A 144,179-nucleotide genomic window follows, 5' to 3' on the forward strand; every position below is an offset into this window, starting at 1 on the left:
ATGCATACATATACACATACACACATATCTATGTATTATAAATGCATAAACATTTATATTTAATGCACATGCACACATAAAAGAAAATGTAACACAAACACTGATGTTTCTTAACATACTCTAGTAGCAGAGTTTCCTCCATGGATTTATTGTGTTTGTGAAAAGCGGTGTCTTAAACATTTACATATAGAGTAACAACCACAGATTCTGATATACAATTAGACACCGAAATGTTTGCACTGAAACATCAAATTTAAGAGAAAAAGCATGTCTGCATGTCATCTCCCTTGCTCATGCCTGGTCCCAGCATGTGTTTTCTTCCTAGAGTTTCCATGAACCAGCACACACAGAGGAGACAGCACTGAGGTTTCCTGGGCCGTCTGTAGCAGAAGGTGAAGCAGAAAGCAGGGATGATGACTGCATCAATTTAACTCTCAATTATGAGCTCCCAAGCCTCCTGAGCAGACCCAAGGGAGGGGAGAATTAGAGCCTTAGGCTGTGGGACTGGGAAGATTACGGAGCCTCACACACACACACACCTTCTCCAGGTCTGGAGACAGACATCCGTTTGTATATGACTGGCAGAGGCTCAAACTTTCAGCAGAGACACTTGATGCATAGAAGACTTGGCACTGTGGCCACATGGAGACCCATCTGTCACAGTGGCATCCTGCCGATTTCAAAGTTGCTTGAATCTTTTCAGCAAATTCTAGGTACCAGGTGGGAGTGGATCATCCCAGGGAGTCAGTGTGGAATCCCAAGTGTCATCCTTTTCATGGGAAGCTCCACTCTCCTGCCACCCAACCCTGCCCAGTGTCTTAAATGAAGCACACCTGTAGCCACTTGTGTACAGAGTGAGCTCCATTTGCCCTGGAAAGGCAAAGCCAGATCTTCAAAAGATATCCGGATGCCAAAAAGCCAGGTGGTGTTCAGCAGGCATCTGATGAAGTCAGGAAGATAACTCAGGGCATAAAAATGTTTTCATAAAAGAAAGTAGAGTACTCTCCACAGGAACACTTTGAGGGCATTCTGTCTGTGGCCACAATTATGGAGCTAAATCGAATGTTAGCACATTTGGGTTGCAAGAACATGGGCTAATTCTGAATTAAGGACTTGTTCTCAGCATCAGCAGATATTGTTGGCAGTGCTCAGGAGTGACTTAAAAATAAGACACAATCTTTTGTAAAGCATGTCCTGGTGACAGGACTGCATGCACTGGAATGCTGAATGCAGTGTCCAGTCTTCAAGTCAACTGTGTGCTCATGAAGATGGTTTTGTTCATTCACAGAGTGCATATTCTTCTTGCTTTTGCACTGAAATCTGAAGACTGAAGGCAGTTGTCTAGGAATAGAAAATGCACATGTGCCCTTCAAATTTCATAATTTTGTTTTCCGTAACAGCTGACTTAAATTCCATTGTGTACATAGGCCACATTTCCTTTAATCGTTCTTCTGTTGGCAGACATCTAGACCAGTAGCATCTCCCTGTTATTATGATCAACTTACCCATGAACAATGATGGTGAGTGTCTCTCTGTGGAGGGGCACAGAAAAGAGAAGCATTCCCAGAAGGACACAGTCACACATTTTCTCTCATCTTTGGATCCTAAACTTTAACATTTGTATATGTTTTAAGAAGGGTTGTAGAGGTGGTTACTATCAAATCACAGAGGAGACCACAAAAGGAGCGAAAGGCATGGTGGGAAGGAGGGTAAATGACAAAAAAGAAATTTTGTTTTCAAAAATGCCATAATGAAACCTAATTCCTTGTAAGGTAATTTTTTTTCTTAATGGATGTGGTGATCAACACTTACCTTCAGAGTGGAGCGATGCAGGAACTGGAAAAGTTTAACTAACAGAGTCTCCTGCTTTGAAACTCTTCAGTTATGACCCCCCACTGCAAATATGTTGCAAAAGAAAAGTCTGAGAATTGTCTTTAAGGGTGATAGTATTTAATCAAGTCTTCTATGTTACTATGGCTGTGGGGACATTATGTGAAAGGTAAGGCTATTCTGAAACTGGGGTAGAAACTAAGCTCTATGGCTTAGTTCTCAACCTCCCTAATGCTGAGACCCTTTAATACAGTTCTTCATGTTGTGGTGACCCCGGCCCAACCATAAAATTATTTCAATGCTACTTCTTAACTGCAATTTTGCTACTGTAACGAATTGTAATGTAAATACCTGATATGCAGGATATCTGATATATGACCACTGTGAAAGAGTCCTTAGACTACCCCAAGGGGGTCACAAGACACAGAGGTTGAGAACCACTGCCCTAGACTAGTATTGAAAGTGAACCACATACTCTCCAGAACCCTGAGGACATTTTACTCCTAAAGAAGATGTTCCTCTACCACCATCTACCTCACATCTCTTGACTACACAGTGTCTCATTCTCTCTAGTGCTGATATTACAGTTGCATGCCAACATTCTTGAACTTTTCTATGGTGCTGTGGATCCAGGCTTAGGTCCTCATGCTTGTACAGCAAGAACTTTTAACAGCTGAACCATCTTCTCAGCCCCCTACTGCATCTTATCAATAATGAAAGCAGTATTTGAAACTAAAGGAAATAATCAATCAGAACCTATAGAACTCAATGAAGACCACTCATGAGGCAGGTGTCACACAAACCTGCAGTATTTGTAAGATAGGATGGGGTATTTCCTGACAAGTTTGTGCCCATGAAGCACAATCTTTTAAACTGCTCAAAGTAGTTATCTCTTTTTTATAATAAGTCTATTGTAAATAACTTTTCTCATGGTAGTTTCAAACAACTTCCCTAAGTGATAGATTTTGTAATCTATCTTGCAATCTCTACAGAGCAAAATTGACATATTAATTATTAAATCTTAAAGAAGACATGAAATGCACACTGGAAAGGTTAGCCTACACATCTAGAACACATACTTGAGTCTTAAAATCAAGTCAGATAATTATTATTCCATAGAGAAGTGCCACTCTCCCATTAGATCATTTGACTTGATAGTCATGGATGGAATTACTTAACAACTATCTCTTAGACACTGTATTTGTGGCTAAGGCTCAGAACCTTCCAGCTCCCAAAGAACCTATACTATTCCATGTCATGTGTATACAGAGGTTTCTGGGACTGGCCAAAAGCATTATGCTGTCAGTTCTCACCAATTAGAAGTATGGAACACAGTGGTCTATTATGTAGAAATACTGGGAAAAACTAAATTACACCCTAAAATCTATTTCAGTCTTCCAAAACTACCAAAAAATAATGATTATTTTGCATGAAATGTGTTGTAGAATGTGATTTTATAGGATTTTCATCTTCTTTAAGCTCATTCTAAAAAAACACAGGCATCTCCCTATATTGTCCCCTAAATATGTAGTGTTTACAGGGAGTGACCTCTTTGCCCACACTTTGCCAAGTACAGGGAACATTGTCTCAGCAAGACCTACAAACCCTTGAATGACAGGCATGTATAGCATGAGAACCTAGACTTTTTCTAGGCTTTCTAGAAGGCTGCCAAGCATCACCAAGGATTCTGCAGGAAGAGTTTCTCATCAATACAGTAGCAACTTGAGCTGTTAGTTGATTGTGTCTTCCTTGCAGCTAGTGTCCCTCTCTTTGATTCTCCTCTTTTTCCAAACACTCATATACATGGAAGCAAACACTTTCTGTAACCAAAATATAGTCACATCCATAACTCTCCCCACCTTTGCCCAAAAGTTACATGGAGAGCTTCTGTGGAGGCAGAATTGTAAGAGGTTTGGAATTTGGGAGAATATCATAAATGGAATTGAGTAAGAGTATCAGCTGTGCTGGCATGGAGTTGGGATTCAGGGTTGCAAAATACCTTGCTTGAGTTTTAACTGTGGATAGAAACTCTTCACATTTTGTTTCCTCCTCCTCCTCCTCCTCCTCCTCCTCCTCCTCCTCCTCCTCCTCCTCCTCCTCCTTCTCCTCCTCCTCCTCCTCCTCCTCCTCCGCATCATCATCATCCTCTTCCCCCATACTCATCCTTATCTTCTTCTTCCTCCTCTTTTTCTCTTTCTCTTCTTCTTCCTCTTTTTCTCTTCATCCTACTCTTTTTTTTCACTACCATTCCCTCCTCCTCCTGTTTAGCAATAATCTATTTTAATTGATGGCTAGCATTGCATATTTTCACTTGCAGTACACAACCTTGTGATTTAAAAGCGTATGCACATTGCAGAATGATCAAGTGTATCCAATTCCATATGAACTGCCTTATGTAATTAGTACAAAAAGGCTTGATAGTTAGAATGAAGCCTCTTTTAATGTAGTTGTGGACAGGATCAGGCTGTGGACTGTGGGCTTTCATCCTGTAAGGCTCACTTTAAGCACAACTATCAAGGAAAAGCTCCCACAAGAACACCAATGATGAGGGTTCAGACCATCACAGGAGCTCAGGTGGCTGTCCCAGGGGAGAAGCCATTCTGCAGCCCTAAGGCTTAATGCTCTGAAACTGTAAGGAAGATGAAAGTTAACTAGAACAGGGAACTTTTTGCAACTCAGTTGGATGGGGAAAATTCTGCCTGGCATGAACCCTGTCACATCTACACTATTACCTTGCATGGGTACCTCAGGTTTGCAACTCTAGAAGCTAGCAAGCCACACTGAAATTTGAAAATAATAGTAATTTCAGAGAAGTTTAGAATATACTTTTTTTCTCCTTCTGCATCACAGTTCACTTGAAATGGACATCATTATCAGAGAAGGGGTGTGGTACTGACAGGGGCCACTTTTATCCTGGATCTTCTTAGCTGAGCTAGTAGCCAGTCTCATACAGAAAATGTGTTTGGCAGTTTCTACGTTGAGCAAGGATTTGACATGCTCTGTTAATGCAAATATGGGGTACAATTTCTTTTAAGATTTACAGGTTTTATTTATCTTTATATGACTAAGATAATTGCAAACACTTCATAAGGTAATTTAGTCAACATATCTCATCTCATATAAAAATTTAACTATCTTATGCGAACAGAGCTTTCCTATTAAAATTTTGAAAAGTTTCCATACCATTTTTTTTGTTTTGCTAGAGATCAATCTATATGGAGTTTTGAATAAAAGATTTCTCACCCAATATGTTAAACAGGAAATCCACATAGAACATGTATAGATGGGAGGCTATCTGAGAATCACTATTTTTAGGATTTGTATCTATGTGTTGCACATGTGTTTATGTGTTCATATGTGTGATCACATGAGTACATGTGGAATTCCAAGGTCAACATCATAAAGTGTCTGCCTCTACTAGTCTTCACCTGATTTGTGGTGATTCTCACTGAGCCTAGGGCTCAGCTATGCAGGTAAGAAGCTGTTCAGTGAGCTCCTAGTATCCACTTATCTCAGTCTCCTGGGTGCTGGAATCACAGGTGCAGGTCTCCATACTTGGCTTTTCAGGTGGGTGTTGGAAATGTGATCTCAAGTTCTCAAACATGTGTGGCCAGCACTTTAACAACTGAACAATCTTAACAACATCAGATTTTTCAAAGATGAGGAAGGAACATAATTCTCCCATGTTTTCACACATAGCAACAGACAGTAGAGAAATGAACCCAGATCTTCTCTAAAAATCTCACCCACTCTGCATCATGGGATTCAATGATCTTTACACTCACCATACTGTGAATGTTGCGCAAATCATTTAAACATGTTTCTGTAATGAATGATATAAGTGAACTATATACAAAAGGTGCATTGATTGATTTTCAAATGTTTTGGAATACCTCTTGTTTTTAAACCAAAATCCTGAGTTTGGATCTGAGGATGCTAGCTTGTGTTTTGAAGATTTTAATCTCTGAACTCTGAACCATGAAGAAAAGCTCCTAGATTCCTTTATCAGAGATTAACACACATGATCACTGACAGTTTGAGATGTGTGACTCATTGTGATTTGATTTGTACTTGTGCAAATGGCTCACATAAAGACCGTAATTTCCAGATGCTAGCATATTGTGCATAACTTGGTCAGATGTGTTCATAGTTATAAGACTCCTGTTTAGAGAATATTACATTTGTAACTGAATTAAAACTTAGCCTGAGTAGTAAACATCTAAAATACATTGTTCTGGGCTGCAGATACATCTCAGTTGGGAAAGTACTTGCCTAAGGTGCAGGAAGCCTCAGGCTTGATACCCAGCACCACATAAAGGAGGCATGGTGGTGTGTGACTGTCAACCTGGCACTTGGAAGTTAAAAGCAGGAAGACCAAGAACTTGGATTTATGTTCATATACGTACACAGATACACACAGATGCACACACATACATACACACACATGCACACATACATGATACATGATTGATGATAGAAAGATAGATAGATGATAAATAGAATGATAGATAGAATGATAGTTATAGAAAGAATAGAGAGATAGAGATAGATATACATAAACATACGTACATATCTTATGGAAATTAATTTCAATAACTTAAAAATCAACAATGTCATTGTAATCAGTTACTTCTAGTCTTGTGCTCTTTCTAATATTCTCTACATGGGGAAGTAAGTCCTGTTACATCCAATATATAAAATACTTAGACACTTCATTTCTCTGAATTTACTCACTGACAGCCAAAAGTTCATATTTGTGTTCGAGTACATTTTCAGCTGTTTATTCTCTTCAGATGAGACCTTGAAAGCACAAAAGGAAGAGCTCGTAGACACAGCTAAATGACCAAACAAACAAACACCTCTTTTGGGAAGAACTTCTGCTTATGAGTTTCCCTTAAATGATGCTTTATGACATTAATGCTGATATTCATGAGACCATCACAGAAAAGACGGCCCAGCACATCAACACTGAAATATTTAAATTGCAGGGTAAGAAAACAAATTGCTATCATGTCTACTTTTTTCTTGTGGAAAAAAATGAATAAATGGATGTATCAGATGTAAACATGAATGTTTTATGGTCTTGAGTACAGGGGTAATAAAACACTCATCATTCCCTATAATATTCTTCCCTCTGAGTCTGTCATAAGCTCTTTATCTCTACTATATTTTCTCTATTTGAAAAAAATCTGCACATTTAACAAGGCAATTCTCTCACCTTAATGTCACAGCCACATCTCCTGGAAACTTGGGAATCTCAACACTGCATATAATATTCAGTGCATCAACTCTAGTCATCTTCATTTTTTTGTTAAATGTTTTACTTTGGTAAAGAAGTGATAGTAGGGCTATAGAGATGACTCAGTGGTTAAGAATGCTTGCTGCTCTTGCAGAAGACGTTCAGTTCCCAGCACCCTAGTTGGGACAATCACAACCACCTCTAAATCCAGATGCAGGGCATGGGGACCACACACCTCTCTTTTGGCCTCTCTGAGCACTGTACACAAACATGTACATGTTCACACACATACAAATACAAACATACACACACATATACAATAAAAATAAAACAAAATATATTAAGAAGTGGTAGGGATGCTAGAGGACAACATCAAAATGTAAAATTAAAGGAATGTGGATGTCCCAAAATTTGTAAATCCCTGTGAAGTCATGTATATGACAGGCATTCTGCTTTCTCTTTCCTTAGCTAGCACCAACAACCAATGGAGATTTTGTAGCCTACACTGAGCCTTGTTTTATCCCCAATGTATTTATCCCTCTATCTGTGTTGTCTGCTTCCTACTGGCCTACGTTGTTGCCTAGTGTTTCTCTCCAGAAAGGTCTACAAATCTGTTTAAATAATTTACTATCAGTAGATTTTTAGGATTTTTGTTTTTGATTTAGTAAGCAAATATTCCTTTAAGTTGACTTATAAGCCATTTACTTAGACCCCAACAAAGGCTTGAAAACAAAGGAACTAGTCAGTCACAGGACATGCTATTTTCTTCCTACAGGACCAGGAACTACACATCCTACCCCTAATTATGCCTTTTGGTGAAGCCCCAAATGGAACTGTATCATTTGCTTTAAATGCAGTACTTAGTCCTAACATGAGCACAGAGAGCTGCCAGCAGCCTGTAGTATAGGATGATTATGTGGGCCTCAATACTGGGGTTCCCGGGATCAAGTCTACTCAGATGCCCATCCGTCTGTGATGACAGTCCTTTGTCCAAATATCAACTTAACCATTGAGGACAGTGGGTGCTCTATAGAGCAACGCTTTAGAAAATGGCCCTGAATCGGCATTAGGTCCTGGGTTGGGAGAGGCTGCATAAGGCCCCTCCTGGTTAAGCTGGGTAAAGAGCAGTAAGGATGAGGGCCAAGGGCATGAAATGGAAAGAGCGGTAAGCGCCATGTGAGACATGTGGCAGACAGCTAGCAGCCATGTGTCCCCTTGAATACCATAAACACCATGAATTTCTACTTGATTCCTGCTTTCATCATGTTAACCAGCAAATCCCGTGACCTCTAACATCAGGATATTCCTAGAATCGGGCTGAGATTTCCCAGAAGTCTCAGCATATTTCAGTGTACCACATTCGTGCTAGAATGAAAATTCTTCTGGACATTATCTGGCTAACATCTAGAGTGATTCCTTCAAAAACAACTATACTAGAAAATCCTTAGCCAGTCACCAAGTCTCTAGAAGAAAAAGAAAAAGTAGAATTCCTTCAACTGTACAAATATTCAACTTGGCTCGGCTCCCCCCACCCCCATATGGCTTGTCTCAAATATGTCCCAGAAGTCTTAAGTTGAAGGATTAGTCATCAGCCTGTTGTACAATCAAGTAATAGAACTTTCAGTAGTGAAGACAATAGTAGTTAAGACATTAAGGGTGCAGCACTGAAGGGAATCCTCAGACTATGAATTTTGCTTCTCTCTTGTCCTTTCTCTCTCCTCCTGGCCACCATGACGTAAGCATCTCTGCTGTCACATGATCCCTTCTATAATGTTCTGCTTCCACATAGGCCTGAAATAACCAGGGACTGACATACATGACCCTGTGAACCAAAATAATTCTTTCTCATTTGCCACAGGCATGGGCAGCTGACTACCACGTTCTCTGAACTCCATCCTGGCAATCTTCTCCTCAGCTCTCAGCTGTGCCTCCTTAGCTGTAGTACAGCCCCAGACCTGCCGAGTACATCTCACAGCTTCTGCCATCTGTAAAAACTACATGTCTTCCTCCAGCAGACTACAAGACCCCTCACTTCAGGGCTCCCAGGGTCTCAAGTCAAAAAAATCCCTTTGCACAGGAAATTTTTATCTGTCCACCCATATGTACACTTAGTACCATCTACATAGACTTCCATGATCATTAAGTCCAGTGGTTCTCAACCTTCCTAATGCTGAGACCTTTTAATACAGCCCCTCATGTTGTGGTGACCCCAAACCATAAAATTATTTCATAACCAACATAATATAGTTAATTAATTCATAACTTTAATTTTTCTACTGTTATGAGTTGTAATGTAAATATCTGGCATGTGACCCTGTGGGTTTGCAACCCCCAAGTTGAGAACCACTGATTTAGTCACTAAGCATTCTATCCAAAGAGAAAGGAGTCTATTTCTGTCATGCATGCATCTCTGATTACTGGAATTGGCACACCTCAGGGCCACAGAAATGTTTGTTCAATAAACGTGTGAACTTGAACAAACTCTATAAGACACAAACACTAGCATGGAGGAAAGGGCCAATGAAGTGAACCTTGACCTTCTTCTAATCTTTGAGTCTGCTCTGCACAGCTGTGTAGAAACCTGGAGACAATGCCCTGGAGTGTGCTGCTGAGTGTACCAACACCTCACACCAGCACATGCTCTAGCTAGTTTAATATCCCCCACTATGACTGGTGAGGAAGGGAACATATTACATTTGTCACCTGTCTTCCCAAGAACTAGTTCCTGCCAAATCCCAAATACTAATATTCCCTACCTCGGGTATCACTTTTGAGGTCACTTATGTCGTAGATGTTAGCAGCTAATTTTTTAATCCTAAATGAAAAAAAGTTTAGTAGGCTGTGATAGACTGTGTAAATATAAATGTAGATAATGGAAATTTCAGCAGCGAATTTCCTATTTGCCTTGTTACCGTAGAATACAGCTGGGCTAGATTTACTGCCTTTACATTTGTCTTTTCTGCCACTGATACAGTGTACAGCATTACCCTGAACTTCAATCTTACAGCTGCTAATGGGATTTGAGCTGAAATTAAAAAAAAATAACAGTAAGTATATATCTTTGCTTTTCATGGGTGGCCATACAGAGATGAATTTACAGCTAAGCAAGCCTGGCATAAGTGGGCCATTCAAGATGGGTTTGACCTCAGTACTTACACAAGTACAAAGATTTCCTTTTGGAGTGGTATGATTGATTGTAATGGGTTAACATTCACTTTTATGTTAGATGTAGTCAAGTCATTTAGGGTAGAAACAGAAGACTGACATATAACTCACCTCCTTTCTTGAAATAGTACATTTGCTTTCAATTTTAAACATGTTTGTGGTAGAAATACATTTGATATGGCATTCAGCTCTTCTAGCTCTTGATGGGCTGAGTAAACCTGTCATTCCTTTGGTAGTCTTAGACCAACATCACATCACAAAACCTGGCAATATTATTGCTCATTGGTACACTTATTTGCCAATGTCAAGTTCACAGCCTGATTCTCCATCCAGCCCTGGTGGGGAGACACTCTTCTAAATGGCATGCAATGCAGATTCAACCAATGGGGAGCAGTGGCCAAAGAGAAATGCTTGGCCTGCTGCTGATTTTACTAGAAAAACAGACGATCATTTAGTGGCTTCACTCTAAGCTAGATTTATCATGCAGGATGAAAAGAGCATTTCCCCAAATCTTGTCTCTCTTTGAGAAAAGAATTCAATGCATGTTTCTGTCTGTAAGACCGTGTAAAGTAAAACTAGATGGTGTACGGTATTGAGCTCTTTCCAGCATGCTCCAATAATACAAGTGATGGATAGAGTGTGGCCATCCTATGAGGTAAGGTGAAGCTCAGAAACCCATTCACAGCTTTCACCTTGCTAAATGGTTTATGATGTGGTGTCATTTTTAGTTGTTTTCCAGCCCTGGTTTTATTGGTTGCCATACAGGCAGATATGCTTTATATATGTCCTTTGGACACAAGAATTCTTATGGAACAAATATTTATAAACCATGTGTCTGTAGTACAAATCCAAGGTAAAAATGAAGAACTATAGGGCTGGAGAGCTGTCTTGGTGGTTAAAAGTGCTTGCTGCTCTTGCAGAAGACTGCAGTTTAGTTCCTAGCACATATATTGGCAGCCCACAACTTCCTGTAACTTAAGTTTCAGGGGATGTGGTGTCTCCCCACCTTCCAGGCTTTGTGGACGCCTACACTACCATGGCATATACTAACACACACAAACACACAAAATAGAGATAAATCTTAAAAATGTTAAAGGCTACAACTATTTTGAGAAAACAATATCAGTATTAATGGATAAAATGCAAGTTGCTCAGCTCTACACATTGTATACCAAATAATGGCAGGGCTGCAATCATTAGACTCACTTTCACATGGGATGGTTCACTCTTCAAGCTCAGCACTGCTGCTCCCACACAGATGCTTTAGCCAATAGTGAGATCTCTGCTAAGTTTAAAACTGTAAACTGAAATTTTCCCCCTTCTTTTCAGAGGCTTCTTAAATATAACTTGTCTCTTGTTAAAAGACTAGCTTTTATATAAAATTGTTTTTAAAAAGTAACATTTGGTATCAAGTAACTACCCACTTGACATATAAAAAGAAACACTTCAGAAACTCTGATTTCAGAGCAGAGAATATCCACGTGCTTGGTTTGTTCCTTCTGGGGACTCAGGACACAGGCTTCCAAAATCTCTTTGGCAGTTTGTCTTTAAAAATACTATCTCATTAGGGCTTTGTTCAATTAAAATAATCTAAATGAAAGGATTTAGTTGGATTCTAATTGAAAATAAAGCTCTCAGTTTACCATGTACCTATACCCTTGCTTGGAAATCTGGTATTTCCACATTTTGGCAAAGAAAAGCATCAGTTGTGAGGGTTAGCATGTTTTTATGAGCTTTCTGGAGGAGCCTGATCCCATTGATACCAGTGAGGGCTTTTTGGGCATAAACAGTTTTACATAAACAGTCATGATTAAAACAACACACCTTTGAAGTAATCTCAACCTCAAGTTGTAAATATTTATCAGAGGCATTCATCCTGTTCTCTACCACTTCAGATCCTTGCCGTCATGTCTTCTTGTCTCTAAGATGACAATACCAGTTTCAGCAGGTCACTGCCGAAGAGTCACATCCTTGACATGACACTAGCAAAATGCAGGAACCGAAGATGGAGTTTACAAACCAAAGAAAAATCCCCTTGTGCGCTGATGAAGACAAGCCTTTTCTTTTCTTTTCTCTCATACCCAAGGGCAACAGCTACCTAACAGAGTTAACTGAGATCTCCAGCAGCTTAAACCTTGTCTGGGCAGCATGGAAGCCTGTGTGGCTTTCCCTCTTTCCCTTCCTTCTTCCATTTCAAATTCTTTCAGTCTCTCTCCCCTCTTTCCCCTTCTCCATCACCCACTCACTCCTTCCCTCCTGGCTTACTCCCTCCCCTTCCCTATTTCCTCCCTCCCCTTCCCTCCTTGCTTCCCCCACTTCCTCCCTACTTCCTCTCCCCTCTCTTCCTTCTTCCCCCTCACCCTGTCCTACTCCCCCTTTCTCTCCTTCCCTTCCCTCTCTCCTTCCTTGCCTGCATACTCTGGGCTATATTTTCTCACTTTGCATTCTTGACAGCACTAGTAAGTTTGAGGAGAGCTGCAGCCTTCACTGGGAGGAACACAGTCTGCCCAGCTGTATCATGGTGTATTAATATGCTGTTTAAATATAGTATCCCCCCTTTTGGTAAATTGTAAGTGCCTCTGCCTCCTCACCGCCTGTTCCTGTGGGAACAAAAAAAAAAGTCATATTTTGGGTCTTTGTGTCAAGATAACGAAAATTAATTTCAAAACCAACAAAGAGAGGACTGTTAGCCCAGAAGGTGAGTAAATGCCAGCCCTCACTCTCAGCTTTAAGACAGGAAGGGAAATTCTTTTGGGAAGATGCCGCCCAGGTGCATGTATGCAGGTAAGCCCTGAATGCTAAGGTGTTGGATGAGCCCCTGTGAAAGAAAGGCAAGCACCCTGGGACACAGGTACTGAGGGTAAGCCCCAGCCTTTCCCTTGCCTATTTCCTCTGGGGACACCTAGGGAGGACAGGCCCAACATTTACATAGCACAAACTCTGCAGTTAGCATTCACATGGCAGATTAGGGCAGAGAAAAGACCATCTCAAATAGGGTTTTCCTAGATCAGTATTGTAAGTCATCTAATGGCCAGAGTCCTGGTGCCTTCATTTTGCCCAAATGGCCATGCCACCATCACAGATGCTTTTGTTCTTTGTTCTAGGACTCTGGGCTGTAAGTCTTGGTTCACTTTGCTGGCCTGAATGACTGTGAATTACTAGACATAAAACTCTATGACAATTAAATCCGAATCCAATAAATTAAACAGCAAAACAATATCTGTTTTATATTAGGTATCTGAATATGTATTGAATAAATGAATGCTTATAACTCTACATGATAAAAAGTTGTACTTTATTTCAATATTTGAAGCAATAAAGCTATAAACCTCTTCTCATTGGCTTTGACATTCAAATATGTAAAGTCAATATTTCCACATGGTATCTTCAATAAAATCAAAGAAGGTAGTCTCACAGACTTTCATGTCTTGGTTAAATAAGATTGAAAATGGACTGTAGGTAATTTAGGAGAAGAAAATAAAAGTTGAGCTCTGTGACCAGGCAGAAAGAGGCACAGAAGAGGACACCAAGAGTGACTTGCTCAGTGCTCAGCATTGACCAACAACATGACCACAGGTGGGAAGAGGCACCAGACTGAGGTGTCCTTGCCCTGCTCCCAGAAGGGAGCCTTGGATGTCAAATGGCTCCTGCAGGGGGCACTTAAGCTGCCTTTGCACAAACTCCAGGGATGAATCTGCAAAACTGTGAGAAATAATGGGAGCACAAAGCACAATGCATTAGGGAGTGGAGGCTTAATCAAAGGAACAGTGGAGGGAAATTGAAATAATCATGAGCAGGCAGGAGAGGTAATTACAGTTATAAAGATGGTTCCTAGTCTGTTGTACAAAATCTTCCTGGTTGTGTCCTGACCCCCAAAGAGCTCGGCAGTCAGAGATGGAGATCCATTAGGACTCCATGTGGGAGAGATCAGCTACAATGTACTCATTGATTTTACATCATCAGATAGCAGATTTTATATTGCATTTTTAATTCTTAAATCAAATACATAGGAATGCAAATAAATGAATATGGACAGAAAAAAAACTGAAGTAATGGATTAGCCTTCTCCAGGCTCATGAAACAGGCAACAAAAATGATGTTTAAGAGCTGAAGACATGCTCAAATTAATAGGAAGAAAAAATTCAAGTTAAAAAAAAGTAAATGAAAAAATTAGATTTTTTTCTATAATCCTTGACCCCTATGTCTTAACTTGTTTTCACCATCCTTAAGTACCAAATATTTGTCATAATTATGCTTTCCCACATCCATGTTTGAAGATAGGAGTTTTAAATATTTTAAGCAGAATATCTGTATTAACCGTTTATGTTACCTTTGATTCGGTAGATGAACTTTAGTCCTAGTTGTTTATTGAAATGATTAACCTTAAGCTCTGGCTGCTGAAAAATTTTACTTGGTTAAAAAAAAAAAAAAAAACAGACAAATTCACATGAAGATGCAACATGAATTTTATTGCATGTTTTGCTCAAAGTGCTCTTTTTAAGGCTTTATTAATGAAAGATGTGTTTTAAATGCAAAAGGAAAACTATGATGATACTTGTAGCAGGAATCTTAAAAGGTCTTATTATTAAAATCAAACCTGAGCCAGGTATTGGGGTGAATGCTGGAAGATCAGAGAAGCAGAACAAGCCACAGCTTCCTCACCTCGACAGTTCCTCAGCTGATTCTGTTTCCTCAGACTGGATGCCTCTCAGCTGAACTGCTGCTCGAAAGCCTAAAAGCTTAACCAGCCAAATGCTGCTAGTTTCTGGTCTTCACGCCTTATATATCTTTCTGCTTTTGCCATCACTCCCTGGGATTAAAGGCTCACTTCTTGGGATTAAAGGCATGTGTCACCATGCCTGGCTGTTTCCAATGTGGCCTTGAACTCACAGAGATCCAGACGGATTTCTGCCTCTGGAATGCTAGGATTAAAGGCACGTGCTACCACCGCCTAACCTCTATGTTTAATATTGTGGCTGTTCTGTCTCTGACCCTAGATAAGTTTATTAGGGTGCACAATATTTGGGGGAACACAATACCACCACAGATACTAGCCTATGTTTTTTACTCATGTTCACAGAATCTTGGAGTTTTCCTTTTAGTGTTACTTTTAGCAGTTAATACAATGTCTGTTTAGTTCTGATACAGGGACTTTTTGAAAGAAACTTGTAGAGTTTGCAGCACTAATATGAAAGATTTTATTTTTCTGTGATGAGTAATAGTGGGGACAGAGGGGTTCTGGTGAACTGGATAAAGAAGATTTAAGTGACACAAAAGATTGACAGATATGATGGTTAGTCCCCAACTGCACCAAATTCTTCCATGTGTCAGCATGATCAAGAATGAGAGGAGAAGCCATCCTCTCTGTGTCTAGACAATGGCAATGTCTATGAAGGAAAAAGGAAATAAATAAAACACAGATATTTACTCTGTACTCAAACACAATACTAGCTCTTGGAAATGAGGCAAGTATGATATTCTCCAGAGGAAGATGCTTGTTCTGTACACACACACACACACACACACACACACACACACACACACACACGACTAACTAACTAACTGACTAACTAACTAATTAACTATAAAGACCCAGAATGTAAATCAAGGGAAATACAGCCATGGCAAAAAGGCAGTATTAGTACTCGGCTACTCTATGCTAGCTTTTCTTCCCTTTCAAAGGCTAGCCATCTCCTCTTCAAAATTTTTGGTTTTATTTATCTCACCACATTCTTTTAAGTAGCTCTCCTGGCATCTGTGATTCATTCTACCCAGAGCTGTTTTTTTTTATATAATAAAAATACTCAAAATATTATTTGAGCAAAAAAGTATAAATTTTCAAATAATTAAACTTTCATGGCTGTTAGTAGCAACAGATAATTTAGGATAATAATAGAAAAATAACAGCCAAAGCATAGCAACAAGAATGTCAGAGAAATGTAAAACTAAGAATTATTATTATTATTATAATTTTGGACTACTAATGGATTTCTACAAATATTGGACTATAAAAGAGCTTTTGGTGGCTTTCAAGACCATTTTTGCTGGTATTTAAGGGTTGAGAGATTTGGGAGGGAAGAAAAGAATAATATTCTCATGAATTATATATGTTAGTAACTCCACAATGTTTCCTTGTACAATTATCCGAGGATCATAAAAAAATTCCATGAAACACTATTTCCCAGGAGCAAGTGATACACGCAAAATGATTTTGCTTTCTGGTAAAACATATGAATCTGAAAATGCCCAGAAAAAATAGTTTATTATGAAGATGCTTGGTGATTTCCTATGTTTAATAAGATGGACATTCCTGACACTCACAGGCAGTATTCCTCTGTGTGTGTGTGTGTGTGTGTGTGTGTGTGTGTGTGTGTGTGTGTGTGTGTGTAAGCTAGAGGTCAACACTGGATGCTTTCCTCAGTCTCTTCACTTTACTTTGTTTAGACAGGGTCTCTCACTGAACAAGGAGCTTGACAATTCCTCTAGGATGGAATTGGCCAGTAAGCTCCAGGGATCTGCCTGTCTCTGCCTCCTCCCAAAAAGATTAGAAATCCATAAACCACACTCATCTCTTACACAGGTGTTCAGGATCCCAACTTGGGTTCTCATGCTTGTGCACAAGGACTTTAGTGGCTGTTACGTCTCCAGTCTCCATAACACATACTCCAAAGGTATGAAACACTATCTCACTGCTTGTTTTGTTTGTTTGTTTGTTTCTTTGTGTTTTTCAAGACAAGGTTTCTCTGTGTAGTTTTGGTGCCTGTCCTGGCTCTTGCTCTGTAGACCAGGCTGGCCTCGAACTCACAGAGATCCTCCTGGCTCTACTAGCAAGTGCTGGGATTGAAGGTGTGTGCCACCACCGCCTACTCACTGTGGTTTTTGATTGGTGGGTTAGAATAGCATCTCACACACACATTGGGCCACTCATACAACTCCTTTGGATCAACACATATGAGTTTGTCCATTTTAATTAGATTCTAGTTTCTTGATACTTCACTGTTATGTTCCTTACACACTTCAGCTATGAATATCTTATAGCATAATTTGTAAATACTTCTTCCCCGAGGGCTGCCTCTAGGCCCTGTGACTGGTTTCTTGACCACATAGAAGTTTCTTCATTTGATTCAGCACTAGTTTCAACCTCTGCTTTATTGGGCAAAGGGGGCCATTACGCACCGTTGGTGGGAAGCTTACCTTGGAAGAGCCATTATCAAGTCAGAATGGCAATTCCCCAAGAAATTAAAAATAGAACCATCACATTATCCTGGCACTTCACTGCTGTGTAACACAGCCACATGCAATGAAGCCCCTGACATTCACTGCAGCTCATCTTTCGTGGTGCAGCAGGTGTGGAATCAAGCTAGGAATCCATCCGTGGGTGGGTTGATTAAAAATGCCACAAATTTATATAATGGAATACTAGTCAGTATTTAAAAAGAAAGAAAGTCTGCAGTTTGTGCTAAAGTAGATTAACATGAAGGAAATTAGATGAAATGAAATAAGCCAGGCATGGAAGGCAAATATTATGTCATCAGTAGGTGGATGAAACAGCTGAACTCATAGAAGTGAGAAGAGAGGTGATGGAGGGGCTCAGCTGGAAGGGAGTGTCAAGGCTTGGTCCAAAGACACAAAGTTACAGTTACCCCAGAAGAGCAAGTTGCAGTGTCTATTGTGTGGTGTGGTGATTGTATGGGTAGGCACAGAAAATATTCAGATTTTAAGTGTTCTCCAAAGTGTTTAGAACCTATGGAAATTCCCCCATTGGTTGTCAATGAAAAAAATGATTAATTTATGAAGACTGGAGCATCTCAAAAGTTTTCAGAGGAGGTGTGGCAGAGAGTTTGGGAAGCTAAACCCCGTGGGTGCGTTCCAAGTCAGAGGAGTTGGAGGTTGGAAGAAAGGAAGCAAGGAGAAGGGAGGCTCAAGGAGGGGTTTCTCATTACAGAAACTCTTGGGACCACGGTAGAGGGCAAGGCTCAATCATGACAGCAAACACCACTCAGTGGGTGTCTGAAGCCTGGGCTTGGAGGAGACACTTCCACACTAAGATTATCTTGGCCAACATATTGAGAGGATATTTGAAGAAGAATAAGTAAAGACAGTGAACACCTTCGAGTGGAAACTCTAAGGGTCTCAGGGTTGACTTTTAATCAGCTTATGTTCAATTACACTTTAAAACATGTGAAGTAAGTGGGAAACAGCAGCTGTGTCGCACAGACTAAGTTGTTCCAATTATGTGAGAAGTGGGTATTTCTGTTGCAGCGAACTCAAGAGCATCCTGTCAGCCACAGCCAGGAGGAGGCAGTGCACCCTGCTGCCAGGCCCCTCCTCCCACTCTTAGTGCATCAGCCTTGGAGTAGATCTAGGGAATCAGTTGACTCCTGAATGTTAGAACTGTCTATTGGTGTTTCCATCCCAGGCCTTCGGAGACAGACTCTTACTTAGATTCCAAAGGTGTTCATGTTTTCCCATGGTCTAGACAGCAAACACACTACAAGGTCAATCAATCAGGCAAATTTACATAAGTCCTGCTCAGAAAATGTTCAGTGTAGCAATACCAGGTAACAGCAGGACAATGCCATCAGGTCAGGAGACAGCACAATTATACAGCATAATCCTTCCTTTTGTGTCACAGGTCCCTTACCAGGAAATGACCAGGGATTCACAGCCTCAAAGATGTTTCCTTTAGATGTTATTGCTGCTATTACATTAGTCTACAAATTGAGATGCAGTTTGACAATACTGACACAGCATCTCCCTTTTTTAAAGTTTTAGTTTAACTTTTTAATACATTTATAGACTGAATTTTAGGCATTTCACCCCCGTTTGCCCAGGTCATCACACCCCTCCCACTGAAAGACTTCTACCTCTCAAATTTCACCATCCTACATTTTAGTCTTGTTTTTATGTGTGACCCACCAAGTTTAATTAGTTTCTTGCTGGAATGTGAGTGTGAGGTTACTTATGATAGCAAAGGCAATTTATCAATGGTCCACCATTGAAGAAAATGACTCTTTATCCCCTAAATCTCTTTATAAGCCAGGTTTGAGAAATGTGTTTCTCTCTTTTTAAGCAGTTTCATAAAGCATTATCAATCTTGAGAAAGAAAACAATATTTTAATTTGAGTGACTAAGATTCTATTTTCATTTTTAACTGTGTGTATGTGGTGGTGGGAAGGATATGTGCACTTGAGTGCAGGTGCCTACTGAGGCTAGACAATTGGATTTCTAGAGTTACTCTTTTTTTTTTTCATTTTTCTTTATTAAGAAATTTTCTACTCACTCCACATACTATTCATAAACCCCCCTCCCTCCTCCCACCCTCCTGCCCTCTCTCCCAAGCCACACCCGCAACCCCTCATCCCCCAAATTGAGGTCTTCCATGGGAAGTCAGCAGAGCCCAGCACACTGAGCCTAGGCAGGTCCAAGCCCCTCTGGAGTTACTCTTAATAGTGGTGGTGAGCTACCATGTGAGTACTGAGAAATCAACCCAGGTCCTCTCCAAGAAGAGTATGTGCTCTTTGCTGTTAAGCCATCTTGCCACCCCTTGATTTTGTTTGTTTTTATTTTTTGTTTTTTGTTTTTTTTTTGGGGGGGGTTTTCGAGACAGGGTTTCTCTGTGTAGCTTTGCGCCTTTCCTGGGACTCACTTGGTAGCCCAGGCTGGCCTCGAACTCACAGAGATCCGCCTGGCTCTGCCTCCCGAGTGCTGGGATTAAAGGCGTGCGCCACCACCGCCCGGCTTGTTTGTTTTTATAATCTAACAGAAAACCACTTCAGCTATTATCATGTTGAAATCCAGAGTTTATCTTTGTGCTGTGTTTATGATTAGCTACTTTTAAAAATCAACTCAACCATTTCACCAAAATCAAATCAAAATATTTATTAGGAAGCCTGGTTATATTCTTTTGCTGGTTCCATTCGTTTTATGCAAACAGTTTTGCCTTTTGAAAATACAGACTTTGAAATAAATGCTTTTGGACTCCAAACTGTATATTCAAGATAACAACCATTTTTTGTGCTAGGAAAAGATGGTTGTGACACTCACTTTATTCCAAAGGTACCCTGTTTGAAGCCACATTGTCCAATTATTTTCCATAATTCAAAGAAAAGATTTGACTTCCAAAAATCAGTTGTCTGTATATTTGGGGCTTTTCTGCAGTCTTTGTGATATTTTTCCTTTTCTCCACTGTGAATGTAAACCACCAGAAAGTTTGAGAAATCTAAATTTTACAGTTATATAAACATGATTATTTGAGTGGCTTGCATATATTAATGGTTTTAAATGCTAAATAGAACAGAATTCAAAATACTGTACATTTGAAATTTATCAAAGTAAATAGTGTAATTTAAAGAAATACTTGCTTCCTATTTTATAGATAACACCACCAAATTCCTAAATATTCAGTTTATCTCCATCAAATTATAATCTAATAACTCCATACTATTTGTTTGGCTTTTTATGTTTTGAATAGGGTTTTAATATGCATCCCAAAGTAGTGTGGGGTTTACTCCATTGTAAGGAGGGCCTTGAGCACATGTCAATCCTGCCTCAAGCTGAACTCTCACACCAGTATCATTTTGGTTTTCAAAATTATTTGAATTCAACACAGATATACACACCACTGTGTCCACCAGTGGTCACAACACTCTGCTTTCCCTTTCTTGAAATGAGCACTTTCAGCTCTCCAGGATTCAACACAGTCCCTCTGTTCAGCCTTGTCTCAATCTCCCCAGAGAGAACCTCTGTTCTCTCTGCATCCCCACAGTTCCCTGCTGACTTTGGAGCAAGCATGACTCCCTGTGAGACCCTACACCAACACATAGTTATAGTGCACTTCGCATTGCAGGGTATATGCAGTATTTCTATATTTTGATATCTTAACTTACATCAAGCCCATCACTTAAAAAATGTTTTCCCTGAGTGTTAATGTGCAGGCTGGCAATTCTCACATATTTAAAATGACTCTGGTCTGGAAAGACTGCTCAGTGGTAAGAGCTCATAACACAATTCTTACCACACATGTACAATGTCCCTCAACTACCTGTAACCCCAGATCCAGGGGATCAGATGCCCTCTTCTGGCTTCTGCTGGCAGTTACACTCATGTGCCCATAAGACATACAAATAAGTAAATAATAACATAAATCTTGAAAAGTGCAACTCTATTCTAAGAGATAAGCTGTCCAGAATTAACACTCTCATACCACACTGTATATCAAATATGTATCAGGAAGTTCAGGTGAATTGAGAGAAAACTAGCATAGCACCCTATTAGTACATCAATAAACAGGGCAAGCTGTAGCACAGATATTGCAGAGTTAGGGAACAATAATCCACAGCAAAAAATAAATTGGAAGTATATATAAAGGAATTTGGAGGTGCTGAAAGTGTGTTTATATCTATGATGGTGTTCTCTGAGAGAGCTCACCAGAAGTCTGCACACTGCGATCATAACTTGGGTCAGAGTGCTGATGATCTTGGATTCAGGACCAGGAGCATGTATAAAAGGGATTTTCTCCAGGGATCCTGGCTCTTTCTTTACAGGTTGGTTTGCCACTGTGCAAAGCCAAGGCCCTAGGTAACTCAACACAACAGTCACTGACAGAGAAGACAGAGAATTGGAGGAATCCCAGATTCACAGTTTGAACAAAGGTTAATTTTATTTCTGCTAAGTTAGTAAGATCTTAATCATATATAACTTCCACACAGAGATAAAATTAACACACAAGAAATAAATAGAAAAATGAATTTAAAATACATGTGATACTGGCCAGTATGTACATGAGCAGATGCTCTGTGCACAAAACTCATCTGCATTGGTTTGAAAATTACCATTTCTCTGTAACCAGTGGCAGTTATAAATACTTGTCCTGGTCACGGACACATATTCCAAGTCTCATGCAAAATTTGCCTATGCCATTTCCATAACGCCATCCAAGTGATCCTCTTTGGTACCTCATGAACCACTTCAAATAAGTCCCATACTGAATTGTTTAATACAAAGAATGTACCTTGATGTCACAGCAAAGAGGCTCTGTAGCTGCTTTTCAAAAAAAAAAAAAAAGCTATATGACAAAAATAGTCTTTTATGGGGAAAGATTTGGCAGCATCTGTATTCAGAGCAAACAGGATCCAACATAGAAGAGAAAGAGGTGAAATAGAATCTCAATGCCAGATAGAACTTGGGTTACGGAGAAATGGGCTGGAATATTGATTGTGGGAAGAGAAGGTGCACTGAGGAAGGGAAATTGATGAGAATTGTTGGCGGTTTTATTTCAGAAGTTAAAAAAAAAAGATGAAAAGTCAGAATAAGGTCAAAAGCCTAAGGAACCTAGGACATAGATCTTGTTTTTCCAGATCTGAAAGACAGTTGCTACCATACGTTTGTTGAAATGACTTTCTACTTTGCGTTATCTCTGAATCCGTATGTGTGTGAACCACTACATGGGTCATTGGTACACTTGCTTATCCCTGGCTTAAGGAAGTGCACTCTCAATCACTATAACTTTATTGACTTTAATTATAGGCACACAAGGGTTTGCTTGCATGTATGTGTGCACCACATGTGTACCGTACCAGTAGAGGCCAGAAGAGGGCATTGCATTCCCCAGAACTGAAGTTACAGAAGGTTGGGAGCTGCCATGTGGAAGCTAGAAGCTGAAAGTGAGTTCTCTGCAAGGTCAGCCAGTTGTCTTAACTGCTGAACCATCTCTCCAGCTCCCGGTGTAACTTCACAGTAGGTATTTTACCTAAGCCTGTTCGTTTTGTGCTTCTTCCTTATCTTAAATATTGTTGACATATTTACCCTCACAAAATGATTTTAAACCTGATTATGAGTCTCCAGTAGAAATTCTTGCTGTTATTTTTTTCAGTGGCATTTAACCCATACATATACTGGGAGACTTAGGAAATAGTTTGTTTAGAAGTAAGGTCTTACTTTGTAGCCCTGGCTGGACTCAGGTTTACAATGCTCTTGCCTTAGCCTCCTGAGTACTGGAAGCATAGACATGTATCACCCTGCCCATCTAGGTGACTGATGAATTTCCAAAACTGAATGATCATACTGAAAGTAGGTGGTGATGTCTGTCTTTGTTCATACTAAAATTTTTGCAACACCTATTTCTATATTTTATATATTCTAATTCTTCAATGTTTTTCACAAGTGATATTTTGAATTTCACCTATAATCTTTAAATAGAAGTCTCATAAATATAAAATCTACATCTCGTAACTTTAGATTCTCTGGCCACTTGAAATGGTGACTTTATAGTTAACTTCAAGTTATGCTCACCTGTACGACAGCAGCTTGAGTGTTGGGGGCAGGCAATCAACTGTATTCTGAATGAATTCAAGACCTGCTCCATGAGGGTGGGGGCACCAATGCCTGGTAGTATAACTCAGCTAACAACCCAGGTCTGGGAAGGTAGTGGGCCCATGTGTATTTCTGATTGTTAACTAAACTGATGTAGCAGCAAATTTCCTTCTAAATATTATTCTTGTATCATAGTAAAAGCAGCTCCTAGCGGGAATCAGAGACACCTCCCTACTGTGAACAGTGGTGAATATAGACTTAAAGCTGCCCAAGATGCAGAGAATGAATGACAGGTGGGGATCCACCCGTAAACAAGTTACTGATACCAACTCCCCAAGGGCTCAGGGAACACAGTAGATGAGGGAGCTAGAACTATGGGAGAACTAGAAGGATAAAGATAGGGCAAAGAGCTACAAAAGGTTACACTCTCTAGACTCAATATGGCCAATGCAATTTTCAACTCACACAACTGTAAAGTGAATTGCGCTGGGCTCACACAGGACCTGTCCTGCCAACAATCAGTCAGAGGAGGGAAAGGTCTCACAGGACCCTAACCTTCATGTCTGAATGACTAGCTAATGACAGATTCTGGAAGATGGGGAACTCATGACTATAGTTCTGCTCAGTCAATGGACAGCATCAAATGCAGGTCACACAGATGGCCCTGGTTAAACTCAGTGGGTTACAGAACCAAATGAAAGAATATGAGAGAGACATCTGTCCAAAGAAGCCTGGGTGGACAGTATTGAGAGAGTAGCAAGGTCAGAATGTAGGGTGTACACATGCAAAATTGTAAAAAAATAAAATAATTATCACTGAAGAAGTGAATTGCAAATACGTTATCTTTGCAAGGTTGATAATCTCACAGTTTCACTACTGGTGTGGATACACGTTAGAATATCCCTACTCAGATAATAATGACCATAGTTTACTTCTTGATAACTCTAGGATTTTCCATGTGCTTCTGTAACTCCTGGTGGCCCTGAAATGAAGCCCCACTGACAGTCTGTTTGAAACGGTAACGGTAGGTATCATTTTGATCTTGACTTTTAAATAGGACCATGTGTTTCCATTAAGAATGATGCTTCCTGTAGATTTTGGGTAGATGTAATTTTAGGTACCCTTTATATAGCAAGGCTGATATAATTTATCACTTTGGGGGAAGCTTCCTTCTGTTCCTAGTTTGCAAATGTCTCAATTCTAAACAAGTGTAAAATTGTTATCACACACTTCCCTGCTCCTCCTGGATCAGTCAGATGACTTTTATCTTTTACTTTATTCAGTAAATGTGGCAAATGTAAGAGCCTCCTAATGTTAAACTTCCTTTACATTCTTGGTAAAAAAACACATGTTGTAAAAGAACCTGGTATGACATTACATTCAATTGCAAGTAACTGGGGGTGTTTCTGGTTTTGTTTTACAACTGTATTTATGAATGAATTTAGATGGCCCCCATTCTCCATATGAATCACATCTGTTTGGATGTCAAAGTTCATTTGACCCTATGCCTTGATATTCTTTCCTTTCTGTTTTGAAAAACATTTGTATAATACTACTCATCTAGGGTTTCATTCTGTGGTGTTTTTCTGAGTTCTTTGCAGTGTCTATGGTAATCTCCACTCATTCCTCATCCTTAGTCAGAATCTCTCACCCAGGAACCATTTTGCTTCATGGAACTCATAAAGTCAGATGTGAGCTGCTTTTATTTGCTCAGTGGTACCACTAAGTATCATAAGTGTCTAAATAATTCTCAACCAAGAAGAGCCATCCCCAAGAGTCAACAGAACCCACCAAAGACAACCAAATTGGATCTCTGTGGTAAATTGGAGTTTCCTAGAAATGGGTCTACACTATCTTAATATTCAAATAAATTGATATAAAACATCACAGTATTCTCTAATTTTGTTTTCCAGTCAACACAGAGCAAAACTGAGGGACTTTAGCTACTCCTGTGACAACAGGAGTTTGGATAGTGAAACCTAGATCCAATTCATGACAACTGCCCTTTGGAATTCAAGCAAAATGGTTTGAAGAATATAGTCATACTCTAGGGGATACATGAAGATAAAGGTTCACAATTCAATGCGGCAGCTGCATGATCTTTTATGTACTTAGGATCTAGAATGCAGTTTGCTAAGAGGTATAAAATTGCCTTATATAAAAAAAATTACTGGAGCTCAGGGGCTAAGCTCTCTTACTGCTCTTTCAGAGGATGTAGCTTCAGTTCCCAGCACTCACATAGGGTGGTTCACAACCACCTATACCTCCAGCTCCAGGGGATCTGCTGCCATCTTCTGGACTCATGTGTATATAAGCACACACAACACAGAGATATAAAAATACAAAACTGGTAGCTCCCCAAGCAAACATTTTCAGTCCTTTATAGTTAGTGTGAGTGTGGAGTGGATTGCTCTTCAACAGAACATCTATAACATCTTACAACATCTATAAAAGTATTATTTCTTTTAAAATTTAAGCAGAAAAATGATTAGCCCAAAGGATGATAACATTTCAGAATAGAGTTGAAGATGCTAACAGAGATCATGATTTGATTTTAAAGAAGTAGTGCAATAAAGAATAAGATGTATATAGCTGCAGTCTATGAAGTACACTACTTCATAGTGTACTTAGTAAAGTCCTGTTAACTATAAAACACATTACATAAATTAAGCTCAAAGTAAAGTCAGTCTGTGTCAACATTTTACATTTGTTGATAATGTGAGAGAACACAGAAATTGTCTTCATAACATTGCCAATGAAAATATCTGGCCTTTCAATGTCATGCTCTTTAAATAGCGAAATAGAGTTTGTGTTGAATATCTCAACAGTTATTTCTAAACATCTGTGTAGAACAAGTCAGAACTACCTGAGAAGAATGGAAAGAGATTCTCCATGTGGGATAGTCTAGCTCAGGTTAGTCTGTGGGTATACATTAGAAGGATTGTCTAGATTATGTGTTTATTAATGTAGAAGACCTAACCCACTTTGGGTGGCACCATTCCCTAGGTAGGGGATCCTGTACTGTATAAGTATAGAGAGTGAGCTGAACACAAGTAAGCATGCATGCAAGCATGCGTTTGTCTCTGCCCTTGACTGTGGGTTGGATGTAAACAGCTATCTATCTCAGGCTTCTGCTGATGTGATTTCCTGGTAGTGATGAACTGTAACCTGGAGTTAGGAACTAAAATATGCCCTTTCTCTCCTAAGTTGCTTAATTGCAGGGACAGTTTATAACAGCAACAGAATTGAAACTGAAGCAAGCCCCATGCTCATGCCACTCACTCAGCATCCTGGGGACTCTTTTAGTCACACCTGCTCCACCCACCCCAGCCTGCAGATGAGCACCAGATATGTAAGCACAGGTTAAAACCTCAAGTACCACTCATCATGGAAACTGAAGTGGGTGTTGAACTTGAAGCTCCCTAACAAAAGGAAAACATTGACAGAGAATGGGACAAGAAAGAGTTTAAAGCCTAAAAGAGGCTGGATCTAACATATACACATGAGAAAGTAAGGGAATAAAACTGTTGACCAATGGCTTTCAAAAGCACAAGTCCCTTCTTTTCAAGATACTAGTGAACTATGAAGCCAGGCTACACAAGGAGCAAAGTGTCCTTTTCTGACATTAAACTTCTCCCCCAGGGTCCCCTGATTATCCATCATGCTTTGATCATGGTCCTGGGTTCACTGTGGCCTCTCCCCTTCCATATTGGTCCAAGTTCACCTAAGAGGAATGCAACCGTCTGTCGGTTGGTGACTGGGGATCACCATTCAGCACTGTCTGCATTCCCAGAACTCTAAGCTGCCATCTATCACATCACACTTGCTATTTCTGTTCTTAATTGCTAATTGTTCCAGCCATCCTTGTGCCAGGGTGTGATCCCTTCTCTATGTCTGAGAAAATAAAACAAAGTCTGCTGAGATATGGATGCAGAGACTCCTAGATGATGTGTGGAGCCAGTCATAAAGTGTTTTACCTGGTTTTCTTGTTATTGATAGGCAATTGTCTCAGAGGTAACATTTCTAGAACACCCCCCCATGTTATTTATAAGTTATTTGCAGTCTGTTCTTGAAGCTATTTCTAAGCCATATTCTTCTCAGCCTGCCAGGTGGTGATCAGTGGAGTTTTTAACCATGCAAAAGACTCTGATTTTTACTATTGCTATAAAATATTCACATTCTCTTTAGTCATAGATTCAGAAAAAGAGGGAAGTTCTTCCAGATCCCTGATATGATAACTCCCAAACAGTATCTACCTTAGAATGAATTATACATGACAAACAGAAAACATGTACAAACAAAATGTATTCTACAGAGTGTTCTAAGAAAATGAATAGATTTGAATAGCATTAATTTCATTAGATAGTTTGTATAAATACCCAATGAAATTAATACTATTCAAACCAATTCCACCACAATATAAATTAAGAAATATTGCTTGTTATTTGCGTGATGTCATTTCTGTAAGAAAAAAGTAATTGACTATGTGTGGTCACAGGTGGGACAACAAGAATTTAATTTCTAAGAATGTTAATGAGCTAAACCTACTCTTAAATGGAAGAAAACCTTTGAGTTAAAGAGGATGGTTGAATAATGAATGTGTGGATTCAAGAAGGCACATATGTTACTATTTAAAATCCTTAAAAAGGAAGATAAAATTAGTGAGCCATTTGTTCTGGATTCTAATGGCTTATGTCTAAAGGGAAACACAAGATTTTAATGGAATCAAGGCTCACTTTTTTCCCCAAGTATTTGTAGTATTTGACCTGGAAGTACTACGCCCAGTGAGGCTTCTGGTAACTGTCACACCTATGACCTGCCCCTGAGGTGGGACCAAGACAGGAGCCCTTAAGACCCAAGATCCAGATATGCCAGCTCTCTTGGTTCCTGGTGATCCTGGAGTTTGCCAGAGAACCCAGATGGACTGTACCTCACCTCTCCCAGATCCTGTAACCAACCCCTTTACTAGCTGTAAGTTACCCCCCAAAATAAACCTCCTTTTTAACTATGTGGAGTTGCCTTAATAAATCCTCCAATAAGTATTGAAATCCTATTTTTGCTTTAATGTTTCTTTCAACAAAAATGTGAAACTTTAATTATAAAAGTATCTTATATAGATTTGTGTTCCATTTACACTTGGACATTGCTATAATAGTACAATTGAAATACAAATTCAAATGTGAGTTTTAAAATCGATCTGAAGCAAAACCAGAAAGAAAAAAAAATTCCAGTGAGTATTCACTGTGAAAATAGCAACTATTGAGAATTTCATATATCTTTTTTTTTTCTGTCATATAGAGATATGGTGCAGGAATGGAATGTTTGACTATCAGATATAAGTTTCTGAGTTTAATCCAAAACAAACAAATGGATTCAAAGCAAAAAATTAGCTTAAATGCTTAAGAAACTATAAAACTGTACACTGTATTCACCTTTTTCTAAAACCCAATGGGTCTTCAGAAAACCAATGAAGAAAGAAAGGCTGAAAGTGGAAGGGGAACTAGGCAGAACCAATAGGAACAGAGAGGAACTAGTCAGAACCAATAGGCACAGGAGGGGAACTAGGAAGCCAATAGGACAGGAGGGGAAGTAGGAAGAACCAATAGGAACAGGGGGAACAAGGAGGGCCTAATAGGAAGTAGGAGATGGTGATGGGGTGAACATGAAATACATGTATGGAATCAGCATGAAAGTAAAATACATAATACATGATTAACCACTGAGTATTTGTAAGTAAAACAATTTTATGTGGGTTGTGATGTAACAGAATTTTAGGAATGAAATATATAAAGAAATTCTGAGTCAAGACCAGACAACACAGTTGTTAATAAACAGCACAGAGTTTTTACGCCATGGCCATGTCTTCATACATGCATTTATATTTTTCCACAAGTAATAGAGGAGTGGTCCAGTAACATAGAGACAGAAGACTGAAAAATGATACTTCTTAAAAGAAATATTCATCCCATAGTCTAGAAATGAGCCCTTTAAACCTTCCACAAAGAATGAATAAATCAGTATGTATTTTGGGAAAAACTGAAATGACTCAAAATGAACTCATAGGCTCTCACTACCTAAGTTGAAAAGTCCTGAAGACCCAAGACATATTTGATAATGAGATTTTCAGAAGCCACATGCTCCATCTTGAATGTGTATTTCCAAATCACTAAAATAATATTCAGTCATTGTGAAACCACATGACAGTTTGAAATCAAAATGACTGTAATTACCTATCAACATATATCAACTAATCAGAGAGAGACCTTTTAGGTCAGACCTGTGTCATCAGTACTAATGACAAATAAATGCATGATGATGTCATGGTTTTAATGACTCCATTACCTGGTAACAACAATATGATACTTGGTGTTACTAAGAAACTCGAAGTTTGCCCTTATAAAGCTTTTTCTCAGCTTACCAGTAGCACATAATTGCTGCCTACTGCTGCTCCCCCCCAAAAAAAATTAAACAATTTACAATGCTAAGAGAAGTACATAGAAGTTACCAGAAATAAGCATTAAACTTGTTTTCCACATAATCATAAGTATCCCATCTTCATGTGAAGCTAAATTTGACAGGAATAAGTGGAGACCTATAATTGTTTATGAATCTGTCTGGCTGCCTTCAGCAACTTTCTGGAAGTATGGGTTATGAGGAACATAGATCAGGAATAGTTCTCTGAAATCTTGGTCAAATGCAGACTTCCAGTACATAGCCTTGGCTGTGAGTCAGCTTGCCCTGGCTTTACTCTGGGTCAAGGTTTTCAGTATTTGAAAAGCTCCCCTGCTGTATTGAATGCCCACTGAAGTTAGGAAACACAGCACAAAGAGAAACATTTTAGCCCAACACCCATCAGTTAGAAAGGTGTGGGTGCCATTTCTCCAATTTTGTAAGTGTAATTGTTCCATGTATTTCTGCACAGATCTGCGCCAAATAAGAACAGTTGGAATCTACTGCTTGGTACGAGACAGGAAAAAAACAAGCAACAAAAACAAGTTCTCCAACCTCAAGGAGTCACAGCTTGAGGAATTATTTTTACCAACAATTACCAATTACAATACATCATGATAAGTGTCTCAGTGGAGAGACTAACAGATTTTAAATAGCAGAAGCTTGTTTTATAAAAGGTGGTACTTCCATTTGAAGCTCAAAAGTTACAACTCCCTCTCCCCCCCCCCTTATTTATTTATTTTTTTAGATCTGTATAGAAGCTGTTGGATGCTAGACTAGCACCCTGTGCACTTCACACTGTTAGGATGGCTGACGTCAATTGTTGATTTTTAGGGTGACTCAATTCAACCACCTGCCCATAAGGAAATAGATTATAAACCACCCCACAATTCAAGCCTGATTGGCTTTCTTTTGATAAAACAGTAGTTTACATGATGCATATATCGCTTTGTACATGTTAAGAATGCACTCAGAACTGAGTCCTATTGCTCATTTGAATTGTGTGAGCTAATATACTGAAGACATCCCTTCTAAACTGTGGTAGATGCTACAAATGTGGTGATAGGAAGAACAGCTAGGGATACAGCAGCTTTCATGTCATTCACACCTCACAGGACTTCCACACTTCCTTTAAAGAGAAGGTTCTCAGTGTCTGCTTGGTTTATCCTTCTTCTGGTGTTGACCAGAATGGACACATTAACATTATCACTTGAGGAATTTGGAGTCTTTATTTCAAATTACCAGATTAAAATGGTCAGTGAAAAATGGGCTGTCTGTCTCCTTAAAACCTGGTCCTGATTGCTCTGACTTTTCACTGTTCTCTGAGAGAAGAGAACTCAGCTCAGGTTTCCTGTCTCCACTGCTGTATGCAGATGCATCGTAAACAGCAATGACAGCACCGGAAAAAGTGGTCTTAAAAGGAATCTTTGGGCGCCCCTGGCTCTGTATGTCAGGAAACCCCATGGTCTGTCCATTCTGCTCTGATCTGCTCATAAGAGCAAATGTTTTCAGAAAATTTGCCACCCGTTAGTAAAATAGAGTACTTAAAACATAGAGTGTTGAATACTATCACTACACATTTTTTTAAGAACTAAAGTCATTGATAATCAAAACACCACTTCTTAAGCATCTCATGACCCTTTGCTCTTACTTGTTAATTTTTCTCAATGTGGTTGATAGCTACTGAGACCAGTAGACATAGGATATGAGGCTGGCCTCCTGTGCCTTAAGTTCAAACTCTGTGTGAATAGGTGGCGTGGCGGTACTACAAACTGGCCACACTGGGAATGTTACACCATAGGAAACATTCAGTTTTGCACAGAATTTTACACATTGGCAACATGAATCTGAATCCTGATCCACAGTGCTGTGAAGAGCTCATGTTTTCAAGACTGAGCTGATGATCGATAGCCCATGGAGGGTTCTGACAGCCACTGTTAGGATGTTCTGACTTCCACTGTTAGGATGTTCCAGTTGAATGCTGACAACCCCTAAGATTTATCCTGGTAAAACAATCAAGGATTAGTTTCTAGAAAGTAGAAATGGTAGTCTAATTATCAGCCACTTGTACACAGAGAGAAAGAGATTTTCTGAGGGGTCATTGTTAAGGTGTCCCATACTTTTAGAGCCCTCATTAATACCTAACAAATTCACCTTTTCAATTGAAAGAGCAAACCCTTACACATCTTCGTAATCAACCAAAACACACTAAGACACAAATATCATTAACTTCAGACACAAACCATTTACACAGAATGTGTGAGATTAAATAGGTAAATAGTAACCATTACAGAGAACAGTTGGATACTATATAAGAAAATGGAGACTAGGGAACAAAATGAGCATTCAACTACTCATGGTATAAAGGTCTCATATGCCAACAAAGCTTTTATATGCACTTTTTAAAAAGTAGTCCAAGGATAAAGGGCTTGAGGAGGTGACAACTACACTGCTGGGAGAGAGATACTCTCTGCCCAGCTTCGGCTCTTCATGATTATGCATCTTAGAAAATCCCTTGGGAGTCAAGACATTCCCTGGGGTAGGACATGGTCTGACCATTCTTGTCTACAGACTGTTCACAGATTTATTGAAGAGTTGGAAGCAAATCTGCAGACACCCTAAATGAACTCTTTGTCCTGGTCTCAACCAACTCAGGATCCCAGTTCCAGGTAGAGATTTGAGGAAATATGGAATCGAAATGATCCCCTCATTGAGAGGGAAGAAATACAACCACTGGGGACTTTAGCTAAATGAATCAGAAACATAACTGTAAAATATGTATCAAAGCACCAAGAATTACCAAAGAAAGTGGAATCTGGAAATTACATGAAATGCTTTTCCTGACATATGAGAAGCACTGATATGTGGACCTGAAGCTTCAGTTAGATGGAAGCCTGTCAGGAGTCATAAGACTGTGTTGGTCCTCAACATGTGTGTCCCTGTGTCACCTTTAGGAATCCAAGGGCCAGACTTTAAATTCTCACCCCTAAAAGATGAGCTGATGGTTTTTATCAAACAATAAGAATCAAGGTATCTATCAGATAAAGATTAGGAATCTTTGAGATTTTATTTTTAATAAATAATTAAATACAAATCCCCCATCACCAAGATCAGAAACCTCATCTAATGGATCCCTTCTGCTCCTTGGATAGACTTCAACAACTTGAGAGAAGGAAAATACATTAGAATGGAGATGACTGCTTTTGCCAACTTCAGTGAAGTGTTTCACGTGAGAAAATGATTGGAATTTCAGTATCTTTGTAGAAGATTAAAAATAACTTAGCAAAAGATCCTCATGTGAAAGAAAATGCAAGGAGGAGCTGGAAATATACTTACCATTCTAGATTGAAATGTGGCGAGGCAAAGGAAAATAATTACTATCAGGTGGCTACTCTTTATCATGCCCCCTCTCCCTCTTCCTCTTCCCTACCAGGGTCCAGCATGCTTGCCTTAAAACTCAGAAGTAGTCTAAACAGGAGAAGCATATGCTAAGTAATCAATAGTACCACCAGAAATCTTTGTTCTGTGCCATGACCATGTGAATTGACGAAACCACTGTCTACAGCAAGGAGCATTTGAATCACTTACTTGAGTACGCCTTCTGCTCCTCTCTCCTCGGTAAGATGTTATTTTTTCCATAATTGTGTGATGTCAACAGATGGTACCAGTCACGAAGTCGAGAGAGAAAGATTTTCAGCACTCATTTGCTGTTACAGAGCAGAGAGTACTTGATAGCTCTTGATCAGTAATCTGCCTCTCTGGGGATCTGGGGGAGGGGGCTTTCATGCATTTGTACCTACATTCTAGAAGCAATTCTTCTCTCTATTAGTTACAGGTCATGCAATTTACACATCATGGAGTCTTCTCAAATACACAACACATTGAATGCAATATTAGAAAGCACAGTTCAACAGAAGTCCTCTTGTTTGATACAGCTACCCTTGTTTTCCTTTTCCAGACATATTTCTAATTGTGGAAATCAAACAAAAGGTAGATGTCACTATTTCACACGTGCCTGCTTTTCACCACCAGGAAGAGGTGTTCTGACCAATGCACGAGGCTCTGATAAAAACCCCTCAGGAAGGTCTAGGGAGGTTAAAGGTATTCAGGGTAAAATGTAGCAGGCACTGAAGATATCAAGGCTTATGGATTCAGGCACTCAAAAGTTCAGCCAGAAATATTCCCAGGGTTAATTTATCAACTCTTGAAATGAATAGAAATTCTGACAGCTTTTTAAGTGAGGAAGAGCTCTGAGCTCGGCTGCAGCACTAATAATCTATTCTAGCATGGGATCTATGTGAATCAGTCTTTCAGGTTTGGTGAGTTACCATGGAGTTTCTTAAGAATAATAGACCTAATTAGATTTAGTGACTCAATAAATAAATGAAGCTTTTTTTGTAAGTCATCACCAATTTCCCCTGTTTTAAAGTGCAAAGAGAAAAAGCAAAGCTTTTATGCAGAAAACATAACCCATGTTCCTGACAAATGCCCAAAAATGCACATCCTTTACATCAAAGGAAGTAGATAATTTATTGACTTCTCATGCATTCAACAAAGAGAAAAGATCATTTTTAGGGGAAAAAAACTATGTAAAGTGATTCTTTGGCTCTTGTGAGAATTAACAAATTAAAAATAAGAAACTCGTGTACTCTTAAATCTTGACTGAATGTCCCAGCTAAGACCCTCTTGCAACTACATGGCAGATAGCACATTAAATGGAGGGCAACTCACCTACAGCAGGAGCTCTGGATTAGTTTAATATAGATTGTAAATGTTATATGACAATGTGGAAAAAATTGCAAATTCCCTTGGTTTCTATGACAGCACTTCCAAGTAAGTTCTGTTCAACATTATTGCCATGAAACATGGTTGTCATGTATTTTTTAAAGGAACTCAGAGGCTGTGGATTTCGGAAACACTGATGAAAACATCCTGAGTATATTGATGGCATGACCTCTTTGGACCCTGTTATGCAGCCAGCAGGGGATGTTATATAGGGATACCCTGTTGATCACCAAATTGTGCAGTCTGACCAGTTTCCGTGGGTTTTGCATGCTCACTTGGGACAAGGCAGAGTTGCTGTTCTGGTTGCTGGGGGCCTCTCTCTGGCTTTCTGAGGTTCCAGGCTCCTCCCTGTAGATATTGATCTACTTTATACCCCATGACCATCTTCTCTGTGGTCTTCATTTCATCTGAACAAAAGCAACGTAGGGGAAAGAAAAGGTTTATTTGGCTGACAGTTCCAGGTTACAGTTAATCATAGCAGGAAAGTCCCAGAGGCAGGAGAGTGAGAAAACATTACTTCTACAGGTAAAAACAGACAGCCATGGAATCAGACATGCACACTTGGCTCAGCCTGCTTTTTCCACTGTTACACAAAACAGGTTCAATGACTAGTGCTTCCCATAGTGGGCAAGTCTTCACACTAATCAACACAACTTTCACAGACCTGCCCACAGGCCAACCACACCTAGACAATCCCTCAGTAAGTCACCTTCCCGGGATGATTCTAGGACCGTCAATTTGACAGTTAAAAGTAGTCATTACATCTACCTTGGTTCAAATCAACCAATCATTTCAGTTAACTAAAGAACAAAAAACTGCCTTCCCCTAAATATCTCCCTGGGTACCCCTTGGTTATTGTTGTTTGCTATTGATAGAAGGTTTTAAATGCCTACCCTCTGAAAAACATTCCAAAGGTCAACTTCCTAGTGAGATGACCTCCCTTATTTAAAATTGGAATTTTTTTCTCTTCATTAATCTCCTTTATTTTCCTTTTTAAGACACAATTATTGTCCTCATAAATGCTAACATGTTGTACTCCTGCCCATGTCACTGGTACAGCTCTGACTCCTTTAAGGTATGTCACTCCAGTGTGCAGAACTGACAATTAGCTAAACAATGCCTGGTCCCAGAGGAGCATGCAAAAATATTTGCCAAATAATGATTATGTTTGGGGAAAGCTATATTATATTCATGATCTTATATGCATTAGGCCTCAATATACTCTCAATTTTTCAAGGATTACTCCCATAGGCAACTTTAGTAGATGCAAAGGATGACAGGTAAGTAATACACACATGACTAGAGAAAAAGGACAGATAAACTTAAATACAACTCTACATGATGTTGGAGTGGCTCGTATTTATACACACATGTGCTTCTGGTATGGGTACTCTATTTAGAACACTATGAAGACTACAGTATGAAAATGTAAACTCTAGACTGAGAGCTAGGGAGCCTGCATGGAACTGACCTAGGCCCTCTGCATGTGGATGACAGTTGTGTAGCTTGGTCTGTTTGTGGACCCCCAGCAGTAGGTCCAGGATCTGTCCCTGGCACATGGGCTGGCTTTTTGGAACCTACTCCCTGTGGTGGGATTTCTCCCTCAGCCTTGCTGTAGCGGGGAAGGGCTTAGTCTTGCCTCACCTTGATATGCCATGCATTGTTGATTCCCATGGGAGGCCCTACCCTTTCTGAGGAGTGGATGGAGGGGTAGAAAGGAGGTGGGGGATGCAACAGGAGGTAATGAGGGAGGGGAAACTATGGTTGGTATGTAAAATAATTTTTAAAAAATCAAGAATTAAGTAAAATGGAGAAGGCTGCTGAGGTGTCTTATGATTCTTTCTACTCCTGCACTCCATAGTGTCTCTCCTATAACAACGCTTCCTTGTGGTCCTGCTACATGAACTAGAACCCCTTCAACCAGAAGTACACAAATGCCACCATCCTGTTCTTTATTATTATTTTTATTTACTTCTATAACTCAAGTAGTTTCAGAGGGAAGTGACTAGAAGCAGTGTTTTTATTGAAACTTCTTTGTGTGGTGACCTATGTCTAAAGTGCCTCTCTGATTATAATTATGACTCTCTAAAATATCCTTTGGGTCCCTTCAGGAAACAGCATCATCTACATGCCATTTCTATCTGGCATGTAATTGAGTTAGTGACTACTTATGAGAAGTTAAACTCTGTGGATTCTCCATCACAGAAGATTACAAAAGTATGTCCACTCTCACTTCCTATCATACAACTTGTTCTTTGACCTTACTGGTATTTAAATAATGACCTTCACTACTCTGAGGGCTCCATAGCTCATGTCCTTCCAAATCCTGGCAGTTGAGTGTGGCCACTATGGGCATCAGGAAGTAGAAACCATCTCTTTACTCTAGGATTGCCTTCTTTAATTCTTTACTTTCTCTAGGGGCATTGACAACATCCATCCTCTCTCTCAAAGACTTGAGAACCAGTTCCGATAGTTGAGAAGGGGCCATAGTAAGCACAGAACAAAGTGAATGAATCAGTAGCAATCGCTACAAAAAACAGGAATGAGTTGGCTAGGAATGCAAGCAGGGCATACATATCCTTCTCAATGCTATCTTACAACTTTCTCTGAGATACCTTCCTCTTGGAAGTCCAGAAAAGTCAACCATAGTTCCTAACTGAAGTCAGATAAGTAACAGCTTTGTCATTCAACGAGACGAAAATCAACTCAGAGATGAAGCTCCTCTTCTGCCTACTCAGGCCTGCTGTGCACACATCATTCCCTTCACTCAGAACTAGCATAGCCTGATTTGATTGCACCAATACATGTTACGATTTTGGAATAGAATTTGGAGCCAGGAGGTTTCTGCACATTAGCCCTTTAAACCTTACTCTTGGCCCTTCCTCATGCTTTGTCACTCATCTGTTGACGCTTCTCACCCTGGGTCATTTCAACAGCTGCTTCCATGATGGGCACCACAGTTACTCAAAAGACAGAATAAGGTATCTGTGAGAGACCTCAAAATAGCTTTTGGAGGCAAGCAAATTAAAAAAGCATGGATATACACAGATAGTTTTATTGAAAAACTTGAAAAATCATAAGTTAAGTGCCTTAGAGAAAAATATAAAGAACTTCTAAAGTAAATATGTGAAATATTTAAAGTTAAATGATTCATTCACTAGTAATAGTTACCTGACATTTATTCAATCCTTGCTGTGTGCTGGACATAGTTACAAATGACTTAGATTCAGGCCTCTGCATGTGCTACTTACTTTAAAGCAACTCTGCACAGAGCTGGGCTCCTGAAAACATTTTCATTTTCTTCCCTGATGGTATATCATGTAGACAGATGATTTGGTTGGGTAGGAAGCAAGTCTTGGAGATTCCAGATTGTCTGAATTTGGAGTGAGTATACCACCTGAGCTTCTGCTCAGGAGATACTAGGAACTAGGACATGCCACACGTCAGTGCTTGAGTGCCAGGGTGACTGTTACATTTTTTCTATATGAACAAAATATTTCAATTTATCCCTAAAGTTTACTGAATTTTACTTCTTAAAAAATGTGTCGTCTAAGCCGGGCAGTGGTGGTGCATGCCTTTAATCCCAGTACTTGGGAGGCAGAGGCAGGAGGATCTTTGTGAGTTCGAGGCCAGCCTGGTCTACAGAGTGAGATCCAGGAAAGGTGCAAAACTACACAGAGAAACCCTGTCTCGAAAAACCCTAAAAAAAAAAAAAGAAAAGAAAAAAGTGTCATCTAAATCTACTTTTCAAAACTCACACCAAAATTCAACTGTACTATGGCCATGTTAGGAGGTAGGACCCCCAGAGAATAATTAGCACATGAAAGTTCTACCCTCAGACCAATTTGGTACATTGACCTAGAGATTGGGTTGATTGCCCTCAGAAACAGAGTCTGGATAGAAGGATGAAGTACAGTGCCCACTGCTTCTGGCTATAGTTTACACACATTATCTACCTTCCCCTATAGCCAGAAGCTAAGCACTAAGTTTGAAACTCCCCAGCAAATGGGACCATGATCCATATAATCTTCTCTCGGTTAAAAGTTACCCAGCCTCTGGCATTCTGTTTTGGCATAAATACAAAGGATGTCTGTGTTTGTATTAGAGAGAAGGGAAGCTTACCATGGGTCACACATGGAAGTTAAGAATGACTCTCATCGTGTCCACTATATCTGGAACTCAAGCTACAGTGCTGGGCCTCTGGTAAAAGCAAAAATGGGATTTAATTACATACAGTGGTGTAAACAGAGATCTGCTTTATCTTTCACTGGATATCACGTGACAAATGATGTGATGATGTTGAACTGAACAAAAAAATCACCTTTGAAACTAAAGTTGGAAGTACTTGAAGGACCTGCTAGGATATGGTTCAAGTTAGCTTGTAAACCACATGGCTGTGTTCACTCTAGGACCCAAGTGGGATGCAACTCAAGGCTGTCTCCCAAGTACAGACCCCAAGCAGCCAGCTCTTATGCCCACCCCTCAGAGACCCAAGACCAGCACCTAATAGACTTACTCACTACAAAATCAAAGGACCAGCAAGCCGCAGATGTACTATGAGCTTGTGGTTCCTAAGTAATGCCATGCAAATTATCCTTCTAATAATTTTTGTTTGGGGAAAAATTAAAAAGAACTATGGAGTTGGATTTAACATGGGCCTCAATTAAAAATAACTCAAATCTACTTCAACTGTAAAAACCTGGAGAATTTATGGTTTGCTGTCAACACAGCCTTCAAATAACTGAGAATGATTATGTAAGAGCATCCTTTCCTTTTTCACAAGCTCCGTTTAAAAATATCAGCCAGAGTGACTGAAGCATTGGCAATCTACTGTTGAAAATTCCATAGAGAATTTTTGCCATTTACAAATTGCCGTTTTGCTTTATGCTGTTTTGAACCTCTGATGTTATTGCGTGGAAAGAAATTGACCAGACATCTGGAGTTCTCCAAAGGGCAAGAGCGAACTCAATTAGCCATTGATTGGAAATGTTTGAGCAGATAAACTTATCTTCATTTTTTTTTAGGGATCAATCAAAGAGAGGGAGTCCTTGTGTTCAGAGAACAATTTGAAGACTATGAGCTGTTACTTGGCATTTGTTTGCAAAGAGAATGTGGACTGGAAAGAACTGGCACTAGAAAACACTTGAATTGAGTTTGTGTCAATTCTGCTGTCATCTTTAGACTTTTCAATGATCTTTTTCTTCTGCTCAACAATTAGCTCTAAGATAGTTCAGTACTCTGACAGCCAAGATAATACCCTTTAGCATGAGAAGGCCACTGCACCTACAGCATGTTACCAGTAATTGCAGGACAAATAATTACTGCTGAAATAAGAGGGACTTTCTTATGCTCATGCCAACTAAACTCTACACTGTAAATCTTACCTAAAAATCATTCCATCATGACACCTAAACTTCAAGGTAGAGTCTTATACCTCCAGAATAGTTTGAATACTTCCATACAATGCTTTTAAGGCGCGCGCGCGCGCGTGTGTGTGTGTGTGTGTGTGTGTGTGTGTGTGTGTGTGGTGTTTGCCTTTGTGTATCCATTGGCACCACATGTGTGCAATGCCCATGGAGGCCAGAACAGGACGCTAGAGTCCTGAAACTGGAGTTATAAACAGTTGTGAGTCACCATGAGAGTGTTGAGAAATAAACATGAGTCCACTCCAGAGGAAGGGCAACGACTGCTGCTAACCACAGAGCCATCTCTCTCCAGCCCCAGTGCAAATTTTAATTTAAAAATAGTTTAATACTCACAACAATCAGGACCTTAAATTATTTTAGTATAAAGATTTTAATTTGTGTGTGTGTGTGTGTGTGTGTGTGTGTGTGTGTGTCAGCATGAATGTACACATCAGAGGACAACTTGCAGGAATTCTCTCCTTCCATATGTGAACGGCAGAGCTCAAACCCACATCATAAAGCCAGGTAGCAGGTGCTTTTCCCATCTGAGCTGTCTCACTGGCTCTAGTCTCAGTTTCCATTAGCATGGATTTCAGTTAATATTCTTACTCAGATGGTAACAAGTCTGTGCACAACCCCTGAGGTTAACATCACGATGACAATGAAACTTACTTTGTCACACACTTCCCATAGCTAAAGAACTGTCGGGAATTAGGACTGCAGCTGAGTCCCAGGATAAAAGGAAGATGTAACAATAGAAATAACAAATTCACACCTCAAAAGACACATGCCTGCCCCTAGTGCCACACTGCATTGTGAAAGCTGAAGAGTCTAAACTTCCCCAAATAATTGAAAATGGTGTAGTTTTCTCACATTGAAGACAACAGGGAGATACAACGCTGGGTTTCAAAATGGTATCATTCTGTATACTTGAATCTGGGAAAACAAACCAAACTTGCTAAATTAGACTTCTTAATGTTAGCTGAGGAATATATGTGAATCATGATGGATTTCTACTCGAATATGAACGAGAAATGGTTTGTACAGAGAAGAAATGATATGAAAGTTGGTTTTAAACAGAGATCTTTGCTCAGTGCCTTAAGATGTAAGAAAATGCAATACTCAAGAATTAATTTTACCTGCAGTCCTATGAACTAATTAATGTGAATTTGGTCCAAATTTGCCCAATTCTTCATAAAGAAAAAAACAGTTATTAACCTCACCCTTCATTTTCCCTATGACTCTATTGGGTACATGGTTCTGTTTCTTACATTCACCAATTCTCCCCCTGGCCCATTAATCTCCTTGGTGGCTCCATGACCAAGTTTCTGCTATCTATCATGTCAGAAATAGTTTCAGAGGGCTGGAGAGGGCTACTGAAGGTGTGACCCTCTCCCTGCCTAAACCCAAGGGGACTCTGCAATCACTTTGACTCCTGTGAGTGATGATGGTAAACTCACCCACTGGTACCTCTCTGCTTGTAATACTACATATCCCAGGTAGTGCCGATATATTTGCTAGTGTGTTTAATAGACCTCATCAAATCTTCCCTTTGTTTTCAAATGCCTGGCAGTAAGTCTTTCCCTGTTCTGCACCCAGAAAAGTCTAGTGTCTGTCAGAATAAGTGCTGGACATGTTCTCAGTATGTCATTTACCTACTCACAACACAGCCAAAATACATTAGGGTATTAGTAGGGTTTTTAATTTAATTATATTATGGTGAATGTTTCATAGAAGTATGCATTTGTGTACTTTAGATATTCATGTTTTCTACTGCATTTATGGCAGTTGCTTCTTCTATGTCTTCATGTAATAAATGTGATTTAATACTCAAAAATAGAGTATAGAAATAGAGATATTTTTTCCATTTCACATGAAACGAATGTAGAACATAATTACATGTTAAAATGCTAGAAAGCAAAGAAGCCACAGTGTAGTGGTAAAGCCCAACTTCAGACTTGAGCTCACTCCCGCTTCTCTCATTTATTCACCTTGGGATCTGGGAAGACACGAAGCCTTTTGATCTGTCTATTACACAAAAGATCACTTGTCTGCAAAACAGAGATAAGTGAGCATTATAAGGGGATGTACACAAAAACACCCAGAACAAGAATATTTTGGGCCGGGCAGTGGTGGCGCACGCCTTTAATCCCAGCACTCAGGAGGCAGAGGCAGGAGGATCTCTGTGAGTTCAAGGCCAGCCTGGTCTCCAAAGCGAGTTCCAGGAAAGGCACAAAACTACATAGAGAAACCCTGTCTCAGAAAAACAAAACAAACAAAAGATTATTTTGGAAGTGTTTATTCAGTCTTATTGCTAATATCATTTTTAAAAATTTACAGATCCAATTCCAGAAAGCTTCTATGAACAAAACAGATGATGTCCCTCATGAGACATCACAATCTTGTTTTCATATAACAAAGATTACTTTGATGCAATCAGTGTGTAGCCACAATCTATAACCATACATATGGTCTATCACCTTAGCCTTTGGCAAAAATGTGAACAACATGTAGTAATGATTTTGATGTATAAACAGCAATTTCTCTAATACATGAGATGGTAGCACATGTGACTATACCATTAAAAAATAAGTAAAAAGTTACAGAGAGTCTGAAAACACTAATTTAACTCACAAAATTAACTGACAGAGCAAATATCACAGATTTGCATTTTCTTTTCTTTCTTTCTCCCCCTCTTTCTTTTTTCTTTTTTTCTTCTTTTTTTGTGGCATTGCTAGAGTGTCACTCATCTCAGGCAGTTCACTGTGCTATGGCCTCAGCCTCATGAATTTTTATTTACAAAATCAAAGAAGAGTCACATTTTTTTCTTATCATAGGATCTCAAAAGAGATAAAACTGATTGTGGACACCAAAATGAGAGTATTACATTTTATAAAATTTTCCTACTTTGTTAAGAAACTAATGAAATAAACATGATAAAAAGATTCCATGTTCTGCTGCGACAACTGTGTATTCAACAGAAATAGCTAACAGGGAGGCTCATAGAGGTCACCTAACAGTCAGGAGACTGAGGCAAGAAAGATTGAGAGCTTGAGGTCCGACTAGACTGTGAAGAAAAACCTTATCTCAAGAAAACAGCAGGTAGCCTAAATGTTACCATGCTTAACGTGTTTCTTGCAGGAAAGATTCAATTGAGACGTGTCAGAGAGTCCTAGAGAATTCAAACCTCACTGGTGCTTACACATGATCTTACAAGTGTTGTATCATTCTCATAAGTCAAATTAAGACTTCACAAACCTGACCATAAGGACCATTCCAGTTCTAATAATCTGTTTTTAAAAAGACACAATAATAGGACTGGCAAGATGACTCAGTGTGTAAAAGCACTTGCCACCATGTCTGATGACCTGAGTTCAATCCTGGGGACCCACATGGTGGAAAGAGAGCACGAATTTCATCAAGCTGTCCTCTGACCTCAACCACAAACACCTACATGCATAATCTTCTTACTCATATAAATAAATGAACCAAAGATGCTGGAATAAAGAGGTCCTTTTTTTGTAAAATAAGATTTAATCGTAAGAAGCACCTGTAACAGGAAAGGGCCATAGATAAAAGCCATGCTTCCTACACCCCTTAAGAGTGGCTCCTACATTGATCCCCAATTCACTTACACTTGAACCATGAATTACTCTGATCTTGAAAAGCACTCAACTTCAGAAATCCTGTGGCAAACCAAATTCATTTTATGAAGGTATATTTGGATGAGACCCTCTTCCCTAACTCTATAATAATTCAAATCTGCATAACCCTAATCTTTTGGAATGAAAGCTGGCACACAGGTGCTATTTGCCATAATTATTATGGACTAAATAAGGAAAGGAAGGAAGATTTATTTTTATCTGACATAATTTCTCGTTTTAAGTCAGAAATGTATTTAGCAGGAGGCTGTGTTTAATCACACATTCAAAGACTATAATTTCTAATTGCAAATGCATGAATAAAAATTTTGTGGTATTATTCTTACTTCCTCACACATATCTGACTGAAAAATATTTTGAAAAATATATAATTCAATTTTTATAATCACTTTTACAAAATGTTATAAAGCTCATATTTCTCTTATAATTAATCTACGTTATTATTTTTGGTGAATACATGGAGTTCAAGGATAATTTGACCTCCTTATCCTTCCTTTGTGAGGATAACCAGTAAATTCCAGTTAGGCCCTACAATCTGATATGTAATGATCCGTAAGTTCACTTTACTGGAGACAAACATTATACTTTTCAGGGGTAATAAATAGATAATGGTGATCAACATTCATCTTCAGAGTAGCAGTCAACAGCAGAACAGGGGTGTTAAGGAAACTGAGGAAAGGGCAGAGGGCTGGAGGAAAAAAATTCTAGTGTCTTCCAACATTTTCAGGGTTATCTGATGAGCTCAAGGAGTAAATTGGATAAAATGAGACTCAGATGAAGAGATTATAAGACTGAAGAATTCGGGTAAGTCTACAGAGAGAGATTTCACTCCAAAATGGACTAATAAAACCCTATATAGGTTAATAGATTATTTCCCAAACACCTGTTTGCCTGATTTTCATGATCCCTGAATGTAACATGTTTGCTGTATGTAAAGGAATTGTGTGGCTGAGGTGATGGCATCTCCTAGAAGATGTACAACATTCTACACACCTCACATCGATAAATCCAATCCAATCCAAACACCTGACTGGGGGAAATATTTTGAAAGGAAAAAGCATTGAATAGAAATATTGAAGACCCTTCTGGACATAGCTTGATTTCCACGAAGGTCATGTCACAGTGGTTAGCACTCCTGCTAATACTTGGCTGCCGCAATTAAAGGAGCCTTGTTTGTTTCAATATGTTAGCTTGGAGTCTGGTGAAATTTAAAATTTTGGCAGATTGTTAGAAAATGCCACATCACACTTGGCTCATTATTAGGTGTGGAAGGAGAATCATCATCTGCAGAAATGGTTTCAAGGAAATAATGTGAGAAGCGATTGATTCAACATGTATGATTCTTCAGGATAGGACCTGGGTCAGCATCTTTTGATACAGCAAGTATCAAATGGAGATGTTCACAAAATGACAACAACCCTCACACAGTGAAGAGCAAGACAGGCTGGATAACAGTGTCCTTGGTTTTGTTTTACAACCCAGGGAATGTGGCTGACAAGGTGACTTTTTGAGCCTCAAATTCTATGTCAGGAAAATATGATACGATAAATGATAACATTTGGCTGTCTCCCAGAGTTGTTGTATGCTGAAAAGTATCATAACTGCAACGTGGTGGTATAAACTCTCTTCTAAATAATATATGATCATTAATGTCAACATTGAAGTTTAAAAAACAGAATGTTGGTAGATGGTAAGTTCAGGTCCGTATTTTATATTTATTAGGCAATCTCTGAGAACGGGACTGATTTTTTTCCTGCAATGTTGCAAGAAGGGATTCAATTCCAGTAACAAGCTTGAATTAGAGGTATCTATGCTAAATCTACAATAAACACTTGGATGCTAAAATGATTAAGTCTGGCCTAGCATCCCAGGGATTCATGTAGAACCCAGATCCTGGTGGCTTCAAAGCTGGTATCAGTTTCCCCAATTTACTGTGAGGGCACCAGGAAAAGACTCAAAGTGCTATTAATTACATTTTTTTAGCAATTAAAGTAAATATTTGCTGCCTATCAATGAGGATAGAAACTGTATATGCCTATCAATGAGAAGAGAAATTGTATACTAAGTTTAATTAATGGGACCTAAAAAAGGAAATCAGGGAAAGTATGTGTGCAAGTACACACACACACACACACACACACACACACACACACACACACTCCTCCTTCCACCTACTCTGCTCCAATCTGGTTATTTATTGATGAGCACAATCACCACTATTCTAAGAATAGAAGTCAAAGAATATCAAGGCTGAAAGTAGAAGGCTCAAACCACATCTTCTCAAAGGAAGACACTGGAGTCTAAGAAGGTCGTAAGATGAGAACAGAGCATCGCTTGAACAAGATCCCCCACCCCCAACTCTGCTCCAGGTAAAGGACTTAGCTGAGCAAGACATGTAACGCTTGAAATGAGGCAAGGGCAGCCTGAGAGTTCACCAAAGGATCCCTACCCACCCTGAGCTCCCCATGTCTCCCTGGGATGTACAGTGTGATTTAACTTAGTGGCTGTTTTGGGAGTAAAGACAATGATAATTCAGGAACAGAATCATAAATTGTGTATATGTCATTTACAATAAAAGGAAAGAAAGGGAACAAGAGCAGATGCTACAGGAAGGTTTCAAAGCCATCCAGCCAGGACTGAATATTGCTTCCTGTGTATCTCAGATTGTCTATATCTGATAAAAAATAATTTTATTTACTAAGAAACTTTTCGCCTAAAAAGCAGATGTCTGGTGGGTATCTATGCTTTCCTGCACACTTGTAGCTAATTAATTAATAAGTCCAAGAATTCCTTGACCATCCTCATCGGGAGATTGCACATCCTGTACCTATTTCAAGTACTGGGGCTTCTGGTGGCAAAGTGACAATTACCTTTTCTCAAATTTCTTTCATTAATCTAAAGTACTCATGCTCTCTAAGTACATTCACCACCAAAGGAGTGAAGGGAGTTTAATAAAAATGCAAGCAAAATTTTTCCTTAAATAGAATTTGCATAAAAACCTATAAAGGTGCAAAATGTTCCTGTAATATCACATAGTATCCAGCTGCCAGATCTTTGCAGTCACAAAGTTCAGGCCATAAAATAACTCTCCAGACTGCTTTTCAATGAGTTAGAAACAAAAACCTCCAATAATTAGAAAATATATTTATATATATATATTATGTTTCAAAACCACCTTCTCCTACCCCACCACCCACAAGATGCCAAGATGGTATCTCAATGTAGCACTTTTATTTGTTTTAATAAACCCCATCTCCATGTCCTCTGTGCCCTTGGTGGAATCGGGTTTCGCTTAAGAAGTAAATTTGATACTGCAGGCATAGTGCCCATACTTTCCTCGGTGATTTCTCTTGCTATTAAATCCTCACTGGAGTAAGTACTCCTGGAGCACTGCTGTGCTTAGAGAGATGTGGAGATAAGCCCAGTTGGCTGGAGACATAAAGAAAAGCCATCAGGCTCCAGGGCTTTCTGAGGTGGTTGAACTAGGTGTGACAGCGTCATTGTGTTCTTGTTTTTCTTTGTTTGTTTGTTGTTTGTTTGTTTCCAGTTAGGCCAATTGCCAGATGTCTCCATATTTGAATTGGCAGGAACGTGGAGAGAGGGCTCCTTCTCATGCCTTCATAAAGATCAGCGGCCATTCTGTTCTTCTCAAGCTAGGTACATCTGTTAATAATTTGCACTTAAACCTTTTACAGAATGATACAGTGGAATTCACTGAATTGTTCTATCTGTGAGCACCCACATGCAGATGAATGTGTTTACTTGATTACACGGTTCCTTCAAGAAGCGCTTTGTAGGAGCATGAACCATTCTCAAAGGCAAGATCAGAACTCAAGATCCCTCTCATTGAAACAGGAGTCCCTGTACTGATATAGCCTTGTCTTAAGACCCAGCACAGAGTGTGTGAACATCCTAGTGTTCCCCAATAGGGATGGTTTCCAGCAAGAGGAAGTCATAGTGTGTGAGATATGGATGTGTGCTCAGAAGTCCTGCAGATCTGGAAGAATGTCTCCTCTCCCTGTGATCTTTCTTGGTAGGAAAATTTAAGTCTCTAAACTGTGACATCTCAGTAATGACTGCTCAGGTGACTTCTCTGGAGTCACCCTGTAAACCTACACCCACTCAACAGTTGTGACTGTGTCACATACACATAGGCTAAACCCACAGAATGCACTTGTTTGCAGTAAGACTGAAGGAGCATCTCCTTGAATCCAAGCTACACAGCCACAAGCTAGTTGCTACCAATTGGTCCTCAGCAGCCAAGTCTGCCTGAAGAAGGAAAGCAACAAGGGCCAGAAGACCTCGCTGAGCAAACAGAAGTAGCAAATACAGCCGTGCTCCACTGGGAACAGACTAATGGCAAAGGTAGGGGGTATGCAGTCCATCCAACACATGGATACATTCACTCATTCTTCACAGAGTGTGCTATACCCAAAAGATCTCCAAGACTCACTCAAGGTATTCTCTGTGTGGTTGCTATGTTTACAACATTGAGTAAGGAAGACAGAAATCAGCTGTGAGACCCCCAAATTTTCAAGAAGTGCATATGAGATCTAGGACCACTGGACTTCCAGTGATCTCTTCTGGGTGGCCATAACCCTGAAAGTGGTGTCAACTTCCAATGACACTAGCTAGGGTTATTTCTGTTATCACATCATGGATCTCACCCAGGGTCACACAGTGTAGCACCTCATGGGAACCATGAAATGAAGAGTTGGCATGGGGTAGAACAGCACTGTCTGCTCAGAGTTCATCTACCTGGAGTTAAAACACATTGGATTGGGAAGCTTAAGTTGAAGGATAGGCCACATCAGTAGGGATGTCTCACACTTTGTCTATGTTTAGCTTAGGAGGGGGTGGGGAAAGAATGCTTGTCAGTGAACTGGCCCACACCATTTTAATAACCCTTAAAAACTGCAATTATACTGATTCTTCAATTGCTGACTGAATATTAACAGACTCCCCATGTTGCCTACCAAACATCTAATCCAACAATGCTTTCCACTGGCCAGTCACAGCCTTTTATGAAAGTAGCCTCACCTAAAGGGGCTAGATAAAACTGCTTTCAGAAGCCGCAGAATAGTAAATAAAAATTCAGGTGTTGGAGGGGGTCTTTCGTCTTTCAAATTATTGGGCACAGAGATCCCTGAGTCTCCTAAAATGATACTAGAAATTGCCACTATTTGCTGAAGACATCACACACTCAGGTCCCCTAATACAGAGAAATCACGCTGGACTCATCTGGAAGCTTTCTTTCTGATAGCTAGCTATCATGGTGTCAGGAGGCTTCTTGAAGCCTGCTGGGGAGGCACTGTTGTTAACAGTCTTGCTCAGCTGTGGACCTGGCTCCACCACGACTGGCCTGCTGGGCATGATGCAGCTATGGGTGCAATAGTGGTGACAGCTATGGGGATAACCAACCACTTTCTGATTTTGAGCACCCCTCCACCAGACAGAATTTATGTCTAATACTGTAAACCTGGTCAAAAGTCCATGGCTGGGGAGGTCACAGGACCTAGTGGGGAAGGCATTGCTACTGTTTTGTTAAATGGACATAATGTATCCATCAAATTGCCCTCTTAACAATTATGTTTATGCTCATAGATCAGTACTGCTCTCAGCTTTGATCAGAGAAACTTCCTGCTTCTGTGAGCATTAGAACCTATAGACGCTCAATACTGGTCAAATTATTGAGGATGTGACTGTTGAATTTTCAGGCATAAATGGGACATCTGTGACACTACCTACCCCCAGATTCATTAAACAGCAGTAGAAAGAGAGTCAGAATGTAAGCGCTGTGGGATGGTGTGAGGTGTCACAGAATACATTATTCCAGACATGGCATGGCAGTGGTTGTGATTCCAGGTTTAAGATTGGGGTCTATCAACATCATGTTAGGCACAGGGTGCAGAGGGGAGAAGCTAATGAGTCCCCACACTTTTCTGTGGGTCTATAGGCAGCTAATCATTGCTGGGAGAGGGAGAGGGGGGAGTTTGTTTAGTAGTATAGTCACTAGCAAGGTTCTCATGCTTCTGTAAACAATAGTTCTCCCATGCTCCTGTAAGCAACTCTAACGATACTCATTGGGTCTCTCTCCCCTCTCTCTCTCTCTCTCTCTCTCTCTCTCTCTCTCTCTCTCTCTCTCTCTCTCTCTCTCTCTCACACACACACACACACACACACACACAGATGTAGAACAGGAACTAATTTAATTGGGAAGGTGGGAAGAGATAGGGGTCAGTAGAACTTGTAGGTGGACATGAGAGGCTAATGAGGGTGGTAAATATAATCAAAATATATTGTGTACATGGAAGGTAATGTCATAATGATACCCATCATTCTGCATAATATATGCTAATTAAAACTTGAAAAAGGAGTCACAGATACTCTTCTTGGGGTTAGAGACTTTCTAACAGAGTCATTAGAAAATGTTATGAATTCATTTGGATTACAAAATCCCATGGTGCTTGTGGGAGCATTTACAACCAGCAAACTAGAGTGCCACTCCCATTTCCAAGCCTGTTGTACAGCTGTCTGTAGTGTTCTTCATAGTTCTCCTCATGGTCATATCCAACTTGGAGAGCTTCATGCTCTTAAATTATGTTTCAAACGCATGTTTCTCCCAGATAATTCTGAGTCCATTGGTCACTGAAGCCAAATCTGATGCCCACTTTGAAATGGTGAATGTCACTTGACAAGAACCTTCACTTTACTTACTGTCAAAACATATTTCTGTCTCTAAATAAACTATAGAATGTAAAGATCACTTTGCAGAATTCGAAGCGTTCTGAAAGGATGGTGTTGAGATTGTTCTTATAACTATCCACACATGATTACTGATTTACACTTATAAACCATTATCTTCAGAATAATAATCCTTAGCCCAACTTAGATTCTGGGTGCACAGCTAATAAAATTGAGACTCTAACCTTTTAGCCTTACAACAGAATAGTTGCTCCCATTCATTTATGTATACCAACACCAGGTTTTATTGCCTTTCCTTTGTGTGTGTATGCATCTATATATGTAGTGTATGTATGTACATATGCATGTGTGAACATGTATGGGTTTTCATGTAAAGGTCAGAGGTCAACATTGGGTGTTTTCTTCAATTGCCTTCCACCTTAGCCTTTAAAACAGGATCTGTCACTGAACCTAGTGCTCACTAACTCATCTAGAACAGGTGACCATTAAGTCCTAGGGATCCTCCTGTTTCTGCTTTTCCATCTTTCTAAAGCTGGAGTCACAGGCATGCCATCACCACACCTGGCTTTTTAAGTGGGTGCAGGAAGCATACTCTAGTCCCAATGCTTGTGTAGCAGGTACTTCTTGACTGAGTCATCTCCCCAGGACCCTTTAATATATGCTTTTCTACACAATCCTTAAGCCATTGATTCACTGTTCATAGCCCTTTCTAGAAACCGGAAAGCCGAGCACCAGAGAGTCTAATGCTTTCTTAGGCTACACACCAAATGATGAGTCCTGGATGTGTCTATAAAGACTGTCACAAAAGCTTGCTCGTGCGCACAGAATGTTTTCACATACATCTGTCCTCACCAAAGTGGAACCCATGAGAACATGACACTGGGGTGAATTCTTTGTATCTTGAGGCATTAGTTTGTAAACAGAGAAACACACTGGCTTTCATTACTTCAAAGCCAACTTAACACTGAATTCATTTTAAACATTAAGAAACTCAAAAATGAAACTCTCACTGTACCTATTTAAGAGGTCTAAAAAAGATATTTTAGTGTGGTGAGAATGTAGATGCTGAGATTTTCAGAATTAAACATTCTTCAATTACAATGTTCTACTGTTACAAAGTATCTAAGAAGGTAAGAACATAGGAGAGAAGTGCTTTCCAGAGGACCAAAAGAAATTACTGTAGTAAAGTATTTAACAAGTTACAAAATCCTTTAACCCTGGCAAAGGTTGTTCAGTACTAGCAGTGGCTCTGAGCTCTCCTGAGCCTCAAGGTTGGATAACTGTCTCTCCAGCTGTCTGGATTATCTTAAGTCTTAAACTTAAGCCCAGACTTTCTGAGCCATACTGCTTTTCCCAGACAGAAGCCTCAGGCAGAGTGGAAAGGCCAAAGGTTCACTGTATCACAAGAAAGCTCACAGGTGCTGGGCAGGGTACTGGACAGTCCAAGAGAGACAGGTGTCATGGGTTTCACATGGGGCTGTCTTGGGGTGAGAGTTTGGCCCATACCAAGGCAGAAGGTTCACAGGTTAAGATTTCCTCATTTTTGCCCCTGTGAAATTGGGTGAGACACTTCATGGTGAACACAAATAAAAAGAGATATTTGAACCTATAAGCTCGAAGATCACTTGAGGTTCAAAAATCTTGCAATCTAATTCTACTATGCCCTTTAGTAAGTCTCATAAAAGACACACAGCTTAAATATTATTGGGGTTTTTTTGAATAATTAATTTAAGGCATATTGTGTTTGACTACACTTCACATTGTCATTGAAAACAATCCCACTGTCATGCACCAGTACTATGGTGTAAGTACTTTTATGCATGCACATAATAAAGGTACCACACACTTTCATTCCACCCAAAGATGAAATAAACATGCTACTTCGAACTCTCAAGTCAACATTTTATCTGGAAAGACTTTCATGTAAGCAATACAATTTGTTATGCAAGAATTCATTCAGCTATTTTCAGATGATGGACATCTAAGCTTGGTCGGTTTTTTTTGTCATTGTTGCTACTACTGTGAAGGCTGAAAAGAATAAGCACATAATACTGCAAAATACATCACATTTCTCAGTTAGAAATCTCATAATTTAGATGTTTGACTGGTATGGAAGAATTATCTCCTCTTACCTATCCTTGTTTTTCCAGATATACAACAACAAAGTACAGGAATGTTTCCCCAGGGATCTTGATGAGACTTGGCCCCATTTGCAGCTTTACAGATATATTTGGGGGAGGGGCAATGGTTATTATGCATGTTTTAGAGTCATTCAGAAATCTTTCTTACACTTATTTCTTAGGCTTGTTCTTAATATGAAGACACACACTCATTTATTATTTAGGTTTAGTCAGTTACTTAACCCTTGTTCGTTCATTGTGAGATAGTCTTCTACTTTTTGCAGAATGAAGTGGTGGGCAAACACATTGAGTAGCTCCCAGTTGGCCTATTATTTCTACTAATTATGCCTAGTATGAGTCTTGTCTTACATCTAAGCATGATGTGGGATATACTGTAACAGGGCAAAAATGATGAGGAATACATGGCTGTTTTCACAGCACTGTGGAATTGCATGCAAGGATGCATTATCCAACTTGCCCAGCCTTTCTGTTTCTAGTTCTCAACTCCAGCTCTACTCTCTTTCTCTCCCCATTGTTCTCTCTCCTGCTTCTTCTTCTCTGGCTTTGTGTCTTATTGGAAAGCCCCGCAGGACAAAGAACATTGAGTGGCCTCCAAGAACCGATGGTGAACTGTGGCCAAGAGCCAGCCAAGAACTTCAGTCTTGCCACAGAAGGAACTGAATTATGCCAGCTCACCAGAGTGATCTTAAAAGTGGACTCTTCCCTATTTGAGTCTCAGATGACACTGAAGTCCCCATCAGCCCTTGTTTGTACTTTGGTGAGTCTCTTTTTAGGGCCCTAAGTTGTGTAGAGATTGTTTTCCACAGCAGAGACAATGGAGAGATGTTTCTAACTAAAGCTGGTGCCATGAAACAACACTAGCTAAATAAATCCCACTGTGATGGAAAACAACCCTGTTCTTCTGCACATCCCCCTTTCCAGTGGTCCCCCATAGCACCTGGTACCACAGAAAGGAAAAGCATGAACATGGGGAAAGTGCTAAAGCATCATGCTTACTATGACTGCCTTTGGCTTTTGGCCCCCCTCCCTTCTTATCCATGGACAACAAATGGGCACGGACGGCTCTTAAAGATGCATCAAGTGTCTCATTATGTCTGCAGCAAGTATCCCAGAGTTTGTAACTAACATACATCTCTTTACTCACATAGGTTCTGTTCTTAAAATATGAAAGGTTACTAGGACCCACTTTACAAAAGAAATGACAGCTGTTTCTTCTTGTCATGCCATATTTTATATATTATTTTATACTAACTCTCTCTGAAAGACCTTATACTGTTTATCTATGTAAAAAAACTGGAAGAGATACAAATAAACAAGAGTTCAATTTCACGACTTTCCTTATACTTTAAAGGCAAAAGACCACTTATCGTTTCAAAATATTAATAGCACATCCCTCATAGTTCTCTCCTTGCCACTAAAGACCCCAGAAATGTAATGTTGTAAATGTATTTGTCAAAAAAGAGCGTGATTACTTCATCTTTGTTCCATAATCCTCTTATGTAATTCTTTTAAATTAAAAGGCTGAAAGATAAAATAGTTGTGAAGATCAAATGACAATTGTAGGTTGAAATAACTGCCGAATACATTCTAATATTAAATTATTGTCACCAGAAAAGAAAAAAATGCAAGCACTTCTGAACCCTTATGGATATACAAAGAGAAACAGTCACCAGAAGAGGCCCAGTGAATCAAATAAGCAGGAAGAAATGATACTTCAGATTAATGTTTTTACAGCTGGTTATATGGACAAGTTCAAGTTTCATCATGAATGAGTAATGTCTGAAGCAGATATTGGAGGTACTTCTCATCATTTCTGCTCTGTGCTTTTCTACAGAACATTAAAAAACACTTTGGATCCACTAAAAAGAGTGCATTGAAGGTGTTCTGCTCCATAAGTCTATTCACTAAAGCAGCAGCTTGGGTATAGGAAATACAGGTGTCCAGTATCCTTCTGTCTTCCAAGGCCTCATGATCTAATGCAATAGGAAAGGTGTGACAAAGCAAAACACATCAGCAAAGGACATCTTCCCAAAGTTCCTAGATGTTTCCTACCCAATGGCTAACGATTGCTAAGTATAATCACTGACACAGAAAGTAGAAGGGAGTTGAGTTTGGCAATCCTTAATGAGAGATAACCAGACACAGAGTCAAAGCTATGCATTCTCAGATAAGAAACAGAGGCAATAAAGAACAGAAACAACCCAGTGTAACTCAAGGTACGATGCACCTGCGTTTGTGGAAGACCTCAGCAGACAGCATGAGAGAAAGACCTAGAAGGCCAGACTGAACCTGACTGTGGACTATGGAGACCTACAGAAGACTGTATGTGGTGCGTAAACTGAGTCATCTAGAAATTTATGTAGGAATCGAGAAGCCCCAGTGTTCTTGTCTTTTGACACCTTATTCCCCACTAGTCTTAATCTCTAAAGGCATTAACAAAACCAGGTTATTTCTCAAGAGATAAATGATATTTGAATAAGTGCTTGACTAAGCAGAGGCAGAAGGTGGAAGTAAGGCTTCAAATATGCACCCTGTGTGTCTTGGGAAATGGTCCCACCCTAGTCCCACCTTCCACTTTCTTCTCTGGTCTTTCTACTTTAAGGATCCTCATGTGCACCTCATGTGACAACCGAGCATGTATGGGTTCACACGTAGACTGCACACTTCAACCAGACCTCTCTATGGTACCAGGCAAGGCCTCCAGCTGTCTGTAACCTGCTCTTGGCAAGGCCCTCATTCTCCACTCATTGGTTGTGTTCCCCTTCCCCTTACGCCTCAGTTCCGAGTCCCCAAAACCTTTCACCTCTTAGACGAGTGATGCCAACGTTGCCATGGCATCAAGGTCTCTGTTACATAGACTCCTATTTGGATCAATGAAAATTATGTCAAAAGCCCATTTCCTGCTGCAGTGAGAAGGCTCCTGGAAGGCAAACAACAGCTTCTCCTACCTGCAGTCTAAGGGTAGAAAGAGAGCTCCCACATCTGAGGTATCCCATCACTGTTTCTGCTTGGGGTATTCCATCATTCTCTACCTACACCAATGCCCCCTACAGTCCTTTTCCAGAGAGTTACCAACCAATATCTGGGACTTTATCCACAAGGTTCATCATTTAGGTTCACAAAAAACTCGAAACTGCCTCTGCACAGCGATAGTAGTTGTAGCTGGACCCTTAAGAGTGTCAGTCAGCTGTGGTGTTTCCCCTGGTAAGGCAACCCTGGTAATTTTCTCACTTGATTTTCTCTGAATATTGCTTTTAATATTTTAAACTACTGCTGTTGTTTTTAAAATTCATATTTTTCATCCACTGTGGTACCACATGGCTTAAAATACAATCACTTGGAAGGTAGAGGCAGGAGGATCAAGAGTTCACTGACAGTCTCAGCTCTATAGTGAATATATAGGTAGCTTCTATTATAATCAATCTTACTCTCCAGAAGATAAAAATAAAAATAAATGAAATTCCTAGTTTTCTATGGATTAATGTGTCATCACTTGAGCAGATCACCCTGTGAAACAAAAGAAAATCCTTCTGACAGGTTTTACTTTAAGATTTCTACAATAATTATATTTGTATAAGAATGAAACAGAATTATAAATAATTGATGCTCAAAAATTTACATTTTAAGAAACTATATGCTCATTCAGATGATTCCTCATATGACCCCTGCTAAGACTCCTAGCAATAGTGGATACTTAGCCTGAACTGGCCATCTCCTGTGACCAGATTGGTGCCTAGCCCAATCGTCATCAGAGAGGCTTCATCAAGCAACTGCTGGAAACAGATGCAGAGACCTACAGCCAGACATTAGGCAGTTTGGGGAATCCTGCAGAAGAGGCGGAGAAAGGAGTGTAGGACACAGGGGATAAGGACACCACAAGAAAACTCACAGAATCAACTAAAACTAACCTGGGCTCATAGGTCTCCCAGAGACTGAAATGACAACCAGGGAGCCTGTATGGGATTGACCTATGCACTTTGCATATATGTTACAGTTGTGTAGCTTGGTCCTCTTGTGGGACTCCTAACAGTGGGGCCAGGGCTGTCTCTGACTATTTTACTAGCTTTTAGAACCCTACTTCCCATACTGTGTAACCTTTCCCAGCCTCAATACATGGAGAGGTGCTTAGTCTTACTGCAACTTGATCTGCCACGTTTTGTTGATATCCAGGGGAGAACTGCCCTTTCCTAAACATAAAGGAAGGAGGAGTGGATTGGGGGTGGGAATTGAGAGGGGTTGAGGGGAGGGACTGAGAGAAGAGGAGGGAGGGAAAATTATGGCTGGAATGTAAAACAAATAAATAAATAGATTTATAAAAATAAAAGTATATAAGATGGAGGAACCTCTGCACTGTCTTGTCTTGCCCCACCTGTTATACTAGATCATTTACATATTCAATATTTGTGTTTACTTAATTAAATGTTATTTATTTAAAATAAAATTTGTAAAATGATAATTTCCCATATAAATGTGACTATTCCTATGTAATCAAGGGCTCTCTTGCTCATAGAAGTGCTAACCACACAGCCTGTAAGTCTTGGGTAATCAGAACAGCACTGTACTTGGTGATATAGCAATTTCCTTAACAAAAAAAAAAATGGTTTGAACCACGGTAACAAAAATTGCTGAGAGCCTCAGTACAGGCTTGTATTGCTATTCATTAAAAGAAGATCATACAGGTACCTTTCCTCCCAGGAGAAACCATCTTTACCTTTAGATAAGAATAGAGATGAGATACACACAACAGCAAAAGGTTGGGTGTGGACAGTGAGCTCACACATCAGAAAGGAGTGGAAATGCCCTCTGAGCGAGAAGGCCAGAGTAGGAAGAAAGAGCAAAAAATTATCTTAACTCATAGATTGTGTATTTATAGGAGGGTGGGTGCATAGACTCCTCCCCATTTTGTCCATGAATATCAACCCCATGAAGCAAATTCCAAACTAAGAGACCAATGGAGATGATTCCCCTTAAACACAGGAGAAATATATTTCTTTGAATAAAGCCATAGGTATTCTCTAGGCATCAGGAAAAAGAGTGCTTTGAATTCACAATTGATTTCAAAGACTTTTAAATCATTATGGATCAGTCCTCAAATAATGCAAATTTTAATCTAATATTTAGCTCTTTCTTACATAACACCAATCACATCAGAGTATACTAAACAGTAATGGGAAAAGTATTGAATAATTCCCTGCAATGGTATTTTCACATGAAAGACTGTAATTATTCCTTGAAGTCTGTTCACAATACAAACACTGTGGACAAGGAGCTCAGGCTGGGGCTTTGTCGTAAATTCATGCTTTTAAAAGATTAAACGGCACCAGGTGATGGATAGTGATAATGGAGGCATGGATGATACAGAGGGATCATCTGAAATAATTGCACAGTTTCATGACACAGCAAATTCATGTTGAAATCTGTGTGGGCTCATTAGCCTTTGAAGGATTAATGAATTGAGTATTAGATCACCATGCCTTTTATTGAAAGAGAAGAAGCGATGGGATATATTCAGATGCAATCTATATGTATTTAAAGTGAGGTATATCTTTTATCTACAATGTAATTAATCTACATCCTATTACCCGATAATGAAGGGGTGTGCATTTTGAATTCGTATAGATTAAGCTAGACCTGTAGTTTCCTTGCTCTCATCCTCATTATAGGATCCCCTTAGTCTGAGATCACTTGTGTTCTCCGTATCAGGATAATTTATGGGGGATGCTCATGCACTAAAAGTGCCTTCATGTCACATACATCTGAAGACTCACTTGGCGGCAAAGTGTATGAATTATAATTGAAAGAAGACAGAGATAAGTTAGTCTCAGCTGAAATCAGTGTCCATAAGAACATTCAAACCTCCCATGTTATGCACATGGGGAAGGATTGTAGCCATGCCATAATACTCTTTCTCTAAAGTTATCCCAGCTTTATTGGGGAACCTGTGCCTTATTACCTGGATAGCCCACACACAATCTTATTTTTATTTCTGAAGAACTCACATTCCTATAATTTGTCGTGAATTTTATTACAGTTGAAATTCTCCAAAAAAAAAAAAAACTGAAGAAATGAACACATTAAAATTTGACCAGTAGCTCACATCCCCCCTCCCCCCCAGGTAGTAATCATATTCCCAGTGTGACCTCCTGGCACAAACAATCTGGAAGTGGTGCCAACAATTTGACTCCTGCATTTCTGTGTCCCTTGGTCTCATGTCAGTGACAATATTTAAAGTATACAGTAAAATGTTTCTGATTTACCACATGACAAATAATGGGATGAAATCAAACCAATGCGGGCAACCATGAACTTCGAATGCATTCAAAACATAAGACGCCCAGAGTTATTTTAAGCAGGTGTGTTTGAGTCTATGTGGTGTTTTCTTTTATTTCATCCACCAAAAAAGTTCTAGACACAACATTAGCAAGGTGGGTGGAAATAACATCACCTGTGACTCAAGTTACTTACTAATCTAGATAAGTTAGATCATGAAGAAGGACCAGGCAAATTCTCTAAAGCACGGGTGGCATTTTCCTCTCTTGCGGACCCCTACCTGATGTAAGTGGCTTAAGAAATACTGCAGCTGAACACCAAAAGGAGCCAGTTTCTACTTAGATCTGGAGAAGCTGATCCACTGGGAGATAAACAGAGTTTGTATTATCTGCAGAAAGCTCCCGAACTGCTCCATTTTAACCCACTCATTGCTTTACAATAATTTCTCTCTCTCTCTCTCTCTCTCTCTCTCTCTCTCTCTCTCTCTCTCTCTCTCTCTCTCTCTCTCTCTGTGTGTGTGTGTGTGTATGTGTGTGTGTTTTCAAATAAAGAGGATATTAATTCTGCAATCGGTCTCCACACCAGGGACTACAGTTGCCTTTAAATATAGTCATATTAATAATCAAAGGTCATTTAATGTCATACTGAAGTCACTGTGGAAAAGACCTGCTTATTTATAATTTAACTGGAATTGCTTGAGGTTGAGTATTTGAGTTGTATGCTAATAGCTTGTTTTGGAGTAGATATCCAGGGAGCTAGAGACCACGCCTGTGCATCTGAAGGCAGCAGCAGAGGCTTGATTCCTTTAGGACAAATACATTTCTGCAAAGCCAAAAGCATTTCTTTGCATTGGGTTATACATTGAAACCATTATCCTCATTAATAATAATAATAATGATCTACCACTGGCACAAGTGGTGGGCAGAGCATACAATCAAATTGGCCTGATTCTTCCTGACCATTCCTGGACTGGGAGCTCAGTCACTGCTCTAGTGGCCTAAGGGTGAACAGGTCTTCAAAATGCTCCCAAGAGCAAAGGTGCAGATAGTATGGATGAATTTCTAGTTCTTACCAGACACATCCTGTGAATTTGTAGTTACCTTTTAAAATCAAAGTTAAAGGCATACCCTCTTAACATTTTAGGTACATGGGATATCTAGTTATTCATAGAAGGAAATGAACTCAACAACAAGAAAAAAAGGCGAAAAAAGAACACATAGCTTGAGTTGCACACATGCAAGTTGTAACAGCTTATTTCACCATGAGCTCAGCAGAAAAACTACCAGAGTCACATTTAGAATTCAGTAGAGCATGGAGTGCTTAATATGCCATTTGCATTTTGACAGCTTAGAATGTCTACACTGGATTTGCTAGATCCTCAGCAATAAGCACTAAGTGGCCACCAAGCCTTTGTTGATCTATTTCTGGGAGGAAGCAGAACCATTTTCTTGACATCTTCCAAGTTGGATTGTGTTTCAGACAATAAACTGGAGACTGACTGAAGCAGCCTTGCCCTGGGGAAGGAGATGTTTCGCCTGGAGGAACTTGGAAGCCAGAGGTATGTTGCATTCCAATTAAGCATGATTGGCCAGATGAAAGCCAATATAAAAACAGCCCCTCCCTTCCCCACTTTGGTCTCTACTCAAGGTGCTTGATCCCTGGAATTGGGGGTGTTCTGGGGGTTCCTGGGCTACTGCTCTTCCTCCTCTGAATGTGTACAACGAGATGGCATTATTCTCTTCTTCCAGTTTGCCAAACTTGTCACCACAACGGAAGGTTTTTGTAAAACAAACAAACAAACAAAAAATCCATTTATTTTATACTTATTTATGTATGAGTCTATCCCATGTGTGGTGGTTGCCCTTGGATGTCAGGAGGAGGTGTAGGACCCCCTTTAGTTGAAGTAACAGTGGTGAGCTACCTAATGTAGGTAGGAATGGGAATCAGTCTCCCATCCTCTGGAAGAACAGCAGGTGCTCTTGGCTCTTAACCACTGAGCCATCTCCCTAGCCCCATGTTTTCCTTTGCTTTATTTGTTCATGGCCTTAAAAACCCAAACTAGTAACTAAATGGGTACTCTAGAAGCAGCAGGAAGCTTTTGGCTAAACAGATCTGAGTTTTAATAATAATAATACAGTACTATGTTTGACGATGTAAAGAGGTTAAAAGATTTGATGAAGACATCTTGAATATGAGGAGAATAAACAATCTGACGTTGTGATGCACGGGGGATTTGGGGGTGGTTTTGAGCACACTTATTCACAGGAGGCCCTGGCTTCATCAGGAGCCAAATCAGAGTGGCCCTGCTCTAAAGAAATTGAACCCGCACACCCACACTAAAGGTCTTAGCACCTCTTGGTAACAGGAATTTTCAAAGAAGTTACAACCCAGAAGCAAAGGCAGACATTCCTCGCTGTCGCTTGAGTTATGTACATGGTTTCTGCGGGAATTCGATGATGTGTACTTTCAAGTCTCTACGCTGGGTAGGTAGACAACCAAAGAATCGCCATGCCAAACCCTGCCTTCACTCCCAAGATTCCTCTGGTGAGGCTTCTTCAAGGAAGCATTAGGTGAGATTACTGTTAACTTGAGTTCTGAGCAAAGCCTGAGAGGCCAGCTTCTTTTCATTGCGGATAACTAAGAACTCCTAGACCCTATTAAGAAACGAACCTTGCTCAAACGCCTGTAGCGATAGCTTAAACCTGGAATTCCATCTATTTACCAAATGTACAAGCATAGAGCCTTCCTCACTTCTCCGTGGTTCCTGGAAAATGCAGTGCTTTTTAAAAAGCGAATCATACTTGGGATTCCACCCTTGTCATTTCACTAATAATCAAAAAGAAAGAAAGATCAACAGGAATTCCTGTTTCCCCCCAGTGTTTTCTAAACTGATGCTTGGTCACTGAAGGGGGTTCCAATGACCTCTACTGCAGGCCCTCCAGTCTCCCAGACTCCGCAATCAGGTCATGAAAGATGCCCCACGCACCAAAAACTCTGAACCTGTTTGCAAGGGCGCCTTCACCACCTGGGCTCAGGCAACAAAGCTAAGGGTGGCAGTGGCCCAGCGCCCTCCGCCTGTGCGCTTCTTGGAGGAGGACCCTAATCCGCGCAGGCGCCAGGGCTTCCTCGGACCCTGCGGCCAAGCCTTAGAGCCCAGAGGCGACACCCCCTGGCAGAGGCCCGACCTTGGCCCGCAGACTTTGGCTTGCCAAGGGGAATTGCGACCCTGCTCTAGCTGCCCAGCAGCACACTGTTGGCCACTCTTTATGATGGCGTCAACAGCCCCCCGCCAGCCTGCACAGCTAAGAGGCTTGCTCTTGACTTCAGGGGTGCTAGGAGATGCAGCTCTGGCCCTGAGGGGGTTAAAGAAGGAGCGCGCACCCATTGCCGCGTGGGCCACACAATAGCGCAAGAGATCTGGGCGACCAGAGTCCCAGTCCTTTGGGCGCAAAGGCCGTGCGCGCGCGCACATGCGCGCGTTCTCGATCCCAGCATTAAGCACGCAAGGGCTGGCGGCACCTTAGGCTTTACTTTGGCTTTCATGGTCTCCACCGGGTTTCCTGGTGCGCAGCAAGCACTCTGCTCTCTGAGGCTGTCAGTCCAGGCCCAGGACGCCGTGCGTGCTCCTGCCCTGGAGCACCTGAACCAAGGCAGTGCAGCCTCTGCCCCAGACCTGTCCCTCCACACCCGGCTCTTCCTCCGCTTCCCCTAGAGCAGCAGCCCACCCTCGTGGGGGCGGAATCGGCCCGCACACGTGTGTGGATTGTTAAGCAGCCGGGCGGGCGGCTGTGGGCTCCACGCAGCAACCTCTGTTAATTGCGGGGGAAGGGAGCTGGGAGTGCACAGAACTCGGGGGAACAGAGAGCGCGCTTCAAGGGTGAGCTACAGATTTAGGGAAGCAGGGAACCTTGCCCTGGATCATCTCAGAGTGCAGGAAAGGGTAAGAAGTTTGGCATAGTTGCGTGACAAGCGGATCATTTTCACCAAGGATTTGTTTGGACAAAGCCTGGTCCTGTGTCCTGAATCTTTTCCCCTTCTACGGTTGACACATGCTCTCACAGGGTTGGGGGGGGGGTACAACCCTCAACTTTTCATGCTCTGCCTCTCATTCCCCAGTGTGCTAAGTGCGACCCGAGCCCTCTGCCAGACGAATCCCGCTTGGCCAGTGGAGCCTCGGCAGCCAGCAGGTTGGTGGAGGCCCAGGCTAGATGGAGAGGTGGGGTGTGTGTGTGTGTGGGGGGGGTGGTTAGAGGGTAGGCATCTGCGGGAAGCATTGGAAAATTAAGCGATCCTATCTCTCCAGTTAGCCAGGACCCACCTTTCTCTCTGAGTGGGCTATTGGGGCGCACTGCACAGAGACCCTTTGTGAGGAAGATGGTTGGCTGAGGGGCTAGCACCAGAGGCCAAGTCTCCCCCAGCCAGAACCCTCCTGCAATCCTAGGCTCTCTCCAGGAGAGTGTGGAGTTGGATGGAGATCACAGAGTCTTCTATAGCTTCTTAATCACCCTTGAATTTGTATCACTGGGGGAATGGAAGATGGGGTAGTCTAGAGAGGAAAGGGGACATTCTTGTGAGGAAGGAGAGAACAAATGAGCCAAAATGAAAAAATAAATCACAAGACTGAGGTCCATCCTTTAAAAAGAAAAAGAAAAAAATCTATCTATAAAGATACAGATATAGATTTGCCCAGGAGTGTGAGGGAGGGAGCTGACACTGGGGGAAGCTTCAGAGGCATCAGAGGAGGGGAGAGTGAGGAAATGGGGGCAGGTACTTGCCAATGAGAAAATCAATTCTCTCTCTCTCTCTCTCTCTCTCTCTCTCTCTCTCTCTCTCTCTCCTCCCTTTCTCTCTCCCTCTTCCTCACTCTCTCCCTCCCTCCTTCTCTCCTTCCCTCCCTCCCCTCTTCTCTCTCTCTCCTTCCCATAGCATAGAAGAGCGCACAAGCTGTTGCCAGCCCGGAGGTTGGGAGGTTGCAGCTTGTTGAGACTTAGGAGAAAACATCCCCTAACTCATTTCAAGGGGAAAGTCAAGTTTACTGAGCCCAAAGCCCCAGGAACCACTCAGAAAGACCCTTTCCCTTAGGTTGACCAGACTTAAGACAGGGGCTGCCCCTGCATCCCGAAAGACTTGATCTGATACGGAAGCCCGGCCAGAACTCCCTGCTGGATTCATCCACCTCGCCAGATATTACAACTTGCAAGAAGCAAAGTCCGGGGAAGGAAAGAGGGGGCGACCTCACAGAGGCAGCTAGTCAGAGTACCTTGGAGGGGAAGCTGAGGAATGAGGTGTGAGGAGGTGGAAGGCTGTGGGAACATCAGTGAGCTAGGAGCTTCCCCTGATGGCCCCAGGAGCCCAGAGAGCTTGAACTTTGCCAGGCCGACGGTGCCCAGTTGGTTTCCCAGGTGCGCCGGGTCCGGGGAGAAGTCGTGGGAACTACCCCAGCCTGCGACCCGCCAAGCCCACCAAGCGCCAGGAGCCAAGGCGCAGTTCTCTGCCCAACTCCTGTCGGGCTCTCTTCTCCTTGACAACCCACAGCACACTGCACAGAGAGAAATGTCGTTTGAGCCCAAGTGAGGGGGAAGGAAGGGCGGGGGTGGGGCGGGGGCAGATGAGGGGTGGGAAGAACGCGATGGAAGCTTGGTATCGGGCGCTGCGTTCCCCAGCGTCGCTGGTGGAAAGCCACCCGGCCCGTGCCTGTCACTCGGTCCCCTATGGTACCCAATTCAGACACTCGCGTTCGCAAACCGGGCCTCTGAGGGTTCAGCCGTCTCCCCGGTACCAAGCCAGCCTGTCTTACCCTTAGCTGCAGTGAGGAGCCCCGCGCACAGAACCGCTAGCACCAGAGGCAGGAGCAGCGACTTGAATTTCCTCCACGCAGTCATGTCTGCAGATATTCCACACGCACACGACACGGATGGCTCCTCTCGGATGCGCCGGTCTCCTCCAAGGAACGACCGGGCTCTAAACACAGCCCGGTAATCACCAGAGGGCAAGGCGAGCTGGCGAGAGCTCCGGGTCCCCAGCCCGGCGGCGCATCCGACGCCTCCCGCAGCTCTGCGCGCCCGGCTCGCTCCGCTCCCGTAGCATCGGGTCTGAGCCACTGCGGGGCTGAAGATGCTCCGACCGAGCGCAGCCCCGGGGCTGCCGGGGCCGGGGACGAGCGCCGGCCGAGCCGGGCAGGAAGGCACCAAGGCGGCGAGGCTGCGGGAGGGGGCGAGGCGGGGAGAGGAGCGCGCGCAGCCGGGAGCAACCTGGAGCGGAGGCAGCTGGAGAGAGAGCCAGCGAGTGGGAGGTGCGGGAGGGGCGCGGGGGGGGGGGAGGAGAGCCGGGCTGGAGCGGGAGGAAGGCGGGGAGCGAGCGCCGAAGACAGGCTGCTAGCGGCGCAAGAAGCCGCTGCCGTGGCGGCTGGACTCAACCATCCTACCCACCGAGAGGGGAAGGAGGCTGGCACCGAGCAGTCCCCGGACTCAGCCCGGCCTCGGCCTCTGGGGCCCAGCGCGTCGTGCTCCCGCCGCTCTGCGTTTGGCCTCAGTGGCGGCTGCGCGCAGGCTGGAGCACGGAGACTTGTTGGGCGCTCAAGTGGGAGAAGCCCACGCCGCGCACCGGGGAGAAACCATACAATCGGCCACGCAAGAGAGCCTGGGGGCTCTGTGGGGGCAGGCGGGGGCCGCCTCCATCCTCTGAACTGTCTTTCTCTGCTGACCAGAAGAAGCCCCCTGCCTAAGTTAGGAAAGAAATGCAGGTGGAGAAAGAATGAGCCCAGCTGTGACTGGAACAGGTAGAGAAATGGGTGCTTTTACAAGAAATTGTAAATTACCTTTAACAAGGTGACTGTCTACAACTGTGAGGAGCCACTGACAATTTCCCTCTCAGAACACTTTGAGTCCTGTTAGGGTTACTCATATACCAACCCAGCTCTGTGTGGAATTCAAATTGAGGGTGAACAGCTAGGCTGCTACCCTGTTCTGGTTGTGAGAGCAGAACTGGCACACCTCTAGTGAACCCAAACGTCTACTCTAGAACTCAGGAAGGTCCCCCCTGAGCCTGCAAAGAGGCAACAGGCAGAGCCAGGAGCAGCTGCTGAGAAGTAGGTCTACTGCAGCCACTGGGCACACGCAGAGAGTAACTGTGTGAGGGAAAGGCTGCAGGGTTAATTGAAAAGTCCAAACCATAGGTGAAGGCTGGATTTCACAGTACATTTAAAGGATGTGCCATTCTTAATCAGAAAGGAGTAGGGAATTCTAGAAGATTGGAGGGAAGGGGACGTGGACATCTTATGCCTCCACCCTAGGGACACCCGTCCTATGATGACCCTGCATTGTCCACACCAAGGAACGAGCACGGTGTTTGGAGGCAGGCTGACTGCAGGACACCAGCCTTGTGCCCACTGTCAAGGACTGAGTCCTGGCATGTCACACTCAATTGTCATGTGCTAGTGCCTTCTTGCCCCCGTAGCCCATAGATCACATGAGGACATGACAACGACTCCTGAGATGTGGAATTACTGGCTGTCCTTCAGCCTTCCAAAAGCAACCAGAGCCCCTGCCCAGCCTCTGTTCTTCTCCTGGAGACATGAGCTCCCCAGAAAGAATCATGGGGCTGTGTTTTCCCAGAGGAGCTGCATTGGAACTGAGCTGGAGTTGTTGTTGACCATCTTCTCATTGTACTTCCCTTATTCCTAGGGGAGCAAATTCCAGAATGGCTCTCTAAAACATGGGTTCTGGATGGCTCCCTGTGTTTCCTCAGTGTGTGGAGGAGACAAGGATTGGAAAGGGTCACACCTCCTGTGTGACTTTTAAGTCATCTCCCAGATGTTATCTACACCCTAGCAAGTGAACAAAAATGCCTTTCAAGACCCATTAGAAGATACAATAGTTCACCTTCTTCTCCTCCTCAGGACACATTGATCTTCAGGAGCAGCAGAGCTGAAGTCCCCATGAGAAACGGTGTCCTGTCTTCCCACTGCCACTCCTAATGACTCATGTCACCAAGAAGGATTTCTGCCATTAAAAACCATTTCCAAATCTCACTACCTTGTGCTGGGACTCACAGATGGCTCCAAGTTATTAAGGTCCCAGTCAGGAATGTTGAGTGTCACCTGAGAAATCGAACACCTTTGCACAGAATTCTGACATCTTTCCAAGTCAAGATTGAATGACCTCCTCATGGCAACATGCTTAAACACCCTTTTCCTTTCAGATCCATGGTGGTTGCAGATCTGTAATGGCAGGAGACAGAGACAGGAGCCTCACTTCAAGTTCTAGGCCAGCCTGGTCTAGAGACAGAGACACAGGCTAGAAAGAACTTCACAGGGAGGCCTTATCTCAAAACAATAGTTAAAAACATTTTTGCTACCTTTGATGCGACAAATCTATTTGAGTAAAATCATAGAGCAACAATAGTCCCAACAAACGGGATTCACTTTGTATCAGATCAGAAAGCAAGAAAGATCTTGTACCTGGAAGTTACCTTGCCAAATTGCAACTTGATCATAAGTCTGAGAACACAGCAAAAGGCTGTTCAGGAAGAAAGGCTGATTTGGGAATGTGGATGAGTCTATGATAATATTGGGAATCTCCCCCACCCAGGATCTCAGGCGCTAAGCAGCCCAGAAGGAAATCATGGGGCTCTGCTGCCATCTAGTGCTCGGATTTTCTTGCTAGCGTCTGCTTGGAAAGCCATAATCGCATCTCTTTTTCATTTGCCATTCTGGTCACCTACCTTCTTGGAAGGTCCCTGCAGTGTACACCTGCTCTCTTCATATCATCAGGCCATAGATGAAGATTGTTGTTAGCAGTCTAGATGCTCCCCCTACTTTGGTCTCTAATTTGTTGTGAAAGTGTGATTTCCCTCAGACTCAAATGGCTCTAACTTAGGCATTGTTATAAGGCAATCTCAGTGGGGGACATTGAGATTTCTCACCCCTAGAAGTGCTGTGGGCTCCTCTGCAGTCACTGGAAAGGAAGGCTATGCCACTGCATGAGTGTGGATGCATTTCCCAATCTCAGCATAGCACTCTCTTCAGCCTCCAGAGCCCGGCTAAGCTGCACTAGGAACGTTGTTGGCATCAGGACCGACACCGAGGAAGAGTACAGCAAGAAATAGCAAAAAGGCCCTTGCCATGCTGGAAGAATGGAGATGTCCCTGAGGCCTGGCATCATCCACATGAAGATTTGTTGGGTAGGATGACAACATAAACATTCAAGAGGCGAAGAGTCCCTGTGAGATAGAATCACCTAAGGAGAGGACAGAAACATGATGCTTGAGATAAATATAGATTGCTTTTTTACTATGTACAAATGAGAATACTAATTAGCTGAAGAGCTGTGCGTGTATGAAAATCTTAGAGAATAGGGCGTGTTGCTATGATGGCTAAATGTGAGTTTGTTTGGCTTTGTAAATACTGTATTTGAAAGATTGATGGCCATGGAAGAGCTGGAGGGGAGTTCTTTCTTTAAAAAATCTGGCAACCTTTAGGAAGCCACCTCTCACTAAGGCCAGAAGGTGGACTGGACCTGGGTGTTTGCACACACCTAAATCTGTCCCCTCTGCCACAGCAGAGCTTATGTATATGGATGACAAGGCTCTTCCCTGCTCTGGCCTCTGTGCTCCTGCCACCATCCTAAGGTAGGAGCATAATGTCAGAGAGGTATAGAATGCTCTGCTCAGTAATATCAGATCGCATATGCCCCTAGGGAAGTCTCCAGAATACACCATTCCATAAGGCCACCATTGAAAGAAGGTGGGGACACATGATCGAGTGCAATGACATGCTGATGTATACGGCTGCTTTCAATGACTCGTTCATAGCTATCTGTCAAGCTTTTCCCATGTCTTTCTGATAAAGCAAGCTTGTGCACATGCCTTTATGATAAGGGAAACTAAAGTAACAAATAGAGTTTGGTAGATACTCACTACAAATGATCCACTGGATAGAATGAGAGAATGGTGAATTCTCCTCTTTCATCATAAGGAGCTCTTCATGAACTCTGGGTGTCTCTATGATTGACAATCACTTAACTTGGTCATCTGTATTATTGAAGTCCAGGTGGTTGGCTCCAACCCCAAAATATCTGAGGCAGTGTATCTGAGATAAGGTTTAAGATTTGGCATTTCTAACAAGTCCAAAGAAACATGGGTACACCAGAGGTCATACTTTGAGAAACACTGGTGTCAGAGATTGATCTTGGAATCGAAAGAATTTGCTTTGAGTGATGCATCTACCATCTTCTCTACAGGAAAAGATGCAAACAACTGTAATCTAAGTGTGTTTCCCCATCTGCAATGTATGTGCTGAGATCTTCCTGGCGAACATGTGGGGGGAACCAAACAGTATTGAGACAGTGCCAGACATATAACCAGCCTCAAGGATAGCATCTCCCTTTCTTGTTTACCCCACCTTTGAAAGGGAAGGAGAAGCAGCCCAAATGGGAAAGGCATCCAATCTGCTGTTCCAACTCATGTTTTAGGATTTCAAATGGGAATGGTGTAGAAAAAAATCAGTTGCTGTCTCCCAGGTTGCCTAACGGTGAATCCAGCTGACACCCAGGTGGGAAGCTGAAGATTCCTTTACTCTCACTTTTAAGTTCAGCTTGCAAGGCAGCCTTATACTCAGATGTTCCTAAGGAGCCAGCTTGAAAAGCTCCTCTGCAGCTAGATGGCTGGCCACTCTGCCTGCTTGTTAATAGTGCTTTCCTTTTGCAGTAAGAGTGCCCAGCACAGAATCACCATTCACATCCACCAGCCCAAGCTGCTACTGCAGGACAGAGGGATAGCAAGGGGGACCTAGATGCCCTAGCAGAGCAAATACTGCCTGGGGAGCACATATACATGCTGGCTCAGCATTAGGACTCACAAGTGGCTGGTGACTAGTAGCTTTGCAGAGACTTCCACTGTCTATACTACTCCAACAGACTTGAATGTCAGAAGGGCTATGCTCAATGAAATCCTCTAGCTGTGAGAAAAGCCACTCTCCCTTCTGTGACTCTGTTGTGTTGTCCTACATGGAACTGTCATATAGGATTTGGGCTAATGGATAGGTAGGCTTCTTCTTAAATTCTGGTTCCTTTCACATCCCAAGTTTTACCATTTTGCTATTCCTCACCTGACCCTGAAAAGCCATCTGTTAGCAATCATCTATTACATAACCTTGGTGAGTTCTCCATAGGAAGAACATTTCATGACAAAAGTATGAACAATTATTTTTACTTAGAGAAACAGTCAAAATAAACACAGATACACACACACACACACACACACACACACACACACACACACACCCTCTTTTGCATCATAGGAATACTGTTGACTGTACCAGCCTATCCATGAATTTGAATAAATGGTTCCAAGTTCTTTCATTTACTTCATTAAAAAGCTATGTGAAGATGACAAAAATTAAGAATGACTCTCCAGCCCTCCCATACCTTGAATCCAGCTATCAGGAGGAGATGAAGACATCACTAATGGTGTTATAGAAATTTCCCCTTCTGAGAGATGATTGTTCCTACCTAGTAGTTTCTTAATTTTTAGAAAATGTCTAACTGAAGTATTTCTCTCAGTTTTAAAATGCACACAGAGTAGCCATACTTTCCCTCGAAAATGGGTTTCTGCTTCTGATGGCTTTTCACAGTGACACTGAGAGTATGTAACACACCAGATATCCTGTGGGCATCACCACTCTTGGCTCTACCGGGTAAGTATGAGTGTTGAGCAAAAATGCAGTGTTCTGAGTCTTCTTCTTTGACATCTCTTTCTCAAAGATATTGTGCGCAGTGACAGGGTAGATGCACTCCAGCACAGTGTGCTTGGAGAGCAGGGATGTGGAGACAGAGGGCGAGTAAACAGAGGAGCTAAGAGAGAGTACCTTAGAAAACGGTTCCATTCTCATTCCCCACCACTGAGTTCTCTCTCATTCCCCATTTCTCTTTTTTAATTTAATTTCTATTTATTCATCAAAAATTTCACATATGTATGCCATATATCTTGGTCATATCACCTCTCTTCCCATACCAGCACCCCTCAGGACCCTGGACACACCCATTATATCTCATATCTTCACAATTTCATGCTTCATATCCTCCATATATACATATGTATAGGCTGATGGACTAATGCTCAGGCTACTTCTCAAATCCCGACTCCGTGTTCCTGACTTGACCATGAAATGCCACCCACTGGCAGCTATCTATTGTGTAACTTCAGTGAATTTACATCTACATGTCTAAATTAATTAGTTTTATCCATACTTACAATGGGTAAGAGATCATCCAGGGGAGCATGAGAAACTTGCCAGTGGCTAAACTCCCAGAGAAATCATGTCTCTCTTGAGTACTCGTAAAGCTTTAGAAATCAATTGATCACTTGAGATAACATATTTCAAGACTCCAAACCTCTGTGACCATCAGCATATTGGAACTTCCTCATAGACTTTTTACTGACCATACCCCTGATGCATGTATGGATAGATCTTCTAGTCCACCTTGACTTCTCATAGACAAAGAAAACTCCTTCATGACCAGTGCACTGAATAGAGTGGAGTGAGGGACAAAGACTGGGGAGCATCCAAGACCATGGACCAGAGTCTTCCATCATTTGCACTGACACGAAACTACTTTTCTACCTGCCCATACCTACCTGCTTGTGTCAATATACTATATAGAAAGAAATTCCTTGTATAGACACATCTGGGTCCTTACCAATCCCAATTAAAACATCAGTTTTTCCATTTCCCAACAGATGGATTTATATACTTTATGCAAATGTGAACTGCCTAGTCCCTAAGAAGAGTATCTACTTTCTTAACTCCGTTGATTATTGACAGAATTAACTAAGATGATGTATGGAAAATGCTGGGTTTGAATTGGGATGGAAATACAAATAGAGACCTAGCTTCCTCTCTTTCCTTCTTCCCTGTCTCACCTCTGAATTTAAATGTATTTTGGTTTTGCCCCCTGAAGGATTGCCATCCTTTTCCTATTGATTGAAATAAGAGGCTTTAAGATGTTTGCTGAAATTGTCTATGCAAAATCTTTCCTATTGGAAAAAAATCCTCTTTAAAAGGCAGGTTATCATCTTTTGAAGCACTACAAAATTGTCATTTTTTTTTTTGGAATATTCCTTTCACATGTGGAGCAGTGCTTTAGGCAGCACCAAAATAATAGGTGATTGCTGCCACCAGCAGCAGCATGAGCCACCAACATCGACTCCCTGAAGCATGTGGGATTCTGCAATGAGTCCTGTGGCACCAGGGCTCTTGCCTTGATAGAAGAAAACCAAAAGGTGAACCCACACCACTAACATATCTATGATGACACAGTCAGATGTGAGCATGTGCAGAAACTGAGATTCTGAAAGGTCAACCAGAGGATGTTAGCTCTTGCCAATAATCACTCTTAAAGAATGGAGAACCAGAAACCTAAGTCTAGGCCTTGTTCCTCCCACCCGCTGCCTCCAAGTATGAATATCTCAAGACTTGGAATGACCCTACAGGAAAGATGAGATATAATGCAGGTTTAAAGCATGAAAAGGCATTCAAGGCAAAGAGAAGTAAGCATGTGGACATATTTAGAGGGATATCTGCCTAGAGATTTTTATCAGATGATAAGACGTCTTTGGAAATGTTTCCAGGCTAGAATATGGGCTGGTAAACTCTGGCAGTGGGGAGGTCCATTCAAGTTGTACTATGTTAGAAGTGGGGGTGGGTTAAATTTAAATGTAGGCTGTGATGAGCGATCAGAAAATAAGAATTTCCATCTATTCCACAATTCCAGTCTTCCCTCTCTACATGCCTTTTAACATTTACACTTATTATTTGTTTTTGCTGTGGCACAAGGATCAACCCTAGTGTCTTTCACCTGCAATACAAGTGTTCTACCACTGAATGACAGCCTCCAACTCATATTATGGGGGTCATGAGAGATCTGTATCAAAATCATGGCTTGCAATGATGGCCAGCAAGTGCATGGAAAAAAAATTCAGTGTCAGAGAAAACTGGGGGGAGTGAGGGGGATGCAGGCTGAAACCACAGTAAGGTGTCAACCGAACTTCACTAAAGTGGTTCCTATCAGGGAATCCAGAAGTGGACCGCTGGGATGCCTCAGTGGATAAGGCCACTTGATGCCAAGCCTGATGGCATGAGTTTGATTCCAGAAACTCTCATGGAGGGAAGAGAACCGATTCCTACAAATTGTCTTCTGATCTCTTCTCTTTTTCTATGGCTGGCAGGTCTACCCCATCCCTAAATTAAAAAGAGATAGTAAACTAAAAATTACATAGAACCAAACACCTGGAAAGCAACAAATGCATCAAGGATGCAGATATAGTGACTTCGTCACACTATCACTGGGAGGGTAAATATACACAGCCATTGTGGAAAACAGTATGGAGATTCCTCTGAAGTTACAAATAAATCTACTGCATGACCCATCTGCTGTGGGATGTTCTGTATGGCAAATGTGTTGCTAATTAGTCAATAAATAAAACACTGATTGGCCATTGGCTAGGCAGGAAGTGTAGGCGGGACAAGGAGGAGAATAAAGCTGGGAAGTGGAAGGCTGAGTCAGAGAGATACTGCCAGCCTCCACGATGAGAAACAGCAAGTGAAGGTGCCGGTAAGCCACGAGCCATGTGGCAAGGTATAAATTTATAGAAATGGATTAATTTAAGCTGTAAGAACAGTTAGCAAGAAGCCTGCCACGGCCATACAGTTTGTAACCAATATAAGTCTCTGTGTTTACTTGGTTGGGTCTGAGCAGCTGTGGGACTGGCAGGTGAGAGAGATTTGCCCTGACTGTGGGCCAGGCAGGAAAACTCAAGCTTCACCCATCTGCCCCACTTCTGAGTATAGATTCAAAAGAGATGAGAACACTGTATCAAAGAAATACATGTCTGTGTTTATTGCTGGAGCATTCACAAAAACATAAATTAGGAATCAACCAATGTGTCCATTCTCAGAAGACTGAGCAAATGCAAATGCAAAATGAAATGCTACCCAACCACCTTGTCATGTATGGCCTCGGGATGGGAAAAGATGGCACTGTGTCTGTGCTGAAATAAGATCGGCAGAGACACAAATGCCACATATTTCCTCTCATCCATGGGACACTAAGCATTTTGGTCATATGCAAGGTGAGAGTTTATTAGAAATTACCCGAGACTACCCAGGGGGCTCATTGTCATGGATGAGGTGGGGATGGAATGAAGCTGCACAGTGTAGTTAGCAGAGGAGATGATGCTAATGTTTACAGTGAGGCAAGTGACTATTGTCTATTATTAATCAGGCAGTTCAAAACAACCACAGGAGCATTTGAAGCTTAGCAATACAGGTAATTAATAATATTTGAGGAGATGCAAATGATAGTTACCTTGATTTGATCATTACATACTGTGATTGTAATACTGTGCCCCAGAAATGAGTACAATTATGATGTCAATTAATTACTTTAAAACAGAAAGGCAAAAAATCTGCATGCTGTAATGGAGCTGACAAACTCTCACAGACCATATAGAGTCTGAGTAGTGAGGATCCTAGTACACCTCTCCAATCCATTTGGCTTTTTGTCTTGTGTTACCTCAAGTGCCTTATAACAGACTTTCAGAGATATTAGCAGAGTGCACATCTGAGCTTTTTGGATATTAAAGTGAGGAGAAGAAGATAGGTTAGCTTACAGCTTCATAATTCACAATATATCTTTCTACAGGGCTAGTGGTAGAGAGAGCAGATGCAGGAAGCACACCCACTTTGTAAGGGAGGTATTACATTTATTGTGAGTGCATGTGGGCCTGGGTGTGCGTATGCTGGCCAGAGAACATCCTTCAGGAGTCAGTTCTCCCCTTTCCCCTTGCAGGCCCCCAGTGGTTGAACTCTGAGCCTTAAGCTCAGCCCCTTTTCTGTTCAATCAATCTGCTGGCTTATTGGCTCATGCTTGTTGACTTCAGCAAGCTGTCAGATCGTGGGCATGACAGGAGAAGTAGAGTGGAGGGGAGTGAAGTTTGAATAACCAAGCCTGGAACTAAGGTGCTGGAGCCCATCCTGGAATGCCATTTCATGTCACTCTACATTAATTCCATTAACTTCCTCATAGTTTGGGCAAGACTGCTTGCCCCACCCACATGATGGCTGATAGAGAGTACATGTAAGTACCATATGAGAAAAATTATTTTAAAACATTTTATTACATTTTTAGTTATTTATTGTGTGTGTGTGTGTGTGTGTGTGTGTGTGTGTGTGTGTGTGTGTGTGTGGTGGAGGGAAGGGTGTGTCCATGCTACATCATGGGTATGGAGGTCAGAGGATAACTTGCAGGAGTCATTTTCCCCGTTCTACCAAATTCTGATTCTCAAGCTTGGTGATCAGCACATTGACCTGTTGAGTTATGTCACCAGTCTAGGGGTGCTTGCTTCATTTTTGTCGTTGCGATAAAACATAAAGACCAAAGTTAGGAGAGAAAAACATTATTTGGCTTACAATTTTAAGTCACAGTCTGTCCTTGAGCTCAAAGCAGGAACTCAAGGCAGGAACTTCAAGGCAGGCCTGTATGCTATTCCGCACTGCATTATCACTTCACAGCCAAAATTGTACAGAAGGACTTATGGAGGATGCTGTTTGAAGTCACATAGACTGGTTTATGCTTAGCTAGCTTTCTTATACAGTTCAGGAGCACTTGCCTAAGGAATGGAGCCACCCTCGGTAGGACAAGAACCCCTATATCAACTAACAGTCAAGGCAACTCCCACAGACATTTCCACAAGACAAGCTGATCTGTATGAATATCCCGATTCATATTTTGCCCAGACAAGTCTGGGTTTTGTGAAGTAGACATTTAAAGCCAAACAGGACATTAAGGGAAATGCTGATCTCAAATGAAAATGGTTTCACTAATAATAATAACTATTATTATTTATGTGGTCAAATTTCATTTGAAAAGATATTTGGAGGTCATTTTCATGCATTCCTCATCATAGACATGGAGTTGTAGATCATTGTAAAGTGGTAACCACACTGTAGCAGCTCACATGGTATCAGGTTGACAATGGTTTACTGTTGGCAAGATGCTATACACACTTGTTAATGCATTACATGAACAAAAATTCAGTGAGAAGAATCTAAAGACACTAGTGAGCACAAACCCCTCCCCTGACAGGCAAGGAGAGGGAATCAAGGAATCACCTGTATCAGATTAGCTTTATGGGCATGTCTGTGGTAGATTGCCTTGACTGTTAATTAAGTTAAGTGTGCATAGTCTCCTGTGGGTGGCACCACTCCCTGGTCAGGTGGTTCTGAACTATGTAAGAAGGCTAGCTACATAGAGGCCAGCCTATGAGCCACTAAACACCATTTGTTTCATGGTCCCTGCTGTATTTTTTTTTTTTTTTGGCTTTGACATGAATTCCTTGGTCTGAGGTAAAGCAGGTTTGCCTTTGAGTCTCTACCCTGTTTACATGCCCATGTAAGTTCTTGTCACTTACCCCATCCCCCCAGCATCCTTTCCTATACCTGAATTTTGCATATGGACCTTTGACCTCATCTATCCCTCCAGAGAGTCTTGTGTCATGACGTTGATGTGCTTTGTTGTCTGTCAAAATTAATGCTCAGGCTGAATTTCTCAATGCCACAGTGTAGACGACCCTGATAAGATAATTACCTCCCGGGACGCACCCACTGTTATGAACAGATTAATGTCTTCCTTGAGAGTCTGAGCTAAGTATCACTCACCATATTGGACTAGTTACTACCAGTGAAGCTTGTTATAAACTAGGTGACCCCCATTTTCAGTTTATTTCCCGTGAGCCACTGGGCCATCTCACAAACACAAAGCACTTGACAGACGCAGGTGCCATTGGCAACATCCCAGGTTCCATAACTGTCATCTAAAGAAACCTCATTTCTTTATGAATCAACTAGCTTCTGGTGTTCAGTTGTAGAAACAGAAAACTGACTAACACACTAGAGTTACAGAATAGCAATTTAGATGCCAAAGAAGTGAAGTTGGAAGGATAGATGTCCAGCTCAAAGCCACACACTGTAACAATGTGTAGGTCCCTCCTGTCTAAGGCTGCAGCCCTTGTCCTATGTAGATCCATGAATTACTGCTTGTCAAAGGCAGGCTTGAAATTAGCAGATTTCAAATAGTCATGATGGATTTGTTACAGTGCCTAAAAAATTGAAAGAAAACCCCAGTAAACAGCACAATAAGTTACATTCCTACAAGATGTTGAGAATTCTAATCATTTAAAACAACCTTCCAGACAGAGTGGAACATTTCAATATAATAGGATAAGGAATTTGAGTCTGTTTCTAAGCAGTTCCTGGTGATGGAGTGGGTGGTCAAATTGCAGGAAGGTTTTTATGTGTACCTGTGACTCCCTCTTCAAAGAGATAGTCCACACAGTTCCTGGAATGTTAAACCATCCTGACAGATGCTTCATCTGGAAAGAAAGGCAGGAAGCATGTTTGTTTCATTGTCTTGGGAAAAGCTTCATGTTTGCTTGGAAAAGTGAAACACCAAGAAGTTTGTGAACAGCAGCCAGCACTGTTTCAAAGGGAAGGGCCTGAGACAGCATCAAAGAGAATTACTGCTATTCACCTGAACTCGTACAGCTTGTTGATTTGATCCCCTTTGCCTGCCAGGACAAGAATGTCCTTTATCACAATTCTGGAGCTTGATGACATCTAGCTCTCAATGTCAAAGTGACTGAATTTCCATCACTTTTATGAGGGAGTAATTCTCTACGTAGAATGTCCTGCTAGAAAAGTGCAATCATGAGACGGTGGAGTTTGCCATCCTTAGTTTTTTCAAAGGCAGAAGAAATCCTCTGCTCCTGGGACACAGGTCATTCTATCCTCTGCTAGCTGGTAGGCTCCAGGATGGGTGATTCTTACTGCTGGGAGGTGTTCATTTGTATGTGGAAGGAGTTGGAAGACCATAGCTGATGCAAGGAAACTATTTTTTACTACACACAACACAGATCTGTGTTCAGAGTGCTGTCTTCTGCTTGGGGAGCTGAGAAACTTTGAATGGCTGTGTAAAGTATGAATTAAGCCCAAAGTTACTGTGTGTTGTTTGATATGGATATGGCCATGTCAGGGACTCCAGTGCCTCAAGCCCATAGGGATGGTAGTTTTCCTCATATGGCTGAGGCTCAAATTAAATGATGGAAAAGCCTTCCTCTTGCCAGGTCAAGGATGTCGAGGGTCTGTAAGTACCAGTGTTTGGGAATGAGTGACCAGTATGTACAAAGCCGGCCACTGCAGCTCCTCCTCCCTGGTTTTTGCAGCCTGAAACTGCTCCCCTATAGAGACCTCCAACCCAGACTAGCTAGCTCACCCCGCCTTCTGTGCCGTACACAATCCTCTCTGATGTTCCGGGATATTGTGTAATAGGTGCTGCTCCAGCCGAGCAAGCACAACCCACTCGATCCCAGCTTTTCTGCAGTATGCCCCAGGCTGTCTCTTTTCTTCATTCTCTCACCACCCCAGTCAGGTCAAGTCCAAAGTCAATCAGGACCAGGCATCTGCAGCAGTCTCTAGCCATACTCACAAATCTCTTCAGCTTGAGGATTTTATTTTATTGATAAGTATCCTCTAGGAACATTTTTTTTTTCAAGTAGATCTTTGATCATCATCTCTGTAACCTCCAATCTTTTTTGGGGAATGACAGCACAGTTTCTCTTTGGGTGTAGTTTAATGGGTCATCAGATTGTTGATTTACTTCTTGGATCTGGAAAATATAAACCCTATCACCTCTGTGCTATGGGATTCTGCTGACATCACTTCTAGGTTGGCCCATCTCCAGGCTCCTTTTTCCCCTTCTGCAGAGGAAGGAGGCAATGTACTGCCTGAACTTAGAAAGTGTGTTTGTCTCTGGCTTTTCCAGTCTTGCTCAACTGTGAAGTGCATTATACTTACCTCTCCCCAACAAGCTGCTCATTTGCAAGCAACTTATAAGAGTTTTAAGCTAATTACAAATGACCAATACTTTTCATTCTCACCAACAATCTGTACATATTTTAAGCTAGTTAGAAATCTAAAAGGTTGTTTTCAGATTTAAGAAAATGACTTTTACAATTTGTTTGATGCTTTCTAGTCTGGTCTGAAAAGTACTTAATTTAAATGTGTGTTGATGTGTAGACTGATAAACCCTTAAATGAAATTATCTAAGGAGAGTCTCTGGGTATTGTGCGCACTTGCTATCATTGGTAAAGAGCATACAAACTGTAGTGTCACACTTTGTTGTCCTGAGTGTAGCCCCTGCTCCTGCTCTAGTTTCTTCAGCCATATTCACACTCTTTTGAAAATATAATTAATGAAACTCCACGCAAACATTCAACTCCACAGTGCCTCCTTGTTTTGCAACCACTGTTGCCCCCTGTTCAAAATAAGTCCCAATAATCATTCTAGTGAGGGGCTGGGAATATAAGCAGATTTCTGCTCATATCTGTGGATTCACAAAACCCAATGTGCAATATACCTTGATGATTGTTGAAAGTGAAACTCTGTAATTGAGAAGTAGATGTATGCACACGTGGATCCATTCCTGAAATATCTCCAACTGTTTCTTTTCACCTCTTACCAAAGCAAGGGAGTCCAGACAAAGCATGTGAGGCTTGTTTTTGATGAGGAAAGAAGTGGAGAGCAGACCAGGCAGTTGCTGTCTTGGGCATTGATGGATGTTTAGCTATATGGAGAATGATGGGTTGTGTAAGTAAGAGATAAGATTTGAAAGTGGAGGGAGACAAGAGTGCTAACACTAAAGATCAGAGTGAGCCTATGAAGAAATATGACACAGAGGTGCATGTGTGTGTGCACATGTATGCGTGTCCTTACATGTGTTTTCATGCCTGGCAAGGTGTATGAGTGGGGTATGGACTCACATGCCTTGCAGACTTTCCTTGATTATATGCCTCTGTTGCCAAAACTGACCACTTGAGACTATTTAATTTATAAGGGACAGGAGACGACTTCAGTTTATGGTTTGAGAAGTTGTAAGTCCAAGACTGAGTGGCTGCATGTGGTGACAGATACCTGTAGAGGAGTGCTGCTACCCCAAAGTTGAGCTTTATATTTTAGTGTGAGCGGTGTTTACCATAAAGGAAGAAACTGTCCTGAAACTAAGGTGCCCTCAAGAGCTGCAAAATGGGTGAGTGGTGGGTTCCTTGCAACAGTGACCATGGAGGATGTATACATAGGATGGTGGTTGTGTCTAGAGACAAAGTTGTGGGGTGTTTGTGTGCTTATAAAAGATCTCCCTGTCTCCTAAGACCACTGTCTGCCTTTCTACTGAGACAACTGGCATTTGTATGTATAATATGTTATAGAATATGTCATCCTTCTGAAGGAACACATCACATATATTACACATGACTTCCGTTGATGCCTACAACATTGGGTCTTTTTTATTTCAATTAGAATCAAGACAATTCCTTACATACATGCTGAGCTATGCACTAACATTTAGGCACACTTCCCAGGTGATTCAAGATTGTATCAAATAATAGTTAAAACTAACAATCACAGTCTCTTTTCATATAAGGCTTATAAGAATGTGAAAAATATTCAGTGAGGCCTAAGTGTAAGGCCCTGATTAAAGAAAATTAATTCCCTCCTAAGAAAAACACCAAATAGCAACTTCTTCCCTCTCTATTATATGAGGACAGGATATGAACTAGGAGGGGGTCCTTGATTATCAACCAAATCTGCTGACAGCATGATCTTGGATTTCCAAGTCTACAGAACCATGACAAGGTGACCTTTATGAGCCACCTAATCTGCAGTGACATAGTGTTGCTCCAGCCCATCTAAGCCATGTGAGGTATTTTGTTAGATAGATAGGAACTGTTCAAACCCTGCTTCACCATTCTGATTGGAATACCTGCCCACCTTGTGATGATTCTAATTGCTGGACATTGGACAAATGGAAGCGCTACTTCTTATTCAGAAGAAGAAACTCATGGCCATTAAATGTATAAATACCATGCTGCCCATATTATTGCATTGCAAACTTCCTAACCTAAGACTTTCTTTTAAAATTAGCCTTTTAATGTGTATAATTCAGGATTGTGTCTTTGGCCAACTATAAATCAAAGTGCAGTGCTATTTCCAGATGAATTTGCTGCCATGGCAACATGTGTGAGGTCACAGGGAGAGCCCCATTGCTATGCAATGTGCAGGGTGTAGGCTCACATTTCTTGTAGGATGGGTAGAAATGTCAAGTCTTGAATGAAAGGGAGTAATACTGGGTGTGTAAAATGTAAGCAATCGGTATTTGTGTCTATGTCATTTTTATTTACTGATTTCTGGCTTTCTAGAGAAAATATCTGGACATATGGCTGCTGAACTAATGGCATTAAGACGTTAATGTAATACTGATTAGTACAGGTTTCTCAGAGTTTAAGCAACCATTGGCTTCTGCATAAGTAGTATGGGGCAGAACGAAACGTGGAGAGATACTTGATAAGAACTGTAAGTTCTGAATTCCTTAAATTCTGAGGCTTTGGAGGAAGTAAGTAGGAACTCACTGTTTAGTTACAGCAGAAATGTCTAAGATCAACCAAGTTGATGCAGAGCCTGTAGACCCGAGCTCCCTCAGAGCTCTCCTCTAGAATCAGATCCCAGTTTCTCAATTGTAAGTGTTGTAGATTGTTTCTCTCTCTCTTTTTTTGTTTGCCAATGAATTCAGAACTTTAATGCACTGTGTGTTGACATTTAGCCCACAGAGAGAATGCATGGAACCCTCAGTCCTCGGAAGTCATCACATCAGGAGAGATTTGTACGGGAACTCTCCTTAAAAGGTTGCACTAGTTGCCGTCTTAATTACACTAAAGAATCCCCTTATCACTCTAAAGGGAACATCCCATTGGACCCAGGAGATCCCTGCCTGGTGCAGGGAAGGAGTGAATCACCTCAAGAAGCCTCATGACAGGCAGTGCAGCTGCTCCTGGTTTTGAGCATGCGCCTTTGACAGAGGACTTTGTTTCCTAAAGTCAGCATGACGCTAGCTGAATTATACATTAAGCTCACCAGCACCCCTCAACTCACCCCGGGTCATTTTGGAATCTTCTGGAATCTGAAGAACTGCATGCTCTTACACTTTCCGGTCACACTTTGGAAAGAGTCGCCTGTAGATAATTTAATTTCCTTAAGAAACAATCCTTTGCTTCTCTCCGTCTTTTACTTGGGATTGCACCTGACAGATTGAAGCTCCTATATCAGATTACTGTGTTAAAGCTCAGGTATTTGTCAAAATATATTCTTTCCTACCCTTCACATTACCTTTAAATTGGGCTGTCTTGGGGTGCAGGCAAAACAAAACTTTGCTGATGAGAAAAGTTGCTGAGAGAAGGAATAACATTCTCCAGGACAGAGATATTACACCTATGGACTACAAATGAATTTACTAGATTATTGGCATGCTCATGTATGTGTGTAAAATGTGTGAATTCCCACCCTCATTCATGGATATGTTGGTGCCTCAGTTTTAAGGAAGGAAGCTAAAATAGGAAGAGACAGGGAGAGCATGCCTTATTTCTCTATGCTAAAATAAGGCAAGCAAAAATAAAAAGATGATGGAGGTGAGATTCACACTGGAAAGAACAGCAATGTTAGCTTTGTACACTCAAGCCCAGATACACTTTTATCACCAAACATATGATAAATAGTTGAACAATGCCTTAAATCTTCCATAAAATGTGAGGACACATGCCGGGTAGGCATCACACTTCAGTAGATATCAAAGCATTCTGAAATAGTTGATTCTTACTCTATCTATTTGGGCATATGTACAGAAGCTTGGATTTCCATGTTTCAGCATGGGCAGGATTCAGGAGAGGAGATGGAAGAGAGTCAACACTGACTGCATGATTTGAGGATCCTTACACACAGTTAAAAATGAGATGCTCTTGCATTCATTGTGAAGAGCTTCAATACAAAAGAAGACATTCAGGTGAGCATGGAGCCTTTGCAGACCAGGCCCTTGCAGCATCAGAAGAACCAGAAAGGGGCTTCAGATCTGTGTAGTTAACAAAGTTACCAGAGGGAAAGTGATGTGAGATGTGCAAGAGCAGCTAGGAGCTCTGGTCATTTGGCTTCGTAAGATGTAGTCAGGCAATTTTCATGAGCGTAATGCAAGAAACAATTTTTGAAAAGCACCAACTCCTTTATCCTGGTTCTAACATCTTACACAAAATACAGGGTCTATCTCTGTTAGAGAGAGAGAGAGACTGCTTAACTAAGCACGGTCCCAGACACCACCCTGAGTTTCATTGAATTTCCAACCCAAAGATAGTTTCCATTTGCAAGCCCACAGTAACTATGGGCACTCCAGATAGAATATCCAAAGGAATTATGCCTGCTTTTAAAATATTTTCACCTGCTCCATCATTGTCCAGTGTCTCATCACATCCAACAAAGCTCTGAGCTTAATCCACTAGTTGGGAACTGTACCATTTTCCATTGGCACCTTGGTGTGTACATAAGAGGCACACATGTAGCCACTTATTATAAAACCGATCTTGTACATCTTTAAATGGACATATTACCATATTACTTTTCTACATTTCAGGCCTGTTTATGGATGTTAAATAATTGCCCCCTGTGGAATTCATTTTCTGGGTTCTAGGAGGATTGCTTGATACACACAGGAGAGAGAGAGAGAGAGAGAGAGAGAGAGAGAGAGAGAGAGAGAGAGAGAGGGAGTGAGTTGTACTAGATTCTGCATTATAACAGACCAGTTTTCAATAAGTTGACTCATAGGTAATTTGTAATCAGCAATGATTTTCTTAGTCACATGTTCCACATTCATATAATCTGTATCCTGCTGAGATGTAGACAGGGAGTTTGAGTGACTAGAACCTTAGCCTTCTGGTCAGGCTGCTGGAATACACTGCTTCTGAAGGCAAACTACTCTTGGAGCTGTGAATTAGGAGACTGGGTTGTGAGGTAGGGAGTGGATCCTGAAGGAAGACTCCGCAGTCTTGAGTATCTCATGCCACTATCTTCCATTTTTGGTAATAGCCTTCTTGCCTCTTCCTTCTGTCTGCACCATCAATATTTATTGAGAGCAGGTGGAAAGTTTAGCCGCCTTATCTAAGCTTCATTTTAAATCTCCACTGTGTCCATCCAGCTACTCTACAGTTGCAACTGGGAAAAGGAAACATCTCCAGATGTAGTGGGGAAGACAGAATTTTTTTTCTTTCAGTGTGTCTATGGATCATCCAGGTTGAAATAGCCCTTGATTCTGTTCTGATGACCTCTAAAGGACCGTTAACAGGATGTGACTCTCATGTGCTTTACAAAGCATGTTAGTATGCTAGGAGTTTCCAGAGATCAGAGAATCAATAGCCCAGTCTAACTTTGTTAACATAGCACTTACCAAGTTCATTAACCAGAAATCTCCTTTCTGGTTGAGCCTTTAGGAATGTACTGTGGACTGCTATTGGGATGGATCAATGCAGGACTTTTGCCTTAACTACTGACAGGACTGAACATCAGAAGAGTAGCATTAGCTATGAAGGGATGAATGATTAGCCTTGACAGAGAAAACTCTGGTGCATATCTTAGGGCAGTTCACATACAACAGAGGAAGCATTGGTATATAAGTTGGGCATACAACTCTTTTTTAGGGCTGCTATGAGTTTGAAGACTTCTAGAGACCCTTTTTTTAGCAGGAATCTTCAAATGTCGTATTAATAAAATCAAACCTGAGGCCAGTTATTGGGGTGAATGCTGAAAGATCAGAGAAACAGAACAAGCCACAGCTTCTTCACCTTGACAGTTCCTCAGCTGATCCTGTTTCCTCAGACTGGAAGCTTCTGTGTCCTCATCCCAATGGCTCTCAGCTGAACTGCTGCTTGAAAGACTGAAGCTTAACCAGCTAAAAGCTTCTAGTTCCTGGTTTTCATGCCTTATATACCTTTCTGCTTTCTGCCATCACTCTCTGGGATTAAAGGCTCACTTTCTGGGATTAAAGGCATGAGTCACCATGCCTGGCTGTTTCCAATGTGGCCTTGAACTCACAGAGATCCAGAGGGATTTCTGCCTCTGGAATGCTAGGATTAAAGGCGTGTGCTACCACTGCCTATCCTCTATGTTTAATATTGTGGCTGTCCTGTTCTCTGATCCCAGATAAGTTTATTAGCATGCACAATATTTTGGGGAACACAATACCACCACACTTTTTTGCACTATGACTCATTTTCACAAATCAGAACTAGAAATAATATTGAAGTATTAGTGGATACAACATGAAAAGGATAACAGGACTAGAGTCAAGTTCCTGGCTCTGTCCACATGGATGTGCACTGACTACTGAGCTACACACAGCAATGGCAGGCTGCATTTCAGCCCCCAGCTCATGCTTGCTCTAGACTCCACCTCACACGTGACTAGACTACCTCATTTGCCAAACAGACATAGTCAACAGCGATTTAGCTACCTTCCAAGACACTGACAGAGAGTTGAAAGATAATGCATTCTCTCCAGCATCTGTCATAACCATCCCCAGCAGATTTTCACTGTTGCCAATAGATTTCGTGGAGTTGAATCATACCCTTGTACCCTAAGTATCATCCACCGTACATAATGGCTGCCATTCATTCCATGTGCTCACCTTGCCGCCCATACATAGATTCATCTACTACCTCTCTGTTCTGCCAGGTTTTGGCCCTGGCAGTCTTGTTATTGTTGTTATTTTTTATTCCCCTGTTTTGAGATAGGGTCTCCTAGCATGGTGCAGACTGGCCTGGAATGTCTGGTAATCCTCCTGTCTCAGTCTCCTGGGTGCTAAGATTCCAGGCATGAGCCACCATGTGAGGCTTCATATGCTAATTGTGGCCAGCCAAGAACTACTCACACTGCATTCTTCAAACAGCAGTACAAAGATTGCTGGGTATATAAAACAATGCTGTTTTTTTTCCTTTAAAAAATCATACACCCAACTTTATTTTTAATATCAGCAATAACTTGTATTCATTATCTTGGGACAAATCTTAAACTCTAGATAATAAAGTAATCTGCTTCTTGCCAACACATCACTCTCAGTTGGTTGTGTCATCAATTATCATTCCAGCCTCCAACAGTGGGTGGTTCTAGGATTGATGGGCTGCCTTGTGGCTGAGAGATTCAAACACTCCATATTCACCTCCCCCCCCCCCCCCCCGCAAAAAAAATCAGAAACTAAAATAAGAAACATCAATAAGGTGGCAGTGTAGAGTGAGATTTCATGTTGTTTGTATTTCCACTCAAGAGCACATGTGTGTGCCTCTGGGGATGAGCGTATGCACATTCTGCAGCTTTTATAGGAACTTAAGGCCAAAGCTTGGTGAACCCTCACCAAGATCTCAGTGTGTTTCTAGGAGGTTTCAGAACGGGAGCTGTCAGTCCCACTGAAGACTGAACTTCTCTGGGGAGCTTTAAGCTATCCTGACACCTTGTGTTCAGTCCCCAGACACTCTGAATTAATTGTTGACTTGTTCAGTGTAGCATCCTAGAGGCATGGGGATGTTTACAGCATGCGCAGACACTTCCATTACTGCACTAAGATTAGAACTCTCAGACCTTGGCTTGTCCAGGAAGTCTCACTACAGTAAAGGCTCAGTGATCCATGGTGCTTTGGGATCACTGTGTACAAGATTAGCCTTGGAGTGCTCTCTTCTATGTGGTAAGACCTGAGGGGATACACCTCAATTCCCCATCATGCTGATTCTTTGTAACATCAGCAACCCCTTATACTGTGAGCTGATTTCTAACTTTTTTTTAAGTACTATCTAAAAAAAATATTTTTAGACAGGTAAGAACTTTCTCCTGAACTAGTCTTATAGCCTCAAATTCAAGATGTAGTCCAAGCTAACCCTGAACTCAGAGAAACCCCCGGGGCTCAGCCTTTTAAGGCCTGGGAGTACAGGGGTACACCACCATGACTTGCTTAAATTTCACATTCATTTTCATCAAAGTCTACAATGGTTTTGTTTGTTTGGTATTCTGGGGACTGAACACAGGGTCCTGTGCATTTCAGGCAAGCAGGGCACCATTGCGTTATATTGCCATCCACATATATCTTCAGCCTTTACTTACCTTTCTAGTCTGGCAGCAATAGAAAGATTGGAATTAAATACCATTCAGATACCATCTAAAATGTACCTTTCTGGGTTTCTAGCTTCTCATCTGAAATGTAAGTACCTTAGGAACCTTTACACATGCACTCCTACCCCCCCCCCACACACACACACATACACACAGTGTACACAGACATAAAACAGAACATACTAGAAAACCAACAAGTCTTCCTGGACTATCAAAGAGATGAGGTCACAGGGCAACCTACCACTACAGAACTGTGGACAGACAAATGGATGTGAGAGCCTCAGGCAAGCCAAGTGGGGGATACTAGACACGAGGATGGGAACTAGGGTTGCAGACAGGTGGAAGCCAGCTGGAGCCCAGCAGGGACCCCGAACACCACTAGCCAAAGGAGGGAGACAGACAAGCAGAGGTGGGAGCTCTCTGCACATGCCCACTCTCTGCAGGGCTCCCTGGTAATCGAAGAATATGACACAGAAGAGAGCTTGCAGGGCTTGGACTCTGTAAAAGGTGCTTCTATGGAAGTCCAATGAGGATAGACAGATCAAAGGAAGGTCAGTGGCATGAAATCTAGCCCTTGGCAACTATAGTTGTAAAGAATGTGAGTCCTCCCCACCAACTCCCTACAAATAAGCCCCCGTGGAACCTTGATTTACTCCTTTCCTTTTACTCAACACATCATGTTTCCTTCTTTTTTGGTCAAAAATTGGTTGAGCAGACTGAAAAGCAAAAGCAAACAAAGGTGTGAAAAGACATCGAAAGCATCGACACCAGACTCAGATACATTCCTGGAACAATAAAACTAGGAATCTGAACATGATGATTACATGACAAGAGTATGAAAGCCCAGAGATAACCCAGCAGGAACACCAGAAGGTCATCCGACTTACTTCTGAGGTTGAATATATGCAATGTTGAGAGTGTAGCAATCATGGAGGTCCATACTTGCAGGAGTTTCTCTCTACTGGGTGAGTTTGCCTCATGCATCAAATAGAGGGTCCTACAAGCTGGGAGATGGGGAGTCAGAGCCTGATCTCACAAGCCTGCAGTCACAATGATAGTGACAACTGGAGGATGACTGTGGGAACCAGAGTCTCAGGTTGCTGGGGCTGCTGTTACACAGTGCAAAATACAGGCAACTTGAAGATAATAAATCATAGCCCCGATTGAGGAAGCTAGAAGCCCAGGTCCTAATGGCATTGTTCTTTGAAGCTTTGGCCCTTATTCAGCCTTCACTGATCTCCCCTGCAAGGAGTCTATATTATAATCTCCTCTCCTGATGAGATCCAAACACTGTATTTAATATGAATTACCTCTTAAATACCCTGCCTAATAACCCAGTCACATTTTAAATCTGGATCTCACAAGATAGAACTCAGTTATCAAAATATAAAAATTTTAAAGCCCAAAGAAAGGAAAATGGGGAGAAAGAAAAACAATGCCCACACAACCATAGGAAGTAAATGACTAAATGTCTGTGAAGGATGTCATAGAGGACAGAAGGAAAAGCCGGTTACGGTGGTTGCCCATGAGATTAGACAGCATTTAATAAAGTATGACAATAGCCTGGGGAGGTGATTAGGTGGGTGAAGCACTTGCCACACAGGTCTGAGGACCAAAGTTCAGAACCCAACGACCAATATAAAAGTCATATGGGCATGGTCGCCTAGATGTAATTCCAGAAGAGGCAAGGGATCCCCCAGAGTAAGCTGGCTGTGTAGAGTAGCCCAAACAGCAAACTCTGCATTGAGGGAAAAAAAAAAAAAAACACTTCCTCAATATATGAGGTACAAGGCAACAACTGACAAAGACTTCCAATGTAAACTCTGCCATCCATGAATGCTTATACATGTATCTACACAGAGCATGTGAACACATATGCACATAAACACACAAGTACAACAGTAATTATAAATATATACTACAAATTTCAAACAAAAATTGCTATGGAGAGAGTTTTATCTTGGTATAGCTTTTGATTTACCTTGTATATGTTATAAACATCTTTTTTTTTTTTTCAAGACAGGGTTTCTCTGTTTTTGTGCCTTTCCTGGATCTCGCTCTGTAGATCAGGCTGGCCTTGAACTCACAAAGATCCACCAGCCTCTGCCTCCCAAGTGCTGGAATTAAAGGCATGTGCCACCACCGCCTGATTTGTATATGTTATAAACATCTTAATAATACATTATTGGACATATTAACAGAGAATCTATATACTATATGTTAAATTTAATACTATATATATGAAAAATAATAAAGATCTAAAATCATTTGCATAATCTTCTATGCTAAGAAACTGGAAAATAGAAGGCACATTAAATATGTATAATATTTAAAGTGAAAACAAGCAAAAATTTATAAAATCCTAATATCAACTGTGAAAGTGTATAGTCAATACTGATGCCATTGGCCTTAAAGAATAGAAAGGAATTAAGAATGCAGTCCTGTTCACAAATGGTGTATCATAAGTGCAGAAGAGCAGCTCCTTGAGGGACATAGTCCACCAGAGTTCACACAAAGAGGAGGACAAATTCAGTAGACATATTTCTATCATAAATGAAATTACGCAATAAGTAATAATATCTTTATACAGCTCACATCAGGGAAGCTAGGGCAGTTTTACTAGTAAATATCACCAAGCACTAAAAGGATAATTGGTCCCTGCTCTCCAAGGGTCTTTCCTTGAAGAGAGGCAGGAGAAGGTCTTCTTGACTCTGAATGTAGACATTACAGTAATTCCTAAGCCAAAAGAAGCATGAGAGAGAAGAAATGGGCAGCCCAAATCCTCGTAACACAAAAGTGCCCTTCAAAACTGTGATCTGGGCCACTCTCCAAGAATTCCCTGTGAAATGCCTAATTGTCACTGACAGGAGAGAAAATCCCCCTTAGGGTCTGGCACTCCAGAGACTGGTAAATTTTACTGCAAAATCCCGGGAGGGATTTTGGCCCCAACTTGGAAATGGTCCATGGGAGCATGTTTTGTGCTGAGCCCCACTTCCCACAACAAGGGCTCCATACAGAGCTCCAGTGAACTGGTGCAAGCTGCTTGGCCCATCTGAGCCACAAAGACCATTTTAAACCAGCCATTTTATGGGTTTGATATTTATTTTATTTTACTGCTTCACACACAATTTTTAATAGCTTTTTAAATTTTTTTTCTCACTTCATGAGAATTTCCTAAAACATATTTTGATCATTTTCACCTTTCCCCCAACTCCTCTCAGAGCCACTCCCCCTTCCAAATTTGTGCCCCACCCCCTTTTTAATTTGGGCCCAGAAAGTGTAGTTTGTGCTGCTTCTGTGGCCTGTGGTGCATGATTTTCCTCTGGAGTATAGTTGACCTACCAGGGGATACATTCTTAAAGAAAACTGAGTGTCCCAATAGCTTCTTGGACAGGGGTCGGGTTCCTGCCCACCCTAAGCCTCCATGCAGGGATTGGTTGGCTTGAGCTTGTGTGCATGTCATCACAATTATTGTGAGTTCATATGTGTGTCTGCAATGCTGTGTCCAGAGGACACTGTTTCCTTTCCCCACTTGAACATCCCTAAGCATTAGGAGAAAGGGTGTGATGTCCCATGTGGTGACAATCATCCCACAGTCTCTTATTCCTCCACACCTTGGCTGGTTGAGGGTCTCTGTGTTAATTGTCGCCTACTGCAAGAGAGATGCATTCATCTATGCATATAAAAATAAGTCATTAGGAGTCAGTGATAACTTTATGGAAATGTTTATTTCCTGAGAACTGAGAACGGAAGAACTGAATTCCAGAAGTCTTCTCTATTTGGATCTACCTTTCACAGTGTGCCAGTGTCCTATTGTTGGGATCTGTGGTTTATCTACTTTAATTAATTAATTAATTAACTTCGAGACAAGGTCTCATGGAACCCAGACTGACTCTAAGTTTTCCAGGTAGGTGAGGATAATCTTAAACTCTTTAGGACTGTGAAATTTAAACTAAATGATGCAAGCAAACAAAATAATCTGATGCTATTTAAACACACTGCCTTCTCCTTGACATTTTTACTTTTACCCACATAAATTTCAACATAACCGCATTAGATTTCTTGTGTTTACTTCCTCTTGCCACTTGTAGTACCCAGGACACACACTCCAGCTTGTTCTAATGACTCCAGCACAGCATCAAGGTGAGGAGCACCTCTGACAATTATTCATCCACTCAACACACGTGCATTGGCCCTCTAGTGCAATGATAGTAAGAAGCAGCTGAGAGTAAAAGAGGAAACCATCCACGTTAATAGATTACAAAAAAGAGACAGAGAAGAAAAAGCAAACAAACATAGAAATGGAAATGATAAAGACAATAAATAAAATAATGAATGACAAGAGCTCTGATTTTAGAGAAGATTTTCAGATCTATTTAGCAGCAAAATCTTTGAACAGAACCTAATACACTGACGAGCTAAGAAGTGTTAAAGTGGAGGGGAGCTCTTCTACACAGAGGGAAGAGAAAGCCTCGGACAAGACAGCCTGTGTGTGTTTGAGGAATAATAAGGGAAATGAATAATGTCACAAAGTCAGAGGCATCACAGTAGATGGGAAGGAAGCCTCAAGGCAAAATCACAGAAGACATTACAGGACACAGTAATGCTAGACTTTGCCTGCATTCATTCATATACAGCCAGCAGACATGGGACTACAGATGCTAGCTTTGGCCAGGGTTAAGACCTACAGAGAGAAGCTACCTGTAGCCTGAATTCTGATTGGTTTTAATAACAAAAACCCAAAGTCAGATAGAGGAGTAAATGCTGAAAGATCAGAGAAGTAAAGGAGCTGGCCAAAGTCACCTCTTACCTTCATGAAGACGCAGATGGAAAGGGGGTTGAGCTCCTGTCTCCTTCTGCCTTATATGCCTCTCTCTGCCCAACCATATCACTTCCTGTCTCAACTTCCCCTAGTGCTGGGATTAAAAGCATGTGCCTCCCAAGTACTGGGAGCAAAGGCATGAGATCCCAAGTGCGGACTAAAGGTGTGAGTCACCATTTCCTGGCCTCTAAGGTTAACTAGTGGCTGGCTTTGCACTCTGATCTCCAGGCAAGCTTTATTTGTTAGAACACAAACAAAATATCACCACAGCTACTTTCACATATCACTGAGTCCCCAGTGGAGTATGGCAGTGTAGGAATAATCTGGAGCCACCACCCAGTAGAACTTGACTCTAAGGAAGGGTTATGAAGGGAAGGGCAGGTCCCATTGGTATCTCTTGGTTAGTCACAGAATATCCATATGGCACTGACCCTTGTGATTCCAGAAGCTGCAGCAGCCATGGATGAGAAGAACCAAGACATGCTGACAGAATACACAGGCTGCTTGTGCAAATGTGCATGCCTTCCAGAATTGTTGGCTTTGAGATTCAAGTCTTCACGCTCAATTTCTAATCTTCTAAAAAATTGTTTTTCATGTGTAAGGGGAAGGAGAAGAGGAGGAAAAATGCAAAGAGAAATGGAACAGAAGCAAAGCCAATCATCTTCACTTATGTGTGAGCAGAGGGAGAGCACTCTTCACGCTTAGCAGGAGATCATCCCTGCTCAAATGGGCAGAAACCCACTGAGCCAGGGCCAGGAAACCCCTCCTCAGGGATGCAAGTCAGGAAGGGAAAACTCACACTAAGCCAGAATAGTCAGAAATAAAATGGCTACAGTATTTGAGAATAAGTTTCCAAACTTCTATTTTGGGGTACTTTCTTAAAAATGTGCTCTGGATTTATTTTTTATTTTCTGCAAAACTTGAGTAAGGGGAAATTTAACACACAGTATTGCATAGTATTTGCATCCAGATAAAATCCCCAGAAGAGCCCAGAAAACAAATATGTTTTAAGGTTACCATAAAAATCAAAATAACAATTTAATCATGTAAAATTTATGCTAAAGGGTGTCTCCAACTACCAAGAACATCAGAAATAGTAAGTAGTTGGGGCTGGAAGTAAAAATAAGAGCTACCAAAATCTATCAGCACAAACTTGTTACTTTGGGTGTTTCTTGAGTAGTCTATATTATTTTTATAGGTACCACGTACACACTGTGTATTACAATACGGTGCATATGTGTGGTATATATGTATGTGTGTTTTCATGTGTATAGATTCACATGTGCATATGTGAATGTGCAGTGTGTGTGTGCCCAAGAACACGTTGTCATGGGAAGTCTTTCTTCATTACCCAACTCTTCATTTATTTAACTGGAATTCCCCAACTGGACTAGTCTACCTAGCCAGCTTGCACATGGAATCCTCTGTATCTCCCTGCCCAGTGCTGGGGTTGAACACAGGCTGACATGTACTCCTGTGATCTTGTGGGCGTTGGGGAATCTAGTGTTTTATGTATTGAGCCATCTCCCAGGAACACTGTGCATTTAACGTTTGACATGGTTAAAATTGGAAGCACCATCATGAGTTATCCCTTCATTTAGAAACTTTCGCATTCTGTAGCCATCCTAGCTGGCATGGAACTCATTACACAGCCCAGGATAACCCTGAATTTCCGCAAGTCTCCTGCTTTAGCTTTCCCAAACACTGCTAATATATACGTTAGCCATCACACCTCACCAATCCTTGTGAAAAAAATCCCTGATTTATAAGTGTTCGATGCTGTTAATAAAACAAATTTTGTTTCTATAAATGACACAGGCAAACTTGCCCCAAATTAAACCTCCTCATGGACTCTTGGGCCCTTTCCCAACTTATCCCTCACATTACTGCTAGCATAGAACAGACACTGAATTCAGATTCTATGGCTGCAAATACACCATCTTGACAGATCACTCATGATGGATGAAATATGGAAATTCTTCAAAATAATGGGAATTATGTATGGTTTGTTACAGCCTTGCCAGGTGTCAGGTGAATGCTCACCGAAGCTTCTCACAGCCAAGATGCCCATTAACCTCTCCTTGTGTGCATCCCAGACATATGATACTTAGATGATCACAGCTTTATTCCAACTCACTGTAACATAATTAGAGCCTGGTCAATCAAGGGAGAAGACATGACACAGAAGAAATCTGGAGTGCCATTTGGGAAAAAAAAAAAAAAACTACAACAGATTATACGTGGGCCCAGTCAAGGGGTTATCTCCTCCACTGGACTGTAACAGTTTTTAGACAGGATAATAAGCGCTGGCTTCCCTCCTTCTTGAAGCACTGCTGAGAATATCAAGCAAACGGTGGTGTTCACAGGGACTTGGTAAAGTGCACAGTAATCCAGAGGCTTGGTTTCTTCTTTCTTTTGTGTCATGGTCCCATCTTCTCTGCAGAAGTTCTTGGGCCTGTAGAAGAGACTTGCCCACGTAGAGAGTTCAAACCATACACACGTTCTGAGGTCTTTCTCCATACATACGTATCTATAATAGCTTCATTTTTAAAATTAGACGCAAACTGAAACAAACAAGAATAAGTAATAATAATGCAACCCTTATAATTTTACATTGTACAGCAAGCCATATGATTATCCATCCTCCAATTGCCTCCTACTCAAGACTCAAAATAAGCCAAGAATTGACACAAGCTTGTACCTGCAGCACGTGGGAGGTGGAGAAGGGAGAGAAAGGAGTTCAAGGTCAGCCTCAGATACATGGTGCTATCTGAGACTAAAGGGCTTCATGAGACTCCATCTCATATAAACAAAAAAGATCACTTGTGTTACTTATTACTATTTATTTATAGTCTGTGACTAAGTGTTGGGGTCACTGGAGGAACTGATGGGGCACTGCTGCTTGTAAAGTTTTGTGCTTTGCCTGCAGAAGACCTCTGGCATTTGAGACAGAGAAAGCTTATGGTGTCTACAGGTCTTTTTGGAGGTCATGCCACAACCCTGAGCAAAACCTCCATTCACAACAGGGTCTTTGTTGAGTGTATCATGTATGATTGAATAGGTTTCTTGAGTAGAGTATGGTTGTGAAATTAAGGACGGCCTTGAATTTCTGTTGGATGATGGCCTTTTCCTGGCATGGGGACTCTCACTTAGCTAAGCAAGATTTTCCCAGATGAGATGTTGGGGTAATATCTGGGCTCATGTAGGGATGAATCGAGTCCCTTAAGGAAAACTGCTGTGACTGGAAAAGGGGTAATAGTAATGATGGTACTGATGTCATAATAACTTGTTTCTGCCTACGGTTGATGGAAGGACCACAGTGAGCTGCTCAACACAACTATCAACACTTAAAAGTATAAAATAATTATGATGGATTACAGCTTGTGGAGATGGCTCAGTGACTAAATTTAAGAGCCTGAGTTCAAGCCCTAGAACCCATGTGAAAAAGACAAGTGTGGTCATGTGTACTTGTAACCTCAGAATTGGAGAAGCAGAGCCGGGAGGACCCCAGGGCTTGCCTGCCAGTCAGCATAACTGTTGAAGCAAGCTTCAGGCCAGGGAGAAAACCTGTCTCAAAAAAAAAAAAAATAAGTAAATAAAGTGGATGCAGATGTTGCCTGAGGTTAACACCTAACATCTATACATGCACAGTCACAGCAACAGCCACAGCCACAAACACACACACACACACACACACACACAAACATACATAGCACAATTTTTAAAAATTTAAAACACTAAATATAAACAATCACATTGCAGTCTTAGCTGGCAGTATACAGTAAGGGAATCAGACATGCAGTGCATTTCTCTCTTCTTACATGTTTTAATGAACGTTGAGAGAAATGCCTTCAGATCATTTAAGTCACAGTAAATGTGAACATTTGCATGCATCATCAAAATGTACAACAGCATCTGAGTGACCAGCCACTGCTTGATTTCCAAGCCTTGCTTTAATTTACTGCCATTTAGCATTGGCTTTTAGGTCTGGCCGGTTGAACTTCCAGCCCTGAAGCTGGGGGAGTGGATGTATGAAGTGATCTGAGTTACTGTGGGAAAACATTTGAGGCTCTTTGTTTTCAGATATAAATGACTCCCCACCTATAGACACTGCCATGTATCTTTTCTCTGTGACACGACATGGCAAAGCCAGCTGAGTGCTCCTATGCTGGAGTTTCTAAACTGCAAGTTTCTCTTCCTCTTTAGGTCTTTGGCACTCATCACTGTGGACCACACAGTGGAATGTGCATGGTCAGTTATGCTCCAGGCAGAGGGCTGCTTGGAGTCCTTTTCAATCCTGTCCGCAGGAGCTTCTAGAGAGCAGATGCAAAGAGAAGCAAGTCTATGTGACCCTTGGCCACTTCTAAAATGGGTTTTTAAATTATGTATGCATTTGAATGATGGAAGATTGCTCTGGCACAAATTTGAAAGATAAGTTAGATAGGAGGAAATGTATGGATGAATGTGGAAAACATAATTAAATGCACTTATGGTGAGCAGGAAAACCCAGTGTCATCTGTCACTTTTGAAAGGTCACCAATTCCCTCGGAACTATTTTTCCCCATTTATTTGATCTTGCTATCTAGGTAGGAGCTGAGGAGATGGCTCATTTGGTCAGGTGATTAATATACAAGCATGTGGACCTGCGCTTAGGGCACAGGAGCAAACCTACAAATCTGGACACAGTGGAGCATGCCTTTAATCCCAGCACTGGGAAGGCAGAGATAGGAGGGTTCCTGGAGTTTGGTGATCAGAGAAGCTAGAAGAATCAGTGAGTTCCAGGTTTTGTGCGAGACCTTGTCTCAAGAATGGAGCTGGTGACTGATTCACAAGGTGTCAACCTCTTCATTCAACATGCAGATGCAGGCAGGTATAGACATGCTTCCATGCAACTGTGCACAGATACATTTACATGAACACACACACACACACACACACACACACACACACGCAGGTGTGCACACACACAGACACACATATGCACAGACACATGCATACACTTTTTTAGGCTTTGGTTTCTAAATATTCCACACTCAACAGCCAATACAGTTAAGCTGCAAAATTGATTTTTTTTTTTTTTATGGTTTTTCGAGACAGGGTTTCTCTGTGTAGCTTTGCGCCTTTACTGGAACTCACTTGGTAGACCAGGCTGGCCTCGAACTCACAGAGATCCGCCTGGCTCTGCCTCCCGAGTGCTGGGATTAAAGGCGTGCGCCACCACCGCCCGGTATTTTAGTTTTTTGTTTTTGTTTTTGTTTTTTTTAAGCTGCAAAATTGAATACTATGACCACATGGCTCACAATCTGTCTGAAATCCTGGTACAGGCCACAGTCCCAATGAGCTGATGTTTTGAAAATGTACTCTCACTACTGACTGACAGAGAACTCTGTATCTTTTTTTTTTTAATTTTCTAACACAATTATTTATTTTTTTAATAGAAAATATGTGTGTGACTAAAGTATAGAGATGGTGACATCTCTGAGGGCTTATGAACAGCAGCTGGAACAGTCACAAGTGACTGACCTCAAACAACCAAGTTTACCTGTTCACTGTGTGTCCTTCAACTGATTCCACAACATACACTGCTTTCTAGACAGTGGTAGTCATGTCATCTTTTGTTCAACCATTTTTTTCTGAATAAAATCTACTATACATAGCTAAATCACCACTCTACAGTGAATGCCTTTGTCTTAATTTGGCTTATTAATGCTGTGATGAAACACTGTGACCAAAGCACGTTGGGGAGGAAACGGTTTATTTAGCTTAGGCTTACACATCCATAGTTCATCACTGAAGGAAGTTAGGATAGGCACTCAATCATATAGACAGGAGCTGATGTAGGGGCCATGGTGGGGTGCTGCTTATTGGCTTGCTCCCCGTGGCTTGCTTAGCCTGCTTTCTTGTAAAAGCCAGAACCACCAGCCCAGGGATGGGACCACTCACAATGGGCTGGGCCTTCCCACATCAATCACTAACTAAGAAAATGCTCTATAGCCTTGCCACAGCCCAGTCTTTCAGAGGCATTTTCTCAATTTGGGTTCCCTCTTCTCAGATGACTCTAGCTTGCATCAAATTGACATAAAATTAGACAGCACAATTGACTGCTTGTCAAATTGACATATAAAACTTTTAAAGACATGGCATTTTCTCTTTGTGGGGGATGGTTCATCCAAAGATACAAGATTAATAAATATCACAAGTGTAGAACATTACAAACTTAAAGTCCCACAGTCTTTACCAAGTTCAACACTTTAAAAGTTGGCACTGTAAAAATCCAAAGTCTCTTTTAAAATCTAAAATCTCTTTTAAACTTCAAAATGTATAAACTCAAAAACAAGCTAGATACTTTCTTATTTCAAGATGGAAAAACCAGGGCACAGTCACAATATGAGCAAAACAAAACCAAACTCCAACAGTGTAAATAACACAATGCCCAATATCTGGATTCATTGATGGTATTCTGGGTTCCTCCAAGGGGCTTGGGTCACTTCTCCAGCTCTGCCCTCTACAGCACATACAGCTTGTCTTCTAGGCTCCAGCTAGTTCCATTCTATAATTGATGATGTTCTTGATGGTCCCTTCCTGATACTGGCATCTCCAAAATGCTGGGGTCTTCTACAGCAACTGGGCTGCACTTTCACTAATACCCTCTCCTGGGCCCCTTTCATGGTGACAAGCCTCAACTTTTCTCCATGGCCCCTTCAATCCTGTGACTTCTACTGCTATCCCAGCTTCACCTTCACCAATGGCCTCTTCTGGCCTCTCACAATGCCAAGTCTCAGCTGCTCTCCATGACCCCTTCATGCCGTCAAAACCTGTACCACCTGGGAGACTCTTACACATGACCGAGTTTGTCTTATAGCATTAAGTACAACCTTTGCCACCTCTAAAGGCAGCTTGCATGTGTTGACTCTGCTTTCCAGAAGATTTCACTTCAACCATGCTTGTCTGTTTTTAATCACCACTAATTTCTCAGCTCCAGCCAACCAGCATCCATTGTCACAGCACAACAAAGGTTTTACTTGGGTGATTCTAGCCTCTTGTTAATCACAGCCAATTCTCTTCTATTGATGAGGGAAGGGGATGTGAGGAGGAACTGGGAGGAATAGAGGAGGGAGGAGTGTAATCAAGATATATTGTATGAGAAAGGAGTCTATTTTCAATAAACAAAAAGTTAAAATAATAGAGATAGAATTTCTAAGAAAGTTTGAACCATTATCAATAGGGCTTATAATTTGGATATGGCTTCAATGTTTCCAGACACCACAGATTCTTCACACAAATGGCCTGATAGGCCTGATAGAGTCTTTTCTTCTCTCTGAAATGTCACAAGCCAGGCTTCCATGGTCTGCACTGCTCTCAACACTCTTATATTTGAAGCTCCCACTGAACAGATAACTGATCTCTCCATACTTAATGGCTTTTCTAGCCCAAAGTTCCAAAAAGTACATCCACAATCTTCCCCAAAACAATATGGTCAGGTACCAATTTCTGTCTTAGGCCTAAAAATAGCCATCACAGAAAAGCAAATATTTTGCTTGGTTTGGCTTTCTACCCAACTGTATTTTCCCCTTTCTGATCCTATGACAAAATCTCTGAAGACAATATTTTGTGAAGGAAAGAAATTCATTGGCCTATAGTGCTGGAGGTTCAAGGGTTTGATGCAGGCATTGGCTTGTCTTTGATGACGACCTCCCTGCAATTACATCAAGACTGATGGAAATGAGTGCAACACAGAGAGATGTCATTTGGTAAGGCTAGAGGCCAGAGCGAAATCAGGTCAGGCTTATGATTTTGTTTTTGTTTTAGCATTTTGCTTGTACAAGAGTCGAAGAGTCTTCCAGTACTACTTCATTCATGTCCCAGTGACATCACCAAACTCTTTTTTTCCTTTTTTTTAAAAAAAAATTTATTTTGATAAAAAATAAAATAAAAAAAAAATAAAAAAAATAAAAAAAATTTTATTTTATTTTACAATACAATTCAGTTCTACATATCAGCCACGGATTCCCTTGTTCTCCCCCCTCCCGCCCCCTCCCGCCCCCTCCCCTTCCCCCCAGCCGACCCCCCCATTCCCACCTCCTCCAGGGCAAAGCCTCCCCTGAGGACTGAGATCAACCTTGTAGACTCAGTCCAGGCAGGTCCAGTCCCCTCCTCCCAGGCCGAGCCAGGCGACCCTGCATAAGCTCCAGGTTTCAAACAGCCAACTCATGCAATGAGCACAGGACCCGGTCCCACTGCCTGGATGCTCCCAAACAGATCAAGCCAATCAACTGTCTCACGGTGCATTCAGATGGCCTGAACCAGTTGGGGGCCCCTCAGCCATTGGTTCATAGTTCATGTGTTTCCATTCGTTTGGCTATTTGTCCCTGTGCTTTATCCAACCTTGCTCTCAACAATTCTCGCTCATATTTCTCGCTAATTGGACTCCCGGAGCTCCACCTGGGGCCTAGCTGTGGATGTCTGCATCCAGATCCCTCAGTCATTGGATGGGGTTTCTAGCACGACAATTAGGGGACATCACCAAACTCTTAAAGGTTTTCCTGCCCCTCAGATGACCTCACTGCTACCAACATTCCACACAGGAACATCAGGGGATGCACTGAAGCCATACGCAAGTCATAAGCCCTACTAAGTTTCTTAGAAATTCTATCTCTGTTATTTTTTAAATTTATTGATACCTTTCTCATATCTTGATTACACTTTCCCCTCACTCTATTCCTCCCTGTCCCTCCTCATATCCCATCCCCTCCAGATCCACTTCTTTTCTGTCTTTCATTAGAAAAGAACAGGCTTCCAGGAGATAACAATCAGACATGACCAAATATAATAAGATGAAACCAAACCATCACAAGGAGCCTGGACAAGGTAAGTCAACAGAAGGAAAAGAGCACCAAGAGTGAGCACAAAATCAGAGGCCCACTCGTTTATACACACCTGAGTCCCAAAAATACTAAGTGGAAAGCTGTAATATATACTTAGAGGACCTGGTATAGACCCATGTAGGTTCTGTTCTTGCTGCTTCAGTCTGAGTTTATATGAGCCTTCCGTGGTTGATTCAGAGGGCCTTGTTTTCCTGATGTCCTCCATCCCTTCTGGCTCTTAAACCCTTTGCACTTCATCTTCCATAAGGTTCCCTGAGCTCCCTGGGGAGGGATTTGATGGAGGCATCCCATTTAGAGCTGTGTGTTCCAAAGTCTTTCTCTCTGTATAATGTCTGGCTGTGGGTCTTTTCCTATCTGCTGTAGAAGTCTTTCTGATGATGGCTGAATACGACACCAATCTATGAGTATAGCAACGTATCATTAGAGTCATTTTATTGTTACTTCCTTTTTTAGACCAGCAGTATTTGGTTTTACCCTAGATCTCTAGGTTCCTAAGTCTCTTAGGACTATCTAGTCTCTAGTTGTTAATCACCTAGCCTGTGCCAAGTATGGGTTCTGTCTCATGGAGTGGGCCTTTAGTCAAATCAGACATTAATTAGTTATTCCCCCAGAAGCTCTGTGCCACTAATGCCCTAGCATATCTTGTAGGCAGGACATGCTGTAGATCAAAGGTTTTGTGGTTGGATTGGTGTCACATTTCTCTTTTGGTAGCCTGGAGAGTACCTTCCTATACCAAAGAAACTAGAACAAAGGGGTGAAGGCTCCATATAGGCTCCAGCTCAAATTCTTCATGTTCAATCAGTTGTGTGAGTATTGTCCTCAGCAATGAGACCACAGTTTTCAGAGAGCAAATTTTTATCTTAGCAACTGCCTGGGTTTTTTGGGGATTTCCATGGAACCCCCTTGGCCAACAACTAAATTGAATGTAGCTCAGTCTCAGTACTGTTAGACTTATTTGGTGACAAGAGATAGCCAGTTGGGACTCCATGTCGCCTATTATTAGACCTCATTAGGATTGCCTTTATATATTTGGGGATTTCCCACAGCACTAGGTTTCTATATGATCCCTCTAATGCCCTAAGTTCTAGTTGTTTCTCCCCCACATTCCCTCCCTAAATCCTATATGTCCTCCCTCACCTCCACCTGATCTTCAAATTTGGGTCCCGACCTTTTCCCCAATCCAACTATAAAATCCATTCTAATCTCCCTCCCAGGGAGATATATGTGTTCACCCTAGTCCCTTCTTCTATACCTTTCCTCTCTGGATCTACATATTGTAGGTTGCTTATCATTTATTTAATGGATAATATCTACATATAAGTGAATATATACCATATTTATCTTTCTGGTTCTGGGTTACCTCACACAGGATGATTTTTTTTCTAGTTCTATCCATTTGCCTTCGAATTTCATGATGTCATTTTTTAACAGCTGAATAATACTCCATTGTGTAAATGTACCACGTTTTCTTTACCCATGCTTCTGTTGAGGGATATGTAGGTTGTTTCCAGTTTCTGGTTACTACGAATAAAGCTGCTATGAACATAGTTGAGCAAGTTTTCTTGTGGTGGGATAGAGCATCCTTTGAGTATATGCCCAAGAGTAGTATATATAGATCTTGAGGTAGATCAATTTCCAACTTTCCGAGGAACCACCACACTGATTTCCATAGTAGCTGTACAAGTTTGCAGTCACACTAGCAATGGATGAGTGTTCCCCTTATTCCACATCCTTGCCAGCATGAGCTGTCATTTATGATATTGATCTTAGCCGTTCTGACAAGTATAAGATGGACTCTCAAAGCTGTTTTGATTTGCATTTCCTTTATGACTAAGGACTTTGAAGATTTCTTTAACTGTTTCTCAGCCATTTGAGTTTCCTTTGTTGAGAATTCTCTGTTTAGATATGCACTCATTTTTTAAATTGGATTATTTGTTCTTTTGAAATCTAGTTTCTTAAATTCTTTATATATTTTAGATATTAGTCCTCTATCAAATGTGAAATTGGTAAAAAATCTTTTCCCATTCTGCTAGGTTGCTGCTTTGTATGGCTGACTGTGTCCTTTGCCTTACAGAAAGAAGACTTTTGATTTCATGAGGTCCCACCACTCTGTACAGACAGGTCTACTTCATTGTTAATACTGGGTGAGTTTGGGGTTGGTTTGCTCTAGAAAGAAATCTTATATTCAAATGAATTTTCTAGGCAGGCAGTACTACAGAGTTTCTGAATATATTCTGTTTTGTTTTCATTTTGTTGCTGTGACAAACATTATCACCAAAGTCAACATACAGGAGGAATATGTTTGTTTGACTTAGACTTCTAGGTTACAGCCTATTATTGAGGGAAGTCAGGCAAGATATCAACATAAACTGTAAGCAGAAACCATGGAAGAATGCTGCTTTGCTGGCTTGATTACTGGTTCGTGTTTATCTGTCTTATAGAGCCCAGGACCATCTTCTAAGGGAGTGACCACCCACAGGGGTCAGGTTCTTCCTGCATCAGTTAATCAACAAAATCCCCCGTAGACATGCCTACAGTCAATCTGATACTCGAAATCACTCAGTTGAGACCCCCTTCTCAGGTGACTCTGGGCTGTATTAAGATGACAGTCAAAGCTAATTAGAACCTATGTCCACAGGGAAGGTAAGTTTTGTTATTCTTTAAGAATTTATACAAATTTTAAAATACTCTCAAAATTTGATGCTTTTCAGAACTTCAGCTTTTTGGTCACCTTTAGATATTTTCAGGTTTATCCTGAGGCCGATTAGCTGCTTTCTTCATAATCTCACTCACAGAATGTGTTTGGTCATGAAGTCTTCTCTGTGGCCTCAGGGGGGACATATCAGATGTTTTCTCTTTTTCTTCTCTCTCTGTGTGCCCATTCTCAACTCAAACGATCTAAAAATTGGTTCCTATGTCCGTGAAGTTTCACTTTAACCAGCCATAGGGCAAGGGGGTCTAATCGGAAAAGGTGAGAGTCTTGGTCACTGTCTGTTACTGCGAAAAGACACCATGACCAAAGCAATTCATAAAACAAAACGTTTAATTGGGGGCTTGCTTATAGTTTCAGAGGTTAGTCCATTATCATCATGGCAGGGATAATGGTGGCATGCAGGCTGACATGGTGCTGGAGAAGGAGTGAGATTTCTATATCCTGATAGATACATAGGCAAAGAGACGGGGACTGGACGAGGCAAGGACTTTTGGAAGTTCAAAGCCCACCACCAGTGACATACTTCCTCCAAAAAGGCCACACCTCCTAACCCTTTTAATCCTTTCAAATGTGCCACTCTCTGGTAACAAATTACTCATCTATGAGCCTATGGGGTCATTCTTATTCAAACCACCACAGTGAGTTTCATCACTGGGCAGATCCGGTTTACTCTGCAGCTCATCCTCAGTTGCACTGCTGTTCTCCCTGCCCTCAGCTCATTATACAAATATTGGAATCTCCACGAATGTCCCTCGGTGGCTTTGAGGAGGTAGGCTGGAAAGAGTAAAGGAGATTTCAGCTTAGTGTTTTGGAAGCACATCAAGTTGGAGGAGGGCAGGGAAAAGGCAAATATTCCATTCCTGCTGCCCTGGGAGGGATGTGGCTCCCGCTCATCATCTTCCTAATGCCCTAGTCCTGTTTCTGTGCCCCATCTCCAAGTGTGTGCCAGGCTCATTTATGACAATGGAACATTTTCTTAAGACTGCCTCTATCCTGACCAGACTCCCCTAGGCTCTCAGGAGGAAAACACAATGAAAAATTACACCATAAATTCCTATAACGACAAAGAAAGCTGTCTAAAGTGCTCAAAGCTTGGCTGAAATTGTGCATCAGGAGCGAGAAATAGCAGACAGAAGCTTATGGAAGGAATTTAATATGCATTCCTAGTGTCCAGGCAGATTTCTTTCTTTTTTTTGTTTCCTCAGTGTTTAGCTAATGATAGTCAGTACTCTGGGAGAAACTTGCTTGAATTAATGCCACTGCCACACAAGGGAAAACAGAAGGCAGCATAGATGGAACATGACAAAGATGTGGGGTGGGGAGCATATTTGCAAAAGGGATTATTTGCTCTCTAAGAATATTTGAAACTTACTTGAAAATCTCCATATTTATGTCATGATGATGTTTGATGACTTTCTATCATCTATCTATCCATCTATCTACCTATCTATCTATCTACTGTATCGATCATCTATCCATCCACTATTATCTGTTCATCATCTATCTATCCCTATTTGTCTATCCTTCTATCTATTACTCATCTATCTATCTATCTATCTATCTATCTATCTATCTATCTATCTACTGTATCGATCATCTATCCATCCACTATTATCTGTTCATCATCTATCTATCCCTATTTGTCTATCCTTCTATCTATTACTCATCTATCTATCTATCTATCTATCTATCTATCTATCTATCTATCTATCTATCTCTTATCTATTATCTATCCATTTACTATTATCTGTTCATCATCTATCTCATCTGTCAGTCTATCTATCTATCTATCTATCTATCTATCTATCTATCTATCTATCTATCTTTGTCCTCCAATAACCTATCATCTATTTCATAATCTATTATCTAGTTCTATCTATAATCTACTTACCTATATATAACCTTCCTATTTATCCACCATCTGCTATTCATCATCTATCTGTCATGCATAGATCATTCATAACCAGTTATACTAGCTGCATTGCAGTGTATAAGTCATTTCTACTATTAGTTATCATTTATTTCATGTATACAGCATATAAGTTAAGGAAGTAAAATTAGTCACAGATTAAATGTATATGGTTACCTAGTACTAACAATTTCAGATCATATGTATACTGCATGAATTAATTCTCTGATAACTGTGTGCTGTACACACACTTGTACAAGGTGCGGATTTTGTTGACTGGTTGCTTTGTTTACTGTCCATATTGGACACTTTCTGCTTCCATCTCCACATGCCTTTCCCCATTCCGGAGAGATTCTATTTCATTCTGGAGCCCATGGTACTCATTTTCTCATACTCAGAGGCAGGTCCAGATCTAAGTTTACCTGGACCAATGACAGTCATTCTGTTCTTCTGCCACAAGTGGGTGGAGATCCAAGAGTCTTCAGCATTGGCCAGCATGGATTGGTGGTACAGCTCAGTGGCAAGATCCTTTCCTTGGACGAAGCACTCAGTATCCAGTACATCCGGACACTGTTAATGCCAGTCAAAGTACACATAGAATGAAGCCAGGAGATGCCCTTCTGGTGCACTGGGCAGGATACTCTGCCGGTTCCTGCCCTTCGTTTTGTTTGTGTAATGTTATGCAGGGGTTTGGTAGCTTCAGCTGCAGGTTCATTCACTTCCATGTCCTTCTCCATTCAGGATAGTGGACCTGCCTCTCACCCTTTTCCTTTCATACCTACAGACTGTGCTTTTAAAATAAAACTTCTCTCTAATTTACAGTGTCCTTTTTCAAATTTTCTTCCAAAATTCCATAAAGGATCTTTGACATTGACTGGTCCCTTGGATGGAAGAAGGCATTGCTATTTGCCCTGTACCTGTTATTTCCAGCCTAGAGCATCAGGACATCCCTCAAAGCTCACCTCCTCCATCTCTTCATCTGGAAAATTTAGCCATCACATCCTTCATTACTTTGCTTCATTGGAGGCTGCTCAGTCCCATCTCCCCTTCTCCCACTGACTTCACAGTTTATACACTGATGAACAAAGCATTCCTAAAGGCATGTTCTAGTGCTCTAAATTCTCCTGTGTTGCACTGAAATTGTGTTTATTTATTGACATCGTTTCCTAATTATAAATTCCTGGTGAGTAAAGAAAGACATTTTTCTTCTTACCCTCAGGGTCTGGCATAGAGACTATGGTCAATATTTTTCTTGAGCTGTATTAGGTGGGACTAGTCCTGGCACGTGTTTAATCAATGAAGAGCATGTGTTTCCCTAAGGCTGCCAACCTTATCTAAAAGAATAATTCTAGGGAGTTGCAGTAATAAAACTTTAGAAAAATGCTAAATGAAAATAAAACTGAGGGTAGAGTTTTCTAGCCTGACAGGGAGGGACAGTCATCTGGAGATTTTCAGGGGTTCCATGCCCAGCAAATTAGCAAAGGGATCTCCTTGCTACATTCTATCAAAGTGGAAACCCCTCAAATTGTGTAAGACTTTTACATATTTTTGGAGAAATCAAGATTCTATTTTGTCTTTCTCAAGAAGCAATTCCCCCTCCTGCATCTTTCAATTCAGAAAAAGCAAATAGAAAGACATCTATTCTACCATAATAGTAGATGTCAGGGAAGAAAGCCAACGATGGGATTATTGCTACCTAATGGGACACAGACCATTTCTCCTTCAGTTCACCTCAGCTAGCATTTCTTCTTTTTCTGACCCTGGAAGTTGACACATATATGCAAACACTTTTAAAGGGGCTTTATCATCTAAACTCACATTTCCAAAAGGACTTGGGAAATCAGGAAGAATAGGGAAATGTTTATAAAGTCAGTTATCACTGCTCTGTAAGTCCTTAGTACATTGTCCTGATTTTCATGTTTCTAATGTCACAATTTTACAGGTGAAGACATTTATCAACCCTCTAAGCTACTGGTTTTGGGTGGCCCTGTGAGGGGAATTCCCTGGCACCAGCATTCAAAGTTCTAGGTTTCTCTGGGCTTCTTTCCGATAGTGTTCTCTGGCTTTCCCTGGAATATAGGAGTGTTGCAACAGAACAAAATGACAAACTTGTCAGGTGGCTCTCAGAAAGCAGGTACTATTTGGCCCTGTAGCTTAGGGAGGTGAGGGTATCTGGTTTGGAGTTCATATGACAATGACCAGAAGCGTGTGAAACTTATTAAAACAAAAGAACTATTCATAAGCTTCAACTTAGAAAGCTTCAATTCAGAGACTGAATGTTGAATCAGTCAATGACCAGGGATATGATCCCTACTCTGTGTGTGTGTGTGTGTGTGTGTGTGTGTGTGTGTGTGTGTGTATGTATGTGTGAGAATGTGTGTGTGAGCATGCAATCTTTTCTGTGTATATAATATACATTGTGTGTATTTAATCCCCACAGGGTGCATATAATCCCTCCTACGTGTTCAATCCATTCCGTGTATATGATTTGTACTGTACACATGTGTGTGTAATCTCTATGGTGCTAATGTGTGAATTTGTCTATATGTGTTTGCATGTGAGTGTGTGTGTGTAATCCCCACTGAGCATAGGTAGATATGTGTGTGTGAATGTGTGTGCATGTGTTTTTATGTGTGTGTGTGTGACTGTGTGTATTGGTGTTTGTACTGCTGCTCACTGAACCCTTGCTGACATTGACACTATTGTCGTTCACCTCAGTCTCATGCGGAACAAAACCACTTCTATTCTGAACACTTGCCCTAAGAGGTGAGGACTGTTCGGTGTTGTAGGCTTAGTAAACTACACATCGTGAGACAATATGTACGTTTCAATTCCACCAAGTTCACCATAGAAACAAATTCTATCTCCCCAGCTGGATGTGAAGAGAGAGGCACAGACCCCACCAGGCTCTTGGTGGCTAGGGGGCTCCTTTCCCTCTCCTCTCACTTCTTTCCCCACCAGACTGTGCTAAACCCTCTAGAGAGTGACATCCTTCACCTGAATCCAGATTACTTTCTTCTGATTGCAGATGTGAACTGAAGTGGAGAAAGTAGTGATGCCCTGGCCCTTTAAACCACTTGAATTATCTAAGTTTTCCAGATCAGAGGCTCCATCCTGCTTTCTGCTGCCCCCTTATTGAGAACTGCATCACCTTCTCTATTTCCAAGGACCCACAGGAATGATTCTGCTGCAACTTTCTAATGACAGAGCGGAGCATGTTGTGCGAACTTCATTTTGGAAAGAAAACTAGATATGCACAGGAACATAGAGAGAAATGACTCTTGTCTGTTATTCTGAATCGAGGCTAGGAAAATTAAGATTCAAAATTTTATCTTTAAATTTTATTAGGTACATTTAATTCACATCCTTAATTTTCTCTTGTTTCTGATATATTTGGAAGAAAGCACAAGATACCACACCGTTGCACTCCTTACCACATGAACACGTCTCTAAACACAGATAGATCATGATCTTTCACAGACAGAATGTAATTGGTAATAAAATGTCTTACCTAGTCACAAATTTTAAGACTTCAGATTTCATGATCTATTTCAACATTAAATTGACTTAATATTTACGAGAATCAATCACAATATCTACTTGTTTATAAAAGAAACAAAGTCCTGGATGTGCAAGATGTTAACAGAAATCTCCAAACTTACAAACAGGCTAGAACCTTCCTGAATCAGGAGCTCAGACTGCAATATGAAGCGCTGCCAGGAGGGGGCGCAGGGCGCCGAAATGCTTCCGGCAGGGAGGACACTTTGAAACTGGGATACTTGGGAGGAGATAAAACACCTGCTATGTAAGGTTTGAAAGGCTGTGATGGTATCGTTGGATGCTGTTGATTCAAACAACAGGGCAAGCAAACGAGAGCTTTTAGAAATATAAAAAGCCCATGCTTGGGTGTCCTGAGTTTGTTGTGCCCTATGCAAAGACTTGAGATATGAGAATGAAGAAATTGAAAGGCTATTTCCTCTGCTGTCACAAATGATATCCTGCTGTGTTTGAAGCCATTACGTTCCCAAGTTACTGTGCCAGCCCATGTCTCAAGCCCCATGTCACACCCTGTACATTAGCAACTGTAAAGGATGGGAACAGGGTGGTGATGAAACCAGACTAGCTGCCTTAGGGTCTGTAACTGTATAATCCCAAAAGCCCGAAAAACATGCCAAACACCATCTGAGAGCTAAAACAAACCCATCTTTCAGTCTGGGTGACCTCTACTCTCCAGTTGGGGAGGAGATGTGTTTCTGTTGTTTTTGACCTGCCTCGCCTGGGTATGCTGACTTCTTACGGCCAAATTTATCACTTGTGGGAAAAGCTGGAAACATGTTTTATTGTTTTGTTTTTAGCAAAGTTGCATTTTCTTTGGAGGACATAGGCTTAGAACACACACAACCCTTTAAGAATAGCACAATACAATCTACAACTGTAGCTCCGGAACAAATGCTTGACACGGTGGGAGGTGAGGTGGGTGGGAGGAAGCCCGGGGTCCTCACCTCTAGCGCTGCAAAAGAGGTGCAGCCAGACACCCTGAAAGATACACCCATCGGGTACAACAGAGTGCACAGTTCAAGTCCCAGATGGAGAATTTACAAAAATCAGCACTCAGAAATTAGAGTGGACCTAGTGATCAGATGCTTATCACTGTCTGGTGCATTCTGGGAAGTAAAACTCTCACTAGGATGACTCAGCATCTCAATTTAACAATTAAAATGATACTTCACATTGTGATGGAAGCACATAATTCAGTTTCTGGTATTTTCTTCAATCCAAAACAATGATATGTTTGAACTCTTCTTGACCACCTAGTGAAAAGTAATTTCATGTTTTCTGTATCATTTTCAGAAATAATCAAATGATTTTGGAAATTAATAGAGAAAATAATTTTAATGAAAATGCTGATTTTAATCTTAAGGGGCCTTACTACCTTCTGTAACCTCCTCTAAGAATATATACATATATGTATATAAGAATATATATAAAGAATATATTTATATGTACTATATTAAATACTATATATGAATATATAAATATATACAAAGAATATATATACATATATACACACATATGTATATATATATAGAGAGAGAGAGAGAAAGAGAGAGAGAGAGAGAGAGAGAGAGAGAGAGAGAGAGAGAGAGAGAGCTTGTTTTCATGGAAATACAAATGGTTTCTAAGCCAGGTAATTGCTGAGTAGAAAAAAAAAAACTGTTCTGTGAAGATATTTGTCTAACTTGCTGAGATTTTTCAAAAGTTGGAATAACTTTCCCCCATTTTTTCTAAATGCAGACAGTGAAATCTGGCGTATTTCCCTAGTTGACTGACATTTGGTATTTTGAAACCTTTTGTGTTAACAATACCTTTTGAAAATATGTAACAGGGCAAGTTGCGTTGAAACAGTCATTCTGTAAGCAGTCAGGACAGGAGTATTAAATCAAGACAGTTACAATGAGGACACGCAGTTTAAGCAATCTGAGCAAAGCGTGGGTGTGGCTGTTCTGGGCTGGCAACTCCATGAAGAGCAGATGAAAAGCCCTGAACCTCTAGGACCCCTTATTATCTGCCCGAAGCCTTCCCAGGGTAGGGATGAGAAGGACTTCAAGTCTGCTCTACTGTATTGAAAGATATGAGAAGTTTGGTAACATTCCTCTGAACTTGTTGGTCCTTTGTGGTTTAAAATATGAAAACTAACTAGAACAGTACTCAGTACTTTGAGGTGGGGAGATCATCTTGAATGTGGGGGACACCTTTCATGGGTTGCAGTCCCTGATTGGAATTAAAAAGGCACGAGAGATTTGAGCCACAGCCTCCGTTCTTCTCTGCTCCCTCACCCTGGCATTCAGCACTTCTCTCAAGTTTCTGCAGACTCATTGACTACCAAGAAAAGCCACAGGTATTTTCATGTTGTGAATGCAAGCACTAAGACACTAACTAAGCAATAATCCAAGTATTATTTCAGGCGATGAATTTACATGAAGGCTCCTTGACTTCATGTTATCTGTCAACCTGACATTATTTCTGTTTGGGGAAAATAAAGAATAAAAATGCCTACCAGAGTTATACATTTTCGGCAGGCAGGTCTTCTGGGCTGAGAGGTTAAACAGTTCTGCTCTTGGATCAAATGCCACTAATACAGCCAAGGCTTCTTGGGTGTAAGAGTGGCCAGCACTCCACCACCAAGTACATTCAGGATAACAGCCACCTCTCATGTTCAGTCTAGGCTTCCTGTAAAATCTCCTCCCCCCAGGTGCTTGTTTCAGCTTGAACTTCCACCCAGTAGGTTACCCAGAGGACTTGACTTAGCTCCAGCACTGAATTTTCAAAGCCATCAGAGACAGGGAAACAGACAGATGTTTGTTCTGTGTTGTTCAGTACACGGTGCAGTGTCCAAATCAAACAAAACACATGCAATTTAAAATGTGTTCATTTACATCACCTAAGTAAGAGAATCAATTATTTTCTCTATCACCATCCCCCCCTCAGAGAGAGAAAACCTCAGATGAATAGAACAGCATTATTATAGCTTCCAAACAGACCAAAGTATACATGAAAAATTGATGGAGGAAAAAAAATCGTACATACAAATGTAAGTATGTGCAGAGAAGGAGGGAGGGAAAGAATTAATGTATTCAGAGAATAAATACACTTTCTTACAACAAAGAAAATAATAGGGAAATTAGATCACCACAGGGTCAAGGTATTCCCACCTACTCATGCAAGCCAACTTTGACTGACGCTGAAATCAGATGTTGTTACCTATTCTCTTCACACAAGATGCTCTGAATCTACAGAGGTTGCAGTCTGAGATTTTATTTCTGGTTACTGAAAAATTTGAATATTTTCATTTTATAATGAACCCGTTCACTTTACAAATAGACATCATAACATTGACAGAAACACCCACTCCCCCAACTAATGCCAATGTGTTTCAGATGTTCGGGGCTGGGTTTTCACAGCTCCAGGAAAGCTCACAAGCATCTCAGTGATGGTGGGTGTGTTTTGAAATCTCAGTGCTCCATCAACAGCTAGTGGAAGTAAACAAAGACCAACACTTACTTCTTTTAATCCTGCCTAACTAGACAAAGAGTGGGAGAATGCCCTCTTTGGTCAGTTAATCAGCTTGACATAAAATTTCATTACCTGGTAAGGTGATGCCTAGACACTAACATAATTGGTAAGCAGATGGAAGTTTAGTGTCAGGTTATGAGGACACAGGTGACTGTAGTTGGAAGTTTTCCAGTGTTCTGCCTGGTCTTGCAACCGCTCAGACCCAAGTAAACACACAGTGGCTTATATTATTTTATAACTGCTTGGCTATTAGCTCAAGTTTATTACTGACTAGCTCTAACACTTAAGTTAACCCATAACTCTTATCTATGTTTAACCATGTGGCTTGGTACCTTTTCTCAGTTCTGCCTTGTCATTTTGCTTCCTCTGTGTCTGCCAGGCAATTCCTGACTCAGCCCTTCCTCTTCCCAGAATTCTCCTCGTCTGCTTGCTCCACCTATACTTCCTGCCTGGCTACTGGCCAATCAGTGTTTTATTAAACTAGTGTACAAAAGCATTATCCCACAGCAGGTGACGATGTACAAATCAAAGTTTTCCTGAAAGATTGTGAATAGACATCTGTACACCCGAGATAGGGTGCTGACAGTGGACCAAAGAAACTATTCCAACAAATGCAGCTGGTGAGATTATGAGTTTATTGTGACCACTTGCACTAGCCTGCATGTAAAACTACTTATGGGAATATTGGTGTGTGTGTGTGGGGGGGGGGGTTACTCACAGAAACATGGATGACACAAAGACAGCCATGTCACTGAAAAGTCCACCCCATAATGTGTGATAATTCATGACACCTGCCAAACTAGAGCTCCCTGCCCAACTTGCAGGTAGTTCCATTGAAGGGGACACTGGTCTCCACAGAAATTGTCCATTGCTCATGTAACTCTGGAGTGGAGCCTTATGACTCTCCTCAGTTCCTATGTTTTCCTTCAGTCTAACAAAACTGAAGCCTGGTCAGTTTTTTTGGCTTCTAGAGGCTGGTGAGTTTGCTGAGGTTCCAGAGTCTTTGGTGTCTCCTTGCTTGCCCCCAGGATGGAATGTTTGAGTTCAGGAGCAACAACTTTACAACAAACAGTGACATGTGGTGGTTCCCTGAGACCACAGTGAAAATGGATGTGATAGTCCTCTGAGAAAGTCCTGTCACCTGGAGATGTCACAGACAACCTACCCAGAATGTTCAGGTTCAGAGATGGCTATGGTATAAGCTGAAAGATAGAAAGGAAGGGAGGAAGGAAGGAAGGAAGGAAGGAATGAAGGAAGGAAGGAAGGAAGGACCTTCCTGAACCACAAGCCTTGCTAAAGTGTAGCAGTGCGGTTATGCACAGTGGCAAATGACACCTGACAACCACATGAGTTAACGATGTTCTGTGCACCCTCCATGTCATGATTTATTTGTTTCTGTGTCTGACTGTCTGGAAGTGTAAGACCCTCTGTGAGGTCTGCACAGGGTGAAAACTAAGAATATATTCCTGCCATTCCATTATATCTAGCTGCCTATTTATATTTATGCAACATTTTATATACATTATGTTTTATAGTTGATATTTATAAGGTATATATTTTATTATGTATAGTATATTGGTTAGCTGCAAAGATAACTGAAATTGGACAGAGCCTGCATCTCTACAATGGTATAGTTTATGTCTTTCCTGATGTCTGGGCTTTTCAGATGCTGAAATGGATTACCTATCCCATTATTTATCGAGATTTCTCTGTCTGTACATCCTGAAAGAGAAGAGAAACAATGACTTCTGGCATAGAAGAATCCTAACAAAAGCCTGGGAAGAAATATATTGTCATGAAATCCCTCAAGAATTACAAAATGGAAGAAGCCCCTTTCATTTTTAACTTAAATTTAAGAAGCACATTTTGAGAGCTTAATACCCAACCTTTCAGGTTTGCTTATAAAAGTCACAGAAGACATCAAAGGCAATGCAACCAATGGTATGACTATCAGCAGGGAAGGGAGCTGCTTGCTCTGCTATGCACACACTAGAGAGGAAATTCATGCTCTGCTTTGTAATCTGTACATTTGGAATTTTACGTTTCCTAATTATATCAGCATTTGAAATCTTTTCAAATTTATATTGTGGGGGGGGGGAGGTAGTCACAACTGTGTGTGTGAGCATGTGTGTGCAGGTGCAGGTGCAGGTGCAGGTGCACATGTGTGCATGGGCACATGTATGCACGTACAGGTGCATAAGGAAATGAGGGGTCAGCACCTATCATTGTCCCATGTTGCTCTCTATCTTATGTTTTTGAGTCAGGATCTCCTGGAATCTTCTTAATGAGAAGTACTAATCTGTAACTATTAATTACAAATATCTTTAATTGAATGGCAACTGTGTTTCTCGAGTACTTTAAAAATGCCCCATTGGTCCTTCATTTTTTTGTGTGTGCAAAATTTATTTTCAACAAAAATTATTCCACTATGATGTTATTCACCAGCCATCTCTCTGCTCCAGGTCCTGCACTCATTTTTTTATGAGTAGTTAACCTAATGCCCTCAGCTTTTTAACTAATTGGCCCTGCTTATTTAGACTTCTCAAGTGTTCTATGTATAGTAACACTAATTATGTTAATGCCATTTTGAGTTTCACTTTGGGGCTGAAACATAGAATACATGAAAGGATTCTTTTTTTTAAATCTCAAGCACTGACTATTGCATGCAAGTAAATTATAGAAATACGACGCTTCTTTCAGTTGTTCATGATTGGACTCATGCACAAGTATCTGATGGATCTTGACTTTTAAGAGAGTATATAGTCAAAGGAATAAGAACACATATATGAAATTGTCTAAAAGTAAATGAATTAATGCAACCATTAATTTTCAATAGCTTTAATAGAAGCAGTTGTATGTTATCGACAAGTGTAAAATGGGAATTGAGGACATTTACTTAAACTGTTTCTAACAGTGAATAGGTTTGCTACAGGTTTTCCTACTTTCTCAGCTCTGACATCCTCTTTGTGTCTGGGTGTAACCAGCCAGGACAGGAGTGGGGCTCTTTCCTCTGTGGGTGTCTTAGAACTGGATGCCCTGGTGGGAGAGCTGTCTCCCTCCCCGTCCTCCTCCCCCCCTTCCCCCTCCCTTGTCCCCAGACTTGCTGATCCAACACTGAAATACCTAGAAATATGTGGAAAGGACACGTCACTGCTGACTTGCTGCTGTCATACAGCTGCCCAGTTTTTAATCCAGCTATGCATTTCCTGAGTCCCCAGTAAGCCAGGAAGACAATTCTGGAGGTGTGAATGACATATTTTGTTTTCAATGAGATGAGGCATACTAAATTGATTCCAAATTCTGAATTAGGTAATACTTGATTTATTTAAAATAGAGTTGGGACTGGCAACCAGTGAGTGAAGTCGTATGTCCCCACTCCTGGCAACTTGAGTTTGATCCTCAGGAACCATGTGGTGGAAAGAAAGAACTGATTCCTATAAGTTGACCTCTGATGTCCACACATGAACTGTGGCATGTAGACATCTACACACATTATAAACACAGAGTGAAAATAAATAAACAATTGATAAGTAATCAGGTTACAATGAGAGATTAGTTTTATAAACTTCCTTTGGAAACTCTAGATATTTATTTACTTATCTCTTTACTGGTGATGAGAACTGAACTCAGGACCTTATGAATGCTAGACAAACACTGTACCCCTGAGCTGGGCCCAACTCCTTCTGAACTCCATTCTTTCATTTATTATTTTTTGTGGTTCTTATTATTTTTAATTATGTGTATGCACACGTGTCTGTGCAGTGGTATGTAATATGAGTACAGGTGCCCACGGATGCCAGAAAAGGGTTTTAGACACCTTGGAACTAGAGTGATAAGAAGTTGTGAGCTTCTCAGATGGGTGTTGGGAACTGACCATGGGGCCTCTGCAAACTGCTGAGGTATCCATCCAGCCTCCTAAAGGTTATTCTTATGTGAAATTAAATATCAGAAGGCTACATGTAGGTCCCACAGGGCAGCTATGGGGCTTCCTTAAGCATGTCTGCTTTCTTTGAACCATGTTATACACTGCCTTTTCTGTGACAATGAAAGAGAAAATCTAGTACAAGTGTCAGAGATCAGTGAGAGGGTTTCCAGTACTGTCCGCATACTGTATGCATCAGCCTGTCACAGTGGTACTCAACTCATGGTTTGAGACCCCTTTAAGGGTCAACCAACCCTTTCACAGAGCTTAAATATCAGATAGCCCGCATAGCAGGATGTAACACGAATGTTAAAACATCTTATGAATAAAAACCCAGAGCCTGATAATGGGGTGAATGCTGAAAGATCAGAGAAGCAGAGCAGCCAGCCACTAGAGTTCTTACCTCTACTGAATTCTCAGCCTGAAAGACTTCAGCCTGTAGGCCTCTAGTCTAATGAGCTTCCTCAGCTGAAAAGCTTTAGCCAAAAGACTTTAGTTCCTTTCTCCTCAAGCCTTATATATCTTTTTCTGCCCAGCCATGTCATTTCCTGTCTCAACCTTCCTAGTGCTTGGACTAGGAAGTACTGGGCGTGTGACTCCAAGTACTGGGATTAAAGGTGTGTGCCACCACTGCCTGGCTCTGTTTCTCTCCTAGACTGAGTGAATCTCATGTAGTTCAGGGTTGCTTTGAACTCACAGAGATCCAGACAGATCTCTGCCTCTCTAGTGCTAGGATGAAAGGTGTGTGTCATCACTGCCTGGCCTCTATGTTTAATCTAATGTTCTATTCTCTGATCTTCAGGCAAATTTTATTAGGGTACGCAATATACAGGGCACACAAATACAGCAGATACTTACATTACAATTTATAATACTAGCAAAATTACAGTTATAAAGTAGTACCAAAAATTTTTATGGTTGGGGGTCACGACAACATGAGGACCTGTATTAAAGAGCTGCAACATTAATAAGATTGAGGGCCACTGTCCTATCAGAACACACTTGTTATCTGGTACCAGGCTCTGACTTTGCACGTGCACCAGGGCATACATTTAGATACCTAGAGGCCTGAGGAAGAAGAGGTCAGAGGAGCCTGGGTTCATAGAAGTTTCAACCATAACATCCACTCACTCTGAGAAATAGAAAAACACTGAGCCTGGGAATAAGTCTGTTTCTTCAACTTAAAAAAAAAAAAGTAAAAATATTAGAGTTGTCTTGAGCATTGGTCCAAAGGTGACATGAGATCACACATGTGATACCTTGGGACCAGGTGTGTAACTATTCTTACATCTATGATTGCTATAATTGCAATTTTTTTTTTTTTTTTTTTTTTTTGGTTTTTCGAGACAGGGTTTCTCTGTGTAGCTTTGCGGCTTTCCTGGAACTCACTTGGTAGCCCAGGCTGACTTCGAACTCACAGAGATCCGCCTGGCTCTGCCTCCCAAGTGCTGGGATTAAAGGCGTGCGCCACCACCGCCCGGCTTATAATTGCAATTTTATTTGGTCTTTTCTGGAAAGAGTAAGTTGATGATCAGTATAAAATGAAAGAAGATAAACCAACAATTCCTAATGCAGGCACATTACCTGGCGATCATTCAGATTTATTCTCATTCATTGGTCCTTCTCTTGGGACTACTTGGTGGGTCCCATGCTTAAGATCCACTGCTGTGCACAGTACATTTGTTTCCATGTTTACAATGCTTTTTGCATTTTAGGGTAGAAACAAAGGATCATAGCTTCATTCTTATCTCATAAGAACCTTCCATAACCACTTTTTTTTTTGTTTTTTGTTTTTTTGTTTTTTTGTTTTTCGAGACAGAGTTTCTCTGTGTAGCTTTGCGCCTTTCCTGGATCTCACTCTGTAGACCAGGCTGGCCTCGAACTCACAAAGATCCACCTGCCTCTGCCTCCCAAGTGCTGGGATTAAAGGCGTGCGCCACCACCACCCAGCCATAACCACTTCTTAAGCTACTACCTTGACAAGCATTTACATACCAAGAGCCTCCTTTGAAAGTATACATCATGCCATAAATTATCTGTTGGTGTAATACACACTATATGGCCAGCTAAGCTTTCTTGTTGCCCATGTTGAAAGCTTGACTATTTTCACTTAACAGCTGCATGGAGTTCTAGACTTCTAATTCTTAGCTATTTCAGACAAATATTCTCTAAAAAGTCATCAGCATCTTATTATTGCTTTAGAGGGGACAGAGAGTACTGTCAAGTCTGAGGGGATATTTTACTGGTTTTAATAATGCAATAACTTTTGAAGAGGTATTTGTAATAGTATTGCCAAATTCACAGTTCGGATTAAAAAGAAATATAATCTCAAACAAGATTTCATTGTAATATTAGATACTATGGCGTCTTTTCACCTGTGTGGTATTTACAATAACCTCTTCTGAAATCATGTACCTGCATGATTTCAACTATAGGGTAAAGGTAATTTTTGCACATCCTATACAAAATTCATGTTAGTGTAACTTTTTCTTTGTTGTTAAAATATTTTAGAATAAAAATACACTATTCATGTGTGTGTGTGTGCGCGAGTATGCGTGTGTGTGTGTGTGTGTGTGTGTGTGTGTGTGTGTATGTGTGTGTGAGTGTGCATGTGCGTGTGTGTGTGTGTGTGTGTGTGTGTGTGTGTGTGTTCAGGTTTACATTCACAAGTGTATACGTGTGTGGAAGTCATGAATCAATGTCTGTGTCTTCCTCAATCACCCCACCCCCTTATTTTCCATGACATTATCTCTCACTGAGCCTGAAGTGCACTGATTTGGCAAGGCTGGCTGGCCAGCATGCCCCAGGGGTCTTTCTGCTTTCTCTGCCACAGTGTTGGGATGACAGGTATATGCTGCTAGGCCTCTTGTTTTAGGTGGGTGTGGGGAATCGAACTCAGACCCTCATGCTTATGCATCAGCAGGAAGCAATATACTAACAGAGTCATCTCCTTGGTCTCAGCTACTCATTTTTGTTGGGGTTATTTAAAAAGCTAATTTAATATAACTTAGACATTTGGACTATTTTAAATGTTAAAAATAACATATCTGATTCATTCACTAACAAATAATAGAATAGCCCTTTCAATTTATCTGCATCAAATAGCTTCAGGGAATTCAGCTATGCATTCTAAATCTTGTCAAAATCCCATTTAAATTACATATACCATGTATACATAATTCTTACAAGCTACATGGTTGCTAAGACCTGCCATACTTGTCTTAATAATGTCCAACCTGAAAAGGCAAGGTTTGCCTAGTGAATGGGATGTGCACTCTAGAGGAGAGAGCCAGAAATGACTCAGCATTCTGGCTGGAAAAACTAAAGGGTAGAATGGTTGTCAACTAAGACTGGGAAGACTGCTGGTGGGACAGACTAAGAGGTGAGTGAAAGGAATTTCTCTTTGCAAGGCATGATAAATTGGTATTCACATGGAAATGTAGGGTAGGCATTTAGGATGCTTGCTGCTGGAGGTTATCAGGGAGGTGTGGGCTGGAGGAACAGACAGATGTTACTGAAACAAATCAAGAACCTTGATAGTACCAGTTAGGAGCTGCAGATAAACACAAGATGCAACCAAAATGGAAAAAGGACTGAGTATGCACCTCTGGAAGGGAGATGCTGCTCAGAGTGTTAGTCATAATCCCAGAGGTCAGCCAGTCCATCATGTAGCTGTGAGTTTTCTCCAGTCCCACCTGGCCCAGTGGTCCCACAGCTGCTTATAAAATAACCACTCAGAGGCTTAATATTATTTATAGACTGTATGACAGGCATCTTGCTAGCTAGCTCCTTCATCTTAAATTAAAGCATTTCTATTAATCTATGTTTTGCCACATGGCCATGGCATTACCAGTCTGCTGGCATCTTGCTTCTCCTTCTGTGGTGGGTGGCATCTCTCTCACCTCTCCTTTCTTCTCTCTGTATGTCTGCTTGGATTTCCTGCCTGCCTCTAAGCTGCCTTGCCATAGACCAAAGCAGCTTTATTTATCAACTAATGAGAGCAACACATCTTCACAGCATACAGAAAGATATCCCACAGCAGGGAAGGTCTGTTTGCAGCAGTAGGAAAGCTGGCTGATCACATTGCACAGTGGAATTAGAAAGAGAGGGAACAGAACTGGAAGCAGGTTTCAAAGCCAATCCTCAATGACCAACTTCCTCTTGCAACCCTCCACATCCTAAAGGTTCCATAACCTCCCCAAACAGCACCACCAAATGGGGACCAAGTAGTAAGGTACAGGAGCCTATGGAGGACATTTCTTTTTCAATCCAACATACCCAGATTCTGATAGAGTTCCCTGTTTTTCTCTACAAATCTATAGGTACATTCATTAGTTCCTGCATTTTTGTTGGCATTCTGGTCTTTCAAATCCCCACCAATTGGCCTATTCAGCTCTGCTTATACTATTCTTTAGAATATCTACCCTTAGCTCCAAAGTCTTCCCTAACCCCCATTCAGAAGAGTTCAGAAGGCTCATGTCTTGGCTAGCTTTAACTGACAATTTGTCACAGCCTAGAGTCGTCTGGGAAGACATCTTCAGTTGAAGAACTGTGTAGATCAAGAAATTGTCCTGTGGACATATCTGTGGGGAATTGTCTTGATTGTTGATATAGGAGATCCCAGCCCACTGTGGGAAGTACCATCACTAGACAGGTATTCCTAAGAAAGATAGCTGAGCAGAAGCTGTCCTTTATGCCAGCCAGCAGGCAGCATTCTCCGTGGTTCCTGCTGTGCTTTGACTATGCAGTTAGTTACTTGGTCTGAAGTGATGCTGCATAGAATAGTAAGCAGGCTTGCTTTCAGTTTCTCAATTTCCTGCCTTGACTTTGCTCAGTGATGGACTGTGACCTGAACTTCTAAGCTAAAGCAAATCTTTCCTCCCGGAAGTTGCTTTCTGACTGAGTGTTTTTTTCACAGCAATGGAGAAGAAACCAGGACAGCTCATGAACTCCATGCCCACATAGCCATGACTCAGTAATAATTCTACTGTGAGAAAATGCCCAATGAAGGGACATGCAAGGGAGGAGAGATTTATTTAGCTCATGGTTAGACATAAGTTAGCTCGTCATAGTCAGAATGCATGGTAATGTCATGGTGTCAGAGTACATAGCTAGGCTTTCTCAAATCTCCGGAGACTAGCAATCAGAGAACACTATGAAAGGGGGCTGGGCAAAAAAACTTTAATGCTCACTCCCTGTGATCCCCTTCTGCCAGTGAGTCCCTTCTTCCCATATGGTCCATAGCCTTCCAAAACAGCACCGGGGCAAAGTATTCAACACATGAGACTACAGAGAACATTCCACATTCAGTCCACAACACTTGGCTTATCTAAGATTTAGCTTACAGAGAAAGGCTTTCTTTGGAAAATTTTAAGACATGGAAGATATGGCATAGACCTTCCTGGCAAATTTCTTATGATTCAAAGGTCTGCAAACAGACAAGACCTGACTCAAGTAGAATATACCTCTTGCATGTCCTTTCCTTGAGCATGTTCAGCAGCTTAATTCCTCCTCTGCATGGCTTACGATAGTAATACCGTTGCTTCTCTGTCCATTAAATGCAATTTCTCTTCTGCCCTCTGATTCACATGCCAGATTCATGCATACAGATTGTAAAAGCATTACATCATAAAGCCTTATTCCAGCAGTCAACTTTAAATATGAATAACTATTCATCTTTCAAAATTATTTCAAACACTATGGGCTCCTTTGCAAAACTCTGATTTTTAATTACATAGGTACACTTATGTTTGTACTGATAGGTCTTTATTTTTACTATGTGGTATGGAGTAGATCTCTTGAACTTTGTCCATATGTCTTACTGGTGAGGTCTATGCTTTGCCCAGTAAATCTGTTCTGCCTCTCTACTCTGTTTTTACAAGTTCAATCTTTTTATATCCCCAATACAAGTGCTTTGTACTATTTGCCTTTCTGAACCTGGATTTATTTATTTAGAATGAAGTCCTCCAGATTCATCAATGTTATTAAAATGACAGGCCATTTTGGTTTTTTTAAGGATGAGTAGCACTCCATTATTTGGATATACCATGATTTCCTTAGTTCACCTGTGAATGGACACTTAAGTGGACTCTTTGTCTAGGATGTCGTGAATACCGTTGCAATAAACATGGGATGGCAGATGTCCTCCAATACAGTGATGTAATATCCCGTAGGTAGATAGACAGCGGCGGGACTCTGGAATCATGGGAGTTCTACTTTTAGCCTTTTGAGGAAGTTTAAGTGTGTTTTCCATGATTAATACAACTCATTAAATTCCCACCAACACCACAAGAGTCTCCCTTTGTTCTGTTGCTTCATCAGCACCTGTTATCTGTTATCCTTTTAAAGTAGCTGTTTTAACAGATATGTGATGGCATCATCTTGTGTTTTAATTTGCACTTCTCTGATAGATAATGATATTGAAGGTTTTCTCATTTGCATATCTTCTTTTGAGGACTATCCATCTTGATCTTTGTTCATATCTTAATTGAATTATTTTCCTTATTATTGAGTTGTCTGTGTTCCTTTTATGTTTTGCATATGATCTTCTTGTCAGGTGTACGGTTTGTAAATATTGTCTCTCTTTCTGTGGTCTATTTGTCTACTTTTTAATTGCTTTCTGGGCTAGGTAGAGGCTTGTTGGTTTTTATACAATCCTTTTTTCAAAATTCTATTTTCGTTGGCATGTGTTCAAAAATCATTTTTAGAAAAACATCCCATATAATGTTATTTATAGTTTACTTTAAACCCACAAATATCATAAGAAAATGTATTATGTGGAAGAAATTATAGGATATTTTACCAAAACCCATGTGGCTTGGTTAACTTTTATTGTTTCATGAGGAACTTAAAGCAAACTTTATACACACAGAGATCCAGGGAGCAAACATATACCCACAGTAAAGACAGAAACACCAGCTCAATAGACTTATGATGTGCATTATAGTGGATGAAAATTTCATGCATGCATTTGTATCCCCCTTTCCTGTTACAGTACTATTAGATCCCTGAACCATGTACTATAGCTCCAGAGGTTTTATGTATGTGTGTTCATGTGCATACAGCACACATGATAAAGTTTTCTGTTAGAAATATCCAACCAGCATGCTGCACAATGGAGGTCCACTTCACAACTGAGAAGCAGACCAAAAAAAGGGACTGTGAACTATTAAAACACACTCTAAAATTCAATGAGAAACACAGAATGATAAATCCCCTTGTGGAGAAATGCAGTCATTTCTATTTCTTTATTAGAACTCAGTTTATATAACTAATTGAACCTATAGATTCTATCAGACTTCTCTTTAAGGTTAGCCAAGTGGGAGGAAAAGCCATTTGAGAAACTCAACTAGCTGTTTTCGAAATGAAGTAGCAAGCCTTGATACAAGCCCTTAGCAGCTGAACTTGACTCAGTTTCTCTGTGAGTATTGTTCCCTATAAACCTCGGTAGGTTCTCCCTCCACCGACATCATCTGGAGCACCAAGTCTTTATTTAACAATTTTTTTCCATGTAAAATCTAAAATGAATAAAGAAATATGCTAGAAAGAATCATCGTTCACATTCATCCAGGAAATAAGCTGTCTTTGGGAACCTTCTGGAAGCTGTTTGCCTCCTATTTGGGCAGGAACATCCACGCCCACTGTTCGGGAACCATAATTCCATCATTTGTATCTGTCTCCTCAAGTTTATCTAGTCATCTTCTGGAAACTGTGTTAGGAGGGGCTTGTTCCTCTTTCCAAAGGAAGCAAAGCTCTAGGTCTAAATGGTAATTTTCCTTAAACTACTAAATTTGGCTTTTCTACATTTGGTTGAACACTGTTAAGTGCAACTGTTGGGGCTGAGAGACAGCTCAGAGGATGAAGGCGATTGGGGCCAAAGCTGACTACCCGGGTTTGGGTTTGATCCCAGGAACCCAAGTGATGAGAGAAGAGAATAGACTTCCACATGTTCCCCTCTGATCTCTCCACAAGTGTCGTGGCATGTGTGCTGACACCACACACACACACACACACACACACACACACACACACACACACACACACACACACACTGAAAGGGGGGGATTTAATAGAGAATCTTATCTTTTGTCTCAAATGCTTTACACTATAATTTTTTTCAAAAATAACATAAAATTCATTATGTATATGGACCTTCTTCCCAGTAAGAAAAATGCTTCCTTGATAAAGAATCATTTAGCCAGCTGAAAGACAATGCCAACTAATTTTTCTCTTTTGTTCAAACTGCCACAGTCCTGGGGTCATGGACAACATTCTGGCAACCATTTGGGTATCAATACTTTTTAGATACCCAGGGGTGAAGCTTTACCTCTTAGCCACTTCCTCTTTCTAATCAGCTTGTCTACTGTAAGCATTATTAACAGCCAATCTGTTAGATACACAGTACCCCCCATGGCTGGTGATGATTCATTTACTGAGTTATTAGGTGATAAATATAGATATCTTATACATATTCTCTTTCCATAGCTCTGCTTACAGTCATTTCTAAGTGAGTTTTAGAGATTTTATTTCATGATTTTGTTGGTGTGTACGCAGTATATGCAGTGTTGGGTTTCACAGAGGCTGTGTCTCTATGTGAGTATATCACATGGTTTGTCAGAATTCACTCTTTCCCTTCTCTCCCATTAGTGCTCTTTCCCTGTGGTGCTGTTTTTTGATTTCTCTGTTACTTGAGAACTCTGTGGGAGAGAAAGAGCTTTGTGAAGGGGCTTCTCTTGCTCCCTGGTACAGGATCAGTTGTTTATTTGATCTGCAGGAAGTGCTCCTGAGACCAGCACTGAGGGCATCCTGCCGCTAAGACTCACTTCTCCATCTTATTGATTTTCTGAGTATCTTGAGTGGGTTCTAGAAAATGAACAGTTCATCATAATCCCCAAACTCCTACTTCTGACATTAAGTCCCAGATGTTTCTGACCTAATGGGAGACTAACAGCTTTGGAATTTTGGAGAGCAGTGGTAAAATATTATACTGCTATTGTAACAGGAAAAGAAGAAAGCAAGACTGACTGCATCATGGGTTTGTGGGGGCTTCCATCACTCTTCATTCTCAGTAGTAATCTCCAAACATGGAATTAAATGGGTCAGCTGAGACATCAAATAAGCTTCTACGGAGATCAGTTATGCGATTCACACAGAGCCCAATCATTCCTTCTAATACTCATTTTATGCCCACTAAATCATTACCTTCATTAACAGTGATTAAAACAGCCAGAAAGCTGGCAGAGCTGGGCTCATTCTCACATCTTTCTAATGACTTGAGTCTAAAGCACACTTCTGGGAAAATGAACTCTTCTCGAAGCTCCTAGACACAAAGGACACAGAAGACTCACTGTACATGCAGATGTAAAACAAAGGCTACACGAAGTATTGGGTTTTCCTAAGTTGATTAAATTAAAATTGTTCCCAGCATAAGTTTATTTATAGGGCCAAATTATGTGCATAAAATAATCAATAGCTTATAAGAGGTTCACCAGAAAACATGATACTTTCATGTCGGTCACACCCCTTCCTTTTGTCCTAAATGAGGGGTCTGTCTGCACACTGAACCAAGAGCTTACTGGTAATGCCAATTGCAGTAGAGGAAGTTGATCTGAGACATTTCAACACCTTATCAGGAGATTGCCAACTGTCCCTGTCCTGTCACATGACTCATGAGCTTTGTAAGATGTGGTGACACATCCTTACTTGCCCAAGAGTGACCCTACGGGGAGTTCCAGTCATACATCTAACTAAGGACCACAGAGATGATTTCTGAATAAATATTTCTGAATGAACACAACCACAAATTGACTTTTTACTTTTTAGTTGTTTACACAGTCTGCAAATGCAGGACAAAAAAATTACCTAATCAGCAAGTCTGTAAAGTCTTGAGGTCCCTCAATTATCAGATTATCATTTCCACTTGAGGCAGTTGGTTTAATGTGATGGTCATTTAGTTGTTGTGCTGCTAATTGAAAGAAAGGAATTTTAAAAAACAAACTCACCAAAGGAGGAGGAGAATATGATGATCTCAAAGAAATAGGGATAAAGTAACTAAAAGACAGTACATAAAAATTGCTCTAAATGAACTATTTTATCTTTAAATTCTTATTTCAGTGACAGCAAAGGATTGGAATCAGAGCTGTTGTAAATATAATTATTGTGCTATTTAAAACTAATTCCTTTTATCTTCATTTCTTCTCTCTTCCCTCTACAAGCTACATTTCAAAGTCCTGTGTCTCTATGAACAGCAGCTTCCCTGAGCTATTATCATGTGATAACCCCTCTTCACAGTCCCAGGGGCTGAACTATCAGGCTGGGAAACAGATGTGATAGGAAAGTCTAGCATGTGTTTTCTCTTTTAAATGAAATGCTAATTTGGCAATGATGCTGCTTGACCCAATTGATGCCATAGCTGTGGGGACCGAGTAGAAGTTTGTCAAGGGACATGGAATTTACTGCTAAATCTGCTCACTTACCAATTCCATTGTACTAATTTAAAGAAATGGAGAAATCTGTGTCATCTTGGGATTTCAGTTCAAACAAATTGCAAATATAACAGCTTCCTGCATTCGCCCTCATTTAAACGTTCATTTGCTTTTTGAAACTGTCAGCAGGCCACCACAAAGCATAATGTGGTACTCTCTAAAGAACGTTGGATGTTCAGAGTGGCGAGATCTCCCAGACCCTGTGCACCGAGGATGGGCCAAAGGCCTGAGTATTAAAGCAGAGCATTTTAAGAAGGGGGTCAGTTGAGAGGCAGCAGGAAGGGCGAGCAGTTTCAGAACCAATGCAAAGATTGAGATCTAAATAGGAAGATTCACCTTCCTTATTCTGAGACAGAAAGGCAGAATGTGGGTCTTGAGGACCTACAGAATGGAAGACATCTTAGAGGGATTTGAATATGTGAATTTAAATCTTTGCAACTCTAGGCTTTATGGCATAGAGAGCTTTGAAGTATAGGACAGGGAACATGTTGAAAAGAAACAGAGGAAGAAATAAAGCACAGTAGTAAGTAAGAGAAGAAAAATTAACAAGAGATACACGGATGATTAAATTTCATGTTTGGGCTGGAGAAAGAAAGATGCTCTGGAGGAAGCATGGCTGTGCAGAGACAGAGATCTGGATGCCAAAGAGGGGAGAGAACCCAGAGAACTGCTTCTGGAACCATCTGAGGGCCAACGGCCAATGAAGCTACAAATCAAGAGCAAGAGGAGGAATTAAACAAGGCCACACTGGATGCCACATGGTAGGGACACAGCGGGAGCTAAAGAAAACACAGCAATGAGAAAGTACTTTAATGAAGAAAGGAGGAGTGAGATCTGTAGAAGAGAGGCTCAGAAAATGAACAAAGGGAAAATAAAGAAGAGGAAGAGATGTTCGAATACAATTTGAAAAAATATCCCATGCCAGACAGTGGGATATTGACCCTAGGCATAACTAGATACTTTGAAGACTTGTTCTTTGAATGAAGAATGTACATAGGATTATTTTAGCCTGAGGATTAGTGTAGTGGAGGTATATGTATAAGCTGAAATGAAAGAATCCCTTGTGTTCCTCCTCTTGGTTGTGGAAAAGGAATGGCAGCTATGAAACTTGTTGGAGAAAAGGCTTTGTTACAGCTTGACAGTATGTCAATCATCTTGGACAAAATTAAGAAGGACAAAAGGTCTCACAACATAATCTGAGAGGAGGCACACAGTAGGGAGAGGAAAGACCCTTCCTCATGTCTAGTGTCACCCAAAGAGAGAGTGACAGGATACCTGACTGAGAATCCATAGGCCATTGATGGTCACTGTGAAAGCTGAGAAAGTATTCTGTCCCATACAATTGAAAGAGTACTCGGTTCTGGAACAGAAACTTTTGGGTCTGAACATCTTCTTTCTGGTAGCACGGAGTTGAACAAGGGTCTGCCTTGTTGTTGGCCATGTGGAAATGTTTTTTGGAGCGGGCACACCTGAGAGAGTTGACATTCCCTGAGCATTACTGTAACCCCGCTGCCTCTATGCTGGGGAGGCAGCAGGAACAGCCTGGGATCTGCATGCCCTGGAGCTGACACCTTAAGAGGAACCCAACTGACTAGGAATAACATCCAGATAGGTGAGTGTGGCTAAGAAATCTAAAGGCAAAATCAGAAGAGAAGTCTGATGTTTTAAGCAGGGCATTGCACAACTTGAGGAGTCCAGTAGGATCTGTGTGTCTCAGAAGTGTGTGAATCCTTAGAACAAAGTAGCATTTTTATCAGACAGACTAAGAAAAGGGTAGCCAGAACTCTAAGTTTTAAGACAAATGGAGATAATACAACTTTGGGGGAAACAATTTACTGTGTGTAAATTGAGATTATTGCATTAAGTTAGGCAAGATTAATGTTGAGCTAAATACTGTGACATCATGATACATTGTGGCTATATGAGAGGAAACCACACCCTCAGAGCTGTGCAATGTTGAGCACAAATGTAAGAGAGGCCTCTGCTACTCCAGTAGTTCTGGACAATCCTTACTGGTAAACTGGGTAGGCTTAATCTAGGTGAGAGTACACGCAACACTGTTGTCATCCTGGGCTACCATGGGGAGACCATAAGGATTGCTGTGTGCATGTCACACTCTTGAGTAGAGTTTGAGCTCAGGCTTCAGAGTCAGACCTGAGTTTGAGGGATGATCACTTGTTTAGAGATACTAGGATGTCAGTGACCCTCTCTAAGACTTTGGGTCAAAGGAGCAATATCTGGGCTACTCAATCCAAAATTGTATGACACTGTTGGGGACAAAGCCAGTTTCCATTGTCACATTATCACATTCTTCTCATTCTTTTATGTGAAAAGTTGGAGTCAGGACAAAAGACAAAGCTTATGCTAGTCAGTCATTATGTCATGAAGAACTTCCCCCAAATTCCATTGAAGTTACTAAATAATATTGCCTAGTCCATCCACCAGCATTCACAACGTCTGGTCAGGTCTCCATAACAAGGCTTCGGGAATCCAGAGTCAGTCAAAGTCAGATTAAAAATTTAGGAAAAAGATGCAATAAGCACACATGGATGTTTCTTCCTTACCATCCCCCAAACTGTGTCCTAGGTAACCTGCATACATGACATTGACATTGCACTATGTATCATAAGTCATCTAAAGATCAGTTAGAGCATGTGAAGGGACGCCCACGGTGATCCGAGGCTGTACCTTTCCATGCAGAGTACTTGAGCTTGCACAGATTTTGATACGGCGGGGAGTCACAAAACCTGTCACCCTCGAGTCCTAGTAGTCTGTCATAGGACACATCCTTACCAGATATGAGGCCAAGGTTCTTCAACTACAGAGTGGGGGGGTGGAGGCCATCAGAAGGCTTTGCTGCAGTTTCATGTCTGTGCCAACGAAGCACAAATGAACAGACCCGAAGGAGTGTGCTTATGCATTTAGCTGCGATTATAAAACCCTGGCACAGGAACGAAACAAACACACAAGACCTGAAAATTGGCTATTACACTGCTGGTTGTGTCTGCTCTGCTGAAAGTTTTCCGGAATGTTCTTGAGATCACCTTAGCCCTCTGAAATGGGCTATTTGGTCTGTTGGGAGAGAAGGCAAAGTTAGGATCATCTGTTAAATAGGTCAGACAGGTCGACAAAGTTATCTCTGTTGTGTGATTGTGTTTCTCATTAAGAAAATGGGATATGGACAATGGATCCACGTCAAATCACATCTTGTTGAATTTGGAATGGAGTGGAGGTGGGGCTGTGGGGAAGAACTTGGCAAGAGATAATACATCCCAAAGAAACTAAAGAGAGTGCACAAAGAGGAAAATATATGACTTTATATATTTTCCATATATTATTCAAGGAAGGCTTAAAAACATGCAGTGGAATTGAATTGATAAGAAGATTTAAAATATTTTTAGAGGATGCAGTAAGTTACTTGGATAAAGTAAACATCACAATGTTTATACAAAGTAATATTCAAAGACAGTTCAGAATTTCAAGAAAAAAGCATATCTATACAAAACACAAAAGAGGCTAAACTACAGCACACTCACACACAGTTAGTGAGATGAGTTGAAGAGAAAATGAGCAACGGTTCAGAGGAGAAAGTACAATATAATTATAAAATGTGTCATTACCATGAGTTAGTAGATACATAAGGTTCTGAACAAGCCTTCTAATGACCTTGCGTCACAAGGAATGTGTTCACAGGGTCATTTTACAAGGTTGGGATCTAGCTGAGAACTGTGCATATAAGGACAGCTAATTATACATGGAAAACCTTACCCAGGATGGATATAATATTTATGTAGAGAAATGGTCCTATCTCAGATACTTTTGATGAACAGTCTGAACATGGGCAGTGTCTTCAGTACCTGGAGCCTCCTGGAGAAACCTGAACAAGCCTTGAAGCTTAAGGATACTCTTCACATATCTTAAAAAGAGGTCAACATAGAAAATTAAAGAATTTTAAAATTATGGAGAGCAATGTAATAAGAACAGAAGGCAACCTGAAAATAAAACGTTAACAGGCTATCTATTGAGGAAGCGGTGATAACTAGACAAATTTTCATAATCATTTACAGTCTAGAAGATGGTCAGTCCTGATCAGGTTCTGAGATGAAGCTATTATTACTAAATCATACTTGTCCTTGCATGTCCTTTTCTTTCAGATGCTATGCTCCCTATCTAACATAAGGTTGCAGTAGCAGATTGGGTTAAATGTAGTTCTGATCTTATGTAACTGACTGCATATTACACTCACCATACATATTAAAAACCCAAAACGTGAATCAGCCAGAACTTGGATTCATAATGTACTGTAGACTACACCAAAGGCTGGGTCCTTGATGTGTTGGAACCTGCACACAGGACTCTGAACAGCATCAGTGTGACACAACCTCCTGCTGATTCTATTAGGCTTCTAAGTTTCCACTCCACTCTGATATCCACAGTTTCCTTTCTTCTGCTGGATTAGTGTTTAGTTGTTTCTATGAAATTAAATTAGTACTTTACTTAATAGAGCATGTGTACAAAGAGGTCTCTCAGCACTACTTCTCTGTGACCCACAAGTTCCTGTACATTATTTTTACATTTCCTGTTTTTAAAAGTATTTCTAATTTCCCTTGTGATTTTCATAATTAGGATATGGTTAACTTTAACGTGTTGTTGCATTTCCACACATTCGAATGTTCCAGCCTCTCTGTTCCTTTATAGTCTCATTCTTATTCTGTTGTGATTAGAAGAAAACATTCTGTGTAATTCCTGTTATCTAAAATTTATTGTCTTTTTTGTGATATAACTTACAGAAATGTCTGCAAGTCCTGAGGAAAATGTGCACTCTGCTGTTGTTGGTCTTTGGTATGGCCTGAGTCCTCTGCCTCCTTACAGATTATCTCTGTATTGTTCTGTCCATCTTTAAAAATTAGTATTGAAATATTAAATCATTATTGTACAATGTTCATGTTAACATTGGCTTCACAAAATTTAAGGATATGAAGATTATTTTCCTGTCTTAATGTTATTGACTTGGTCTTTTATCATTAAACATTATTCCTTGTCTTCTGGAATAGCTGTTGACTTAAAATCTGATTTTCATGTTAGGTGGTGTACTGGCTAGTTTTCTGTATCAACTTGCCACAGGCTAGTATCATCAGAGAGGAAAGAGTCTTAGTTGAGGAAATGCCTCCATGAGATCCAGCTGTAGGGCATTTTCTCAATTAGTAATCAATGAGGGAGAAAGCACTCATGGTGGGTGGTGCCATCGCAGGGCTGGTAATCCTGGGTTCTATAAGAATGAAGGCTGAGTCAGTAAGCAGCACTGCTGCATGACTTCTGCATCAGCTCCTGCATCCAGTATCCTGTCCTGTTTGAGTTCCTGTCCTGATTTCCTTCAATATGAACAGCAGTATGGAAGTGTAAACCTAATAAACTATTTCATATATTCTCCCCAACTTGTTTATTGGTCATGGTGTTTCACTGCAGTGATAAAAACCCTACTTAAGACTGGTAGACACAGTGGACCTCTTTGAAATCATGTGTCTGGAACAACTTTGTCTTCAACAGGCTCAGGCCTTTGATTTACAGTGAGCCTCAGGTAGAGAGAGTAGGAGACTGTGAGTCACATCATGTATTAAGGCCGTTCTGCTAGTGAATGATCTCATTTGCTCCAACGTAGTTAACATAGAGGAAACTATAGGTTATTTTGTTCTCAGTTTTCTTTTCTGTCACGGTATTTATGGCTCTCATTTTCTTACTTTGTTTCTTTAGTTTTAGCTGATTTTTATAGGACACAACTTGCTTAATTCGCATTTTTGCTTTTATCCATGTTATCCTTATATCTTCATTGTGGTTGTAGTTGAATTAGTTCATAGTATCCTAAAGCAATTCACTTGAATTGATAACAGCTTGATGTCAATCACAGGACACTGTGAGTTTGTTGCAGGGTCCTTTCACTTCAACCTGAATGGCTCCTATTCATGCTTTTGTAGGCCAGGCCTGTAGCTACTCAACTACATAGGTTTCATCTTTCTTGGAAAGTCTTACTTTTTCCCTAACCTTCAGAAAAAATCTGTATTTTATCTGATATGGAAGTGTAGAATTATCAATTGACAGTTTTTTTTTTCTTTTATGTACTTTAGCTGTAGGATTTCACTGTGTTCTTGCTACTGTGGCTTCCTTTAACAAATCCCCTGATACACACAAACTGATCTCCCCCTGTATGTGACAAGTTGCTTTTTCTCTAGCTGTTTCTTCTGATCTGTGAGGAAGCTTTACTTTGCAACCTTATTACTCTCTCAATTTCCAGTCAAGCTGATGTTTTTCAGTTTGTTAAAATTCGTGCATTGTGTGGCTTGGAGTGTTGACTTCTATGCCCCTATACCCTGAACATGTCGTGCAGAAGACCCAACAGTCTGTGCTATAAATATTACAATGTTGTCATGGCAGTCTGAATTAGAGAATTTTCTGGAAGGAACCTAAAGAGAAGTCAAGGTGTAAAGCAGTTTAAATCCTTGCATTTTACTTTCTCTCTCTCTCTCTCTCCTCCTATTTCTATATTTTCCTGGCTAGTGGATTTTTAGATGAATATGCAAGTTTGTCAGCAACGAAAAATGAGCCATTTCCCTTGTTAATTGATGCAGTTTTTATAAAAGCCACAGTAAGCTCCTTAAAAAATGGAATTTAGTTACCAAATTTAGGTTTCCAAACCTAGAAACTAAGTAAAATGCCCCCAAATCCCTGAATTAGGATCAGCTAAATTTGCCTTCAGTGTGACTGCCGCATCTATTTATTGATATAAAAGATTTTGGCTGTCATAAACACCCTTGAAGGAATGAGTTTCATACATTTATGTCCCATTTTGTGTGCTGTAGTTTTATTTTACTAACCATTTTTCCTCTTCCATTGAGCTTCACACATTTTGAAGATTACATGCCCCCCAATTCCAAAATTCTGTACCAATATCAACAATGATTGGTAGAGGAAATGCATCAGATGAGATATCAAAATATTTATCAGGGCAAGATCAATACAACCCTTGAAACTCTCTGAATATAATTCAGAATTATATATTCATATGACAGCATGGCCCTAGCAGCTAACGTGCACCTGATAATATTGAACATGTGATAAAACTTGGTTAAAGGTGTGTTTGGATGATGGTCTAACTTGACACTGAGCACATGTGTTCTACTCCAAAGTTGATACCCTTCATAGAAGTCATGAGCGGCACAGCAAGAGCCAGCAGTGAATACACATGCCTGCACTACTTAGCTTGCAGCCTGAGAGTGCCTTGTGGTCATGAGAATAGTAAACTGACAGATGATGGCTCAGTGGCTGAGGACATACACTGCTCCTACAGAAGACCGGAGCTTGAGTTCAGGCACCTACACTGGGCAGCTCACAACCACTCATTATATCTCAGCTCCAGGGGATCCAAAATACTTTTTCTGTCCTCCATTGACACTGCACCACATTTGCACCAAATATCTCTCTCTCTCTCTCTCTCTCTCTCTCTCTCTCTCTCTCTCTCTCTCTCTCTCTCTCTCTCTCTCTCACACACACACACACACACACACACACACACACACACACACACACGATAAAAATTAAAATAAAATATTTTAAAAAGAACAGTAAATTGTTTGCAAGTTGGGGTTGGCAAAAGTGTCAAGAAGCGAATGTCTCACTGTTAACTGTTTCAATTGGGAATGTCTCACTGTTAACTGTTTCAATTGCTCAATTCTATACTAAAGAAAGGAAAGCCTACCCCCTCAAAACAATTATAAGACAGTCCTCATTGTGAATGTTACCTAAAACTCTACTTCTCAGAAGTTCAGTTTGATTTTTAAATCTATATCGCAAAAATTGCTAGACTTAATGGCTAAGATGAAGTAAGTTTGAATTCTAATTTCTCTATAAATTTATTATTCACATTTTTAGGTTAATTGGGTGAAAGAATTTCCCTGGGAAAATGTAACAGACACAAATGCACACACACACAACCACACACATATGCACATACACCCATACACCCATACACACATACAGCCATGAGAGACAGAAAGGGAGAGAGAGAGACAGAGGCACACACACACAGAGAACCCCCTAAGAGTGAACAAGGTACAGATTGCACCATAGTACAACTTAGGAATAGTGAGTCTGTACAAGGAATGCTACCAGGAGTGTGGGTCAGGGCTCACCTACAGAAACAAGGAAGACTCAAAAGCAGCTGCATCTCTGAAAATCACACACCAACATAGGTAAAAACTCATGAAAGCTGCATCCAATGAGCCATTTACACAGCTCTGCAGATGGTCTTGTCATTCTCCTCCCCCAGTAAAAGGTTGCTGCTACTATTGAGCTAGGGAGGGGCCTTTGGCCATCTCGCAAGCTCTGCTTTACCAGACATGTGAGGGAATATTTCAGTTTCTAGCAAGAATAGGCAAGAAATGGATGCATTGTGAAGGACAGATTGTATTAATTAGACAGTGGCTAACTATTTTGCCTACATTTTTTTTTTTTAATTTGAGCACTGGTCTTGTTTTCCTGTCTGTCTATACACATATAACACAAACTCTTACTTGCATAATACAAAATCATCTCCACTTCTGTTATAAAGCCTGGTTTCTTTTAAAGTTGAAACCCTCCTCTCTGGCCTGGTGACATTATGCTCCTTCAGGAAAAAACATCTTGTATGGTTTGGGGCTAAACATCCAGCAGGCTGTAACTTATGCACACCATGGGATTGCCTAAGTGCTGGAACGTTCATATGAGAACAAACTTAATTTATTTATTGCCCATAAGTGTGTACAATTCACTCCCCTGAAGCAGGTCTTATACATATGTTACATACAAAATATGAAACTGTGGGATTGGTTAAGAAGTGATGACAGTTGAGTTTGATCTCACAGAAGATGTCTAAGAAGGAAAAACAACACCTTTAGAAGATAAATGTTTCAGTGCTGAAGATACCGCTTTTAGTACTTTATAACAAGCATGTTCTCTACAACTTCATAATTTTAGAAACTCACATTTGGTGAGTCAATAAAAATTTACACTTTCTGGAAAAACCCCACCTCCAAAATTATCCACCAGAAAATGTAACTATTTTGAAAATATAAAGTATCTTGAAATTATGAAATCAAAGTAAAAAATTTTTAAGTAGATTTTACTGTTATGGGTCAGGGACAACTATGTTACCCATTTGTCTCTTTTGCTACCAACATGTCTGTCCTGAGGGGAGGTGACACATTGCCAATCAGAGTAAATATGGTGATAGCACTAACTGGCAAGTGGAGCATCCCTGGGAACAGAAGCTCACTGAGGAATTGCTAGTTCAGTTTGGCCTGTGGGAATGCCCGTGAAGGATCTTTCTTAATTGGGTTAATTGAGGTGGGAAGGCTCACTCTGATGCGGGTGACAACATTTCATTGGTTGGGTCCTAGAGGGTATAAAGTGTGTAAAGTTGGCACTGGAAGAGAGCGTAAGTGCCTTTATTTCCTCTCTCTGTTCGTGACTGTGGATTCAAAGTGATATCAGGCACCTGCACTATGACTCTCTTGCTATGAAGGACTATACCTTAGAATTGCAAGCTAAAACCAACCCTTCTTCCTGAAGCTGGTTTTTGTCAGGGTGTTTTATCACAACAACATAAATAAAATCAGGACAGTGAAGGGGTAAGTTGAGAAAGCCGGAGGGAGAGATTGACAGGTGTGTGTGAAAGCCTGCAGATGGACTGCAAAGAAGTCCCATTCCTCATCCTTCTAGAGGCCAAGAGAACTGCCTTGGTCTCTCAGATTCTGTCTTGATGTCCTGCACTGTCCCAGAGACATCTTATGACTTGACTACCTTTTCCTAAATCACCCTCAATGCTTACCCCATAAGTTCACCAGAACCTGCCTGGCAGAATTTCCTCTTTCGTTGCCTGCTTAAAAGTCTGCTTTTCCTCTCCTATTAAGAGGATTTCTGTAACATTTCCTCAGTAACTGTGTATACATGTTTATGGCTTCTTTTGTCAACTCCATCCTTCTTCCTGAGCATCACACCTTCAGTTTTCTTCATTGTCTGACCCCCAGAACTGGACAGGTCTATGAAGCACACTGACCCTTAGATCTTCACATTGAGGGGCGGGGGAGTGCATTCCCAAACCTGCTACTCACCTAGGTGGCATGTATAGCATGAACACAAATCAGTGTCTCCCACATGGTAACTCAGTAGATCCCTGGCAGGGCTCATGGTCTCAGTTGAAGAACAGGGAATGGAGTAGCATGTTATACCTAATCCCTGTAGACATCCTCACTGTGATTCACCCCTTCTCCTAAGAAAATGAGGAGACAAGTGGATTCCATCAGCTTCTGTATGGGACATCTCACCTTGTGCAGAGGGTTGAGGCTGTGGCTGGCTTGTGGTCAAGCTCTGACTCATCAGCTTCCTCCACTGGAGCTGAAGTTCACACACTTGGGCCTTGCAGACAACAAGCCCTGGATAAACTATCTGCAAGCTGAAGGACTAAGGCAGAGACAAGCATCAGAAGAAGAAATGTGTGGCCAGTTCTTAGAGCAGTCCCCATGCTCAGTCTCCACAGAATTAAAAGCTGCTCTGGTCTAGAAGTGTTTGGGTAGATCTGTGTTTTCATGAGCCCCTTTGCTGTATTTTGATAACTTTCTCTGTCTGAGATTTTATTTCTACGTGTGATGCTTTATTTCAGATTTGTTTAGGATTTTTAAAATGTTTCTTGAATAATGTGGGTCACATCACACACGACAACATTTGGAAATGGAAGAAAGATGACTTAAAGTAAGTTCCCTGGTGATGGGTCACCATGCCAAAATTGCTATGGCTGTGTAACGCATGATTAAAATGAATCATCTGAGCTGAAGCTGCAGATAACAAGACCTTCTAGAAGTTTCCTAACTGAGCTTGGTGCCATTCACAGCAGGGACCCTGGAGAAAGAGATTCTCAGGCTTCTTTTATGTATCCCTACCAGCCTCTAGAAAGACACTAGATATAGTTTCTGCTATTTGACCTTAAAATTGCCTGCTCTCTATATGAACCGGATGATGGAGACTGAATTTGTTTTTAATCTCTATCCACACAGCCATCTTCGTTATAAAAATTGTCTCTCTTCCCTGAAGACTAGCTGCCACTACCCCAAACAGAGAAGAGAGCCTCTCTCTTCTCATTCTCAATTCATCTTTACTGAGTTCTGGATTTCTCTGACAACTTTGCATTTCTATAGCAAAATATGTGAGGTAGTCTACTTCTGAGTAAAGAGATAGATTTGGGCACAAAGTTGTGAAGCTTTCAGTCCATGGTTGGCTGAATGCAATGTTTTGGGACCTGTGCTTAGGCAGCAAACCCTGGTGGGGCCCATTGAATTCAAAGCTGATCACCTCTTGGTGTCTGGAAGCAGTTAGCGGGAGAGAAAAAGAGGAAGAGAGGGAAACTCATTGCCTTGTTTGAAAGCATGTTTCCAATAAAATTGACATCTACTAAGCCTATCTCTCAAAGGTTATACCAAGTCTCAGTAGTACTGAGCTAAGGGCCAAGCCTTTGAGGAACTTTCTAGTTCCAAAACAACAACTCTCTTGGAAGTGGGTTGAGTAGTAAGAAAATGGAATTGTGCATCTGGGAAGCTCACCAAGCAGCTCCAGGAAGGTTTGACTCATGAGTGACATTACAATTAGTCATAAAGGCATGATGGGTAGGGGTGGGAGGGGGGAGTAGCAAATGAGATTTCAAAGCTATTGCCCTTGATAAGTATTTCTGGGTCCAACAGAGAAGTTGTCATGAAGTAAGGGCCACCCTGCCTCATGGCAGAACCCCAGAGCCATGATTGGAAATTGAGATGCATCATTTGTATCTAGACATAAAGACAGGTAAACACAGTTGCAGAGACAGATGGGGAGACAGAAATAGGCATAAGTGAAAGCTACAATGTGCAGAAATATATATGATATATATACTAAAGTTTATACTTACACACAATTGCATGAAATGTGTAAGTTTAAATATATCTATACCAAGACACATACTTCACATATTTTGCTTCTGGTTCTTTTAATTATTCTCAATTTGGGTGACTATTTCTCCACTCTTTATGTGACAATAGTGGACTTTAAACATCCCTATTTCAGTTATCTTACAATAAGACTATATTTTAACTGCTAAACAAAATAGCAAAATACATCTGCTATTCTAAAATAATACCTACTGGGGCATAAAGCCATAATGATGGTAGCTAGGGTTAGGGCTAGAGTTAGGTAGAGTCTTCTCCTTGTCGGTCAGTGTTACATTCTGGGCCCTGCAAGGTGTCGGGGCATAGACCAGCTGTGAGGAGGGAGAGGAAGAGAAGCAGTGCTGAGTCATAAACAGGTTTCATGGTTGCCCATGGTCTCCACCTAGGAGGCTGGACTAGCATTGGTGAAGGAATCCTATTTGCAATTTCTCTAACTCATTTGGGCTCCATAGCTCACTTCCTTAGAGTTGCTTGCCTGTATACAAAACCCACAAACTTTTGTTCAGTGTCTGTTTAGCATCCCTGTCTATCCTTAGCTTAAAAGTTTCATCAGGGAACAGACTCTATCTTTGGCACCCATGTGCTCATTTACACCTCATAGTGCGGGTGGAGGGTAGGTGCTCAGCGTTCACTGGTGTTAGGAGCCCGCTGGGGGTGGAGGCAGACACAGGAAGCACAAGCAGAAAACTCAAAATGGGAATTGAGTCCCGTGAACAAGTGGCAAGAGGTCCCAGATGGAAGGGTCCATGTGCCAGCTCTATAGTGAGGAAGGGTGTGGGAGATGCATGAGCAAGAACTCACTCACCCCAGGAATCCATGTAAAATCACTCTCAAGAGGAGCTCTCCAACTCAAGCTCAGCTTCAGATACAAAGCAAGGCCATCTAGGACCTCCTCAGGGAACACAATGGAGAAAAATCTGGCTTATGCAAAAGCAAAGAATCGGGCCACATCAACAGAAGTGAGGATAAATTTGTGTGATATCAGAGTCTCCAGAAACACAATGAGCGCATGTAGAAATGATGACATATGCAAAACAGGGACTCTGGAGGTTGTCACAGCTTTCAAGAAGGGTCAATTGCCTTTTAACTTCCAGGACTTTGGAGCAGGGTGGGGAGTGTTGACTGAAAATTTAAAGAACAATGCCACTTGTGCTTTCACACAGTTGAGCACTGGCATAGTCCCCCTTAACTACAGGGATTTTCTCATAACCCCAAATTAACGCCCCAAACTACAGACAGGATAGAACCTTGGGCATTTCACTATCTTCTATATGCATACTTAGGATTATTAATAGGCTAGGCATCTAAGAGAAGAACATCCAACAGTAATAGTGAAGTAGAATGATAATAACAGCATAGTGTATTAGTGCTATGGAATATGGATTTGTTCTAGATAAAAAGCAAAGAAAAATAATATTTTAAGACCAATGTTAACAGTGAGTAACTTAGAACACAGAAAGTATAACCATGGGGAAGGGGATGTATTCCCATCTCCAGGGGTACACCCTGCGTTCTATTCCCTGTTCCATAATTGGTTAGTCCAATGTGTATAAGCAGGTGGTCTTGCCTATCTAGGCTTATATTTTCTTTCCTATAAAACCAGAGGATGACTCTAGATGACCTTTCTCTATGGGAAATACTAATATTTTCCACACCATGGGTATCACTTTGACCTCCATAATAATGACTATTGTCATCTGGGTTCATGGAGGAGGAGGTCCGAAAAGGCTGCTGAAAAGAATCACAAGTTCCTTGTGATGCCAGTCATGGGTATCTTGAGATGGTGGTCAGTTTTACCAGCTGATTTAGTGTGGAGGGTGAACCATGATTCTACTACTTCTTCAAAGGTTATTAAGATGAATGGCTTCATTAAGTGACTTAAGTTACACTGTTAAGCCAAAAACTGATTTTTCTAATAGTTGCTTCCTTAGATTTGGAACCTGTTGAATGAAAGTCCTCACCCTTTGCTGCAAGGGGGAAAGGCAAAATAGCAAAAAGCTTGTGGGAAACACCACAATGTCTCAGTCAGCCACGAATCCCCATATTTCTAGATAATAGATCATCACGGTTTGTTAATGAGTTTTGCATCCTACAGGAGAGCGTCTGTATCAAGGCCTTCCAATAATATGGGAAAGGCTCTAGTGGGGTTTTCATTTGTGTGTATGTATGTATATATATATATATATATATATATATATATATATATATATATATGTGTGTGTGTGTGCCTGTGTGTGGCTGTATGTCTGTGTGTATCTCTGTGTGTGCATGGGTACGTATGCACATATACATGCATGTGTCTCTTCTATGTGTCTGTGTATATGTATGTATCTCTTTGCATATGCATGGGTATGCATATATACGTGTACATATATGTCTCTGTGTATCTGTCTATGAATGTAATGGTATTCACCATTCACAGGACGCCATTGTCAGGTGAACCTCATGTAATAGCCAGTCTCTGACTGTCTTTTTCACACACACACACGTTACTTCACCCATAGAAAATAAATGGGGGAAAAAGAAAGGAAAGATGGGAGGGAGGGAAGGAAGGGAAGAGAGGGACAGAGGGTGGCAGTAACATCTGCCCCTATTTTTGGTTTCCTTCAACTGCCCTGTGTGCTTCACATCTCATCATGTCACAGAGACATCCCGGTGATCATCTGTAGCTTGTCTCTTGTGAACAAGTGTGGACATTATGAATTAATTGTATAACCTAGGTCAAACCACCTCTTTATACATCCATCAGTTGAAGCAAACTGGGAATTTAAATAAAGTTTTAAGCAGTAATCAGTCCATATATTGAAATCCAGTAAGTGGGAAATGGAGTCTTCAAAAACTGGAAAGACAGAGAGAGAGAGAAACAGAGAGAGAGAGAGAAACAGACAGGCAGACAAAGACATAAACAGAGAGAGAAAGACAGAGACAGAGACAGACAAAGGGAGAGAAAGAGAGAGGGAGGGGGAGAGAGAGAGAGAGAGAGAGAGAGAGAGAGAGGGAGGAAGCAGAGGAGGGAGGATAGAGGAAAGCACTGACTTAAGAATTAGGTATCTTAACTGGATCAGGCCCTCTGAATGGGTGAGACAGTTGATTGGCTTGATCTGTTTGGGAGGCATCCAGGCAATGGGACTGGGTCCTGTGCTCATTGCATGAATCGGCTGTTTGAAAGCTGGGGCCTATGCAGGATCGCTTGGCTCGGCCTGGGAGGAGGGGACTGGACCTACCTGGACTGAGTCTACCAGGTTGATCTCAGTCCGCGGGGAAGGTTTTGCCCTGGAGGAGGTGGGAATAGGGGGTGGCCTGGGGGGAAGGTGAGGGGGGCAGGAGGGGGGAGAACAAGGGAATCTGTGGCTGATATGTAGAACTGAATTGTATTGCAAAAAAAAAAAAAAAAAAAAAAAAGAATTAGGCATCTTGTATTTGACACCACCAAGACCAAAGGCCTGGACCCCTCATGGCCAATTGTCTTTATTACTAGCTCCATTGCTACTATGTGACTGGGTCCTGTTGAGAACTTTAATAAATACAATACTGCAAAGCTCACTGTGTTCCTTCCAAGGATGTTCCTAAGACCACCATACACCACATCACACATAGCTTATTTTCCAAGGCCCAAGGAGTTTGCTTTTTTCTTATAAGTATGAAATGATGATTGTGTTTATTTTGATGTTATTTTCACATGGACAAAACCATTGATTCTATTTTCACCATTTCTTTGGCTGTACAGAGTTTCTTTGTAACTGATATTTAACAAAACTTTAGGACTTCAAAACAAAATCATCTCGTTACATTTTAGTGTTTGGTTCCAGAAGCACCCAATTAGCTTTCAAGCCACCTTAAGCTGAATAGAACCTATGACAGGGAGGTAAATTGCCTTAAGAAAGCTAAGAGCAGGGGCATTGGGAGCACTGGGAATCCACTGACCCAATTTTCCTCTTTCCTTTGGGACCAAATGCTCTGTCACTTCCCATGGTCTCCATGCTTATATTCTATCACCTTGTCTCCATTTGTCTGATTGTGCCTGGGACCAGGCACTAAACCTTGCCCAGGTTAGTTTTGTTATCTGCCTATCACAAAATAGAACCACTTGGGAATAGAGAACCTCAACTGAAACATTGTCTTAAGAGTGGCCAGCTGGTCATGTTTTCAAGTTATTGCCTCATCTCAGTTGATTTGATTGATGATTAATACGGGAGGGTCCAACTCAACGTGGGTGACACTATCCCTAGGTAGGTGGACCTAGGCTGAGTAAAGAAAGCTGAGCAAGCTGTAGGGAGAAAACCAGTAAACAGCATCCCTCCATGGTTTTCTGCTTCACTCCCATTTGAGTGCCTGTCCCATGACCTGGACTGTGACCTGGAAGTGTAACCTGCAACAAGCCCTTTCCTGTGCTTAGTTGCTCCTGCTCAGTGTTTTACCACTATAACAGAAAGACAAAGTGTGGGAGGCTTGCTCTCACTTTTTAAAGGGTTCCTATGAGGAGGAAAGAGGAATAGGAAGCTTGTATATAGAAAGATAGCAGAGAGGAGAAAAACAGAAACACAGAATAGCTTCAGGAGGACCTGGATCAAAACCCACTGGCCCCTTCTGTCTCTTCAAAAAGGCTTTTTATAACAATACCAAGGGGCAGGGCAAAAGATCTCCCCCTTGCTAGATCAAAGCACACTACACAGCCAAGTGCAGACCCTTCCAAACACCTGGTAACTACACCTGTGGTCCAATCATTCCCCTATGCAGCCCTTCTGGGTAAAGCAAGCTCAGATCTCACCAGGAAACCTCTGTGCATCTCCACAGCAAAGTAGTTCAAAGCACACTAAGGCAGCCTAGAAAGCTCAAACCTGAAGGCTCCTGCTTGCTGACAGTCACTTGACCATTGTAGCTGAAGACATCCTGGTTCCAAGAACTGTAGATGTAACCAACCTTCTTATTAAATAAGAAACACAGAACCAATGCAAAGAAGAAAGCCAAGAGGTCAGAACTAAGAGCTAAAACTTTACCCTTCCTCCTGCAGTGGTCCTACCTCTCCGAACCAGCTACCCCTGTGTTAAAGTCTTTTTATAGTGTTCCTGTTCTGCCTTCTCATTGGTTGTAAACCCAACCACATGACCGCCTCGTCACGGCCTGTCTGTATAGACCTCCAGGTTTTCCTTGCTTGGTATTGAGATTAAAGGCATGTGTGTCCAATAATGGCTGTATCCCTGAACACAGAGAGACTTACCCAGCTCTGCCTACCAAGTGCTGGGATTACAAGTGTATGCCACCACTGCCCTGCTTTCCTATGGCTTGCTAATAGCTCTGACCCCCAGGAAACTTTATTTATTAACATA

Source organism: Peromyscus eremicus, chromosome 17 (assembly GCF_949786415.1).
Source record: "Peromyscus eremicus chromosome 17, PerEre_H2_v1, whole genome shotgun sequence".
NCBI lineage: Eukaryota > Metazoa > Chordata > Mammalia > Rodentia > Cricetidae > Peromyscus > Peromyscus eremicus.